The 144,179-nt window shown below is 36.3% G+C and overlaps 1 protein-coding gene and 2 long non-coding RNA genes across 4 annotated transcripts; all 3 read left to right on the top strand.

Moving 5' to 3' along the window:
• The first annotated feature begins 26,113 nt into the window (after positions 1 to 26,113).
• On the top strand, positions 26,114 to 100,500 carry LOC149791183 (uncharacterized). Of its 2 annotated transcripts, none has more exons than XM_089969629.1 (9): positions 26,114 to 26,205; positions 28,736 to 28,936; positions 58,047 to 58,153; positions 58,505 to 58,631; positions 60,299 to 60,433; positions 68,999 to 69,217; positions 77,633 to 77,716; positions 78,498 to 78,582; positions 99,808 to 100,500. In XM_089969629.1, exons 1-9 carry the CDS (start codon positions 26,145 to 26,147, stop codon positions 99,899 to 99,901), a joined length of 1,113 nt encoding a protein of 370 aa, XP_089825755.1. In that variant the 5' UTR covers positions 26,114 to 26,144; the 3' UTR covers positions 99,902 to 100,500. The 2 variants fall into 2 exon arrangements, with proteins under 2 accessions (XP_089825755.1, XP_089825756.1); XM_089969630.1 differs by lacking the exon at positions 99,808 to 100,500 and adding an exon at positions 80,113 to 82,674.
• Positions 100,501 to 107,604: 7,104 nt separating this feature from the next.
• Positions 107,605 to 112,706, top strand: LOC149791184 (uncharacterized). The gene is made up of 3 exons (XR_016423157.1): positions 107,605 to 107,765; positions 111,039 to 111,109; positions 112,446 to 112,706. It is a non-coding gene; the product is annotated as an uncharacterized LOC149791184 (long non-coding RNA).
• Positions 112,707 to 130,034: 17,328 nt separating this feature from the next.
• Positions 130,035 to 138,012, top strand: LOC149791185 (uncharacterized). The gene is made up of 4 exons (XR_016423158.1): positions 130,035 to 130,184; positions 134,566 to 134,655; positions 136,874 to 136,958; positions 137,541 to 138,012. It is a non-coding gene; the product is annotated as an uncharacterized LOC149791185 (long non-coding RNA).
• Positions 138,013 to 144,179: the final 6,167 nt, after the last annotated feature.

The following is a 144,179-nucleotide window of genomic DNA, read 5'->3' on the forward strand; positions in this document are numbered from 1 at the left end:
CGACTTTCAGGAAGAAATGCTAAAGTATTGTCGTTACGACGTGGACATTTTACGGCGTTGCTGTGGAAAATTTCGAGAACTGTTCATGCAACACGGAGGGGTCGATCCTTTGAAAGAAGCTTGCACCATTGCCAAAGCGTGTTCCTTAGTGTATCGACAACAATTCATGCCTGAAAACACCGTGGCTGTCATCAGCCCTCAAACGACCCACTTTGTCAAACGTCAATACTCGGTCAAAGCCCTACGTTGGTTACATTATTTGTGTGACAAGGAAGACAAGTGGATTCAGCATGCCCGCAACGGAGGGGGTGAAAAGACCATCGGAACGTATTCGGTCGATGGCTGGGACTTAGAAAACCCCAAGATCGTGTACGAGTTTAACGGTTGCTTATTTCACGGATGTCCCGTCTGCTACCCTGACCGTGACACTAACAATCAGTTTTTACAACGGACCATGGAAGACTTGTACCAGGACACATGTCAGCGGCGCTTAAAGTTGTAACAGCAAGGATACCAAGTGGTGGAAATGTGGGAACACGAGTAGGATCACCGTATGAAAACCGATCCCGAGTTTAAATGCCTCGTGGAAAGTTGCCAGTTCATGGACCCGCTGAACCCGATGGATAGTTTGTACGGAGGAAGGACCAATGCCACCTGTTTGCTGTACCAAGCCGACGAAGAGAAAGGAGAATAAATTAAATACTTGGACGTGTGTTCGCTGTATCCCTACGTGTGCAAATATTGTCGCTTTCCTGTAGGGCACCCGCAATTGCTGACGGAACACATCGACCTGGTCAACATTCGACAATACGAAGGCTTGATCAAGTGCAAAGTTTTGCCTCCCACGAACCTTTACCATCTCGTCGTACCTCACCATTGTCAAGGCAAACTGATGTTTCCCTTGTGCCGTACTTGTGCCGAAACGTGCAAACAAGACCAACCTTGTCAGCACACCCAAGAAGAACGGGCCTTGACGGGAACCTGGGTCAGCGTAGAATTGTTCAAAGCTCTGGACATGGGATACCAACTGTTAGAAGTGTACGAAATTTGCCACTTTCCCAAGACACAAAAATACCACAAGGGTGATCCCAGTCAGAAAGGCATTTTCGCTGACTAAGTGGATGCCTTTTTGAAACTGAAACAAGAAGTCAGCGGCTATCCTTCCTGGTGTCACACTCCCGAAGACCAAATACAATTCAAAGAGAAATACTATGAACAAGAAGGCATCACTTTAGACCACATCGAGAAAAACGAAGGCAGGCGATCGTTTGCCAAAGTGATGTTAAATTGCTTGTGGGGTAAAATGGCACAACGACCGTGTTTACCCAAGACGGAATATTTGACCGAACCTTCCCGCTACTTCCAGATGATTCACGACAAAAAACCAAATACATGAAACACGTGGACGTCGTTCGCGAGGATTTGATCTTGGTCAATTACGAAGAAGATCTGGACTTTGTACAAGACGACCCTTTTGGAAATGTCATCATTGCGGCTTACGTGACAGCTCATGCTCGCTTAAAATTGTACGAAGCATTAGAACTGTTAGGAGATCGCGTCCTGTACTTTGACACGGACAGTTGCATTTACATCCATCACCCGAGTCAACAGCACCCTGACATCGAAGGAGACCGTTTAGGAGCCTGGACAGACGAGCATCCCGACGACAAGATTCTAAGTTTCGTCAGTGGCGGTCCCAAAAATTACGGCTACGAATACCGTGACAAACAAGGAGAAGTACACACGACGTGCAAAGTGAAAGGACTGACTCTGAATTATCGTACCAGTCGAATGGTCAACTTTGGGGTATTGAAAGAAGCCTTGCAATCCGGAGAGGATGGACACTTTAAAGTGACCACCTATCAACCGAACAAGATTGTACGTTTACCCACTCACCACATCGTCAGTCGGCCCTTGGAAAAAGTCTATCAAATCGTGTACCAGAAGCGAGTTCGACTTCCCAATCATTTCACCTTACCGTATGGACACGTCGGTATTGGTCTGTATATAAAAATGAACCCTAGGCAAGACCGATAGTTCATTGGGACTACCAAGACCAAGCGGACAAGATTAATACTTTCAGAGAAACACAAAACAAGTTGTTTAGAAAGGCACAATTCAAGTGTGAGGCTTCGGAAGTGGAATGCGATTGTGGGCCTTGCGATGGGTACGATGTTGTACCTTGTGACCTTAGCGATGCCGTAAAGCATCATGGGAACTTTGTTCTCACTACCCCTATCATGGAAAGTGATGCTGTGCGTGTCAAACCTGAGGGATGCGAAAGTGATGCCTCTCGTCCTCTTGGACATTTTACTGGGTTTCGTTTTAAAGGGGAATGTTCACCTTCACGTCTACCCCCCTACGGATGTCATCCAGCCCTGAGCAAACTCCTGCCGATGTCACTCAACCCTCATCGATACGAACCTGTGAAAGACGAATATTCGTTTCCTGTGCGTTTGTCGGAATAGTGCGACTTTGAAAATCATCTTCAATCGTTCAAAGGAAAATGGCCTAAGTATCTGGGAGGCCCGACCCCCGAAGAATTAGCCAGAGCCGGATTTTTCTACTTGGGCGAAGGAGATAAAGTCAAGTGCTTCAGTTGCGGTGTGTCACTTCACCACTGGGAACCGCAAGATTCGGCCTACGTAGAACATGATCGATGGTCACCGAATTGTCATTACTTACCCTTAGTGGGACCGAGACATTGAAGTAACTTACCATAATCTGTTCATGGATACTTTACAAGAGAACATTCGTGCTTTACCTGTGGAGCTGAGAGAACGCATTTACCGACAGCTGGTCAAAATACAAGTGAAACGTAAAGAACAATTGCATCGGTTACGTCACCAGATCTTTAACCACTGGTACCTGAATGGTATAAGAAACCTGATTTGTCAGAAATTGTTTCAGTGGTCAGACATTGTTCAAAACTTTGAGGTCGCCAATGATGTACATGTTCATCATTTTGGTTACTTCGACATTCACTTACTGCAACGTATTGAGGAAGACGGGTTAAAGGATTAGCAACATTTGTTACGTGGAATCTGCTTAGCGGAAGACGAAACTTTTAAACGAACTCTGACGTTTCAGTTACAGTACGTAACATTTAAATTCCCTACTGGAGAACGAAGATCTCTGGCTAGAAAGTACGTGTATTGCATCCGAAAAAAAGAGAATATAAAAACAGGCTGCCATGCCACGACTTATGTCACATGTCATTGAACAGATTCCGTGGAAGGAACTCAATGACCATATTCAAACCGTGGATCATTACCATCGATAATTACAAGAACTGTATCCATTCAATTTGGGACGACAAGTGGTGTGTGTCTTAGTGACTTGTTTTCTGTGATTTCGTTTACCAGCCGATTCCATGTGGACTCTTTACGATCAGTACTTACCACCTCAATGGCCTTAAATGGTCACGAAAAACACCTTTTGCTCAAAGCCTTGCGTTTTCATCTGGATACTTCTCGACCTCAACAGGAAAAAAAGATTCGTCAACTTTTAGCTACCCAACACGTGTATGACGAGGTGTGTGTAGCTTGTGACTTACATCCCCATTGGACAGATGTCCGTGCCTGGAAAGAATGGGGTTTTGAGGCTTGGATCCAAGAAGTGGCCCAGTATGCACGAGAGTTGTTCAAGGAAAAAAGTTACTTTTCAACCCGTGTTAGTGACGGTGCCAGAAGAACCCGTCACCCAGGACAGGACTGTCGTGGACAGGCCTGAAAGACCCTTTCGGGAGGACACTTGTGTGACCTTACCCCCTACTATAGAACTGGTTAGAACATTACCCAAAACATGTTGTTGTACAGACACTTGTGTTTATTCCACGTTAATGGTTATCATGTGCCTTTTATCCTTGTACTTAAGCCTTTGGCTTTTATGTATTTTTGTCTTTCGTATTCATGTTTGAAAAAAAACATTCAATAAACGTGTGCTGAAAAAGGTATATAAACTCTTGTCTTGTTTGTTTTCGTGTCACAAGTGACATTTCTCACACTATGGCTACCTCTGCTGTCTCTGCTCCCTCTTCCTCTATTGTCAAAGTCATCGACGAACACTTAGATCGTGCCAGTTGGGAGGCTTTGTATCTTCGCCATCCCTTTAACATGCTCATTGCCGGACCTAGCGGTTCAGGCAAAACCGAATTCGTCAAACGTTTGATCGAACATAAACATCATTTGATCGATCGGCCACCTCAGCGGATCGTGTGGTGTTACAAAGAGTGGCAATCGGCGTACATCCTCTTGCGAGAAAGTCAAGGCGATTCCATCGTGTTTGTGGAAGGCATTCCTAAAGAAGACGACAGCATCGTCTCTGACTCCCGTCTAACCCATTTGGTCATTTTCGACGACATGTTAGGAGAAGACGAAGAAGAAATTAAACTGTGGTTCACGCGCAAAGGGCATCACCGTAATGCCAGTGTCGTTTACATCACCCAAAATTTGTTTCAACAAAGTAAAGTCCATCGCACCATCAGTCTCAATTCGAATTACGTGGTCTTGTTTAAAAGCCCTCGAGATAAATCGCAAGTGCAAGTCTTAGCCAAACAGTTAGGAACGCCTTGGCTGACTCAGGCGTACGCCGATGCCACTCAAACGCCACACGCCTATTTACTCGTCGATTTGAAACCTACGACCCCCAAGGATTTGCGATTTCGTACCCACTTGTTTCACCACTGGTGCTAAGACGGAGGGCATGTCCTGTACACGTCTCCGTCCTCGACTTAATTTCACTCCACATAAAAAAATCTATTAAAACCTCAGACCCTTTTTCGTCTGTCTCACACAATGTGAACATGACGTCCCTTCAGTCGCATCTTCCCGTCAAATTGATTCGTGCCTTGTATGGCATCAGTTGAGAAAAAAATCCACAAATACGAGCTCGTGTCTTAGAAGCTAGTCTCAAAGAAGTCTTACGATGGTTCAAGGTGACGGCACGCCAATTGCACCAAGGAATCATTCAGATTCCGCATCAAACCAAACGCTTTTTCGATCGAAACAAAGTCGCTTTGGTCCCACTGGCCGATCCCAGCATCGACACTCAAACCGAAAAACAAATCATTTTGAAACCTGGAGGGAGCGGTACTCTAGGAGGGGTCATCATTCGCTCTCTCTTAAGATGGGATCCTAATACTCCCAAACTTCTCCCCAAGAAAAAAGTCCAACGAAGCCCCAAGAAGAAAAAGAAAAAGATCATGTCCCCAAGAAGAATAACTTCTTCAGTGGCGGGACCCTCCTCTGACCAGACACCACCACCCTCCGGAAAAAGTAAAGAAACCCTCAGAAAAAGAAACAGAGAAAAAGTCCCCAGAAAAAGAAAAGTCCACAGAAGAAAACTAGTCGCAAGAGAGGCACTTCGGCCAGGACGCAACCTTACACTCGCAAACCACGACCTTCCACGGCAGTGACTGCGTCTCCGGCAGCCTCACGTTCATCCACTTCTCCATTAATGACACCAAGAACTGAAGAGTACTTGGAGACGTTGATCACACCAAGATCTTCTCCGTTGATGACCCCAAAAAGAACTTCCCCAGTGGCAGGGCCCTCCAATTTAGTGGCAGTGGCTGCTGCTCACAAAGTACCTTCTCCCAAAATCAAAGTCCAAGAAAGATCGGGCATGTTACAAAGTTTACTGGATTTGTCCAAGCAAGAACTGGCTCGATTTAGTCCGTTACGTACCCCTGCACGACGTGTCATGCCTGTCCTCAAATTGATACGACGTAAAGACAATCAGTGGCGACGCGTTCCAGTTTAAAAAAAAGGTGTGTGACCAAGTAGGGTATCAGTGTTTTTTGGTGCTCCTGAAGACTCAAAGATGTCACCCTCCAGAAAACCCCAAGGAAAGAAAAGGAAAGGACTACCACCACGTTTAGTCAAACATGGGGACAAGTTATCTGTCCTGTCCAAGGCTTCTTCACCTCTACGAAAAAAACTCATTCAATCGACCTCCAAAGAGGTCATCGATACCTTGTGCGAATGTTGTTTGAACGTCTTGAAAGGTACGATCCCTTTGTCCAAACACCAGAAACAATGCTTAAGCAAGCATCGTCACGTTCTTCGCCAAATGGTTCAAAAGAAAATTCCCATTCGTCAAAAGAAGAAGATGTTGGTTCAACGTGGAGGCATTTTACCCCTCTTGTTAGGTCCCATACTGAAAGGAGTCTTGGGAACCATGTTGGGAGGACTGGTGGGAGCAAGATAAAAAGTCCCTCGGAAGTCCCAAGATCTCAGAATCGACCCCTGACAACCCCATGGAAGGACGAAAACTAGCTTTAGTGCCTTACAAACGATGGATGGAATAATATCGGTGGCAAGAACAACGCACCCCGCATTTACCTTCCAATTACAATTTGAGCGAGATGTCCCAGTTACAACACGAATTGCAGTCCTTGATGGATCGCCAAGATTTGTCCGAAACAGAAAAATCGCAAAAGTACGGTCAACTTTTGCAACTTCTGCAACTCTTTCACCAGAAAGCTTTAGACGAAAGAGCTCTACCCACTCTGAAAGATTTTAAGACCCTGATGAAAAGTCCAGCACCATCATCATTACCACCACCACCACCACCACTACTACCATCCTCAGGGGTCACCAGAGATGCTACCCCACGAAGGCCTGAGGAAGAAGAGATGCGAGAAGTGTTTCAAACACCGTCAGCAGCTCCCATTTCGAGTAAGATTGCAGCATCCTTGTTGACCCCGTCCCCCACACCCCAACGAGAAGAAATGAAAGCTTGGGTTAAAAAGATGATGTCCACTCCTCCTTCGACAGAAGTGAAAAAGAAAGAAGGGAAACCAGAAGTGAAAAAAAGAAAAGAAAACCAAGGAAATTCCATTGCCACATCCACCACCACCACTACCTTCGACTTCTACTCCCGTAGCCCATCGGACACGTAAATCCGTTTCCAAACCACCCTTTCGTCCCACCCAAAGTAGCATCACCGAAGAGTGGGTGACTTATTAACACAAAAAAATGGAAAAAGTCTTAGCCAGCATTTACTACGATCCCTCTCATCCTGCAGGTTACGCAGGAGTTCAAAAATTATATCGTGCTGCCAAAACGCGACTGAAAAGTCTCCGTTTACCTCAAGTGCAACGATGGTTACAAGAACAAGCTACCTACACTTTACACAAACCCATTCGACGCAAGTTTGCCAGAAGTCGCACCCGAGTGGAAGGCATCGATCATCAATGGCAAGCCGATTTAGCCGATGTCTCTCATTTGGCCAGCTACAATCGTGGCTACAGATATTTGTTTTGTGTCATCGACGTCTTTTCCAAATTTGCCTGGGTCGTGCCCTTGACTTCCCAATCGAGCAGCGAGTTAGTGCGAGCCCTGCAACGGGTGTTGAAACAAAGCGGTCGTCGCCCTCTTCGATGGCAAACGGACAAAGGCACCGAAGTTCTGAACCAAGCTTTCCAAAAAGAATTAAAGAAACGTGACATTCATTTTTTTTTACCGCTGAGAATACCGAAACCAAAGCCAGCATCGTGGAACGTTTTCAACGCACTTTGAAAGAACGCATGTGGAAATATTTTACGCATCACCACACTCTGAAGTACATTGACATCTTACCGCACCTGGTGCAAGCGTACAACCAATCTTACCATCGAAGCATCAGACGTGCCCCGCAAGAAGTGACTCCCGAGAACGAAGTGTTGGTGTTTGAGCGCCTGTTTGGTACGTACCCGACGAGGGCTGTCCCCAAGAAAAGTGGAGAGTTGTCCGTAGGAGATTGGGTGCGCATTGGCAAAACCAAACGCACTTTCGACAAAGGTTACTTACCTAACTGGACGACCGAATTGTTTCGCGTCACTGGACGAGTGCATAGTCGTCATCCTACCATCTATAAATTGGAAGACATGAACGGAGAAGTGCTCAAAGGAACGTTTTATTTGCCCGAGTTACAACGTGTGACCAAAAAAGAAGACGACGTGTACGACATCGAAAGCATTCTCGAACGCAGAAGCCGTAAACTGGGCAAACGACGTGTCAAAGAAGTGAAAGTACGTTGGAAAGGATATCCACCCAGTTTTCATTCTTGGATCGACGCTTCGCAAGTCATCGACTATAAAAAGAAGTGACCATCATGCCCTTTCACACAGATGCAGCTACGTCGACCACTCCTTCACCTAGTTCTTCTGTGCAAGATTTACAAAAACAACCCTTGTGGGTGTGATGCAGAGAACGTGTGCCTAAAACGCAAATCGTCTTTTTCTGCCAAATCTTCGTGGTGTATCGTGGCAAACGGACAAAGGCACCGAATTTCTGAACCAAGCTTTCCAAAAAGAATTAAAGAAACGTGACATTCATTTTTTTACCACCGAGAATACCGAAACCAAAGCCAGCATCGTGGAACGTTTTCAACGCACTTTGAAAGAAGCGGGGCAGCCATTGCCAATTTGAGTTTGCAACAAGGAGACAAACAATTGTGGACCATTTTATTGAGCAATTGCATCGGTTACCTGCTTCCTAATCCCTCCCTGAAATTCTCTTCCAACGGGAAGCAAGGGAACCTTGTGTCCAATGCCAGTGCCAGTCACCACTCCAACCACAACCAGAACCCCATTTTGGGTGGAGACACGCCTCTGACATCCACTATCCCATCGGACAGCCACAGAACTCTGGAATTATGAGTCACCAAAACCAATTTTACTTAACCTTACCCAGTGACAGTTCCATGAAGGTGTTTCCCCACAACACGTTGTGATGTTACACGGCTAAATTACCTCAGGCCATCCAGTCAGATCACGAAGCCCATTGGGAAGTGGCTTTGGTAGAAATTATTCACCCTACACAAATCCAAAACATCACCGAAAAGCAAAACACTTTTGAGGTCGAAATCCTGAACCAACAATTACAAGAAGCCATGAATGACATCGGGTTTTCAGGGGACACAAGACCATCTAACAATTCACCCTTCAATATCTACACCTTGAAAATTCCGGCTGGATTTTATTTTAGTGGTCAACATTTGGTGGACACCATTGCTTCCAGGTTCGAGTTAGCCTTTGGCAAAGCCCTGAACAGAGTAAAAAAAAGTGTCACCCTGGAGTACCATAAAGTGGCTCGTCGCTTACAGATGAAATTTCGGGACACCCAAACGTTGTCCATCAGTTTTAATCGTGACTTGTTTGATATTTTAGGTGGAGACACAAAAATGGCTCCAAATTTTAAACCGAAGATCAACAGCAATACGGAATTTTACAAGTTTTCTCGATTCCCTGTAGAACTGAACCAAGGACTGAATTTGATCTTTGTGTACTCCGATGTGGTGGAGTATAACGTGGTGGGACACACCTCTGTGCCGTTACTGCGTGTCATTCCTTTCAAAGTGGATAGTACCACGACCAGTGACCAGGAAGGTGGAAACACTTACCATGTCCACCGCGAATTTGTCCATCGTCATTATTTGCCCGTCAGCAAGTCGTATTTGGACACGGTCAACATTGCTATAAAAGGAGATTTGGGACAAAATATTCCATTCACCCAAGGAAAAGTCACGGTGAAACTCCATTTTCGAAAACGGTTTTCCCACGACTCTTAAGTCATGTATCCAGTGTACCGAGGGGTTGCTCGACAGCGAGGACACGGTTTAGGAGATATGTTAAAATCGGCTTTTCGTTCGGTGGCCCCAGTCTTGAAACCGATGGTGACACGCGGATTGCACGCCTTGAAAGATGCGTCACTGACGCAAGGCAAAGAATTTCTCCAAAATGTCATCATCGACAAACAAAACCCTAAAGAAGCCTTCATGAGGGAAGGCAAAAATGTCTTGCTGCAAACGGGCAAAGACCTTTTGGGCCGACGAGACACACCTATAAATGCCCTGCACACTACCGAGTCAGGCATTCAGCAAGGATAAGGCAGAAAGAGACGACGAAGAAAACACCCTTTCACCAGACTTCAAGCTAGAAAGGCCAAGGAAAGAAGAACCGTTCGAGACTTAGACGTTTTCGATTATTGAGACACAGAAAAAAAATGATGCACCGAGAGTCTTGCGCCTGTTCCAAGACGGAACTGGATCTGTTTGCCATGCCACCCACCATGATGACCATGCAAGAATCCCAATGGGTGGAATTTCATCCCGTCTCCTCATTGACCGATTCCGCTCCCATCGAGTTTGAAATCAAAGGACAGCCCGAAGATTACATCGATCTGAATGGCAGTTACTTGTACTTGAAAGTCAAAGTTCAAGATAAGGATGGAAATACTATAGACACTGAGCTAGTAGCTCCCGTCAACAATTTCATGCATTCCTTGTTTAGCGGAGTGGACTTGTACTTGAATAACAAACTAGTCAGTAGCAGCATGGATACTTACCCTTACCGAGCGTACCTGGAAAATCTCTTGACGTACGGAATAGACGCCAAGGACACTCATCTCAATGCCTGTGTGGTATGGGAAGCTGACGATGCAGGCCAGTTTGAAACATTCAAAGGTGCTGCAGACAAAGAACACAATGCGGGATTTGTAGAACGAAGAGACAAAATCAAAGACGGACACAGTTTAGAACTGATGGATCGTTTGCATTTGGACACGTGGTTGCAAGAAAAGAATTTGCTAAACGGGGTGGATGTCCGCCTGAGACTGAATCGGAGCTGTACCGCTTTCCATTTATTGGCGGATAGTGACGATAATTACAAAACCAAAATCCAAGAAGCCAGACTCTACGTACGCCGCGTGGAAGTGTTACCTAAAGTGGGAAACGACATCAGTCAGACGTTGAGCAGAACGACCGCCAATTATCCGATCCGAAGTGTGGAACTGAAAACCTTCACCATTCCTAGGGGACAGCGATCCATGATAGAAGATCATCTGTTCCAAGGACAGTTACCCAAACGTTTAATCGTTGGTATGGTCGAAAATACAGCCTTCAACGGAGCTATCGCTAAAAATCCTTTCTACTTTCAACACTTTGACGTGTCCAAAATCGAAGTCAGTCGCGATGGCAAGTCCTTGTGTACCCGACCTTTCGAACCTAACTTTGACAAGAAGAATTACTTGAGGTCGTACTTGTCCCTGTACGAAACCACTGGACAGTTAGGAACCAACACCAGTCACGGCATTACGTACGAGGATTACGCAGGAGGTTATGCTTTGTGGGCTTTCGATTTCACTCCAGACCAAGGCAGCGACGAGGGACCTTTCCACCCTATAAAATCCGGCCAGATTCGTGTGGAACTTCAGTTTGCAAAGCCACTGGACGAGACAGTGAACGTCATCCTATATGCAGAATTCGATAATACCATAGAAATTAACAGTTTGAGAGAAGTCATTCTAGATTACTAGAAACCATGGAAGACTGTTATCCCTCTTTACCTAGTGGAGAAACTTTGGACATGGAATGTAAGGAGACCGTGGAAGGAGAATCCCAAGACAAAGACGATGAAGTTATTATGAAGTCAAGATGGCCAGAACAAGAAGCCCATTTAGTCTCCTGTTTTGCCAAACACTTGGTGGAAAAAATGACGGAATTGATCAAGAAAAATTGCTATGGATGTCAAAACGATCATCCCAGTCAAATTCAACACGATAAATGCCTGATGTTGAGTCAAGAAGAAAAATTGGACGAATATCTGGACGAGGCTTGGAGTCTCATCTCGGACGAAGACGTGTGGCACCAGTGGTATAAAGACTTGCGTGAACATTCTTGTCCACCATTAACCAATCAAGAGATCCATCGTATCGAAGCTCTCCTGAATCAGAGTGAGGAGACAAAACGAAGAAACGGTTATTTGTCAGACATTTTCAAGCAAAAAGTCAGGATCGAATTGATGACTTATTATTACCTGTGAAGAAGAAAACACACAAAACAATGGATACCTGGGAACTTTATTACCTTTTGAACCACAGCTCATACACAGCTTCTTGGAATCCTGTCGTCTGTGCTAAAGATGAACTCCCACATCGCAAACCTCAAGACCATCAAGCTTACGTGATCAACACGGACGACAGTCATCTCCCAGGAACCCACTGGGTAGCCGTCTACTTTCCTCAAGAAGGATGTGTGGAATATTTCGATTCGTATGGATTGCCTCCTTTGGAAGACGATATTATTGACTTTATGAGAAGAAATGCTCAAACCACCCGATTCAATAATGTGAAATTACAAGGCACATATTCCTTGGTGTGTGGACAATATTGTGTGTATTTTCTGCATCATCGCAGCCTGGGCTATTCCTTAGAACATTTAGTGACTCATTTTGATCCTCGTTCTTCTTCAAGAAACGATGTGAAAGTAGATCGATGGTTTTGTGACCATTATGCTTATCTTTTGTCTCAAGCTAGGAAACGTAGTGTCCATCAATGGCCTAATGATTTCCAACAGTGGAAATCACAATTTCATTCACAACGTTGTCAGCCCTGTTTAAGGTAGATTGTGAATTGAGAAAAAAATGTTTGTACTTTTTTTGAAGAAAAAAATGTTTCATGTTATCATGTTGGATTATTGTTTAAAATATGTTAGAGTTGTTGTTTAGTGTTAAGTGATTATTGAATAAAAAATGTTGTGTTTTGAAAAAATGCCTTTGTCTTTTGTTTAGCTATAAGAATGTTGGATTGATGCTCTTTAATTTCTTACTATCCCTCTCATGACACTCATTGAACGTTGCGGCTCGAAAACCGTGGAGGGGATGTTTTCCTTCACGTCCGCGCTTTGACTTTAAGAACCGGGGTTGTTTCCAGTCTAACCATCCATTGTCGACTCATCCTCCTACGAAGATGTGCTCCAAACTAGCTAAGCTAAACGAAGCCTACGTGAATTTGCATAGGGTCAGACACAGTCTGATACCGAAGCCAGAAGAAATAGAGAATGTGAGAATGCTAAAAGTCACTGAAGACCTGATAGAAGAGCTCTTCAGAGAAGAAGTGAACAGGGAGAAAGAAGAATGGACAGAGAAGTACAGACTTCAGAGACAGCAACAACAGCAACAACAACAACAACAGCAGCATCAGCAGCAACCTGAACCTGACAGAGGCTTTGTCGATTGTCGTATCGACACCAAAGAGTTCTTCTTCTCTTTCCGAAGAAGCAGACCTATTGCCAGAAAGTCTATCCTCAGAGGACATCGCATTCTTAGAAACTAAAAAAGATTGCCATAGCAAACAAAAAAAACAAAAAAACAGCCCTTTTCAGGTCTACCCAATACTCTAGAAAAGAAATAACCATCCATTTCCCAATGTGTAGCTAGAGTAGTGTGAATATAAACACTAACTTTTTTTTAATAGTAGGATTTTTTAATAGTACGAGTGTATGTGTTTGTGTATAAAATTGTGTGTTTTGTAAGTGCTCACGTACGTTGGTATGGATAGTAGATTAAGATGATGTTTGTTTTTTTGGCTGTTTGAGGTGTGGGGAGAGTAGATTTGGGGTTTGATTTGATTGATTTGAGTATGTAAATAGTTTATTGAAGTGATTAATGAAAAATTTTTTACAATAGTAATGGGTAGCATAAAAAAGTGAGAGAGTGTTTCTTTTAGGTCCGCGCGTTGTTGTTTTTGGTCATGATCTAGGTAAGATCAATTTTATTTTTTTAGGGGATGTTTTCCTTCACGTCCGTGCTTTCACTATAAATTGAAACTGGTTCGGCAGTCTAGCTACCCTTGTTGATTGATCAACACCATAAATGAACACCAGACTGGCAAAACTGTTGGAACTTCATGTGCATCTGGAATATGCCAGGCACCTGTTGAACGAACTGGCCGCGGAGGCCATTGTGGAAGAAGGAAGGATGAGAGAGGAGGCGGAAAGAAGAAACAAAGAAGAGGAGGAGAGAAGATACAAAGAAGAGGAGGAGGAGAGAAGAAACAAAGAAGAGGAGGAAAAGGAGAGAAGAAGAAGAAATTTCAGAATCCCAGAAACCGAAAATTGGGATTCTGAAGCCACATATCCTGCCTCTGCTCTCTCCCCCCAATAAGTAAAAAGTAACTGGGGAACAAGATGTGTATGTGGCGCCAGGCCTGGAAGGTGCCACCATTAACCAGGTGTCCATGAAGTTCCAAAAAAAAACAGCCCTTTTCAGGGCTACACAATACTCAAGAAAAGAAATAACCATCCATTTGCCAATGTGTGTAGGTAGAGTAGTGTGAATATAAACACTAACTCTTTTTTTCAGAGTGGGAGTGTATGTGTTTGTGTTTGTGTTTGTAACTGCTCATGTAAGTTTGTGTGAATGGTAGATTATGGGTTTCTTTACTGTTTCTTAGCGTATGTGGAGAGTATAGTTTGGGTTTTATTATATGAAATGAGAAAGTAGGGGGATGTTTTCCTTCACGTCCGCGCGTTGTTTGGTCATGATCTAGGTAAGATCAATTTTATGTTTTAGGGGGATGTTTTCCTTCACGTCCGCACTTTAAGTATAAGAACCCCAAACGTTCGTCGTTCGCACCATTCTAAGGAATAAAGGAAAGAAAATGGTAGCTGTAACAGAATTGTTTAACCAGTTAAAGGACATTTGGTATTGGATGGTGGATGGAGCTTATGCAGTGGAAAGGATTGAACGTGAATGGAAGTATGAAGTAACCAGGGATTTTGTAAGAAGGCAAGTGACAAACCTAAAATCAGCCATGGATCTGGTGGCAGAGATGATAGAAGAAGAAGTAAAAAGACTAAGAGGCTTTATAGATCCAGAGTATGTAAAGATTGGCCACTTGAAAGAAGCCATGGATAATGTGCTAGAAGTAAGGTGTTTTTTGGAAGAAGTAATGGAATGGACAGAGTGGACCAGATTAAGAAATCGGAACAACTTATGAGAAAAGTGATGGAGGAAGAGGTCATGAAGATCAAAGACAAGTGGAGTAAAGAAAGAAAGGAGAAAGAAAACTTAAAAAAAAAAGACGCATTTGAAAAACTCAACAACAATTGGATAAAGATACAAGAGAAGTTCAGGGCTATGGGGCACCCAGACTGGTTACCAGAAAAAGAAAAGAGGAAGAACAAAGGAATTTTGGGAAAGATTAGGGGGTGGATGAGGAAATGGAGGAAATAAAAGAAGAAGCAGAAGAAACCCAAAGGCCCTTTTCAGAGCCACCCATATTTCTCGAAAAGAGAATGACTTTTCAATTGCCTACCCCTTTTTGAAAAATAATTTTTATTTTAAAAATTTTAAATAAAAAAAATCCCATGTTCAATTCCCCTTGTCCCTAGACAGTCCCAAACTCTATTGACCATGTAATGCTAATTCCCCTTGTCCCCAGATTGTCCCACGATTTTTTTCCATGTTAAATTTACATAGTCCCCAGATTGTCCCAGTGGGGGTCTGTAATGCTGATTCCCATTGTCCCTAGGGTATCCCCATATACTACTGAACTGAACTGGACAATGTCAGGTACAGTAAACAATGTTACATTTCGATAGCATGTAATGGAATAAAAAAATTAAAAGTAACAGACAAACAAGTACATTAAATATACATAATATATATATATATATATATATATATATATATATATATATATATATATATATATATATATATATATATATATATATATATACATACTAACCTAAGAAATATATTTTCATATAATGATATTTATATTTGATATTTAGCTTTTTATTAACGTTGTGCAAGCTGTAATTATACTGCTTTCATAATTAATGTTTGCCTATGATTGTAAGTTGAAACGATTGCAATTGACTTAAGAGCAAGTGCTTATAAATATTTTTTTGATAATCAAAAACACATTTCCAGTTTTATATCAGTAATGAAAATGTTTAAATGATTCACTGAAAGCTTGAAGTCACATTGTAGTTACAGCGTATTAGATTCAGCGTTGGTAACTTACTATATATTTCCGAACTAGCCATGTGGAACACAGAGTCACTCATTCTTGACATTATATTTGATTTGGAAGATATATGTTGATACTCTTTATTTATTGTTCAGCTGACAGTCATTTGTTAGAATTAAAGTGGCTGCAACATGTATCTTAAGAGTAAATATCATGTATTGGATTATTGTGAATGTCTCAAACAATTGGATAGATTTTGATATCATTGGATTTCTCGTGAAATATGTAATGCTATTTTGGAATTTCCGTTAATTCACTAAAATATATTTGGATTTAAAGCATGTTTTTTCTGTACTGTTGGCACATAATCGTTATAATTCGCATTACCTTTGGAACTTATCTGGATTACATTGGATCTATTAGAACTGATATAACATTTAAGGAAATATCAAATTATACCACACTGTATGTTCTTTTATAGTCTTTCACTTTGAATTTTAGGGCAACATATTATTATTTGGAATTTGAATAAAACTTATTGCTTGTTGCTCTTTCTTGTGACAAAGTCTGCGTCCTTAGGTCGTGACAAATGTAAAGACTCTAAACTACATGCACGTGAACATGTGCATCCGCTCCATCTGCGTCATTGTAATTTAATATCTACACTACTTAGTTCACATTGGGAAATCGTGGATGAGTACACGTTTTGGATGTTCATCATTTGCATCTTGAATTGCATATACTATCATACCTGACATAGTATTGCTTCAACAACATGGATACCATGGTGACGTTGCTCGTTTGTTGTCCACACACCAAAGGTGCACGCGAGATTATCTTCACCAATCACTAAACAAGTTGCACTACGAATCGTCGATATTATCAAAAACGTTGTTGTGGATTAAATGAAGAAAATAAACTGGAATAACAAGCGACTCGATCGTCTTGACATCGACTGCAACGAATAGTAGCTATAACACCGTAAAAAGCGGCCACCTAGTCAACGACATAAATAATACTAGCTGACATATTCGGTGGTTGTAAAACTAGGAAGCGGATTAGTTTTGAGAATATGAGTGAAGAGTGACAATGCGTTTTTAGTAGGTCACTAGTGTGCATACTGTATGACTCTAGTTCGGCCTACTACATTTTAGTGAATTATTAACGCTAATAATCCACAGGTTTCACAAAGTATGTGACTTGGTTTTTAAAATGAGGAAATGCCGTTGGTATAAAGACCGTGACCTAGAAATATAACACAATTCCTAATCCTTCATTATAATACTACTATTTCGTCTTGTACCGATAGTTATCGAATGTTATTTATTCTTGGAGTATACGTAACTTCTGTATTATTTATTTTGATGATAAAATCTACGGCATATTCAAATTTAATCACTAATTGTACATGAGCAGTGCCACTCAAGTAATGAGGTCAGAGATGATAAAGTTAACAGAAACGCTTTAAAAAGACGTAAATACAATCGAAGAATGTTACCATTTATCCTCCTTCAAAACATTTAAATTAGAATACTTAATAGTTACACGATGAGTGGTGTGTAATACGAAATAATCATGATGCTTTTCATTGTTTTCAATATTAAAGACGAAACCTCTGAAAAGATAATATATAAACGATTACTATGTCTCAATATTAATATACTTAGTTGTTTGATGGCTTGGTTACATCATATGTTTACGGAGCAAACTCGACCAATCCATGCTATAACGTTATGAACTCGCTGACAAACAATAATCTAAATCGTTACGTTATGGATCATAATAAAATGTCACACACGTTTACTTGTATTTTTATATTTTCGTACTTCTTGCCTTCTACAATTCCGATATGTACCAATGCAGAATCCGTTAACCATGTGGACAGTTTCATACCAGGTTGACAATACTATGTAAATGGATAATAATGGTTTTATGACGTCGTGTAATATTTATGCACGATATACTAATTTGTCGAAACTACAACCTTTGTTTATTTGTCTCTTCTTATTCACTATAAAATAATTACTTTCGGGCATCTTAAATTCATTAGCTAATAAACATCAAAGTTAGCACCGGAAGTGTTTTCTTCATGTGCTAGAAAACATATTTATTTCATATTTTTCATATTTTCGCAACAAAAGGCATATATGATGAAATTGGTTATGTAGTATCACGAAATTAACTAAAAACAGTATTCACATTAACCTAATTTTGCATTGGTTTCAAATGTAAAAATTTTATTTAATAATTTATGTGTTTATATTGTTGGTAATATTGTGATACAGATTATATTCAAAGATAGGAAATGTAAGAAAACCAAAAATTGTTTTGGACAAAATACCAACGAAAAGGAAGGGATTCGCACGTCCACCAAAAGCTAAAGTATCATGATAAGACGTTTTTCATTTGTTCACCCATCCCTCAATCAGTCTTTCTGCCCTAAAACCCATGTATTAATTTTCCGCCAGATACCTTTGGGTGTAAAACTTGAACCTTGACCATACCTTCTTGATCACTTTAATTTACAACTGACTCGAACAAGAAAATAGATTTCGCACAATGTTTTTAGTTGTGAGACAAATGCCTTCACCAGTAACGTATAAAGAGATTTTGAGGTCAACTGGTGAATGGTCAAGGTTCAATAAAGGAGCAAAAACGAGTGTCGGGCAATACATTGTACAGAATCTTTATTCACCAACATCATGATTGTTTTAACTGCAACAGGAAATAATCATTCTGGTCTATTTCAAAAAAGCTTAAAAGCAAAAGAAGCTCAAACTCAATATGGCGTCTGCCCAACATACTTCTTTATAGCTTTTGTTTCGGTCATGCTTTTATTTAGGACAATAATAAACCACGAGTGAAATACATGATTTCAGTACAAACAGAATATTTGTCGATTATACACATGACAAAGTGATTATGGATATTCGGGTCCAACGACCACATCTTGAGGTCGCCTTCACATAAACGGGTGAAATTATTTCCATAGACTAGCGTATACAAAATGATAAATCGCCAAACTTAGAAATTGCTTCCATTAATGAAAAGGAAGTATTTTTGAAGGTCACAAGAACTTACCTGACACCATGACATAAGTGTCATCATTCCATCAACAATGCTAGCAATGATTCTGCATGTTTTTCCTAGGAGCGTCTTGCATCAATAAATTGTATCTCAATTGTATGGAGTAACCAGTGAAAGGTTAAATAACTGTATTTAACTTATCGAAACGATATATTATAACGAAATTTTAAAATATACATTGGTGATATCGTTAAAATATATGTGCTTATAAACTTTCGGATTGAATAAATGACATGAAACTGTTGTTAAGGATATAGTGCCGACTTGAATCAGCTCTAAAAATCTCGTATTATACCTTTCAAATACGTTTAACCATGCGTATTCCTACTTACATATAAATGTACCATACACATCTTGACAGGCATCTACGTAACACTGGTATTGCCAACAAAGTATTAAAATCTCATGGGATATTTACTCTTAAACGTTACAAAGTAGGAGGTTCTTGTAGGTAATTTTGAGCAAGTTCACTTATATATTTGTATTTTCACACTCTGCAGCCCCAGAGAGAGAGAGAGAGAGAGAGAGAGAGAGAGATAGACGTACAAAAGAAAATTAAGTTGAAATATTTGTTCATAAAAATTTCTATTTCAAGGCACACTTACGCAGAGATATAATAGCATACATTTTGCCAATTTTGGTCGAAAACGCTTGAAGCATATGGATTTTTAAATAGTTAAATTTGTATGAGCATAGTTTCCGCTTTTTTATTTAATTTTCGTTTCCACCATGATCACTGTATAGCACTGTCAAATTCTGCAATAAATCTTCATTTGTTAATTAGAAGTAGTAGTTGCCTCTCCTCTACTATCACGATTCGCCATTGCAAAACCCTTTAACGGAGTCATTAGGCTATATACATGTCATATTTAGAGTTACGTCAGAATGCATGATTACATAGTGGTGAATTTCCTGATGTCTGTAATATACACAGTTATAACTAAACATATCACGAGAAGTAGAATCACTGTAGTTTCACATGAGTTGGGGCCACTCTTGACATAAACATAGTGTTACTTCACAATTCAATATTTCCTTACATCTATTTCCAACAATAACACGCATACATTTATTATACCTTTCAAAGGTAAAAATTATCATTGTGCATGACTATTTCTTCATTATTTGTCAATGTGAATAATCCCTTCATTACTGCATTGATGAGAAGATGATATCAAAGTTTACAATGGTACTAGGACAGGTGCCGTTTACAATGATATAAGGACGTCTCCCGTTTACAATGATATGAGGAAAGATGACTTTACCATGACAATAGGATAACTGCCGTTTATAATGATATTAGAATAACCGTCGTTTGTATTGATATTAGAACAGGTGCCGTTTACAAATTATGCTTGTGTATGCAATGCTTTGGATTGTGTATCTTGCCGAACTTTGATTTTATTGCGCGGATTTATACAGAGGACATTATTGGCGCGAGGTTACTGTATAATCATTACAGAGCGGTCGCATCCGACAGACAAGAAGTCAGAGACTAGCATCTTTAATAAATCATTTTATTTATTGCGACTTTACATTTGACGATTTTGGTTCTTTTATTAAATATTATTTTTGCATTCATACGTTACTTTTTGAACGAACCTGAGAAGCTCTACTCTTCTCCGGTTCTAGGTGATGTACCCAAATTTCGATCCACACTTCATTTTGTTTGCAATCAACACTCATCACCATATGATTTGTCCGTCGTTTGTATTTATGATTATGACTTTCATAATACATAAAATTGGTACATGACTTAAAATCTTTGGAAACCACGTTCTGGCTTCCCCCATGAGCCTGGGCAAAGTAGTGATATCCCGTACGTTTGAGAATACTTTCTCTTTTATAAACTGACTTAGTTCACGACGAACTGTGTTTAACAATTAATCTCTGAGCAAGAAACCGGTCAACCCTGTATAGGTTTTCGCTGCTTTCAGCATTCGATTCACCGCTGAAAATAGTTCGCTATTCTAACGATGAACTGACCAAAGGTTTCTCCCTTCTCGAGCTTGCTGTACCTGAACCTTTTACAGAAATCCTGTTCAGTCAGCTCGTACCTTTATAGAAGTGCTTCATTCATGACGTTGTAACTAAAGACATCGTCTCTAGGAAGTTGCGAGTACACATCCAGTGGTTTACCTTTTAATAAAGCGCTGATATACAGTGTCCAGTCATTTTGACTCGACTTTTGGTTCGCGGCGTACCGCTCAAACCGATGAAGGTAACTATCCATGTGATCTTTTTTAATCGTCAAAAGAGGGTAATTTAGGGCCTTTTAACTTGCATAAGGCACAACCGTGTTTATTTATAGCTATTGCTAACTCTACCTGACGTTCATGATATTGTTGCCTTATTCTTTCTTCTACCTCTGTGACTTCCAATTTTGCCCGCTTTTCCAACTCTATCCGCTTTTCCTCAGTTTCCCTTTCTAATTGCATCTTTGTTTCTTCCGCTTCCCCTTCTAATTCGACCCTTACCTTTTGTATTTCCCTTTTCCCCTTTCAAGTTATTTGGCGATTTCTATCTTTCTATCCTCTGCTTCCCTTTCTAATTGCATCTTTCTTACCTTTGCTTCCCTTTCCAATGCCTTTGCCTTTACCATTTCATCCCACCCCGTGGTTTGTTCTTCTCTTTCTAATTCCCTCGCCTTTACCCTTTCACCATCTTCTGAATAAATGTCATTACGCGTTCTCCCTGATAATCGAGTTCTTTGCCTAAAGTGACCAAGTCCTTGAGGGATGACATGACTGATAGTAACCGTAATATAACATACTAGGTCGTACAGAACGGACTAACCTCATCTTCCTGATGCCGGCAACCAAAACAAAATGAACATGTAATTGAATATATTTATGATGGAAAGACAGACCTAGCAAAAGCTCAAAAAATCAACACCTACTTGAAGATTATCTTGTCAAGAAGTCCACACACTAAAAATAGACAATAAGTGTAGACTTTCACAAACCAGACGATGATGGTTCATTTAATCGAAATATCCTACTTCTGACACCATTCTAACATAATTGAAAACTAGTGGGCTTAGGACTAAAGGAGTAATACAAACACAATGCATGTGACTAACGAGACTTGTGTATTGTACAATAAGACAATGGCACAAAGTTACATGAAACAATCTTTGTAATATCCTACTCTCATTACACACCATACAAACATTCACAAAAGAAATATATATATATATATATATATATATATATATATATATATATATATATATATATATATATACATGTATCTAATGATAATGACGAGGATTGAGATAACGACACAGTGCTGAATTTACCAATGATTAAAGAGTCGGTTCGTACAACCAATATGCTATAAAAAAAATGAAAAAACAAAATGTCAGTTCTGACCCACGGCTGGTGCTCTCTGTTTCAACTTCCCACTTTGAAAGAAAAAAAAAAACACAAAATATTACAGTTTCAATTTGGCTCAACTTCCCAGATTCATATTGGCTCAACTTCACCCTCGACCAGTTTCGTCTGGTTCAACTATTCTCCACCAGTTTCATTCTGGCGCAAAAACACTCTGAACTAAATTCAGTTTGACGCAACAACACCTCCCACCAGTTCTAGTCTTGTTCACCTACCCTTCGTTTCCAACAGTTTCAGTCTGGTCCACCTACTCCCCCCCCCCTCCACCAGTTTCAGTTACAAATAGATGAAACTTGTAGCGTATAGACTATAGTAGTGCATACATACATTTTGAAGTTAGATCTTACCAATGGATATCGACTCCAAAAGGTATGTAACAATGTAAGGTCATCCTTTCCGGTTTAGTGAAGTCGTTGCGTCGTGTCTTCGTCTTGTGCGTAAACGGTTAAATGTTATAGAAAACGGTGATAGCCTCGTAGATGATATCTTCGTATATACATATACCCAGCAAGAACATGTTCTATTATTAATTAATCTATTTGATAGACTCCGCATCGCGAATCTTTCAGCTAGAGCCAACGAATATAGCAGAGCCTATTCTAACTTGGAATGATTAAATCATCTTTCAAGTGGCTTAGGTCAGTTGAAATCTCGCACAGAAAAAATAGGAGAAATAAGTGATGCCTACAGACAAGAAACCAAAACAAAAAGTAAGACCTTTCCTGGGTTTGGTTGGGTTCTATAGGAAATGTGTTCACAATTTTCAGCTATAGCCAGCCCATTGACATACAACACTAGGAAAATGCAACCAAATAAGTTGCTGAAGTGTGTGTCAGGATAGAACGTTTAACGCTTTAAAACGGAAACTCATAAGTGCACGAATCATAACGTTGCCATAAGTGAGTAAACCTTTTGTGATGAGGACGGATGCGTCCGATGAGGGTCGAGGGGCTGTTTTGTTACAGGAGCGAGAGGAGATAAAATTGCCACTTACATAAGCTCTGTGATTGAAAAGGAGTTCCTCCCTTTTGTGTAAGGGATAGGAAAATTCCACACATAACCATAGGGTGGGAATTTATCCTACAAACGGAAAATCTGCCATTCTTATACTTGAACAAAGCAAAAGTGATCAGCGCAGTATTGCTTCGTAGGGTGTTGTCTATGCAGCCGCATATTATTCGGAGAATCGAGAGTAGGAAAATGTGGGTGCTGATTTATTTTAAGGAGGGTGTGATTATCAGATAATTTTCGTTAATTAGTCAAAATTGGATGTTTCAATAATTGTTTTTGTTTATTACCCGTGATTTCTAAGTGTTGACACTTCTTTGTAACGGGGGATATATTGTCACGGAATGTTACACCTATATTGTTAATTAATTATATTGGATTTAAGATATGTACTCGAGTTTCGTATCTGTGTACAGAATTACCAGAGGGTGGTTCATGTATATCGTATATTATTTCGAAATAATCAGTTCGATTCATCCTATGTTACACGAGCAATGTGCTTACATGGGAAAAACAATAATCCTTGAGCGCATGAGCAGTTTATAGCTACATGGCCAGTGTATAAACTAACTTATCATAGAGCTAAACATCACATTACAAAAAAGTATTGTTAGTGAGCAATCTACTTTAACGACTTGCGATCTCCATGTATACATGCTTGTGTGTTAAATATTAATGTATATTTGTACTTAACGTTATAATTGTTTTATTATCACATTTATCTCGTATATTAGGTCATTCCGACTTGGGATGTATTATGCAATATTGTAGCCTGTTTTATAGTTTACCTGAATGTAACTTATCACAACTATTATATTTGTAATAATTTTGCATTTATTAAGAAAGAGAAGCTTTCAATTATTACTACATTCTTGGCGGAAACAGGTTCACTTTTGAACTTGATTATCACTTTGCCCATAGTCCCGATAATATAATTTGCATAAAATCAACTAAAGTTTACAGTACACATCTTCATTACGTGCTGATATACATGACCGTTTCATTTGTAGAACACGGAATCGAATATTTTCAGCAGACTGATTGATCGCGGCTGACTGATTGGTGATTTACTGATGGTAAATGGTGAATGCTAAGTGTAGTGCTGAAGGATTAAAGAAGGGATGGAGTGACAGTTACGCTGTATTTCTGCATATGCATCGTATTGTATGTGTCGTTAAGCCGTGGTGCTAATTTGGGTTGTGTTATACCCAATTGTTGCCGCTGTCGAGGGCGACGTTGGCTTGGAAGAAGATAAAGGTCACAACGAGAAGAACCAGGGCTTCTACACCAACCGGAAAGAAAAGATATTATGCAGAATTTTAGGCAGACAAGGATTGGCATACCGTTTTTGTGGCTCGTCAATCATTCGAAAGAGAGTTAGGGCTGATAACACCGATCGGAGTTTTGTTTTGTCTCCGCAAGATACTTGTTCCACTGTGCCATATCGTATTTCACTACCCGAGTAAAACATATCATACCTCACTATATGAGGGAGACACATCATACATCACTATTTGAGGGAGACACATCATACATCGCAATTTGAGTGGACTATATCATGGAAATTGTCAGTGTTTGTGTTTAATCATTTTGAATCGCTCATCATTATATCGTTTAACTATTTAAGTTTTTCTCTTGCATTTATGTTCACATTTCTTTATATATATATATATATATTAGTGAAAACTTTAGTACACTACTGTAATTAAGTGCATGCGATTTTTGCTCGCGACTGTAATTTAAAGTGGTCATATATAAATAAGTTTTTTCAATATTGTTATATATATTATTTTAAAGACAATTAGGCATGAATCGGGAGTTTACAAGTTAAACTAAACCTATGCACTGTGCCTGATGATACTTTTGGAGTAATTATCATTGTTTGGTGAGGTAATCGAGGTTCTTAGAATAATGATGTTATTTCCAATTGTATGGGTCGGTCAGGTGGGTTCTTAAACCACATGGTGTATTGTGATATTTCACGTAAAGGATAGGAGAAAAACGAGTTTTATAGCTATATGCGTGTACACAAGTCAATATAACTGGACATTTATTTAATTATTTTTACCTATGTTCATGTTTTAACGTTATTGTGCGGATTTGTTCGATATTGTGCTTAGATACAAAGGGAAATATTTGTTTGTATTATTCACTGGAATTGCTTAATACTCATTTGACTCCACTAATACATATGGACTATGTAAATGTATTTGAAAAGAGTTCTTGACAATAAAATTGCGATATATAATGACTGTTTTGCAGATCAATATTTTAGAGGAGCTATAATTCATTCGGAATATTTGATTTGTTTAGGTTTTGTGGTAGTACTTTGCATTTTATTCATAATCTTGTTATTCTAAATTTTATGTTTATTTTCTTTCTGTTACCTAATTAATGACTAGTCGGTGGTAACAATGTATAAAGTGACAGACAGACAGACGAACACAATCACTCAGACAGGCAGAGACCTACAATAACAGGATACAATTCATGTTCTTCTATTGACAGACTCATTTTATTCTTGATATATACAAAAATACAAGTATTCTTTACCGGCACTCGAATGGACAGATGTAGTGATAAAATAGTGACGTATATGTACAAATTGTCTTCATTGTATTTGGACAGTTTTCTGATGCGGAGCCTTTTAACTAGTCCAGAAAGCGGAAAAGACAAATTTGTTTTAAATAAATATATAATCGAGAGACACCCTGGAATAGTTTATTTACAAAATTGTAAATATGGTAAACCTCAATATTTATTTCGATGAATGAAATCTTAGAATATCATGTGGATGGTTTATATGGGTATTTACGATAGTTACAAGTCACATCCTTGAAAGCACTCTACATAGCTCTATATTATGAGAACTTGACAGCAAGTACAGCATAAGGAACTTCAACTTACTAAAATGCATTCCATATGGCGTCAAGATGTAATTCTTATTATATTCTATTGGATCTGGAGAGAAGGTACGTGTATTTTAATTAGTAATTGTCAATTGGTAATTTCATGGATGGTCGAGTAATTGTTTATGAATTGCTAATGAAGAAAATCTTCCAAATGCCGTTTGCACACATTTCATTTCGCATTGAGTGGATTGCGTTTACAATTCCGTGGTCAAATTGGCACTAACCAGATATTCAAATTAATCCTTAAAGTAACGAAACTTTATGTGTCCAAAAAATACCAAAATAATTACTTCCCTTGACAGCTTCGTTAGAATTTATATGTGACCTAATTTTCGATAATGCTTACATGCGGTTAATTTATAACTGTTTCGATTGCAAGATCCTTCTGAGCAAAATATAATTGCTTTTTTTGTATTACATATAATATTGATTTAAACACAGAAAAAGTGCAATTAGCTGACATTAATTAAATTATATAATGAATAAATATGCAGATAATTAGTATTTATATAATCAAATCAGGTAGTAATGCTACTAGTTTTCCGTGTATTCACAGGTGCTATTGCTGTTGTGTCGTAAGTTTTGTAAATTAATCTTAAGTAGCAAACCATCACTATTTTGTGAGTCCAGAAGTAAACATTTGATTTGTGCATATTAACAATATTCAAGAACTACAATTTTTGAACACAGAGGTTTGTCAAAATGTTAAATAGATGCCTTTCCTTATCAATTACTGCACACTTATTGATATGTCCGACTCAGTATTTGATTCAATATACAATTGACGGTAACAAAATATAAATGTACATTTCTGAAATAGTTTGCAAAGGATAATTTTAATTGTCAGTTTAACTATAAAAATGACAAGTTTCATACGCAGCTTATTCAATTTTGTCTTTGTGAAACTGATATCTATAACATTTTAGTTTACGTCATATATCCCTGTCGTAAGTAAGTTTGTGTTCGTCTGACTACACATTAGCTCCTTACAGTGGCTATGTTTTGCTGTATAGTGATTATGACATGAACGAAAGCACATAACTCCATTAAAACATGCGATTTTACCCCTTGTTCAGCATTCACTTGGTTCTTGTTGTTGTTGTAGGTTTGACGCCATTTTTCAGCACAAGATAGTCTATATATGGCGGCCAGTATAAATGGGGAAGGAAGAACCTGGTTAAACCCTGAAAACAATTACCGACCCATGACAAACTACTCGCATTCTTTCTCACGTAACACATTCAACGAATCCGGATCTCAAACTAACGCAGATAGAGGTGAGATGTAGTGATCCGTAGCGGTCATCTCTTTAAAATACTCAGCCACTCGGGGCATCTCAATAGGCTGCATACTAGGTTATTAAATGCGCCACTTAAAAGCAAAGTGAGAACTACTAATCAGTTTATAGTACACTACAACGGATCAAATCATCATTAATCCATCTAACGGTTGCACAATTAGGCATACACACGACACATGTACAATCGTAGAAGAGTGAGAGACATAGAGAATTATACGAAGATGACAATATGAAGATGAAAACAAATTGTTCCAATTTGCAGTATATATATATATATATATATATATATATATATATATATATATATATATATATATTACGGACACATATCTACATTAAGTGCACGCAGCATGGTCCTAGCATACGAAAAACATCGTATGTTAAACAGAATATGACGTCATTATGGTAAATTAGGAGACGTTAGTGTACCATATTATTGAAAAATATCTTTTTACCTTGAGATATTGGCGATAGGCATGTGGACTACATAAGTGATTAAAATCAACCGTAATGGAACTTGAAAGTAATTGGATTGAGACACTATTTTTACAATTCATTCCAATAATGATCATTGGTCAATTGCGTGGCTGTTCTTTTTTTTTTTTTTTTTGATTGTCTAGAACGATATTGACCTTTTCTGCATCATTATTTCCTAAAAATTGTATTTCTTAAATTTCCACAGAATCATTGGTTATTCAATTAACTTTCATAAATTCTCTTTAGAGTCGATGAGCGTTTTTAAATATTAGCAACTTACAAGTTGATATGTCAAATCGTATCCACTCTGGAGGAAGTATTTATTATCACCACGACCATTGTCAAGAGCAGTCGAATGGCTTTAAAACAAGCATGTGGGTAGGTTATTCAGTCATAACAGCAGTCAGGTAAGCAGGAATACAGTCTGTGTTTGAATCAGTCAGTTAGACACCTAACAAGCACCCGCGTTAGCAATAATACATAACTATACATGCATACACTGGTTAAATTTGAATTGAGGTTTCTAAAGGCGGTTTGTTGATAGGCATGCATAAACAAGAAGTAAGACATATCTTTATTTCCTTTTTGTACAAGTACTTTAGTTTCATTTCCTACGAATCTCCTACATTACTGCTCCATCTCTGCACTTATATTTTATTTGTTTCTAAAACAACACCCTGTATTTAATGCAATACAAATGCGAAACTTTCTTAAATACGTATGTCATCTTTGAAATTTTCTGCAAGACCCTTGGGACTTGTCAGTGTTAATAATAGTATCGTGTTAATTTGCTTGAGACTTTAATGTATCCAGTTTCAGCCGATGGAGAAATATTTGAGAGCAATGTCACATTAACGTGGAACGAATCACGCACGTATTTTGAAGATACTGGGAAAGTGCTATTCGATGTAAAGGGAAATGAGTCGGAGACAATCCCGAAGAACATCCTAAACGAAACAAATCAAACGTGGGTTTCTGCAACAGTTGAATTCAGTCATTTTGTCAAGGTGCCTGGTGAGACTTCAGATAATTAATGTCTTTTTTTATAAATACACGTTATTATTTAAATTTTGTTCCAACAGTATTTTGTCATTAAAAAAAAACAGACCAGTCTCATCTGGTCTAGCGATTAGAGCATCCGCCTCGGTTGTTGGAGGTCGCATGTTCAAATCCCTGCCGTCATACCAAAGACTTATCTAATGGTATTAGCAGCAACCTCACTATGGGCTCAGAACTAGGAGGTTAGTTCTAGGACTGGTCAGACTGGTGTTAGGAGAATGCGACTTGGTGGGACATCATGATAAACGTCAGCGGCATGATGCCCCGGTGCTAGACATGAATATAGACTGTCACACTGCAGACATAGTAGCGATATGACGCAAAAATGTTTAAAGCTATTTTAAAATTCCCGCGCACATACATTTTTAAAATAAATGATGTAAAAAAGTACATTTTTATCAACAAACAGGCATGTAGTTTAGTTGTATCTTTGCAGCAAGACATTTCCCCTCTTATTGTTCTTTAAAAAATGTGTTTGTACAACATAACGATGTATGCTAATACATCTGAATCATTCATCTGATCAGGTCCTAAGTGAATCCCATACCCGGAATCGTATTGCTCATGTAATTGTATCGCAAAAGATAAATATCATGCTTGTATTTCGTAATCATAAACCTGATACATGCAACTTTAATATTACGTACAGTTATATCATTATTTAATAACAGATGTTTGCTAAGGTATACATTACAATGATGAACGTGGTTAATCAACTCTTAGCGATTATCGCTGTCTTGACGATCAGAGAGATATAACATACTTAACTAGTGAAGTGATTGTATTGTCAAGAATGGTCTAGCCCTGAGAGTACAAACACTTTCTCTTCAAGAGTAAAGTATTTCCACATAGTTACTCCGATAATCATATATATTGTAAGTCAAACTCCACCCATTTGACATATTTTGTGTTAGATCATTTCAGCGCAAACATGTTAGTAGTTAAGGGGGACACCCTAGGGACTAGGGGAGTTCCATGTTAAAAAGGCAATATCCACTCTGGGGACTATGGAAAATTTAACATGGGAAAAAAAAATGTCCACTCTGGGGACAAGGGAATTTAACATGGGAGAAAAAATATCCATTCTAGGGACAAAGGGAATTGAACATGGGATAAAAAAATATCCATTCTAGGGACAAGGGGAAATGAACATGGGAGAAAAAAAATATCTATTCTAGGGACAAGGGGAAATTAACATGGGCTTTGTTTTTTTGTTTTTGTTTAAAAAAAAAGAGGGTTGGCAATTGAAAGTCAATCTCTTTTCGAGATTTATGAGTGGCCCTGAAAAGGGCCTTTGGGTTTATGTTAATATGCCCTTAACATAAAGGGCATCTGCGGCATCTTCTTGTCCTCAAGCTGCGTCTTACTCGAGGGCCATAAATCAGTGTCCTCTTGAGGCAAGCTTGTCTCTCCGCGTACACTCTTCGTATCCACAGACTGGTGTCTGACTTGTGGACAACTGTCCACTTGGATCGGACATACATTAGCATGTCCGTCCGAAACATCATTGAAGAAACAAGGGTGGATGATTCGACTGTGGTCCACATCTTGAGGCAAGGAGAATAGGTGAATCAATGCAGTGAACTGCGCTTATTTATAGGGGTAGGAAGGATTTAAAATGGATTGAGTTCATTGATCAATCCAAACACGCGTTACAAAATTCAGTTAGTCCGCATCCAATCCGAAGAGAACAGTCTGTGACGTCACGTGGTCTATATAGATTCGCTAGCGCCTGTGTGCAGTCAATCGATGCGAGACAGTGATTCAACATGACGGAAACTCAGAAAACGATCCATTGGGGTGCACCAGCAGTGGAGACCGCCCAAGGGAACCCGGACTTACTTTCAGAAGAGGTAAATTGGGATTTTATGGATTTTCTTACCTCGAAGGAATTTGTTCCGGAACCTTCGTCACCTTCATTACCGCAAGTGGAGAATTTTAGACAGAGACAGAAAGAAGAATTGGAGAAATTTATACAACGACAAAAGGAAGCGGAACGAGCTTTTCTCCTACAGCAACAGCAGCAAGAAGAAGAGGTAAAAAAAAAAACAACAAGAAGAAGTAGCAGCAAAGAATCAAGAGGGTGAAAATCAAACGGTCACGGTACTGTTGGACATTTTAGCGGAGTTAAGAAGTCTGAAACAAATGTATCAGACTTCTTTATTAAGACCGAAGAGAATACGACCTTCCCGAGCTAAACACGTCAACCCTGTGACTAAGATTACCGTACCACCCTTAGTGATTTCAACCAAATCATCATCATCAACAGTACGAAGTCCAGAAGTAGACCTTGGCCGTGGCAAAGGCTTAAGACAGTTAAAGTTGATTGCTTAAACTCACCCCTACACCAAAAACCAAAGGCCCTTTTCTGGGCCACCCACGTCTCTCGAAAAGAGATACACTTTCAATTTGCCAATAACTCAAAAAAAAAAAAAAAAAAAAATTACCCCTATAGTACGTGTCTGTGTATGAGTGCGTGAGTGTACGTTCTTATTTTAAAATCAAAACCCAAAGACACTTACCTTATATAATTAATTTATTCTTGTATCGATAGTTACAATCCAATTCACAACAGAGGACTTTAAAAAGTTCATACACTTCTTCTGTCTCATTGTTTAGTCTCTCTGTTTTTTTAAATTTCTTCACCGTCACAGTATTTTCATCTTCTTCCTCCTCACTTTCTTCCCTTCTTCTTTTCTTCTCCTGTTTCTTTTTCTTCACCTGTCTGTTTTCTTCCTCTGAAGAATCCCTCTCTTCTTCTGAAGAATCCCTCTTTTCTTCTGACTCCTCTTGTTTCTTTTTTTGGGCAATCTGGAGACCAATGTTCTTTTTCTTGACAATAATAACAGGTATCTTGACTTTTGTCTTTTCTAGCCCCTGTTTTTTTTTTCTTTTTTGACGGTCTGGACACTCTGAAGACCAATGCCCTTTCTTTTGACAGATATAGCAAGTATCTTGACTTTTATCTTGAAAGGAAGGAGAGTAGTCCGTCGGCTGGTCTGAAGAGAATTTTCTAATGACCCCTCGCAAAGCTCTGATGAAACGTTCGATTTGGCTAGTCTCTTCCATCGTTGTGCTCGGTTTGAGAGTGAAATGAATACTGAAAGGACAAGACACACACCCTTTTATATACGCTGGTCTGCCATGACTATAAATTAGTCCATGGTGTTTAAACTTGAGTCATTTGACGTTTTTCACTCAAGATGAAATGATCCTATTCATTCGAGAAGAAAGAAGAAGAAAGAGGCAGAAACGTGATCTATCGCCTCCTACCAGGGCCGTCGTCTTGGCACAAATTCATGCCAGTTATTTTGAAGAGGACAGGAGTGAACCAGAATCCGAACCCTCTAAACAAAGTTCATCACCCTTACTCAACCCTGAAAAGTACTATTCCATTCGAGAGACGGAAAAGAGCTCCTCTAGAAAATTTAGAACCACGGCTTACAAATACTCAGTGAAGTTTAAAGATTTCAAGGCCGATGTACCGTTAGAGAAAGCAGAAGGGTTCATCACTGGTTTGTGGGATTCTTTACTCACCGCACTCAAGCGACAATGTCAACCCAAAGAAGACGATCGCTTGAGACTTTCCATACAACAGGACGGTTTGAAATCCCCTGTTTGGATCGAGTTTAGCACCCGTGCAGAATTGACTGGTTCCAAAGTCATGGACAAGATTCAACACGTACAACAATCTAATGATCAGTTTGACATCACCGATGGAAAAGCCACACTCGACATGACCCACGTCTCTCCTCCTCAAGGGACTGGCCGCAAAAAGGTGTTATTGGTGAACGACCTTCGCATCACCAAAACGAGCCTCGTCCGAATTCACAACCCTCAAGACCAGATGTGTTTAGCCAGGGCTATCGTGGTGGGACGAACCTATGCCAACAAGAACTACGTGGTAGAATGGAAAAGAGCCTGGGAGAACATTCGAAAATCGAACCGAGCCAAACAACGAAATGAAGCAGAACTCCTGTTACAACAAGCCGGACTGTCCAAAGACACACCCTGTGGCATTCCTGAGATGCAAAAATTGCAATGTGCCCTAGCTCCACGATACACCTTAAACGTGTACCCTCAAGAATCGCGCGGGCCTCTGTTGTTTCGAGGGAAAGACTTTACGGATGGAAAATACATTCATGTCTATTATCACGATGAACATTTCGATACCATTACCAGTATCAGCGGATTCCTGGGAAACAAATATAACTGTGAGAAATGTGACCATGGTTATAATAATCGAGGGCAACACAAACATTGTGGATTGAAATGCTCAGGATGTTTGGCCTCTCCACCCTGTCTGAGCGAAGGACCAGTGCATTGTTCAACTTGTCTGCGCACGTTTGTCAGCCCTGCCTGTTACCAACAACAACTGAAGGCGCAAGGTTCACAGCAGAAATGTGTTGTCACCTGCTGAGATTGTGCCCTACGTGTGGACAAGGCCTACGTACCAATAATGCCAAGGCACACGTATGTTCAGGAAAGAAAAAATGACACATTTGTCACCACATCGTGGACTTGGAACACCAATGATACGTGCGAAAATACCAACCCCCACCAGAGAAAGAGGATGGACACAAGAAGAAAGGCAATTTCATCTTTTTCGATTTCGAATGCATGCAAGAGACTGGCATTCACATTCCTAATCTCTGCGTGGCTCATCGAGCGTGCGAGAAGTGCATTCAAGAACCTGTCTTCAGTCATTGCCCTCACTGCAGCAAAATTCCTGCAGGACGTGAAATAATCTTTCGGGGACCGAACACGCTAGCCAATTTCGCTCGATGGATCTTAGACCCCATCGACAAGACATGGAGTCAAGAGGACATCGAACGTTACGGAGATTGTCATCGTCATGCCACGGTGATGGCTCACAATTTCTCCGGATACGATGGACAGTTTCTTTTGAGATACTATACGGAACAAGGCACCGAGCGTCCTAAAGTGACTTTGAACTGAGCCAAAATCATTTTCATGCAAGTGGGAAAAGTACAGTTTAAAGATTCGATGAGTTACTTGGCCATGCCTTTGAGCCGAATGCCTAAAACGTTTGGAATGACAGAAATGGCTAAAGGGTACTTTCCACAATCAACTCGCCGTTCTACCCCATCTACCTGAGGCTCACTATTACGACCCGGACAACATGCGTACCGAACAACGAGAAGCTTTCTACGCTTGGTACCAGGCTCACGGCTTGGACCCTTTCGACTTTCGGGAAGAAATGCTAAAGTATTGTCGTTCCGACGAGGACATTTTACGACGTTGCTGTGGAAAAATTCGAGAACTGTTCATGGAACACGGAGGGGTCGATCCTTTGAAAGAAGCTTGCACCATTGCTAAAGCGTGTTCCTTAGTGTATCGACAACGATTCATGCCTGAAAACACCGTAGCTGTCATCAGCTCTCAAACGACCCACTATGTCAGACGTCAATACTCGGTCAAAGCCCTACGCTGGTTACATTACTTGTGCGACAAGGAAGACAAGTGGATTCAGCATGCCCGCAACGGAGGGGGCGAAAAGACCATCGGAACGCATTCAGTCGATGGCTGAGACTTAGAAAACCCCATGATCGTGTACGAGTTTAACGGTTGCTTATTCCATTGATGTCCCGTCTGTTACCCTGACCGTGGCACTAAAAATCAGTTTTTACAACGAACCATATAAGACTTGTACCAGGACACTTGTCAGCGACGCCTAAATTTAGAAGAGGAAGGATACAAAGTGGTGGAAATGTGGGAACACGAGTACGATCACCGTTTGAAAACCGATCCCGAGTTTAAACGCCTCGTGGAAAGTTGCCAGTTCATGGACCCACTGAACCCGGGGATAGTTTGTACGGAGGAAGAACCAGTGCCACCTGTTTGCTGTACCAAGCCGACGAAGAGAAAGGAGAAGAAATCAAATACTTGGACGTGTGTTCGCTGTATCCTTACGTGTGCAAATATTGTCACTTTCCTGCAGGGCACCCGCAATTGCTGACGGAACACATCGACCTGAAAAACATTCGACAATACGAAGGTTTGATCAAGTGCAAAGTCTTGCCTCCCAAGGACTTGTACCATCCCGTGCTACCTCACCATTGCCAAGGCAAACTGATGTTTCCTTTGTGCCGTACTTGTGCCGAAACGTGCAACCAAGATCAGCCTTGCCAGCACACCCAGGAAGAACGTGCCGTGACGGGGACGTGGGTTAGCGTGGAATTGTTCAAAGCTCTGGACATGGGATACCAACTGTTAGAAGTGTACGAAATTTGCCACTTTCCCAAGACACAACAATACCACAAGGGTGACCCCAGTCAGAAAGGCATTTTCGCTGACTACGTGGATGCCTTTTTGAAACTGAAACAAGAAGCCAGCGGCTATCCTTCCTGGTGTCACACTCCCGAAGACCAAAAGACATTCAAAGTGAAATACTATGAACAAGAAGGCATCACTTTAGATCACATCGAGAAAAACGAAGGCAGGCGATCGTTTGCCAAAGTGATGTTAAATTGCATCTGAGGAAAAATGGCACAACGTCCGTGTTTACCCAAGACGGAATATTTGACCGAACCTTCCCGCTACTTCCAGATGATTCACGACAAAACCAAATTCATGAAACACGTGGACGTCGTTCGTGAAGATTTGATCTTGGTCAATTATGAAGAAGATCTGGACTTTGTACAAGACGACCCTTTTGGAAATATCATCATTGAGGCTTACGTGACAGCTCATGATCGCTTAAAATTGTACGAAGCTTTAGAACTGTTAGGGGAACGCGTCCTGTACTTTGACACGGACAGTTGCATTTATATCCATCACCCAAGTCAGCAGCACCCTGACATCGAAGGAGACCGTTTAGGAGCCTGGACAGACGAGCATCCCGACGACAAGATTCTAAGTTTCGTCAGTGGCGGTCCCAAAAATTACGGCTACGAATACCGGGACCCACAAGGAGAAGTGCACACGACGTACAAAGTGAAAGGACTGACTCTGAATTATCGTACCAGCCGTGTGGTCAACTTTGGGGTATTGAAAGAAGCCTTGCAATCCGGAGAGGATGAACACTTTAAAGTGACCACCTATCAACCGAACAAGATTGTACGTTTACCCACTCACCACATCGTCAGTCGACCCTTGGAAAAAGTCTATCAAATCGTGTACCAGAAGCGAGTGCGACTTCCCAATCATTTCACCTTACCGTATGGACACGTCGGTATTGGTCTGTATATAAAAATTAACCATAGGCAAGATCGATAGTTCATTGGGACTACCAAGAAAAAGCGAACAAGATGAATACTTTCAGAGAAACACAAAACAAGTTTAGAAAGGCACAATTCAAGTGTGGGGCTTCTGAAGTGGAATGCGATTGTGAGCCTTGCGATGGGTACGATGCCGTACGTTGTGACCTTAGCGATGCCGTAAAGCATCATGGGAACTTTGTTCTCACTACCCCTTTCATGGAAAGTGATGCTGTGCGTGTCAAACCTGAGGGATGCGAAAGCGATGCCGCTCGTCATCTTGGACATTTTACTGGGTTTCGTTTTAAAGGTGGATGTTCACCTTCACGTCTACCCCCATACGGATGTCATTCAGCCCTGAGCAAACTCCTGTCCATGTCACCCAACCCTCATCGAAACGAACCTGTGAAAGACGAATATTCGTTTCCTGTGCGTTTGTCGGAATACTGCGACTTTGAAAATCGTCTTCAATCGTTCAAAGGAAAATGGCATAAGTATCTGGGAGGCCCGACCCCCCAAGAATTAGCCAGAGCCGGATTTTTCTACTTGGGCGAAGGAGATAAAGTCAAGTGCTTCAGTTGCGGTGTGTCACTTCACCACTGGGAACCGCAAGATTCTGCCTACGTAGAACACGCTCGATGGTCACCGAATTGTCATTACTTACCCTTAGCGGGACCGAGACATTGAAGTAACTTACCATAATCTGTTTATGGATACTTTACAAGAGATCATTCGCGCTTTGCCTGTGGAGTTGAGAGAAAGGATTTACCGAGAGCTGGTCAAAATACAAGTGAAACGTAAAGAACAATTGCATCCGTTACGTCACCGGTGTTTGAACCACTGGTACCTGAATGCTATACAAGGACTGATTCAGTTGAAAGTGTTCCATTGGACAGACATTGATCAACGATCCCCTAGTTTTAAAAAGGATTGGTTTGCTATTGATGATTCTATCTACTACATTGTAAACTTACTGCATCGAATTCCAGAGGAAGAGTTAACGAATTACCGACATCTTGTACACAATGTCAACTTGGTGAAAGAGGAAACTTTTGAACGAATTGTAATGTGTAAATTAGTGACTAAACGATTTATATTTGGCACTGAAGTAAAACCATGTCTGTGCAAACGGTACATTTCTTCTGTCAGACAAAAGAGGATTTAGTATGACCTGTTTATGGATACTTTACAAGAGAACATTCGTGCTTTGCCTGTGGAGTTGAGAGAATGCATTTACAGAGAGCTGGTCAAAATACAAGTCAAACGTAAGGAACAGTTGCATCCGTTACGTCACCAGATCTTTAACCACTGGTACCTGAATGGTATAAGAGAACTGATTCGTCAGAAATTGTTTCAGTGGTCCGACCTTGTTCAATACTTCCAAGCCCCCGATGATCTACGTGTTGATCATTTTGGTTACTTAGAGATTCACCTAGTACAACACATTGAGGAAGACAAGGTAAAGGATTACCGACATATTTTACGTGGAATCTACTTAGCGGAAGAGGAAACTTCTAAACGAAGTCTGACGTTTCGGTTACAGTATGCAACATCTAAATTCCCCAATGGAAAACGAAGATCTCTGGCTAGAAAGTACGTGTATTTTTTTCGAAACAAAGAGACTATAAAAACAGGCTGCCATGCCACGACGTTTATCACATGTAATCCAAAAGGAACTCAATGACCATATTCAAACCGGGGATCATTACCATCGATTATTACGAGAACTGTATCCATTCAATATGGGTCGACAAGTGGTGTGTGTCTTAGTTACTTGTTTTCTGGGATTTCGTTTACCAGATGATTCTTTGTGGACTCTTTACGATCAGTATTTACCACCCCATTCAACATGAAAGTGGTGCCTTTAAATGTTCACGAGAGACCCTTTTGCTCAAAGCCTTACGTTTTCATCTGGATACTTCTCGACCTCTACGGGAAAAAAAGATTCGTCAACTTTTAGCTACCCAAGACGTGTATGACGATGTGTGTGTAGCTTGTGACTTACACCCCCATTGGACAGATGTCCGTGACTGGACAAAATGGGATTTTGGGGCTTGGACCCAAGAAGTGGCCCAGTATGCTCGAGAGTTGTGATCCTTCCTTTCAACGTCCAAAGAAAAAAGTTACTTTCTAACCTGTGTTAGTGACGGTGCCAGAAGAATCCGTCACCCAGGACAGGACTAGTGGACAGGCCTGAAAGACCCTTTCGGGAGGACACTTGTGTGACCTTACCCCCTATAGAACTGGTCAGAACTTTACCCAAAACATGTTGTACAGACAGTTGTTTTTATTCCACGTTAATGATTTTCATGTGCCTTTTATCCTTGTACTTAAGCCTTTGGCTTTTATGTATTTTTGTCTTTCGTATTCATGTTCAAAACATTCAATAAACGTGTCCTGAAAAAAAGTATATATTGTTTGTTCTCGTGTCACAAGTGACATTCCTGACACTATGGCTACTTCTGCTGTCTCTGCTCCCTCTTCCTCCACTGTCAAAGTCATAGACGAACACTTAGATCGTGCCAGTTGGGAGGCTTTGTATCTTCGCCATCCCTTTTACATGCTCATTGCTGAACCTAGCGGTTCAGGCAAAACCGAATTCGTCAAACGTTTGATCGAACATAAACATCATTTGATCGATCGACCATCTCAGCGAATCGTGTGGTGTTACAAAGAGTGGCAATCGGCGTACAGTCTCTTGCGAGAAAGTAAGGCGATTCCATCGTGTTTGTGGAAGGCATTCCTAAAGAAGACGACAGCATCGTCTCTGACTCTGTCAAACCCATTTGGTCATTTTCGACGACATGTTAGGAGAAGACGAAGAAGAAATTAAACTGGTTCACGCGCAAAGGGCATCACCGTAATGCCAGTGTCGTTTACATCACCCAAAATTTGTTTCAGCAAAGTAAAGTCCATCGCACCATCAGTCTCAATTCGCATTACGTGGGCTTGTTTAAAAGCCCTCGAGATAAATCGCAAGTGCAAGTCATAGCCAAACAGTTAGGAACGCCTTGGCTGACTCAGGCGTACGACGATGCCACTCAAACGCCACACGCCTATTTACTCGTCGATTTGAAACCTACGACCCCCGATGATTTGCGATTTCTTACCCACTTGTTTTATCACTGGTGCCTTGACGGAGGGCCTGTCCTTTACACGTCTCCGTCCTCGACTTAATTTCACTCCACAAAAAAAAAAATCTTTAAAAACCTCAGACCCTTTTCGTCTGTCTCACACACACATTTGGAACATGACGTCCCTTCAGTCGCATCTTCCCGTCAAATTGATTCGTGCCTTGTATGGCATCAGTCGAGAAAAAAATCCACAAATACGAGCTCGTGTCTTAGAAGCTAGTCTCAGAGAAGTCTTACGATGGTTCACGGTGACGGCACGTCAATTACTCCAAGGAATCATTCAGATTCTTCATCAAACCAAACGCTTTTTTGATCGAAACAAAGTCGCTTTGACCCAACTGGCCGATCCCCGCATCGACACTCAAACCAAAAAGCAAATCATTTTGAAACCTGGAGGGAGCGGTACTCTAGGAGGGATCATCATTCGCTCTCTCTTAAGATGGGAACCTAATGCCCCAAACTTCTCCCCAAGAAAAAAGTCAAACGAAGCTCCAAGAAGAAGAAAAAGACCAGGTCCCCAAGGAGAACTTCTCCAGTGGCGGGACCCTCCTCTTACCAGACACCACCCCGGAAAAAGAAAAGAAGCCGCCAGAAAAAGAAACAGAGAAAAAGTCCCCAGAAAAAGAAAAGTCCACAGAAGAAAACTAGTCGCAAGAGAGGCACTTCGGCCAGGACGCAACCTTACACTCGCAAACCACGACCTGCCACGACGGTGAATGCGTCTCCGGCATCCTCACGTTCATCCACTTCTCCGTTGATGACACCAAGAACTGAAGAGTACTTGGAGACGTTGATCACACCAAGAACTTCTCCGTTGATGATCCCAAGAACTTCCCCAGTGGCAGGACACTCCAATTTAGTGGCAGTGGCTGCTGCTCACAAAGTAACTGCTCCCAAAATCAAAGTTCAAGAAAGATCGGACATGTTACAAAGTGTACTGGATTTGTCCAAGCAAGAACTGGCTCGATTTAGTCCGTTGCGTACCCCTGCACGACGTGTCATACCTGTCCTGAAGTTGATACGACGTAAATACAATCAGTGGCGACATGTTCCAGTATAAAAAAGGCCTCTGACCAAGTAGGGTATCATTGTTTTGGTGCTCCTGAAGATGTCACCCTCCAGAAAACATCCCTCTTCTAAACAACCCCAAGGAAGGAAAAGAAAAATGACTGCCTCCTCGTTTAGTCAAACATGGGGACATGTTATCTGTCCTGTCCAAAGCTTCTCCACCCCTACGAAAAAAACTCATTCAATCAGCCTCCAAAGAGGTCATCGATACCGTGTGCGAATGCTGTTTGAACGTCTTGAAAGGCACGATCCCTTTGTCCAAACACCATAAACAATGCTTAGGCAAACATCGTCACGTTCTTCGCCAAATGGTTCAAAAGAAAATTCCCAATCGTCAAAAGAAGAAGATGTTGGTCCAACGTGGAGGTATTTTACCCCTCTTGTCAGGCCCCTTACTGAAAGAAGTCTTGGGAACCATGTTGGGAGGACTGGTGGGAGCAAGATGAAAAGGCCCTCGGAAGTCCCAAGATCTCAGAATCGACCCCTGACAACCCCATGGAAGGACGAAAACTAGGTTTAGTGCCTTACAAACGATGGATGGAATACCATCGTTGGCAAGAACAACGCACCCCGCATTTACCTCCCAATCCCAATTTGAGCGAGATGTCCCAGTTACAACACGAATTGCAATCCTTGATGGATCTGTAACAAGATAACCGGGTGGGATATTTCGGATTAACAACAGAACACGTTTTGACGACACAGATATATGGTTTAATGTGGCGATTTATATGAGTAGTGGATTATGAAGATGTGTGCGTGTTTATAATCCAAATATTGGATTTATTTAACAAAAAAAACGCACAGTTTCAAAGATGGAAAAAATATACAAATAAATTTAGTTCAGTAACCCTAAAACACAGGATAAATGATTTCACAAATGATTCAATAATGGAAAGATGAATATAGTTCACTCAAATAGTAGACAATGTAAGTGTTTACACATAGTAAAAAAAATGTATTCGCTCAGGTAGCGAAATTATGTCACTAAACAAGAACGGATATACAATCTATCCTTCCAGTCCTGAATAATGCACTGGGTCTTGCTAACCCAAAATTAGCATACAGCTAAAAATACATGTGTGGAGATGCACTCCGTCACCCGTGCACCATATCCGCTCCACAGCTCCTCCGAATCAATTTCACAACCAATATAGACTCCGGACCCTCGGAATACTATGATCACTTGAAATATTAGACCCTCCGAACACTTGAAATATTAGACCCTCCGGACCCCCTGTCCTTTGACGGCTCTACAGCTGGGCCACCTTAGTCACTCTTGACATTCCGGACGCTAGACATTAGACGCTCCGGCACCTTAAACGCTCCGGACACACGGACGTTTCTACCCTCTGACAACACCGGACACCCCGGATATTCCTACCATCAAAAACTCAGCTGAAAATATACCCGATACAGTGTACTAAACTTGATACAGACATAACGTAAGGACGTTATACATGGTAACTTAAAAAGATTATATTATAATGGCAATTACAAAACAGAGGTTCAATAGTAAACCTAACCCTGATTGATAAGACAATAGTAAACAATTCTTTTAAAAAATGTAGCTTTACATTACCAATATAAGTCCTGCACTACGTCGCAACAAGAATAAAAAAATGCACGCATTATGGTATGTAAAGAAAACTATAACAAACATGCAAAGGCAAATATGGTAATACACTAGTTATCACTTAAAACCCAAAACATTACCTACCCCTACAGTTGGAGTTGTGCGAATCCTTTTAGCAGGCCGCTTGCTGACAAAACCATTAGTATTGTAAAGGTCCTTTACATGTAGTAACGTATTTATACCTTTAGAATTTTCGTTATTCTTTATCAAAGGCACCTTGCACGTGTGGCACAGGACGAATCGTACTCAAGATTTCGAAATACATAGACCATATTATAATCACCCTCGGGAATCGTTGTACAGAGAAAAGAAACGAAACCCGAGTACATGTATTTAATTAACAACATTTACACCATTCCGTGACAATACATCCCCCCTAAAAAAAAGTGGTATCACTTTTAGAACAATCACGGAATGTGAACAATGAATCATTATTAAAACTTCATCCCCCCTTGCTCCTGTAGCAAAACAGCCCCAAGACCCGTATCGGACGCATCAGTCCTCAGTACAAAAGGTTTATCTATTTCCGGCAACTTTAAAATTGGTGCACTTACCAGTTTGTGTTTTAGAGTGTTAAACGCTTTTTCCTGGCATACACCCCATGAAACTTTATTCGGTTGCCCCTTCCTAGTCAAATCCGTTAATGGACTGGCAATAGCCGAAAAGTTGGGGACGAATTTCCTGTAGAACCCGATCAGACCTAGGAAAGACCTTACTTGTCTTTTTGTCTCTGGTCTAGGGGCATCCCTGATTGCTCCTATTTTATCTGGATGAGGTTGCAACTGGCCTAGTCCCCTTACCAGATGTCCCAAACATTCCAGACTGGAATACTCTATGCTACACTTAGTAGGCCTAACTAAAAGGTTTTCAATGTGAAGTCTATCGAACAGATCCCGTAATACCTTAACATGTTCATCCCATGTATGCGTGTAAACAAAGATGTCGTCTACGAAGCTGTCGACGTTTTCCGTTCCGTTTAATAATTTGCGCATGAGACGAACGCACGACGCACCGGCGTTGACTAAACCGAAAGGCATAACTTTAAATTGAAACAGTCCTTTGGGAGTCGCGAATGCCGTCAACTCGCGAACATTATCGGCGATGGGTATCTGCCAATATCCCTTGCTTAGATCTAATTTGGAAATGTATTTATGACCTGCCAATTTTGAAAATACACTTTCCATATCTGTCATTGGTTCTGCATCAAATACGGTGATCTTTTTTAATTGCCGAAAGTCGATGCAAAACCGGTTGGTCCCGTCTTTCTTTCTGACTAACACCACGGGGGACGTGTATGGGGAGTTTGAAGGTTCGATCACTCCCTGGTCTAACATTTTCATCACTTCTTCGCTGGTTGTCTCCCGTGCATTAAAGGGTATCGGATATCCTTTAATCCTGATAGGCTCAGTGGTATTCAATTTGATCTCGTGTCGAATTAGACCCGTACAGCCTGGTCTGTCCGTGAACACATCTGGATATTTGGACAAAACCTCCATAATCTGTGTACGTTGACCCTCCGATAACTCAGGGCATACATTTATCTGGTCAATACTTTCTTTACCAACGTCCATGGGGTATTCAAGGGGTATTTCTGTGCTGGAGACGAATTCCGCTTCGTTACGAGACCTATCCTCTATCACCGCAACGCATACTAAATTCAAAATCCCTTTACCAATCGTTTGTCCAGGTCTCGCTACGTAGAGTTTAAGCATATTGGCATGAAATGTCTTGGACTTCCCCTCCATATCAATGATATAATCCATTTCGCCTTTCACCTGTCTGACTTCATATGGCCCTTTCCATTGGACTAGCAGCTTGTTGTTATTCGTTGGGAGAAGCACCAACACTTGATCGCCTACGTCAAATTTTTTACTCCGAGTTCCTCGGTTGTAGTACTTGGCGTACCTACGACTAGATTTCGCGAGTTCGTCTTGCGCCATTTGACAAGTACTTTCTAATCTTTCGCGCAAATCAACTACATAATGGTATGTGGTCTTAACTTCTTCGTCCGCGACCTCGTCTGTCCACAGTTCACGAAGTTTGTGCATAGGACCACGAACTGTCCTACCGTACAATAGTTCAAACGGGGAGAAACCCAAGCTTTCCTGAGGAACCTCACGATATGCGAACAGAAGGGCGTTCATATATCTATCCCAATCCTTCGGTCTTTCCGCACACATTCTCCGCAACATTTGCTTCAATGTGCCGTTGAATTTCTCGACCAATCCATTGCACATAGGATGGTAAGGTGTTGTGCGTAACTGTTTAAGGGACAACAACCTACTAATTTCTGCCATAAGATCTGAGGTGAATTGCGCTCCACAATCCGTAAGAACCTCTTCGGGCACTCCGACCCTGCTGAACATGTCTACGAGCGCTTCGGCTACACGTTCGGTTTCAATTGATGGCAAAGCTATGGCTTCTGGATATCTGGTAGCGTAATCTACCAGTGTCAAGATGTATCGGTTTATCCGATCTGTATGCGGAAATATTGGTCCTACAATGTCGATGTCTACTCGTTTGAACGGAGTATCTATCAAGGGCATCTGACCTAACGGTATTCTAGTTACCCTGCCCTTAGAGATCGTCTTCTGGCAAACGTCGCACGAGCGACAGAACCGCGCTATGTCGCTATTGACGCCAGGCCAATAAAATTCTCTTAATACCCTATCCGTTGTTTTCTTTACGCCTAAATGACCTGCCATACTCGACTCGTGCGCGACCTTTAATACATGTGCCCTAAATTTCTGGGGAACCACTAATTGCAAGAACTTCCTATCCGATGTAGAGTATTCCCTGTACATTAAACCCTTTCGAACAAGGAATTTAGAGGAACCCCGTTCTTACACTTTCTCACGGTACCCGTTAATGCCTTCTCAGAGGTTACACGTAAAGACGCGTCACGTTTTTGCTCATTTTGGAATTCTTCGCGGGATATATCAGTAATGGCTTCCGGTACTTTTAACTTACGCAAAGGTTTATTTTCCTCCTTTACCTGAGCCCTAGTTTGCACTGCCTGGATGATAGGGAATCGGAAATCTGCTATGGTTGGGAGTCTAGAACCCGGTACGTTGCCAATCGTCAGTTCATATATCGGGTTGGCTACGCATAAAGCTTCCACAGTCCCGGTCAAAAAAGGTGTATCTATCATTATCCTTGCAACTGGAACGTGGTCGATTGTCTGGTCAAGCAACATGCAAGGTGATTTAACCCCAAGCAATTGATCATCGCGGACTAAGCTCCGTTTCACGACTACAGTAGTGCATCCCGTGTCTCGTAGAACGGTGACTTCTAGTCCGTTAACAGTGCCGTTTGCGGTCGGCACCCGTGCCTCTGGAAAAATACACGTGCCGATTGATTGGATCACATCGCGACTGATCTCTGAACGCACCACCGGTTCACGCACCGCTTTCCGCTTAACTTGCTGGGAAACATTAAGTTTTCCATTTACCGATCTTCTGCCTCTAATGGCTACTGCTACTTTCTGGACTGGTCCCTTCCGCTTAGGACAATAGTGGGAGATATGACCCACTTCCTTGCAAATGAAACATTGCATGTCACTCCGCTTCCCCTGGTTACTCCTACCAGATTTTTCAGGTTCCCTGGGTTTTCTGTCGTTGACCTGATTCCCACCTTTGACATCTCGCGTGATGACATTCTGCGAACCTCCCCGAGCTTCGGCGAACAAATCCGCCTGTGTGGCCATTTCATGTACATTTGTGAAGGATCTTTCCTTCAAGAATAAATATAACTCCTTGCCACAAGTTGTTAACAATTGGTCACGAAGCAAGAAATCGACAAGACCCTCAAATGTCTTGACGACTTTACCACATTCCACCCATCGCTGCAAATAATTGCAAGTCCTACTGACGAACTGTGTGAATGTTTCGCCTCTATCTGGTTTACTATACTTAAACTTCTTGCGAAACCCTTGCTCGGTTAGTTCATATTTCTTGAGAAGTGCCTCTTTCAACACGGGGTAATTGAGCGAATCGGCCGTGGATAAACGCGAATACACGTCTAACGCTTTACCTTTCAATAACGCGCTAAGATGGAGCGGCCAATCGTCTTTCTTCCATTTTTGTACCGTAGCATACCTCTCGAACCTATTTAGATAACTATCCATATTAAGTTTATCGTCTTCAAATGGGGGCAATTTTGGACCTCTCAGTTTAACATCATGTTCCCCCTCTTTTTTAGCTTGCAATAGCTCAGAATTTCTTAGATGTTCCCTCTGCCGATTTATATCTTCCCCTTCTAACTTCTCCCTCTCTGCTTCCCTTTCCCATTCTATCCTTTCCCTCTCAGCCTGTTTCTCTAGTTCAATCTTACCCTTCTCTAATTCTATCATTTCCTTCTGGGTTTCCCTTTTTCCCTTTCTAATTCCCTCTCAGCCTGTTTCTCTAGTTCGATCTTACACTTCTCTAATTCTATCATTTCCTTCTGGGTTTCCCTTTTTTCCCTTTCTATTTGTTGTTCCCTTTCAAATTTTTCCCTCTCTAATTCCCTCTCCTTTAATCTTTGGTCCCTCTCCCGGGCTTGTTCTTCACGAACGAAATTTCTAAGGGACTCCCCCTCATAACCAAACTGTTTCCCCAGTTCTACCAGTTCTTTCATAGAAGACATTTCAAAAGTTTGGTGGTGACCAACCTTAAAGTGCAGTTTTATTCAAACCACGTAATTACCACAAACCGTATTTTCTTTCACGAAATGCAACAAAAATATTAAATACAAAAAATAACGTAAAATTAGGTATCTACCTAACCTTGGTGCTTTGTCAAACGCATCTGAAACACACAAAAAGCATACAAATATAATAAAACAATTTCAGTGCTCTGTTATATCCGAAATGATCCCACTTCTGACACCATTTATAACAAGATAACCGGGTGGGATATTTCGGATTAACAACAGAACACGTTTTGACACCACAGATATATGGTTTAATGTGGCGATTTATATGAGTAGTGGATTATGAAGATGTGTGCGTATTTATAATCCAAATATTGGATCTATTTAACAAAAAAACGCACAGTTTCAAAGATGGAAAAAATATACAAATAAATTTAGTTCAGTAACCCTAAAACACAGGATAAATGATTTCACAAATGATTCAATAATGGAAAGATGAATATAGTTCACTCAAATAGTAGACAATGTAAGTGTTTACACATAGTAAAAAAAATGTATTCGCTCAGGTAGCGAAATTATGTCACTAAACAAGAACGGATATACAATCTATCCTTCCAGTCCTGAATAATACACTGGGTCTTGCTAACCCAAAATTAGCATACAGCTAAAAATACATGTGTGGAGATGCACTCCGTCACCCGTGCACCATATCCGCTCCACAGCTCCTCCGAATCAATTTCACAACCAATATAGACTCCGGACCCTCGGAATACTATGATCACTTGAAATATTAGACCCTCCGAACACTTGAAATATTAGACCCTCCGGACCCCCTGTCCTTTGACGGCTCTACAGCTGGGCCACCTTAGTCACTCTTGACATTCCGGACGCTAGACATTAGACGCTCCGGCACCTTAAACGCTCCGGACACACGGACGTTTCTACCCTCTGACAACACCGGACACCCCGGATATTCCTACCATCAAAAACTCAGCTGAAAATATACCCGATACAGTGTACTAAACTTGATACAGACATAACGTAAGGACGTTATACATGGTAACTTAAAAAGATTATATTATAATGGCAATTACAAAACAGAGGTTCAATAGTAAACCTAACCCTGATTGATAAGACAATAGTAAACAATTCTTTTAAAAAATGTAGCTTTACATTACCAATATAAGTCCTGCACTACGTCGCACCAAGAATAAAAAATGCACGCATTATGGTATGTAAAGAAAACTATAACAAACATGCAAAGGCAAATATGGTAATACACTAGTTATCACTTAAAACCCAAAACATTACCTACCCCTACAGCTGGAGTTGTGCGAATCCTTTTAGCAGGCCGCTTGCTGACAAAACCATTAGTATTGTAAAGGTCCTTTACATGTAGTAACGTATTTATACCTTTAGAATTTTCGTTATTCTTTATCAAAGGCACCTTGCACGTGTGGCACAGGACGAATCGTACTCAAGATTTCGAAATACATAGACCATATTATAATCACCCTCGGGAATCGTTGTACAGAGAAAAGAAACGAAACCCGAGTACATGTATTTAATTAACAACATTCACACCATTCCGTGACAGGATCGCCAAGATTTGTCCGAAACAGAAAAATCGCAAAAGTACGGTCAACTCTTACAACGACTGTAACTCATTCACCAGAAAGTTTTAGACGAAACAGCTCTACCCACTCTGAAAGATTTTAAGACCTTGATGAAAACTCCAGCACCATCATCACTACCAGTGACCAAGACAGAAAAAGGAGAAGAGGAAGAAGTAGAAGGGTTTCAAACTCCACCAGAAAAAGTACGCAAGTTAACAACACCACCTACCTCCATAATTGGATGGATTAAAAAGATGATGGCCACCAATTCTTCATCACAAGAGAAAAAGAAAGTGAAGACAGAAGTGAATACAGAAGTGAAACAAGAACCGATATCTCCTGTTCACACATCCTCCTCTACGACACCTATTGCCGGTCGCACACGCAAAGCATTGCAATCCAAGAAAGTACCCCAAGAGAAAAAGAGTAGCATCTTCCAAGAGTGGGTGCCTTATTAACAAACAAACAAACAAAAAATGGAAAAAGTCTTAGCCAGCATTTACTACGATCCCTCCCATCCTGCAGGTTACGCAGGAGTTCAAAAATTGTATCGTGCTGCCAAAACTCGACTGAAAAGTCTTCGTTTATCTCAAGTGCAACGATGGTTACAAGAACAAGCTACTTACCCTTTACACAAACCAATTCGACGCAAGTCTTCCAGAAGTCGCACCCGAGTGGAAGGCATCGATCATCAATGGAAAGCCGATTTAGCCGATGTCTCTCATTTGGCCAGCTACAATCGTGGCTACAAATATTTGTTTTGTGTCATCGACGTCTTTTCCAAATTTGCCTGGTTCGTGCCCTTGACTTCCAAATCCAGCAGCGAGTTAGTGCGAGCCCTGCAACGGGTGTTGAAACAAAGCGGTCGTCACCCTCTTCGATGGCAAACGGACAAAGGTACCGAATTTCTTAACCAAGCTTTCCAAAAAGAATTAAAGAAACGTGACATTCATTTTTTTACCATCGAGAATCCCGACACCAAAGCAAGCATCGTGGAACGTTTTCAACGCACTTTGAAGGAACGCAGGTGGAAATATTTTACGCATCACCACACTCTGAAGGACATCGACATCTTACCCCACCTGGTGCAAGCGTACAACCAATCTTACCATCGAAGCATCGGACGTGCTCCGCAAGAAGTGACTCCGGACAACGAAGTGCTGATGTTTGAGCGCCTGTTTGTACGTCCCCGACGAGGGCTGTCCCCAAGAAAAGTGGAGAGTTGGCCATAGGAGATTGGGTGCGCATTGGCAAAACCAAACGCACTTTCGACAAAGGTTACTTACTTAACTGGACGACCGAATTGTTTCGTGTCACTGGACGAGTGCATGGCCGTCATCCTACCGTCTATAAATTGGAAGACATGAACGGAGAAGTGCTCAATGGAACCTTTTATTTGCCCGAGTTACAACGTGTCACCAAAAAAGAAGACGACGTGTACGACATCGAAAGCATTCTCGAACGCAGAACCCGTAAAGTGGGCGAACGACGTGTCAAAGAAGTCAGAGTACGTTGGAAAGGATATCCACCCAGTTTTGATTCTTGGATCAACGCTTCGCAAGTCATCGACTATAAAAAGAAATGACCATCATGCCCTTTCACACAGGCGCAGCTACGTCGACCACTCCTTCACCCAGTTCTTCTCTGCAAGATTTACAAAAACAACCCTTGTGGGTGTGGTGTGGAGAACGTGTGCCTAAAACGCAAATCGTCTTTTTCTGCCAAATCTTCGTGGTGTTTTGTGTATCGGGGCAGCCATTGCCAGTTTGAGTTTGCAACAAAGAGACAAACAATTGTGGACAATTTTATTAAGCAGTTGCATCGGTTACCTGCTTGCCAATCCCTCCCTGAAATTCTCCTCGAACGGTAACCACGGAAACCTTGTGTCCAGTGCCAGTGCCAGTCACCACTCCAACAACAACCACAATCAGAACCCCATTTTCGGCGGCGACACGTCTCTTACGTCCAGTAACCCCTCGGACAGCCACAGAACTCTGGAATTAGGAGTCACCAAAACCAATTTTACTTAACCTTACCCAGTGACAGTTCCATGGAGGTGTTTCCCCACAACACGTTGTGCTGTTGCACAGCCAAATTACCTCAGGCCATCCCATTAGATCACGAAGCCCATTGGGAAATGGCTTTGGTGGAAATGATTTACCCAACACAAATCAAAAACATCACTGAAACTCAACACACTTTGACGTCGAAATTCTGGACCCAACAGTGCAGCAAACCATGATGACCACTTCTCAACATAAATCACTTCTGAAGACCCCAATACCCCGTAGCAGCAGTGACACTTCTCCTCCTTTTTACGTTTATCATTTTAAAATGAACTCAGGCCATTATGTTAGTGGTCAACATCTGGTGGAGGCCATCGCTGACAAATTCTATGCAGCATTTGACAAAGTTCTGACCAAACTAAATAAACGTGTCACCATTGAGTACCACAAACTGTCTCACCGTCTACTCATTAAATTTGAAAGTGAGGAAAAAAGTATACGTATTAAATTTTGCCCGGAATTGTATGACATTTTGGGTAGAGACCTCAATTTGGTCACGGATAAGCACTCCAAAAAAATTGAGAAAGCACACATTGACAACAACGGGCATTTTTCAAGGTATTTTCGTTTCCCGGTAGAACTGAACCAGGGACTGAATTTGATTTTTGTGTACTCCGATGTGGTGGAGTACAACGTGGTGTGACACACCTCCGTGCCGTTACTGCGTGTCATTCCTTTCAAAGTAAATTCTGCCACGGCCACTGACGAGGAAGGTGGAAACAGTTACCACGTTCACCGCGAATTTGTACATCCTCACTATTTGCCTGTCAGCAAGTCGTATTTGGACACGGTAAACATTGCTATAAAAGGAGATCTGGGACAAAATATTCCATTCACCAAAGGAAAAGTCACGGTGAAACTCCATTTTCGAAAATGGTTCTCTCACGATTCGTAAGTCATGTATCCAGTGTACCGAGGGGTTGCTCGACAGCGAGGACACGGTTTAGGAGATATGTTGAAATCGGCCTTTCGTTCGGTGGCTCCGGTGTTGAAGCCGATGGTGACACGCGGATTGCACGCCTTGAAAGATGCGGCACTGACGCAAGGTAAAGAATTTCTCCAAAATGTCATCATCGACAAACAAAACCCCAAAGAAGCCTTCATGAGGGCAGGCAAAAATATCTTGCTACAAACGGGCAAAGACCTTTTAGGCCGACGAGACACACCTATAAATGCCCTGCACGCTACCAAGTCAGGCATTCAGCAAGGACAAGGCAGAAAGAGACGACGAAGAAAACACCCTTTCACACGTCTAAAGCTAGAAAAGCAAAGAAAAGAAGAACCGTTCGAGACTTAGACGTTTTCGATTATTGAGAAACAGCAACAAAAAAATAAAAAAATGATGCACCGAGAGTCTTGCGCCTGTTCCAAGTCGAACTGGATCTGTTTGCCATGCCCCCCACCATGATGACCATGCAAGAATCGCAATGGGTGGAATTTCACTCCGTCTCCTCGTTGACAGATTCCGCTCACATCGAGATTGAAATCAAGGGACAGCCCGAAGATTACATCGATCTTAATAGCAGTTACTTGTACCTGAATGTCAAAGTTCTAGATAAGGATGATGGTGGAGTAGAAGACACTGAGAGTATAGCTCCCGTCAACAATTTCATGCATTCCTTGTTCAGCTCAGTGGACTTGTACTTGAATAACAAACTGGTCAGCAGCAGCATGGATACTTACCCTTACCGTGCCCACCTGGAAGATCTCTTGACGTACGGAATAGATGCCAAGAATACTCATCTCAATGCCTGTGTGCTATGGGAACCTGACGAAGCGGGCAAGTTCGACAAAATAGATGGAAGCAATGACGGCTTTGAGGAAAGACAAAAAAAAATCTTAAATAAGAAGAGTTTAGAACTGATGGATCGTTTGCATTTGGACATGTGCTTGCAAGATAAATATTTGCTGAACTGGGTAAATGTTTGCTTGAGACTGAATCGTAGCAGTGCTGCTTTCCATTTCTTGGCTGATAGTAATGCCAAAAGCAAAATCGAGGACGTTAACCTCTACGTACGACGCATGGACGTGTTACCCAAAGTGAGAAACGACATTAGTCAAACGTTGAGCAGAACGACCGCCATGTATCCCATCCGACGCGTGGAAGTGAAAAGCTTCATCATTCCTGCTAACCATCATTCCATGATCGAAGATCATCTGTTTCAAGGACAGTTACCCAAGCGTTTAATCCTTGGTAAGGTCCTGAATTCAGCCTTCAACGGAGCCTTCACTGAAAATCCTTTCTACTTTCAACACTTCAACGTGAATAAAATCGAAGTCAGTCGCGATGGCAAGTCCTTGTGTACCCGACCTTTCGAACCGGACTTTGATCCCACGAAGTTGAATTACTTGAGATCGTACTTCTCCCTGTACGAAGCCACCGGACAATTAGGGACCAACACCAGTCACGGCATTACGTACGAGGATTACGCAGGAGGCTATGCTTTGTGGGCTTTCGATTTCACTCCAGACCAAGGCAGCGACGAGGGACATTTTCACCCTGTAAAATCCGGCCAGATTCGTGTGGAACTTCAGTTTGCAGAACCACTGGACAAGACAGTGAACGTCATCCTGTATACAGAATTCGATAATACCACAGAAATCAACAGTTTGAGAGAAGTCATTCTAGACTATTAGAAGCTATGGAAGACTGTAATCCCCCTTTACCTAGTGGAGAAACTTTGGAGATGGAATGTGAGGATACTGTGGAAGGATAATCCCAAGACAAAGGCGAAGAAGTTGTCATGATGACGTCGAGATGACCAGAACAAGAAGCCCATTTAGTCTCCTATTTTGCCAAACACTTGGTCGAGAAAATGACGGAATTGATCAAGAAAGATTGATATGGATGTCAAAACGATCATCCCAGTCAGATTCAAAACGATAAATGCCTAATGCAGAGTCAAGAAGAAAAATTGGACGAGTATCTGGACGAAGCTTGGAGTCTCATCTCGGACGAAGTCGTGTTTCATCAGTGGTATAAAGACTTGCGTGAACATTCTTGCCCACCATTAACCACTCAAGAGATCCATCGTATCGAAGCTTTTCTGAATCAGAGTGAGGAGAGGAAACGAAGAAACGGTTAATTGCCAGACATTTTCAAGCAAAAAGTCAGGATCGAATTGATGACTTATTATTACCTGTGAAGAAGAAAAAAAAATGGATACTTGGGAACTTTATTACCTTTTGAACCACAGTTCGTATACGGCTTCTTGGAATCCTGTCGTCTGTGCTAAAGATGAACTCCCACATCGCAAACCTCAAGACCATCTAGCTTATGTCATCAACACGGACGACAGTCATCTCCCAGGAACCCACTGGGTAGCCGTCTACTTTCCTCAAGAAGGATGTGTGGACTATTTTGATTCGTACGAATTGACCCCTTTGGAAGACGATATCATTGACTTTATGAGAAGAAATGCTCAGACCATCCGATTCAATAATGTAAAATTACAACGCACAGATTCCTTGGTGTGTGGACAATATTGTGTGTATTTTCTGTATCATCACAGCCTGGGCTATTCCTTAGAACATTTAGTGACTCATTTTGATCCTGGTTCTTCTTCTAGAAACGATGTGAAAGTAGATCGATGGTTTTGTGACCATTATGCTTATCTTTTGTCTCAAGCTAGGAAACGTAGTGTCCATCAATGGCCTAATGACTTCCAACGGTGGAAATCACAATTTCATTCACAACATTGTCAGCCCTGTTTAAAATAGAGTGTGAATTGAAAAAATGTTTCTGATTTGAAAAAAATGTTTGATGTTATATTGTTGAATTATTGTTAAAAAATGTTAGAGTTGTTAGTTAGTGTTAAGTGATTTTGAAAAAAAAAGTTGTGTTTTGAAAAAAAAATGCCTTTGTCTTTTGTTTGGCTATAAGAATGTTGATCCATGCTCTTTGACTTATCTCTATCCCTCTCATGACACTCATTGAACGTTGCGGCTCGAAAACCGTAGAGGGATGTTTTCCTTCACGTCCGCGCTTTGACTTTAAGAACCGGTTAGTTTCCAATCTAACCATCCATTGTCGACTCATCCTCCTACGAAGATGTGCTCCAAACTAGCTAAGCTAAACGAAGCCTACGTGAATTTGCGTAGGGTCAGACACAGTCTGATACCGAAGCCAGAAGATATAGAGAATGTGAGAATGTCAAAAGTCACTGAAGACCTGATAGAAGAGCTCTTCAGAGAAGAAGTGAACAGGGAGAAAGAAGAATGGACAGAGAAGTACAGACTTCAGAGACAGCAGCAACAGCAACAGCAGCAGCAGCAGCAGCAGCAGCAGCAACCTGAACCTGACAGAGGCTTTGTCGATTGTTGTATCGACACCAAAGAGTTCTTCTTCTCTTTCCGAAGAAGCAGACCTATCGTCAGAAAGTCTATCCTCAGAGGACGTCGCATTCTTAGAAACTAAAAGATTGCCATAGCAAACAAAAAAAACCCCAGCCCTTTTCAGGGCTACCCAATACTCTAGAAAAGAAATAACAATCCATTTGTAGGTAGAGTAGTGTGAATATAAACACTAACTCTTTTTTATAGTGTGAGGTTATGTGCTTGTGTATAGGATTGTGTGTTTGTAAGTGCTCATGTAAGTTTGTGAGGATAGTAGATTAAAATCATGTTTGTTTGGGTTTTTTTTTTGCTGTTTGACGTGTGGGGAAATTATATTTGGGGTTTGATTGCTTTGAGTATGTGGATATTATATTGAAGTGATTAATGAAAGTTTTTAAATTAGTAATGGGTAGTATAAAATAGTGAGTGTTTCTTTTAGGTCCGCGCGTTGTTTGGTCATGATCTAGGTAAGATCAATTTTGTTTTGGGGGATGTTTTCCATCACGTCCGCGCTTTCAGTATAAATTGAAACTCGTTCGACAGTCTAGCTACCCTTGTTGATTGATCAAGAGAATGAACACCAGACTAGCAAAGCTGCTTGAACTTCATGTACACCTGGAATATGCCATGCGTATGGTGACCGAGCTGGCTGCAGAGGCCCTAGTAGAAGAGGGAAGGATGAAAGAGGAGGAGAGAAGAAACAAAGAAGAGGAGGAGAGAAGAAACAAAGAAGAGGAGAGAGGAAATTTCAGAATTCCAGAGACAGAAAATTGGGATTCTGAAGCCACTTATCCCGCCTCTGCTCTTCCCCCAAAACGAGTGAAAAGAGACCGGGTAAGAAGATTTGTGTGTGGTGCCAGACCTGGAAGCTGCCATCATTAACCAGGTGTCATGGAGTTAAAAAAAAGCAAACAGCCCTTTTCAGGGCTATCCCAATCTCTAGAAAAGATATAGTAATCTATTTGCCAATGTGTATATGTAGAGTAGTGTGAATATAAACACTGACTCTTTTTTCTTAGTGTGAGGGTATGTGTTTGTGTTTGTGTTTGTGTGTTTGTGTTTGTAAGCGCTCACGTACATTTGTGTGAATAGTAGATTATGGGTTTGTTTATTGTTTCTTAGCGTATGTGGAGAGTATAGTTTGGGTTTTGTAACCGCTCACGTACGATTGTGTGGATAGTAAATTATGGATTTTGTTTTAGTGATTTGCGTGTGTAAATAGTATATTTGGGGTTTGTTAATTGTTGCTTCACTTATGTGGATAGTATATTATATGAAATGAGAAAGTAGGGGATGTTTTTCCTTCACGTCCGCGCGTTGTTTGGTCATGATCTAGGTAATATCAATTTTATGTCTTAGGGGATGTTTTCCATCGCGTCCGCGCTTTCAGTATAACAACCCACAGTATTCATCGTTCAAACCATTCTACTAAGAATAAAAAAAGAAGATGGCTTCGAACCAGCTTGATAAAATGAAAACATTGCAAGACGTCCTGGACAATTTGGGTATGATGGAGCAAATGTTAGTGAGGTTAAACGAGGATCACTATTCTTATAGCCCACATAGAGTGAAGATGGAGATTAACAACTTAAGAAAAGTAAAGGAAATGCCAATGCTGTGATGACAGAAATAAAGGAGGAGAAGGAGGATGAAGAGGAAACGATAAGGATAAGAGCATGGAATGAAACAAATTGAAAAAGAAGAAGAAAATAAGAAGAGGAAGACAGAAGAGGAGGAGAAGAAGAAAGAAGAGAAAAAAAGGAAGAAAAGAAAGAAAAGAATTGAAAGAGTGTAGGACAGAAAATAAGAAGTTGGTGGAGAAATAGAAGAAATTAGAAGAAGAAATCCAAAAGCCCTTTTCAGGGCCACTCATAGGTCTCGAAAAGAGATTGACTTTCAATTGCCAACCCTCTTTTTTTTAACAAAAACAAAAAAACAAATCCCATGTTAATTTTCCCTTGTCCCTAGAATAGATTTTTTTCTCCCATGTTCAATTCCCCTTGTCCCTAGAATGGATATTTTTTCTCCCATGTTCAATTCCCCTTGTCCCTAGAATGGATATTTTTTCTCCCATGTTAAATTCCCTTGTCCCCAGAGTGGATATTTTTTTTCTTCCATGTTAAATTTTCCATATTCCCCAGAGTGGATATTGCCGTTTTAACATGGCACTCCCCTAGTCCCTAGGGTGTCCCCCTTAACTACTCATGTTTGTAAAGGATTTGTTATCTCATCGATATAGATAATATCATATATGTTACAATAATGTTAGGACAACATATGCTATTCTTCAAGGAGTGTATTGCGTAAAATTAATCAGTTTAAATGCTAAAATTACATTGTTTTAGTTTCATCAACATTTGCATTGCCAAGTTGATACAGTTAACGGTTTTAGGGCTGGAGCATTATATTGTACAAATTTTGGAGTATGCGCATTTGGTATTCGCGCCCTGTTGTAAGGAACTCCTAGACTTTTGTGATTTTTTGTTTAAATGCTTTAACTTGGTGCAATTAAAACATTAATTAGCCCGAAATAATTAGCCAGTTACTAGGATCAAACGTCACGGAGCGAAGTGTTAGTGAGTTTATATGATGCCATAGTTTGCGTTTGATGAATTCAGATCAGAACAGGATTAGTGTCCCCGTCGTTCCATAACCACTATTACAATCTTGTGGAGTGCATTGGTGGTTCGACTGCAGTGGCAGTATTTACGGAAGGAGACCGGTAAATTACACACATAAATAAACAATAATGGACCCTGCATATACCGTTTATGTTACAATGGTGGCAAATGTGATGCAGTCGTACTGGCAAAACTTGCCTCGAAACCATTAATTTACTGTAGTTAAAAAAGTTTCTAGTATTAGGGATAGTTGTATAGTTTCTACGGCATGAGCTGCTAACGGTACGGAAACCTGATCAAGAGAAACCATGCAGATGTCCGTTTGAGAGACATTTTGTGTGCTATGTGGTCTTGCATTGATTAGAGAAAAACTGATGTGCAGAATGGACACGTCGCGAGTTCTAATTTACAACGAAAGTTGTACAGAAGTGTTTGGAAAGTTGGGGTACACTTATGACGTCCAGCGGAATTGCGACATGGTTTGACATCGCTTCGTCAAGCAAATACCCCTGGCTTGAAACATAATAAACATCGCAGAGCCTTCGTTACCGACAGGGCTCAAAAAAAAGTACAATATTTAAACAAACGATAATAAATACTGAGTCTAGACTTGTAAGATTTTGTTTGTAATTGTTGCATTTAAACGTACATTTTATGTTAATATAGCTTCCCTACAGTCTAATATCCGTAACTTATATCACACTGTAATTACTAATGTCACTTAATTGTTCTTGCAGTTTGCATAGGAACAAACAACCAATTTATTGCGAAGGAAAGGTTTGATACAGACATCATCGGCAATTGCTTGAAGTTTTGCACCGGGTATTTGTATGATGGATTGAAGGTAGACGTACACTTTGTTTTTCTTTCTACACATTTCGAACCTATTAACTTCCAGGCTTTAAAAACGCTCGTGAGAGGTTTCAAACTTTGATATCAACTCTTATTTTTTAATTGTTGGCCATGAATATACTATTTATTGGGATGAGAACAACGTGGATGAATGTCCAGCTTCAACGTCTAATTGTCTGTTTCTCGATGATATAAAGAATGTGCCTAGTTTACTCGATCTGAGGAAATCATTATTCTGTAATATATGATACAAATAAGTAACTTACCGATGAATAGATGCTTACAGTAATGCCTGAAATGACACTGATGACGAAGACGATGACGTTGATAATGTCTTTTTCAGGACAGGGATTGTTTTTGTTTCAAAGACCCTAGAAATCTTACCCGGTCAATGGGTTGTAACTCCACTTGCATCTATGATCCAATTCATCAATGTGGTGGAAATGAATCAGTATCTTTGTATGAAAAAGGTAATTTTATACGGCATATAGCTATTGTTTTGAGAACGCTAAATATATTTGCTAAAATATGAATGCATTTTGAACCAAATATACCATAAATCATGAAAATGCCCTAGAAAATGAATAATGGTGTTGGTTGATTGTAAAACTGTATTGACACTTGGGATTTAATATATATATATATATATATATATATATATATATATATATATATATATATATATATATATATATATATATATATATATATATATATATATATATATATTATAAGACATGCGATTTTTCGCAGCCTTTAAAAATCACGAATCATCACTTAATGATTTGCACGTGTAGTTCACACAAAGAGGTACAAGTATATGTTAGTAGGATTGCAGGATACGAGTTCGGGACTGCTAAGCTAATGTTTCACCTTAAGACGTGGTGTCTTAGTTTGTCTAACAAAAGCTGACTTTAGTTATTTCAAGATTAATTTATATTAATATCTCATAACGTTATAAGTTTGACTAATATCTATATCATATAAACTTCTGTCTTCAGTAATAACCTTACAAGCCATTCAAAATATCAGCGCTAACAGTCAATTTTAATTTTGACTTTAATTTCCGATGATGTATTAGTATGTAAATCTGTTAAGATTCATGGTATGCGTAACATGACTGTGTGATTTGTACATGAAGAGCAAAGGCATAGTTGGGCCTGCACAAAACTAAATCTTTAAACATAGTAATGATTGCTGAAACCTAAACGTCTTGGGCTAGAAATGTAATTCCCTTAGTTGAAACGTACTTTTATGTAAAGGCTTAATGTTTTAAAAATATCAATGTTATAACATGACTGGTTTTCTGTATGTTTTATATCATTTTATAGGTATACGTTCACGAGTTTTCATGCCTTTGTCTGTATTGCTTGCAAAACACTGCCTTATATTATATGGATAAATATTGATAAGTGATGTTTGCTTTGATAGTTTAAAAAAGAAACAGACAAAGCGCTATCTAAATAATATGAAATATTAAGAATGGGATTTCGTTTCCATTAAGTAGCGTATTACGCGACATTGGAGCTGATAACATCTCCAAATCTAAGGCGAATGTTTTATGCTATAAACTCATAGTTCCTTAATGTGAGAGCTAATTCACACGTATATATATATATATATATATATATATATATATATATATATATATATATATATATATATATATATTGCCTTTTATAACATATGAATCCTTTTCTTGCCTTTAAAATCAATTTTGCGATATTACATTCATGATATCTGAAAGTTTAACTTCTAAGAGTAAGAATTGAATTGGCAACGTATTCAAAGCTATGCCTTTAGCATCGTTAAAGATCATGATAAGCTAGTGTGTTAGAAAATTCTGAACTCAGTTCAAATTTGATGAGTCAACAATAATACAATTAGTAATCAATGTAACTCTATACATTAAAGAACTTTGAGAAAGACGTTGAAATAATCATGACGTTTAATGTGGCGGACACCCCTTCAACAGTAATAATTTCTGATGCACACCTTTGGAATTATGACATGGAGATTCCTATTGTGTCAATACAAATGCAATCTATATTTCATTATTTATAATGTTGACATAAACATACTCTTAAATGGGTTAAGTCTTGCCGTATGATTCATACATTTGTTTGATTTGTAACAGTTGACAAGGACATTACCCAGCATATAGTGCATGGTTATAAAGATTGTTTCTACGCAAGGAGGACTCGTGGTCGTATGAAGCTTTTTACAGAGAGCTGTGTATCTAAAGTGTTGGACGGTGCACTATGTGAGGAAGGTAAGTACCATTTTAATTGTTTTTGGATTGCACAACAAAATGACGATAAATGCTGTACATAATATGTTGATGCACTGCTTTATTTTCGATTCATTTTGACTCCTAATGCCAGAGAGGCGACGACTTACACATATTTGGTGCCTTAACTGTCCATGCAAATTTGTAATTTTGTCTTCTGATATTGCTCTACGTCAATAGAAAGACTGCATATTAAACAAAGTTGGAGGAGGGGGTATAAATAGCTCGCGATGTCATCAGATATATCTAGTTTTTTTGTTTCAATCATCAATTGTTGTTATAATTAAATTTCAATTAGAAAAGCTTGTTCAAATAAAACTAATTTGCACACGATACGTTAGAACATTAATTCATTGATGAAGATGTGGCGAGATTAACCTTGATGCTGTTCTAGTTCTGGCAACACCGATACAAAAAACACCACATGCAGGGGTATCCTTCTCAACAGGTGCGACTCATGCAATCATCAATGCGTTAGTGTCCAGATCATTATTGTGAACAGCGACTAGGTCTAAGTTTTGTACTGATGCTGTCGATGTAGCACTTGAATACGGGCACATGCCACCGACGAAGACTTTTGAGTACCTCCAAGTAGAATGTTGCAATGTGAAAACACTGCAACTATACCACTACAGAACAATGCGGTCGGATATGCCTCATAATTGTACAATAGGGCTGTGATTGTACACTGTGGCAGCGGTTGTACTCTGTGGGAGCGATTATGTTATATGGCATTAAGTGAACACTGTGGCAGAGGTTTACACTGTGGCAACGATGGTGACATTTCCTTTCCTTGTTGTCAATTAATGCAGTTGCGTTTCCCAAATTAGCTTTGCCAGTTACGAATTTAATGTCACTGAATTATATATAAATATATTGACTATTTGTAGTATAACCATTTCACTATTTTGTCAGCAGAGATTGGTTTCCATTAGTAAACTACACTCACTAATTTGCCAAACTTTGTACCTTTCGATAAAATATTTGTGTCAGAATAGTCGTTGATAGGTACATCGTTTTTAATTGCCTGGCTTTAATTGTTTGCCTGGGTAAACGTCAACAAAAAACTCGACTTTGCTGACAAGTATGGTCAGATCCACACCACTAATCAATAAGCGAAGTTAGGCCTCTCGCAAATACAAACAATGTGTCACCAACAAGATGATGTCCAAGTTTGCAAACGGCAGTGGTGAACTAAGCAACGGTTGTCATAACCTCTTCAAGTTAAATAATGAACAACCTCTATTGGAGGTGCAAATCCACGCGAGTCATAATACAGATAATGATATCATGTCATTACGTATGTAACCTAAGGAGATTCATGTCGTTTAATCGATATCAACCAATCACGTTTCCATTGTGCGGAGAATCATCGGTGCGAGTTTACCTAACATGAAGACACCTTGAAAATGTATGAATTTCGTTGTCATAGCTAGTAAATCAAAATTGTATAACGGTGAGTTCGCAGCCGAAGACCACTTACGCTTGAGAGTCTTTCATTTACACGCCTGGATAGTGGAAGACTTTATTCCTTTTTATGTGGTCTCCCATCGCTTCTGAAGATGTAACACTTATCCGTTCCTATCTACAAGAGCAAAACAAAGGTTTGTCAACCGGGGATTGTTCCAGGGAATTAATCGATATCATATCACCAGGGGCCTCCGTAGGGGCAATTCCAAACAGTATACAACCAAGCGAGCTCTCTTTGTCAAAGCCGAAGTTTATACCTACCCCCGATAGCGTCACATTTCAGAGTCATGCTGGTAGTTGTGCCAATGTCTGACGTGATTTTGTAACTGGTACCGTCTGGGCCTTTAGGCATAATTCGCATGCCCTATGGCATCTTATTACTATCTTCAGACCAGATACGAACAGTTTTGAACGATGAATGCACAATATAAAGAGCGTACGTTCAGTGCTGGATCGAAATGGCAGAGCTGAGTGCATGACCATGCACGCATATGCTGATTTTACAATCGCCCTTGGTCACCAACGTAATCCTGCTTCAGATCTCTTCATTGGCTGATTGTATCCGATAAGCGCCCGAAGAAACTTCAGCAAAGTTCCATTCGTTTTCTCAAAGCCCCCTGCCAACAAAAGGTTCCAGTTATTTGAAAGGAGACTGGTAAAAGACCGCAGAAACAAATTAACCAGCTACAATAAATGAGACTGAGCTGGTGTGCGCGATTGCCTCACAGTAATTAGTGTTGGAAAGACTACATAGCATTCGAATTTCATTTATCAGATTGTAATCATGGTGGTAACACTCAGGGTTTTTTTGCGACGACAAGTTTGATCGAAACATTGATTGCAAGTAAAATATGAGGTGTATAAAGAGAACTCATCACCGGTATTGTATGGTAGTCAATGCCTATAAAGAGTCCGTGCATCAACACAATGTTGTTGGTGAGCAGCACTTAATAAAGCAATGCGACCTCGTGAATCACTTCTGGTGCGTAGTTGCAGCGCAAACTGATTCCAGGAGCGTTTCCATCCTGTCCCTAATTTCATGTCATCTGATTACGTAATTACTAATAATTTCACCAACGAATTCTATCTCTGCTTGCTGCTCTTCTAAACGATGACTTTGGGGTCCACTTCTGTAATATTTGACATTATCAAAAAGTACATTCCACACTTTGTCTATTCCCTCCACCTTACCCAATAATCAGAGGCTACCACGCCTGTATGTGCTCTATGTTATGTTCCCATTAGATGCTATTTTCAATTAGGTCAAACGAATCGGCACATTTTAGAACATCTCATTCAGTCATTGCGAGTCCAAGTTAAATAAATAAAACCGGCCGTGGTATCCGTGACTTGCGCTTCGGTGGTTTCATTGCTTTTTCCGTCTCTTCTCTTGTTGGGCGCAACTGCTCATGGGCGCATACTATGCAATGGTAACTGTTCACTAGATCACTCTGTCCTGAGAGTTGGACCAATTCCTTTTTCTGTTCCAATCATTGCTGAGTTTTTTCCAGAGCTTGTTTCATTTGTTCGTTGGTTTGGAACTGAGTGCAAATTTATTTATTTTTCAAAACCCTTTATGATCCCTTCCCATTCGGCCTGACGGAACGTGAATATATTTCTCACACGGTCACGCACATCTTTATAAATTTAAAAGAAGTTATAGTTTATATTAGACATGCTGGTCTCGTCGGACAGCATCCTCACCAATACAATCTTTGACATTTTTTTCCCATTAGTAAAACATACATTTGTTTAAGTCAGCGTGAAACTTGCGAGGATTATCAGTTATGACAATCGTGTTGAAACAATAGCCGTCTTGTGTGACCTTCACCAACATGATCCGTAACTCATTCCACGAGTGGTAAGCAGTACAATAGGTCCGATGCGCTCCAGTGAAACCAAATATGATTACCATGTTACACTTCTCCTTTCTTTTCCTCAGGCCTTTGTACGCATCACTCAGTCACGTAGATCACGTCTTTGTTTTAATGTTGATCTCTGGAAAATATTATCGCGGGGTTTTATTGATGTTCACGTTAACTTGTACAATTCAAATATTTCCGACCAAATCATGATCATCAATGGAAGAAGCTTCATCGATTGTGTAAAATTAATCAAAGGTGGACGATTTATTTCCTATCAACCAACAAAGCTCTACTGTTTAAGCGTTTAATTCATCATGATACTGCGCAATTATGAACAGCTGACCCCACGTTAACCATGTATAGAGTCGTACTCAACAATGGTTGTTTTCCTTGATCCAGCCGCACCAATGATTAGCGCACAAATTAATCTTGGAAAGACGGAACATGTTCCAACAAAACTATACTTGGGTACTTTTGGCTTTGACTATGGGGTGAACGTTAAAAGCGTGTTCTGTATTTATATTCCGCGACACCATGATAAATGTCGACCAAATTGTGGAAAAATACATCAGTTGTCAGTTTCTGTATGATTCCGCGAAAAAGCGATGGACTGCTAGTAAACCTCGAATTGATACAAGTAACATAATACATTGGAACTTGTGCTCAGTGTGAATGGAAATATTTTTATTTGTCGGACACTCATGGTACGTCCGTCATAAATTCGCCGTGTGTAAAGAAATGTTGGCGGCGGTGACGTCACTGCTTCGTTGGTGAATCTACCTGGGACACTTAGCAGTAAATACCCTGGTAAAGAGATATATCTCTTGATACAATTGATATGTGGATGATTCACGTCTTGTTTTTATTATCAACATAAGCCTGGTGAAGCATCAATACATTATGTTGCTGTTGCATGTTATATACGTTACGTTGCACATCAAACTTTGCACAATATCAGTGAAGATGCACAGACGCTTAGATGTTGACATGAAAATATTTAGCATGTGTCAAAGATGGACGTACAGGAATTTATGTACGCATATTGTAGATTAGTCACGATTTTTTCAACTCCATCCAGGCAAATAGTTTTTCAAATCTTTTGATATAAACAAAACAGCTTGTGCAGGTTCGTAATAGACATATTAGTATATAATGTAACACACTATTGTGGAACGAGTTAATATATCGCTTGCCAGACCACAATTCGGACAGCAGTAAGCACAATAATTATTGTTCGAGTCTCGGCTTGTGGGAGTGTGTTGGCTAGCATGCTGGAGCTGTCTCTGATTGACGGACGACCTTAAGAATGGGTAACGCTTCTTTCATTAATCATACATGCACTTAATTTTTGCGGTAAACGCACGATTCTCTTAAACAATGCTGCTGTAAATAGGTAAAGGGGTTCAGTTGATACCTATACAGAGATTTCCACCACCCCGTTAGGACTATTCGAACACAATTGTATTCGGTATCTGTGTGCATCAAGCGAGATAGAAGATCGGCTATTGACCGCGTATTGTTCATTTATGTATTTACAGGTTTAAACATATTTTAAACATATTTTATTCTATAGTACAGTCAACATATCACCATTTTCAAAACACAGCTGGTCGGATAATACTTAGAGTACCACGATCAGAGCACACCTCCCCGCTGCTATGTACCCTACGCTGGCTATCCATTCGATCCAGAATGAAACACAAAGTTAGTTCTCTGTGCTACGTTTCACTGTCGGACACTAGTCCAACATACCTATCCAACCTCACCCATGTGTACACACCAGCAAGATACTTACGTTCCTCTTCTGACAATCGTATACTCATTATTCCCACTATGAAAACAAAGTCATATAGACAGCGTTATTTTGCATACCAGGTCGCAGCAACGTGGAATGAATTGCCCACTGAATTTAGACACAAAGACACAGTCATCACATTCAAGAGGGATCTCAAAACTCACTTATTTCGACTGCAATAACAAGCATAAAGACCTAATAATGTTTCCTACCTTAATATTCTCAGCATGTTTTGTAATGTTTTCTAATTTCATGATGTTTAATTTTGTAACCATATCCTTATGTTTTTTATATCTTATATGTGTTGCCTAATGGTATAAAGCGCTTAGAGCTTCTAAAGATTAGGCGCTATACAAAGTCCTCATTATCATTATTATTATTATTATTATTATTATCATTATTATTTAAAGCCCAACTTTCAAACATGGGAGGCAAAGCGACCTCGAATAGCAAAGCCATGAAGCAGTCCTGCTGATCCCCAACGTCATTCACACAAATGACATTAGCATGGTTCCCGTACGAGTAAGTGTCTTTGCGTCGAAATCATATATGTCGTGCGTGTAAATTCACGTTGCGAAGACATTTCACATACATCGATGGAGATCCTTTTCAATGATGACAGATTCGACTTATTTTTCTCACATCTTGTTTTCGGAGTCTTCTGGCACAACCACGATCGAATACACATTAAACCCAATCCCATATACTCTACTAGAACCATCGTCTATGAATTTTCCTACGACATTTTTGCTGGTGTTACCAAATATCGGGTGATCTTTCTAACACTAACTTTTGTCAATTTCTTTGACTAAAGGTGGTTCAGCCATACTCGCCTACACGTTACTGGTAGTAACATGCACCAAGAACGTATCCGTATCCATGTACAATATGTTTATATTGAAGCACGACTGCGATTTGATCTTGTCTTAGTAAACCTACTCCATGTACCGTTTGGAAAACGTAGAAAATCTTGTTAATTTCAGTTTTGATTGTTTACTACACACGGTAAAAAGTCTACCATCGAAAATCGTCGTTGATTCAAATGCATGGTTTGTAATATCCTTTCGAATATTATCATGTTCACTGTCGAAAATAAAAATTCTCTTTCGCAACATGTCCATCATCTTCCCCATAACGGAATTATTTTGAGCTTCGAAGAGTCTCTATGAAATTAATGTTTTGCATCCAGACGTAGATTTGTTTTACTCTGTTATAAGGAGCCATCCAAGCGTGTTTGCGATATACAAACACCATATGTGCTTTACTTACAAACATCCCTAATCTCAAATACAACTGCAGATTTCTTACACAGACGTCATGGCTAATATTATTCCGATAATTCGGATACAGCTTGGTGTAATCAGTATACACGCGACCGGATTCCTCTACAATTGCACCCCGATTGAGGATAAAGGAACAACTACTTTAAGAGTACTGACATCACTTCTGAGGCCAGAGGATACTCATTATCATGTGTTGAAATTCATCATAGTATTCTAGACCAACTTCAAAGAAATAAGCCATGGTAACTGTCGCTGTTGTACTAGTATATTTGTGTTTCGATGTATATGCACGAAGAATTAATCAATATAAAAAGATCAATACAGATAATAATTCCTCTTCTGAGACCCATTATTGCTGGCTGTTTTGATCATATCATTCAGCCATAGCAGATCAATCACATTCCGGTAATGTGAATCTTTGGCTGGAAATATGATGATAGTTCAAGAGGATACACTAGTCTCTGCTTCCAAGCAAACACATTTACAGTTACATGTTTTAAACGGTTTTAGTGTGACCTAGCAGCTTGCACCGTAAATTTGAATAACCGAAGTTGTGCTTACACACATATTGTAATTGTTTGTGTGGCTGGTGTGTTGTCACTCGCGGCATGCTAGTGGGACATGATGTTTCATTCGAAATATCGATTTTCATCATTTTCGACATGTATCAATTCACTCATCAGAACATAATCGGGTGTTTATGTGCTGTTAAAAATAGTATGTTTGGGAAGCAACACCTTTAACTAATATGCATTTTTCTATCCAGATCATGCATTGGTAATTTTTTCCAAAATCCCGAAAATCTTCTCAAAGCTTTTGTCAAACATAGCATACTATCTTTGTGTGTAAGATTATTCGTGTAGCGCCATACAACCACATTGTTGCTAGTTCTAATTGATCCATGCTATATGTATTAAAACAACGTTCTATTTAACTCCGGATACTACCCAAATGGTGTATATTTGAAAATGGTTTCATCAGCTCTTCACTTCGCTCATATTTGATCTGAATAATTGCCCGATATTTGTGTAAAGCACCGCATGGCTGCCAAAATATAAACTATGGTACATGTAATCGCTATCCTTTTCGGTAGCTCCGGTATCAGTGTTACGAGTAAAACGGAGGCCGCGGTCATTTTCACGAACACTTGCAGCAGCCTTCGCAGCAATAACGGATTTGATGGAAACATCAATCTCACGGAGGAGTTTAACAAATGAATTGTGCTACAGTTTCACGAAGCTGTCTTAGCCTTACACGATTCGACTGTAATATCTAATAATGAAAGCATATCAATTTCTAACGCATCTCTTGGTATTTTGTGTATTACCGTCACGCGCGAATTAAGTTGGTTGTTGTGCTCTTGTCTTTGCAGCCGGTAGTTGGTGATCGGTGCCAGTTATTGTGGTTTATCCGATTTATGTTTTTGTGGTTCTAATAGTTTTTCGCATCTGGCTCTCTATTCATACCCCGCGCGTGTTGCCTTTATTAAAAAAAATGTCGGCGAAACAGTATATAAGGGAATTAACGAAAACCTTTCTTTATTATTGTTTTTTTTTTTTTTTCTTCTGAAACATGGTAAGGTACTGCACACGCTTTATTTATGGTAGTTATTGTATTCACTTCCGTTCCCTCAACAACATTTATCGTCCGAGGTGTTCTGGCTATCATAGGTTCCATAACAGTGGTGTTGTCGAGTTTCCACCTGCGAGCGCAATAATAATGGCGAAAAAATTCGTATGACCGGCGAACTTGACTATTTCTTTGAATCCGATACCACATTTAAGACATGACCAAGAACCTAGACCAACAAGTAACGCTATCAAATGTGATTTAGAATCTTTGTAATGGTAGCTTCATAGTTCATGTTTGCAAGGCACACGCCATTACGACAGGTGAATATTTGTGCCATTGAGTTTTCTTCTTTCTAAACACAGCGTATTTAATTATATGATTTGTTCCACAGTCCTCCGCCCATCCATTTTATCACTGCTTATGCATAGTATGGTACAAGTTACATAAGGCCACATTCAACTGCTACATTCGAACTTTGTGGAGGCCATGAAACGATATATCATGCACATAGAAGCTTTGATTAGATTGTATTTTTCTATATCATATTTTAATTTACTTCTAGCGAATGATACAGTATGCAGACAACATAAATGGACAGTTGCTACCAAACAACTGTGTCGGATGGATCTAGCTGTTCCTCTCAGATGGATACAAGCAAATAAATACTGTGCAGACATAGGAGGACAACTCATGTCGTCAGGAATACCTAGCTTGAATATGATAGAAAATTCGACATACTGGCTCGGCTTATATCGTATTCCGATGATCCATACGATGAACGGTAGGAAGGTTTTAATTTTAAAAGAAGTTAATTATTTGTTTACATATTCACATAGAAGTAAATACATTGTTTGCAGACGTTTGATCACTACCTCTCTTGAAACCTCTGTTTTCAACTTTTGTTACACAACACAAATATCATGTGACGAGGAAACGTAATCGTCTGAGAATGTAATTTTTAGAGTATGTTGAAGTAAAGTAATTTTACAACGAATGGCGTATATAATAAGATACATTCTTATTTAGACAGCTATATAATATGATATTTTGCAACTAAATCTAATACCAAAAGATATTGTACTAACAGATCAGGGACACGCTTTCTCCCCATGAAAGTACATCTTATTGGAATTGAAACGTATCTATCTAATTCTGAAGCAAAAATGCTTCGTTGTACATTCTGTCAAGATTGTAGCTAGATCATGTACTCGTGTAGGGAACGTCGGTTACCAAAATATGTTTTCTCATACACATGTCAAAAATGATGCTCTATACAATTCATGCTTCTTTATATATCTTTCTGGGAACCATTCACTGTGTTTTCTATATTTAAAAACAAAATAGGCTCATAGCTAGTTTCTAAGATCTGGTCTTGATCTACAGTGTCTATGTATAATTATTCATTTTTTTCAATTGGAAAATACCAATTAGCACTTCAGCTCCTTAAGAGCGACACGTGTTGTGCAGTAGCCCAAAGGGAGGTTGACTATGTGTTTATTGAAGGAGAAGACTGTCTTACAAAACATGCCATTTTGTGTCAAGGTATTTTTCTTACATACAAAATATTATGTTTTTAGATCTAAACATATAAGCATGTTCATTTTGTTACCCAGCTTGAATTTTATACATCAATAGTGATACATACACATTCATTCGTACAATATTGTTCTGGTGTTCGCTACATCTGTTCAGTCCATATTTCCTTATTACACACAAGGTTTGAAATAATTAGTTTTCGTTTTTGACCTTTGAACGTGTTATTTTTAGTCCCAGCGAATCAAAATTTGGTCAATTCCATTTCGTTTTGAATCGAATTCCTGCAGTCAAGCTATACCTAAATAGAATGCGCAAAAGATGGGTATGCAATAAATACAACTACATTCGTGTGTCATACTGATTTGGCGGAAACAATGCACTATATATTGCTAATAAATGAGTCGAGGCCTGATGTGAAGTCGTTCTTTGCATCGAATGAAGAAAAAAATATTTTGCGTATTTATGAGACAGCGGCCCAAACTGTGAGAATGTGTTCGTGAGTGACTCTGTGTGTGTGTGTGTGTGTGTGTGTGTGTGTGTGTGTGTGTGTGTCGATGGTTTAAAATGTATAAAACATTTAATACAAATCCTCAGCCACAATGGGCAAACATAGCTGCAAATATACATTGAAACATGCTCAAAATCAGTTGCAAGATATATCTTAATAATATAAAACTAAGTGCTACAAATATATAACTACTTAATGATATACAACTAAGTGCTACAAATATAGAACTCCTGCTTGATATAAGTAACGTCTTAATGTCGATAAACTTAGCATAGATCCGCGCGAAGTTTCTAATATCGACATTGTCATGTGAAATATTTTTTTCTCTTCAAAGATTTGTATATGATCCCATAATCACTTTCATGGTAAGCTGTTGTCCAACATCTACGTTGTCGACATTGGGATATTCCTACATCTTTATAAGCTTGCATTAAACACCACTAATGATATTGTTACCATTCAAGTCTTTTATGCTAAGATGACGGTGTATGTTTATATATATTGTTTACCCAAGAAATTACCCATTCCTGCAAAAACAACTGAACAATGAATCAGTCTTATTTTGGTGTTAAGTATTTGGTTTGTTTTATTCATGTAAACAACAGTTATATTGGCTGTAATTACAAAATGTACTTAAATAATTATCTTGAACATGCATATTAATTTGGTATTATAGCAAATTCAGACAAGGATATATTTGATTATAGTATTGTGTTTAAATGGAGGACAGTTGTTACATCATCACACTTGAGGTTACCTGTACCTATTACATTCAAGACTGCAGGCACAATAACGCCTTCAACGCTGGACCACGTGTTGAAAACCAAGTTATATTTTTGGTCTTTTTGAGATTTAAGTTCGTTTTCAAATATTCACTTTTTTATTCAAGGGAAATGAATTATTTGTTGAATTTTACGAAACCTGTTGGATATTTATATGTTATATTTCTTAATTTGAGACCATAGAGATGCAAACAGTATATACAACATATTTAAACAAGACAAAAGAAAAACACTAGAAGAATAAGTTAGAGTCGGCAATTTATTCAACTGAGTATGCACTCTATGAAAATATAAAATACATTTCTTGTTTATATTAAACGGATATATGGTCCTGACAATGGTAAATGCAAACATATGAACAGTTTGAAAATATATTGTCTTATCCAATCGACACGGCTTTGTTTTGTTTCAAACATTAAACTTAAATTTTGCAGGCCAATCGACACAAATGCGGGTTGCCATCCGACCTATCATTTGCTATTTTATTTTAAATTTCGATTCAGGAGGCTGCTTATCTTGCTCTGACGTTCCAGATTGGTGAAAAAACATTTTATCGAATGCGCGTTTTGAAATCTTCGACATCATCATTCACATTATATATATTGCCCAGCATTCGTGTATCATTTCGACCTGTCAACAACATGCTTTGCTCCCAAGATGTTTGAACATGACGTCAGAAATAAAATATATATTTCATTCCCAGTTCGGTTTGCAGATTTACTAAAACTTGTTTCAGTTATGAGTGTATGTAGACACAGTCTAGAAGGTCTGTTCAGTGCGTGCTAAATACAATGCAGGGAATGTGAAGGAGTCAAATTTAAGCAAAAATTCTAACATTTTTGAAGATAACACAATACACGATACAGAATTGTCTAAATTAAAGTTAACTTGTGCACCGGAGAACAACTGCATTGCAGCCGAAATTCTGAATGGGATAGTCTGAGTAACACTATTTTGCCTATCATTAATTACGATGTCAGCATTTACCTTTGTGTCGTTGGTTAGACCCTCACACATCTTGTGTGAATGCGTTAGGGATGAACGGCTTTTGGTTGTGACAAGTGGGGCGACATCCCCAGGCCCTGTTTTTGAGGGGGCGTCGCGCTTCAAGCCCTGTTGCTGTTGTTGTTGTTATTGGGTTTAACGCCATTTTTCAGCACAAGATAGGCTATACATGGCGGCCAGTATAACTGGTGGAGGAAGAACCCTGACCCAGGAGAAGCTACTGGCAGGATTTTCCAACGTACCCACGCTCCGCTTCAGGTCTAAGGTAGTCCTTATGAGTTTGTCAGGCTATAATTTCCAGTAAATATTATTTTTTTTTTAATGAATAATTAAAAAATAAAATTCTTGCGCCAAATCGCGGTAGTTGGTCTAGTCTAGACATAACCAGTGTTTGCAGTAGCATACCAATCGAGATACCGAAACTCTGGCCCCGCGCGGTCATGGTAGGCCCTAGGCCCCGCTTACTCCTAACGACATTTCTGGTGTTAGGTGTTGTATGTAAACACAAGGTATATTTTTTTATCTGGGCTTTCCCTATGTGTTACTTGTCTACCCAGCTGCTCCAGTGGCCTAATGCTTAGCACACCGCCCGAGGCATACCAAAGTCGAATAACGATGGTAATAATAGCTGCGTCGCTCGGCGCGCAACATTAAGACATTAGTGTTTGCCTTGTTCTGCCTTGTGTCCAGATAATGTTACAGGGTGGGTCATCATGCTACATATATGCGACTTGATGTCTCAATGCTAGACATCACTATAAACTGCCACCCTGCAGACGTAGAGACATGATTTCAAAGTTGTTAAAGCGACGTTGACAATTCAAATCATCCCCCCACACGCACACCACCACCCCACACCCCCGCACACATATGAGTCTAGATAGTTTTAGTTACCAAACAGTGTCACCTCTTTTAATAGTTTGGTAAAAACCACCCAAAATATTTCCGTTGTGTTAGTCTCCACGTCCTCAACGTCGCGCTTTTGACTGACTAAATTTAGTTGATGGGGTTCGGCGCTTGATAGGTCGTACGCTTGATCGAAATGGGTGATGAGCTAGGTAGGTACACATGCTGCACAGGATGTGTTGGGGAATTAGTAGTACTTGATGTCAGTTATGTAATTAAGTGCAATATATTGTTGTGACTCTAGTGTTTAACTATGTGACAAAAAAGATTCGAACCCAGCGTGTCTTTTACAATTCAAATTATGTATTGATTTATTGATATCCCGTTAGTGCAAAGTGAAAGAATTAAGGATAACTTAATGTATGGTATGAATTTCCATTTCCTAAATATTTATATCAATTGCAGTAGATCCTATGTAGACCTAATGTTTTCCAAAGGTATTCAGAATAATAACTTTAATGTACTGATGTGTCAATAATAGAGAAGTCAATTTTAAATCCAATTGTTTTTAAGTGAATCCACGTTAACTCCAAAATTATCCAAAAAGTATCCGAATATTATTATTTCAATATCCAAAAGTCATTTCATCAACTCAAAATATTCCATTTCAGCTTTGACCAAGGTATTAAAGGATGTCCTTTAAAATGAATGTTCTCAACAAAGTAATTACAATTAACGATTGTAAATTATTAATTCTCATCAACTACTTAGAAATTCACACAAACGGTGATTTTCAATAAATTTAAAAAAGAGGCATATTAGTCAGATCAGTTTATGACTGACACACTCTGCATTAAGAATGTAAAAAATCAGCTAATTCAAACTGGCAACAAAAAAGTCGGTCACGATCATTTTTCAGAAACATGCTTGACCTCCTTTCTTGACACTAATGGACTATGTGAACTACGCGATGTTTATTTTAATTTTATTCATTACATTGATCATGTAATTATGTACGAAACAATACAAAAATATACAAGTCATTATAAGTGTACAAAATCGGTTACTAGGATTTTAGATTTTATAATGCCATTTTTAATAATTACTATTACGGAAAGTATTAATAAAAATATACATTATATAGATATAAATAGAAAAATGGAAATGCATTATGCATAATAAATTCAGCAAGATCGTTTAAACAGAACCGCAATATATATATATATATATATATATATATATATATATATATATATATATATATATATATATATATATATATATATATATATATATATTCCCGATTGAAGAAGAGAGAAATGTGCATCACTTATTTAGTGCAGATTAGCTGGGATGGCTTATCTTAGCAAGCATTGATGCATCCGAAACTGTATTTGCTGATAGGCGTGTTTATGTCTATGACGTACTGTTGAACATTTTGAGACACACCAGAAGTTGTAAAAATCAAAAATCCTTATGCAATATTGACTTCACATGAAACTTCGGTGCTTTCTCTTACACGTTTCAAAAGAAGCTGCTATAATGTTTGTCGCTCTTCTTAGTTCCGAAAGGATTGCACTCTGGCTGTGCAGGAACTAATTACAACATGCCGATCATTATTTCAAACGTCTGCTGCATAAGTAACCTCAAGGTGTTACATGTTGAATGGTCTGAAACTTGAATAAATCTGTCAAAGTTTCTCCTTGTTCGATCCATTTTCACTTGTGAATTAATCAAGTTAAAGAGCAATGGAAGATAATATGCAGTAATGTTTTATGATTACGTTATTTTAAAAATGAGCAACTGAGCTGCAAATTAAATTAAATAAATGCTAAATTTCAATTTGGACAAATATAATTTCTTATAGACTCTTTGAAATCAAATATTGTTTCTTGAGTTTATAAGAGTAAAATGCGACACAAATATGTTGCTTTTAGAAAGCTAAGGATTAGGGAAAACAATATTTTTGTGCCGATTTAAATGAGCCATCATTCCTTTCCCCACACGAAGAAATGTTGTGTTTCTTGCATAATGAGTCATTATTATCCACACACGTGGAAAGATTATATTACCTATCTAATGCGTCATTCAGATCCCACAAGTGAAAATCTTATGTTGCCTGTATAATTCGTCATGCCTATTCCACAAGAAGAAAAAATCATGTTGCCTATATAATGCGTCATTCCCATCCCACACGAGGAAGTTTTCTCTGTATTGCTTAATGCGCAGTTACATCTGAGACTTCAATGTAAATATCAAAGAGGCGCGTATGTTGGTAAGTACTTAGTATTGAAAGAAGATATAACGTTTGGAAGGAAAATGAGCGTAAGAAATATTTTTGATAGGCAAGCGGGTAGGTAGTTTGGCTGGTATTTATGTTGTGCTTCTCCACATTTGTATAGAGTGCTGAGTGATACATGCATTCCAATCTAATCCTTATTCACTTGATGGTATTATGGTATGTATATAGAAAAATACTTGTACACATCATGGTTGTATTACGTGTTTGAAATCAGGTAATGACAATGTTATTCGAATAAAATGGTCAGTCGAACCCTGGTAATGACAACGTTAGGGGTTGGTATTTTATATTAATTCAATAGTTTTAACGTATGATAATATTGACAGTTTCGATACATATGTGTGTGTCACATGGCAATAAGTCTTGCGTTGCGAATATGAGTATAAAACAGATGTATAGGTACGAATTATAATGATGGAACTCCAATTGCTTTACTCTATGATGGTACAATATTACTCGAAATTTTAATTCTACTTTAATGCTGTCATTCCAGCTAAGAATAATGTATAATTCCATAAGTTATTAAATATGTTTCTACAATACTGCAATGATTTGAAACTAAGTGTTAATTACATTAGTATTAAAATGATGATTTCTGAATTAAGACACGCCAATCAGCTATGATTTAAGTTAGAAGTTTATAGTGTATAAGTATTTGATTATCATTGGTAAGTTTTCCTCTCGAAATGATGACTATATTAAGGCTCCTAGTCTATAGCTTAAGTTATTTAGATCTACAGTTTACATATATCACCGCACCACCATATGAATGGTTACATATGTGAGTGAATTCTGGGGATATGAGTATCGTCTGCATTTCATATTAAAAATCTCTAATTAATTTGTATTTAAAATGTCTTTGTACAAATGTGTGAAAGAGAAAATCAGTTGGAGAGAAATGAGATTTCATTGACCAAAACGTGTCGACGGAATAATATTTGAAATGAATAATAATCTGTATCAAATGCCAAAATGAACGTTTGTATGAATAATTATTTATGTATTTTGGTATGAAATCTGGAAAAGGACTAAATTTGGTTGAAAAAGTTACTACATACGTCCGATTTAATTGGAATATCAACGTTAAAGAAAGAAGCAGTTAGGAAATTATTAACGTGATTGAAAACTAATACAGGTCTCAATAGCTATAAATGATATCACACTGCAATTTTTGCACGAATTGTTTATACATTAAGTCATATATGTCAACATAATTTTCATTTAAAATGTTGAGACCAGTTTTATTCATATATTTTTTATAACTAGTAAAGTTTTGATAATCCAAATTTGCACTCCTTCTCTCTTTATGTCTGAATTTCTAACTCTTATTTGTACTTTCTTTCTCTTTTCTATCTCATATGCCTGATATCCCATGGTGGCTCTTTGTAACATACAACTTTACTTGCATTTGTTTCGTATGCTATATATACAAAACCTTGGATTGATTATCTTTTCAATAAAGTCTTGTTCCGCTATATTCCTAATCGATTGTTCGTTATAATTTGTTGAGCATGTGATTACTAGTGCGATGAATAGTTAATATGGTGATATATTTTGCTTGTATAATTTCGTGTGACTCTTTGCAAAATATGTAAAATCTTCTCATCCATTAATGATGTTAACAATGACGACTCTGTTTCAAGTATATTCGAGCTGATTTCATTTTAGAGTTTGTCCCTATTTAAATATATAATTTATTAAACATGTTTGGAGACTTGGCTCTAAATGTAAGAAAGTACAACAACAAACGCAACAGTTATTCCTATAAATCGTGAAAGCCTTTTGTACACATAATTATAATAGTTTATGTATGTTCTATTTAGAATAGAATAAAATAAACCACGTTGATTATAAAGATATATATATATATATATATATATATATATATATATATATATATATATATATATATATATATATATATGTATATATCTATATATATATACGAATTTTTAATACAAAAAGTAGGCTTCATTCCGAGAATGTAAACTATTTTTTTCTTGTTTGGAAAATAACTGCAGAATGTATTATGTTCAAAGTTTCTACTTTCCATTTATAAAAACACTTGTTTTCCAACTGTTGGTCTCTTTAACTCCTGAATGAATCAAACGAAAAAGAAACACGAAAATAAATGTATTGAAAAATTTATAAACTACGAATTCAGTAATAGTTTATTATTCATTAAGAAAATAAAAATTCACATTGTCCTTTCAACAGATAAACGTCTGGAAAGCTCATCTTCCAGTTCACAATCCACCCAGAAGCCTTTTCCCGGAAAACGAAGCAATTCAGAACCTACTGGTATGAATATTTTTATCTCTATGAAGGATAAAATATATTGCAAAGACATATGTAAAATCAGTATATTGCATATATCTGTTTGGAAGCAGACGTGGCTCTTTTTTTTGTCAGAATGCATTTGTAATGAAAGCATGTGCAGTATTGGAAATTTCATTCTTGTAAAACACATTTCATGTGAACACACTTTTGTGGTGTTATTTTTTAACAAGTCTTTTTTTTAAAACTTAAAATGAATTAATTCAGCGAGTGTCTTAACGGCTTCAAACCTCATTCAAATGTAATGTTTCGACTTTGAAATATTTATCAGTTCACATTGTACGAATTTCAAAACATTTCATTAGAATCCTGTATGAACTTTAAATAGATGACACAGATGAATGAAAATTATTTAATCATAATTATGGCTGATAACTATCGATGCAATGTATGCCTAGGTGTATGATCTATGCATATATAACTACCAGCTAGGAAACATAAGTCAAAGATTATTATGTAAGATAAAGACGCACTTGATTTTCATGCAGTATGTAGTGTCTTTAAGGAATCATAGACAAACACCAGCAATGAAAAAACTTTGACTTAGAACGAAGATAAAAAATGTTATAGTACAACATAATGCACGGTCAAAGCGCTCAAAAGTAACATGACAGTGATATCACAAAAGTGCGTTGTTATCATTGTTCCAAACGAAATGTTGTTATTATTATTATTATTAGTATTATTATTATTAATATTATTATTGGAGTCTGGTTGCTAACACAAATTATTTATTTTTCTATAGATGGCAAGATTATCTACGGGGTGGTTGCTGTATGTGTTATGTTACTCGGCGTGTTAATCATCACTGCCCTACTCTGTGCTTTCAGGTATATATGTGTGGTTATATATAGAGCAACAGCTATCTTCCTATATTCGAAGTTGCAATATAGGTGTATTGTATATATGGATATATAAATATATATATATATATATATCGGTAATTGATGGCTTCAACATATACATGTGTCAATTACACTTGACCTATTATATAATTGCCCGCAGTAAATAGGTGGTAACTCCCGTTTACGATGCCTTAGAGCTGGCTGCTATGTTTAGCGATGACTAATGTACACGACCTTTTTTGTATTCATGTCTGCTATAAACAGAGGTGACAGCTATATGTTTTCTTGTAATATTGGCGCCTATCTTTAATTTGTTTATGGTAGTTGCACTTGACAATGAAATGTAGGTGGCTGTTATATTTAGCGACGAGAACAGTACTTGTCCTCAATATAGGTACCTGCTCTGCACAGTGTTGAAAACTAACCGACCGATACAGGTTCATGCTGCATAAAAACGTGGCTAATTATATATGACCTTGCTATAAAGATGACTGCATATACGGAGGTGGCCACTATATTCAACCCATACAGCTATATTTAGCAGTGATACATTTAATCGGCATTCTATATGAGTGCATGATCGATACAGGGTTGATAATTATACTTGTATTTTTGATAGAGGTTACTGTTATTTACAAATGATGTAACATTTCCTGACTTTGCTATCCAGATAGCAGGTTCCTGCTATTTACAAATGATGTAACTGCTCCTGACTTTGGTATCCAGATAGCAACTCTGCTTAAAATTGACAGCTATATTTAGCGGTGTCAACTTGAAAGGTCCTTTCTATATTTGCGTCTTCTATGTATACAGTTGCAAATATACTTGACTCTGATTGACTGATGTATATATGAGAGAGAGAAAGAGAGAGAGATATCTGAGTGGCTGATGTGTATATCACACACAGAGAGAGAAAAATCTGAGTGGCAGATGTATATATCACAGAGAGAGAGAGAGAGATAAACATATACACCAGGCAGAACGGAAAGTGCTATCCCCGGATTCCTATAGACGAATGCTTGACAATAGTAGACACAATTCATATTTTAATACAAATGATAACATCATACAGATTAAATAATTTTTAATTCGTACTCTACGGCGATTCTAACAAACTAACTAACCCAGATCCGCGGGTAAACGGAACGCATCGCCTTGCCTGCACACACGAGCCCATATTCTCTCCCGTCTAAGCACCAATCACCAACAATAGTGTTAGTCAATCGGTGTTACATGCACTCGAGAGTAGCAGACAAACTCGCATGACGACCTAGAAATTAGTTATGTATCTACACAGTCATTCTATTTTTACGATTTATGTATATTTATGACACATTGATAAGTGGAGACGATATATATGAGAATAATATGTAGAAGTAAGGGCAACCGATTCTTCAGGAGAGCAACATGCATTGCTAAAAAGGCAAATTACCAGCCCTCCAGCCAAGCCATCAAGAAAAGCTCAAAATAAGAAAGATAATCTTCAGTCTTCATATGAAAATGTTGTTTTCGTAGGAAGAAGACAACAAGTAGTGGTACAAAAACCTGGTCATTCCAACTATGAAAGAGAAGCCTATGACAAAATAAATTTGGACGAAAAACATATGCAAAAAATGACTGCAAAGAGGGGGCTTCTCATGTGGATGACCATGGAGCTCTGCATATGACTGACGACCAGTACTACATGACGGTTCTGCCAGATGTTATGATCCCAAATTTGGATGAAACCTGTGATAGAACCACGTTGAGACATAGAATTCAGTACATAGAGGAGATAGTATACAGGACTCAGAAACATGGAAACCGATAAATATATATATGGCACGTAAAACGCAGCTTATTTTGAACACTAATAAACCTACGGATGTACATATTTTTTATTTCGTTTAATTGAAATATATTTCGTTTAAAAGAAATACTATTTCGTTATTTTAAAATACTATTTCGTTTAAACGAAATACTATTTCGTTATTTCGAAAAGCTATTTCGTTATTTTGAAATACTATTTCGTTATTTCGAAATGCTAGTTCGTTTAAATGAAATACTATTTCGTTATTTCGAAATACTATTTCGTTAAAACGAAATATTATTTCGTTATTTCGAAATAGTATTTCGTTATTTCGAAATACTATTTCGTTCCCTGGAATCATATATGTAACATAAATTTGAAAATTTCAAAATTGATGTATGTGTCGATTGTATTGTTGTGGTCTCTTAACGTGGAGATAAATTATGCAGGAAATTGTATTTTGCCAGCATCTTGTCATTTATATGCAAGAAACAAAGGTGAGTTAGGTGTAGGCTTAGTCCTATGTAAGACGTAGATGTAGCAATTAATTACATATAAACTGTTGTTTTGGTGTAGTAGCATGCAAACTCTTTATAGTGTGGGTGAATACTCTTGAACGCTTGACAATGTCTTGGCCTGACTTTATTTCAAACAGATTATTTTTCAGTAGGCGTGCCTCATCCTCCATGTCTATCCCTAAATTATTAGTAGTCAATATATTGTCTTCATTCGATTAAATGCGAATTAGCCACCCAACTGTTGCATAATACATGCTTTCTTAGTAATGTATACCACACTCATGTATCTATCATTAAACAGTTTCATAGTGCATGCTTTTCTTAGCAATGTGTACCACACACATGCCGTTGAATCACTAAACAGTTGCATAGTGCATACTTTTCTTAGTAATGTATACCACACTCATGTATCATTAAACAGTTGCATAGTGCATGCTTTTCTTAGTAATGTATACCACAAACAGGACGTTCATTCACTATCACTCTTGTAAGAAAATGCAAGTAAATCTGAGCAATTTTTCTGGCTTTTGTTTCTTTCAGATATTTCATTTGGGTCCAGTTTTAGTTATTTGTTGTTGTTGTTGGTTTTAGGTTTAATGCCATTTTTCAGCACAAGATAGGCTATATATGGTGATCGGTATTAATGGTGGAGGAAGAACAAGGGAAAACCCCGGAAAGAACCACCTGGGTTTTCCCGGGTTCTTCCTCCACCATTACTACTGGCCGCCATGTATAACCTATATTGTGCTGAAAAATGGCGTTAAATCATGCAACAATAACAACAACAAGAACAAAATTTCACATTCTCTTAGAATGAAAAAAAAACCCTGTATCAGCTGTGGAATGAAATGGTTCAAGGTTATTATTGCCTTGACTGTGTGCAGATGAATATCTTAAAGGATAATTTTAATAACCTTCAGAAAATATATCCCGTAGCGAAGGAGATAACCTTGATAAAATGATGGACAAAGACTTGGGATTAAAATCACTGTGTCCTGAAGCAATGATGGATTGTATGTATCTTGACGAAATTTCAGGCATGTGCGATATGGGTGGTAATGCAAGCCCAAAGTTTACCTCCATTGCTTCTCAATCCAACCAAAAGGTCTGATCAACCCTTCCATATAAATAATGGCAAATGCATAATGTGCAATAGAATGGATGATGGTTATTTATGACCTTCATTCCAAAGCGTCTGAGCCTCAACTGACATAAATTGCTTTATCTGGCTAGAAAAGAAGCTTCTAGTCAGTATACATTAGTTCCTGGTTGATGTGTTCATATTTTGCCTGTATTTGTCCCGATAATTTGCAAAGATTAATGCGTCGTGTCTTTAAAAGAAGGCAGCATTATAATCTAAAAAGAAACAAATGTTTACTGAATTTAGCGTCAAGCCTTTTGCTTACAGTGGTAATGACAATGCTTGCATCTAGGTTTTTATTGGTTCTGTATATGTAATATGCAATGCAGCAACCATTTATTTTATTCAAATGCAATACTATTCAGGAAAGTGATTCCTAAACAACAGTTAAGGACATGGTACATTCAGCAATTATAATAAAACAGTAGGGTTTATTTTCTCTGACTTGTCTCATTTAAAACAATTCATGCTAGTGTCATGTCACATACATATATATGTATACATCCTTTTCAATGATTCTGTTACAATTATAGTAAGAGACGACAACAATTACAGCATACAGAAATACAAGCAACAGGGCGTACAAGTGAACAGCATACAGTCATACAAATACGAGCATCCACATTAATAAACAGGCTCCATACGAAAATAATGTCCTTACCCAAAATGAACAAACTTTGATGGTGTCCCAGCCTTTACAGTCGAGCTCTGCTCAAACAGACTATGAGAAACTTCATACCCATGGGGAACATAACAAGGAGAAATATATTCATGTCTATGACCAACTAATCAAGGAGTAAAATAGAAGACCTGTATGACCTAGAATTTAAACTTGTTGCATCACCATGTCAATACAGTTTGTGACAGCCAATGCATTATCAGATGTCTACAAAATCTGTTGTAATGGAAAAGTACGATTTTTGTTAACATTAAATTTCTGTTAACATAATACTTCTACATATTAGATCTAAATGTAAAAAAAAAAACAAATATTTGAATATGAGCCGAGCCATCGTATTCATACTCGAATGCAATTCAGATATGCATTTTATACTACAGAAAACAAGAATAAAAGATTTGGATGTTAAAGGTCATGTAAAGAAAATTATTCTATTCGCAACTACAATGGATATGAAAAGAATGTAGAAATGAAATATCTGGTAATTCATTATCAAATACAATATGGAAAGGTAAGCATACAAGAATACCATAATTATTTATGCCAATAGTAAGCAGCTAAATAAATACAGCGAAATTACATAGTGAAATCCGAGCCATATCATATCATATCAAGTAATGTGGCTTCATAAATCAAACGAGTATGGACATTTATTAAATAGCAATGTAGACAATGCCTATATTGAATTGAACGGAATGTGTAAATATACAGATGTCAGCTATTATTTAATCTTTTACATCCAGGATCCTTTTTTAAATTCAAGAATTGAAACATAATGTGACCGAAGGCAAATCTATTCAGAATTTATATTTGATATAGTGTCTTTACATACAACTGGTACAATGTATAGTTGATATAATGTCTTTACATGCAACTGATAAAACTTAAACTTCTACATTCATTTTTTTCTTACTTTCGTGTCGTGTTCTTGGGATTACTCCTCTACCGAATTAAATTTTGCCACAATCACATGTCATTCTGGATATTTTCATTGTCTGTGCAATAAGAAATTTTAAATAAATGTACAAATTTCCAAATGTATTATTTAAACATTTATTGAAAAAAGGAAATTAGTGTGCAAGAGGTTTCGTACACTGATTCTTTTGTATCTGTTGCCACCGGCCAATAAACAAAATAATATAGCCCAAAACTGCAAAGACTACATAGAGGTGACATATCACGTATATGTAACCTGATCATTTGAACCACAAGAACCGCTTTCCCACCGCACTTTAAATGAGTTGCTTCTTTGCGCTTAATTTCAAATGTTGTTGAGAAAGAGATCGAGTATCTCTTTTGAAACAATTAATATTTCAATTTATTAAGATTCACTCTTGCAGTGAGGTATGCGGCATCATTTTAAACTTGTGATATCGCTAAAATACTACGTGTACACTATCCGACAGTTGTTTATACTTTCAAGTACCCACCATGACTGTAAGCATCCTAGTAGAAAGTGCGGTGGTGTGAAGTATAAGGCGTGGGATGTGAGGTGCGGTGTAGGCGACAGGGGCTTTGGTGGAGGGAAGAAGGAGACTTTTTACTCGATGCAATTTGGAGATCCATTTGTATACATTTGTCAAGCCTGGCTGTACATCCAAAGGTGATACAAACAATTGGGAATAACCTCGCCAAGATCATCCTTAGCAAGAACATTAACAATAACCTCGTTTTATTATACCTTATCACCGTCACCATTAATACAGTTATTATTATTATTATTATTAATTTTTATATTATTATTTGTATTCGTGCTGCAGTTGCTTTTGTTATCGTCTGAAGTTAGTATCGGTAGTAGATGTAGTTACTTTGTTAATAGATCTTACAATTTGAAGATGAGTTTGGATCTGTTCTTGTATTAGTTTTTAACTGTATTTGCCTCGTTGTTATCAATATCGCAAATTCTATCGGACACATACTACACAACCATCTCTTAGAAGATAAAAAAGACATGTAGACAGGCGACACTTTTTAGATAGTTCTGGTAATATATTTCGGATTGCGTCGCTCATCGTCATCATCAACATTTTCATTATTATTGTTATTATTATTATTATTATTATTATTATTATTATTATTAATGTATCGTTTTAATTTATATTGATATAAGTATTTTCGTTTTGTTTTATATTTACGCCACCCCAACATCCTTGATATAAACATATTAATGTTTACTTTTGAATTTAATAATATACTTGCACTTTCAAAAAGTTAGTAATTTGTATTAGACTTTAAGAGAACACATTACATTTTTGATCTATTTTCTATATGTCTTGGAGTGGGCTTCGTTTGAAGTTTCAGATTGAATTAGAAACAGGAAGCTTCGCACCAGTACTACTGTTATACAATTTGTCCGCCTCTCTTAGAATAATATCACTAAACATACACACACACATTTATATAATATATATATATATATATATATATATATATATATATATATATATATATATATATATATATATATATATATATATATATATATATATATATATATATATATATATATATCCTTAATAAAAGGGACGAATATTAAACACAACCAGGCAGATAAATTGGAGTAAAAAGGTATATTTCAGAAGTACTTGCCAGTCTGCATTTGCAAAATGTTAAACTAAATGGTCAGTGCATGTTGTATATAGTCTCTCTTAGTACTTATTACCCGACAGAACACAATTCGTAAAATAGGATAAATACCTGATAAAAGGATATGCATAAGATTTAAAGGTAACTTTCATGAAAGAATAGTTTAAAATGTTTCATTATGAAAAATTAAAACAATACAGCACGATACATACTAAATATAATTGTTTACATAATGAAACAGTACAAACGTACTTGATGCTAGATACTAAATGGTAAAATATATTCCATATAGCTTAAAACGATGAAGTTTTACGGACACATTTGGATCTGGATTCGTCGTATGCATGTTCGAATTATTAGTTCTCAGCTGTCGTATAATTAGTTGTGCATGCCTTGGTTTAAAACTCAGTTTTAATGATCAACAGTCAAAAAGTAAATTTGTCATGCTTTTTAAAGTAAGGTAAATGTAGCCCAGCGGAATATACGAAATTGATATTAATTTAACCTTAAAGTTCAAAATTAATGGCTGTGTTAACTTCCTTGACGTAAGCTTGGTTTGCTGTTATACCGGTATTATTAAAGAAAACGTTTAGCATGAACGTATTTAGAAGTAAGCAGTCTGCATGGTAATTGCCAGAAAAATTGATTTTATGCAGTATATGGGCACACGTTTTCATCGAAATCAAACGATTAGTTATTACATTCCTTCAATAATGTACATAATAAATACGCAGAAAATTGAGATATATTGATCCGAACCGGGAAGAATTGTTTAGATTATTCTAAGCAGTCCATACAGACGCTTCAATATTTTGATAAATAGGGTACATTAATATAAACTCAGGCACAATCACAAGTTGGAAACTTTGTATGCCAGCTGCAATACGTAATGTGTGCATACCGAAAAACAAATAGGAATCGCACGTGTGCAAATAAAATTTTGCTTACCACTGACGAACTATTGCTCTAATATCAAAAATTTATAATTTCAGGTTATCCAATGAAGATTGATATTCACAAATGTCCTTAAATCAACCAACTTAATTAAGTAAAAAATTGTTTGAGAAATTTCGCAATAGTCCTGCAAAATAACGTTCGTTTAGAATAAATGTATTCCGCGCTGCAATTTCAACAATCAAATTATAATAATAAAAAAAAATTCTTTTTGTAGCTAATCCACATAAAAAAACATGAATCTCTAGAAATTATTCCCCAACATTGAATGTATTTTCTTGTGAAAACATTTGGTGGTGAACAGTACCTTTCATTATTAGTACATGTGCACTCTTTAAATCACCCATATCGACATGGCCTCCCTTGAATTAATATTTGGCTTTCTTAGACCAACTTTGGTCTTGATATGAGCATGGTAATTGTTGCCAAATTAATCAATGGAGAAAGTACATAAATATACTATTTTATAGCAGGGTCAAGTCCCTAATAACGTAATCAAGACATAAATGACTTTAACTAAAGTGACTTCAATAAAATATAGGTTGTATTATGTTGGGACAACAACATTTTATACATTTGTTTTGTATATTTAATGCATTAAATTATGTATTTGGCGAAACCAATCATTGCTTAAATATAGAAATGAAAATATGTTATAGTTGCATTTTTTTGATTGACACGGCGATGATTTTGTGGGAGATGTGCTGTAGAAACTGCATAGCAAGGAAATTATGTACGGTGGACCTAATAATTTAATGTCTCTACAAACAATACTGTAATGTCTGTGAGTTTACTTGTAAATATTTGGGTTCATTGTTACGATATTTCCGCAGTAAGACGTAAAGTTGTTCGTGGAACTGAAATACTTACAGTCTACTCCTATAACAGAAACCTCACCCAAATACTTATCTTAATTCTATGTTTAATCAAGACATATTCATGAATACGTGTGCCGTTTGTAATTGAGTCTAACGGTTATATGATGGTGTTTGAGTGACATTAAATGTCGAATGACAACAGACCACTCAGTTCAGTCACTGCTAAGTGACATGATTCAAGTGGAAAACAAATAGCATACAGTTTATTACACGAAACCTACTTTTATTTGGGATGTGACCTTATAATCATATTGTTAGGGATGTGGCCTTATACTCATATTGTTTGGAATGTGGCCTTATACTCATATTGTTTGGAATGTGGCCTTATAATCATATTGTTTGGAATGTGGCCTTATAATCATATTGTTTGGGATGTGACCTTATAATCATATTGTTAGGGATGTGGCCTTATACTCATATTGTTTGGAATGTGGCCTTATACTCATATTGTTAGGGACGTGGCCTTATACTCATATTGTTTGGGATGTGGCCTTATACTCATATTGTTTGGGATGTGGCCTTATACTCATATTGTTTGGAATGTGGCCTTATACTCATATTGTTTGGGATGTGGCCTTATACTCATATTGTTTGGAATGTGGCCTTATACTCATATTGTTTGGAATGTGGCCTTATACTCATATTGTTTGGGACGTGGCCTTATACTCATATTGTTTGGAATGTGGCCTTATACTCATATTGTTTGGGACGTGGCCTTATACTCATATTGTTTGGAATGTGGCCTTATACTCATATTGTTTGGAATGTGGCCTTATACTCATATTGTTTGGGACGTGGCCTTATACTCATATTGTTTGGGACGTGGCCTTATACTCATATTGTTTGGGATGTGGCCTTATACTCATATTGTTTGGGACGTGGCCTTATACTCATATTGTTTGGAATGTGGCCTTATACTCATATTGTTTGGAATGTGGCCTTATACTCATATTGTTTGGAATGTGGCCTTATACTCATATTGTTTGGGACGTGGCCTTATACTCATATTGTTTGGGATGTGGCCTTATACTCATATTGTTTGGGATGTGGCCTTATACTCATATTGTTTGGAATGTGGCCTTATACTCATATTGTTTGGAATGTGGCCTTACACTCATATTGTTTTCTGCTTCTCATTGATTAACTCAATATTCACCATGGATTCCAGTCTTGGAACAGGCTAATGTCCGTTCATTCTAATGGCGACATAATGAAATGTAGAGGGAGCAGATGAGCAAAAATATGATATTGATCTTAATATTATTAAAAATAATAAGTGTGTATTTGGAATACAGGTCACTGACCCATGATAGACCTAAATATTTCGAAAGTTGGATTTTTATATACGAAAGTGGGTCAATATTTTCTTCATATTTCTCCATCCAGCGGACAAGCAGCAATACAATGGAATTTATCTTCGATGTTAAGGTTAAAAATGGGACACAATCTTTACTCATAGCAAATACTTTCATATTTTCCCCATTATACATCTGATTGGCAAGTTCCTCACACTAAGCATAGTGAGTTTTTATAGCAAAATGCACTATCTCCCAACAAGGCTAAATATCTTTGACAAATGAATTCTGTTTTTAATGACCTATAGTAACTCAGTCGTTCCCTCGACTTAACCTCATCCTGCAATGCTTGCCTAAAATTTCTTCTCACATCAGGCTGAACAATCTAAGAAATGCATTTACCTCATTTATGCCCTGAGTAGTCCAAACATTGCCAAATCCGAATGTATAAATAAGCTTTTGAAGATTGCTAGCCCAGCAATCACAAATTTGATTATGACATCATTATTGGGACATTTTTATTGATGTTAAACAAAATTGTAAAATATCTTATAGACTGCATACTAATTTTTCCTAATGTGTTTTATACAAAAGCATTTGGAGCAGACTTAGCTCTACGAAGAATATATTTAATAAATCACAAAACAAGTTTTGTTTTAAATATATAATTGGCATCGTAAGACCCCTAAACGTCAGCCATATAGTCAAGGTTTGGATATATTTTCACGTCAAATAGACGAAGGAGTCCGTTAACGGGAAATCTACCAAAATTTGAGTTTTGTTATACATATATAACATGAATTGTCTTGTAAGAATCTATCTATCTATGTATATATATATATATATATATATATATATAATATATATATATATATATATATTCGTTACAAGATCACCATCTCCATCTCCCCTTAGGTAATATTGTTTGTTCTGGTCGATCTCATTGTGTCATTATGAAATGTGGAACATATTGTAGATAGCCTTGTGGAGAGATATGATCTGCTACAATATTATGGCCCATTTCTACTTGTTATATTTTACTTGTAGCTGCAAGTGAATTGATAAACATTGGCAATATATATGTGTATACAATTACGCACAAATATGTTTCAGTGTCAAGAGTGATTATTTGGCGCCTGTTATGATAATGGATGACCAATTGCTATTTGCTGATTACAATAGTGGCCAATATATGTCAATGCTTATCTAGCGCGAACTATTCATGTAAGATAAAGAAAATGAACGTTTGATAATATTGTGCACAATAGTCAGCAAAATCTACACAAATTTTGACCTAGAAATTAAGACAAATTACAACATAACACAAGCCGAATAGAGAACAAAACGGAATACAAACAAAATTAAAAAAAAAAATACGAAAATCTAATGGCATCGTCCGTTAACTACATGCAATTACATTACTGCCTCATTAATTACTGCATATATAAGGCTATTATTATCAGCAGTAGTGGTAGCAATTGTAGTAGCAGTATTAGTAGTAGCAGTAGTATTCATAAAATGTAGCTCTTCACAATTTATTATGAGTATTTATCTATAGATGGCATTATTAGCCATGTGGATGATACTGTCGGTACAAATTCGGTCGTCGTACTAATCATTACAGACTTTCGCTTACCTGTGCCAATGACAATATATATATATATATATATATATATATATATATATATATATATATATATATATATATATATATATATATATACATGAATCACTCTCACTCTGTCTGTCTCTCTCTCTATCTATATAAATATATCTACATGAATCTCTGTCACTCTGTTTCTCTCTCTGTCTCTGTCTCTCTCTTTGTATCTCTTTCTCTCTCTGTATCTCTCTCTCTCTCTCTCTGTCTCTCTCTCTCTGTCTGTCTGTCTGTCTCTCTCTCTCTCTGTCTCTCTCTCTCTCTCTCTCTCTCTCTATATATATATATATATATATATATATATATATATATATATATATATATATATATATATATATATATATAAGACTATATGGTCCGAAAGTAAGTTATACAGACGAGCGAAAAGCAGCAAGTTTTGTAAATTCAACAAATCATTTTTTCACTAGAATATAAAGTGAACATTTCAAATTCTAACGAGCCTTTGAATTTGCTCATAATTATTTTAGACAATTATGTCATGTGTCCAAATTTTCGAAGTAATATCCAACATTGAATGTGTTGATGTTCTCTTAATAGGCCGTGACATGGAGTTTTACCAATAAATTTTGATCATACCCAGTAAGATAATCAAATATATCCTTGTTTGAATTCACTGTAATTCTGAGATAAAATTTATTTTCAATAATGATATTGATGAGCACTTCGTATTTCAAATTAATAACTTGAGTTCTTAATTTCACCAAGTTCACTTTGAGTGGAATTCTTTTACAATTATTACTCACTGTAATTTGAAATTGCTCAATATAATATTTCTCCAGTAAAATATTAACTCTGAATTGATAATGAAATTCATCCGATGCCGTTATGAATATATACTTGTGGTACCTGTAGAGGCTGTCAACACGTCGCTACACTGGCACATATGCACATTCAAGACTACATGCACATCAACGGATTCGACAATGGGAGTGTTTTTATATACAGCTATAATTCAATTTGGATTTCATATATTTAGATCAGTGCAATTTTGTAATGCGACGAACCCTCCAATTTTATAAATAAACGCCAGTTCCGCTGCTTATTCATGTTGTGCCAGTACGAGAAAAAGTAAGACACGAACGATATCGACAAGGGTCGATCAGAGGGACCTTGTCAATTATACATGATAAACTGATAAAGATTCATCAAAAGGGTCATGCCAATTATAAGCAATATACAGAAAAGGATCGATTTGAAGGACCATGTAGATTATGAAAGATACACTGATAAGGATCCATGAGAAGGACCATATCAATTATAAGGGATATACTGATAAGGGCTGGTCAGAAGGACCATGTAAATTATAAGTGATATAATAACAAGGGTTTCTCAGAGGGACCATGTCAATTATAAGTGATGTACTGATAAGGATCCACCAGAAGGACCATGTCAATTATACGTGATATACTGATAAGGATCCACCAGAAGTACCATGTCAATTATACGTGATATGCTGACAAGGATCCATCAGAAGGACCATGTCAATTATACGTGATATACTGATAAGGATCCACCAGAAGGACCATGTCAGTTATAAGTGATATATACAAAAGCATCGATCAGAAGGACTATGACAGTTATAAATGATAAACGGATTGTATAAGCGATGTTGTCAAGCATACATATGTACAGAAATAAACAAATAAAAAGTAAACTTTAGTAATGACTCTGAAATGTATAATAATGCTTGCTTACGTGTCAATGGTTTGACCAATATTTAAAGTCTAATTGTCAATCTGTACAGTCATTATATATGTAAATTGTCTTTGAATGAATGTCACACCACTGAAATTCCAACGAACTATGACATAAAATGTCAATCAGTCCTTTCTATCTCTTCCACGACTAGTAATAAAAAATAATCATTAATTTTGACAACAAACTTTAAATAATAAGCTTATAAGCAGTAGGGAAAATGAATACTGGAGTTGTTAAATGAAGAAAGTTTAAACGACTGATTGCAGTCAACACGGCTCAGTTAGTATGATTTCTATACCCGTACCGGTAGCATTGTTGGATCATGTAATGTTTACTTGAACTAAATCTACTCACCTGTGAAATGTATTAATGAATATCGTAAGCAATATCCATGACTCATCTTTAAACTAGCAACCCTTTCAGCAGATATTAACACTGAAGATGTCGTTAACTAAATTACCTTTACAAACTGTTATGAACTATCTCGTATAATAACATATCATGTGCCAAGTGCAAGATGACGCTTCATTTTGTGTAAGATTCTTCCCAACTCAATTCCAGGTGTATTTTGCAATAATAATAATATATAATATAGATGAAATGCTCATAATGTTTGAACAATAACAAAGATCTGTTTTCTATGCGTCCTAAGTGATTTATACCAAATGAAAGCTGGAAACATACCGTGGCGTCTTACTCAAATGCTGGACGAATTGATACCTTCGGTAGTAGATCGTGATTTCTACACAACTCAGACAATATGATCATACTATATGCAACGTATGTAAGGAAATGCTATACTTATTAACTGGAGCTAATCAAGGCACACAACTCAAACGGGTAATGAAATAAAAAGCAACATATGGAACTTACAACCAAATATAATTGATGTATGGATCAATCATTATTGTTGATAAATGTTTAGAATTAAGACGAAAACGTGAACAAATATATTTCCTTCAGTCGGTCCCAAGAAACCATGTGTGTTCCCTGATGGAATGAAACCCTGATACGAGGAAGTGGATGAGTTTTGAAGACAACCGTCTGCATACATTTCGGTTCGTCGAAATACAATGGTAGCCAATGAATGCTTAGGTCGGTTACAATGTAAACTCTTTCTTTAACAAAAAGAATCCATCGAATGACTTTTTTGTGTGTATCTCGTGCAGTTCAGTCACCTTACAAATATTAATTTCATTGGTTACCACGAAACTATTACAAGTGTGGTTATGCTTCAAAGGACAGCGTAAAAGCAACGGAACGAGTTTTTTTGGAAATGTGGAGGCAAGTTAAATAAAAAATGGATGAAAACTCAAACCCTAATGTGTGAAGCATTCAGACTGTTTTCTTATAGCCAACTAAAAGAATACCAATATATATGTGTGCAATGTTGGAATAAAATAAGAAATTATAAGCGAATATCAATGAAAATGATTACAAATCAAATTAAAAGTCAATCATCGTTTTACATAATATCATGCAAGTGAGTTTCCGTACTTCGTATGATTCAAGATACCGACTAATTTTATACTGCTTCCAATCTCATATCAACAAATGCAAAAACAATGGAAGCTAACTCTCAAATACTGAATGAAATGTAAAATATCAACACACCCTGGTAGTTTGTTCGTTCAATATATGTCTTTCTTAATGATGTATTGAATTATGTGTATTGTATTTGGCTGTGTAATTGTATTCCGGTGCAATCAAACTGTGTTGCACTGTATTATTTTGTAATTTGAACCGTATCTCAATAAATAAAACGCAAGATTTGTAAATTATTCAAACTAATTCAACCGATTTCCCCCTTTGATAAATAAAATGTTTTGTTTCGTCCTTGCACTATGATTTCATTAAGACAAATTCTGTGGAGAAGCACTTGTCTTCTATTATCACATGACCTATACAGATCAACAGCTTATCGCATGAAACACATTTTGAGGGTTTCGGTTTCGGTTGCTAGGACAAATTGTAAACTGTTTACATTAGCTAAGTGTAGTAAGTTACGCCCGGGCAATAACTTGCTAGTTACGTCAACATCGTGCATTATCTAGCAAGCTCATTCTAATTTGTAAGTCCACTGCAGATTCGGTTGGAATTGCTTTTATATTTATTATTCATTAATTTACTTGGGTCGTTGTAGGGCAATATCTTTGTGCAAAATTATAAAAAATTAGTGGATAATTGCACTGACAGGACATCCTATTAGGAAGTATTCGTATTATCTTATCATTATCAAACACTTGCTAATTGAGTATATTATAATTGAGCCCGTAAACATCAGCCGTGACCCTTTACTTAAAACTTCACACTAATATTGGACTCATTTTCATCCGTTTTAAGCAAGAAATTCACAGGGAATTTCATTAAATCCCCCCACGCATACACCAAATAAAAAAGCTTAAGCCCTACAGCGTTCGAAAGCTATTAGATTGAAATAAATTAGGGGATCCGAACAATGGAGAAAAGACGAAAGTCGTTCAATGATTGAATCAACGATCTTGTAAAGATGGCGCCTGAACATATCTATGATTGAAACAATATTATAATGTATGATTGCTAACACACAATTGGAAAGGTTATTTTGTACAGAAATGTAGCATCAACTTAAAACGTGTGGTCACCATTTATTGATTATGAAATGTATTCACATCAATGACTTGCATAGCTTTACATCGACTTGGGTACAACAAGAGAACACAAATGATACCAATGTTCAAATATTGACAAAGCATTTGGTTGTCCAATTGATCCCAATGAAGTGATATAACTGATGGAAATTAAAGGTCAGTGTGCGCTCGATTCCTTTCCTTCAGATGTAGCACCATAAGGTTTTAATAAATGCAAAAGCAAATAATTCGCACGATGTAAGTGTTTCTAGTTTATTCATGAACGAATGGCTTAAGAAAGGAACTAGTAATACACTTAAGCATGGAAGAACTGTGGAAAAACAAAATGAAAGAAACATACTATATAATGTTCACCTCACTCAACAGTGGATGATGCAATGCAAACAAGAGCCAGACACACACAGTATGTGGAAAACCTTTAATTAGAAATGAAGATAAACGTGGCTTATTCCAGCTTGAAGCATTTTTATGTCAGTTAACAAAATGTGATTTTGATAACGTTATTTTTAAAGGAAAAAAAATCCCAGAAGTTTCGATAATAATATGATAACTTTAACGCATTGTGTATTTAACCTTGCTTTTCGGTATGTGTCTGCGTGTCTTTATTGAAATTCACTCTCTTAGTTGTTACTTATTAAATACTTAAATGAGTTCCCGAGATATGTGTTAACTCTTAAACTTTTAGAACGTATTTATATCCATAGGGTAGATTGTCTTGTTGAGAGGAGTCACGGTTTCAATAAGTAATGGGTTAAAATGTATCTAATTGATAAATGTGTTAGAAAAAACCTAGACTCAGTTGAGTGCGAATACTTTTAACTAATTTAAATGCAGGCATACTCAATAATTCAAATTGATGTATGTATCACAATCAGAGGTGGTTATGCTCAATGCCGGTTTACAATGATTGAAGTCGAGTGCGCTTTTATTTGTTTACGATATCTCGTTATTCGACCTTGCCGACCATTTAGCACACTGTCTAAACTGTTGGGTAAGAGAAGTTTTAGTTTAGAGAGCCTATGGTTTAATTCTTACATTACGTTTTGGAATTTGTGCTATGCATATGCTTAACTATATGCCTGCTTTTGAGTGAAACGGGAAATATAATGGATACAATATGATAAGCCTATAAAATATACAATTTAAAGTAATTATATTCCTTGTATAAATGTTGCATATAGTACATACAATTAGTATAGTATTTAAACTGGCTATAGAATTGTTTGTATGTAAAATACCATATTTTATTTCATTTAGGAAAGTCTCATATCTTGTCATCTTCTTCTAAGTCGTTGAAATTGTTCAAGTTGGTCCTATATGTTTCTTTGATACGCGAGCGAGTGCTGCCTGCTGTCGTAAATACATATAATCTGAATAAAGTTCTGAAACCTTTTGGTAACATAATGTATATATAAATGTATTTAAAACGTGCCTTTTCCCACCGTTTAGGATGAAGCACATTGCATGTTTTAACCATTTTTTACTATCACTTCAAACTCTTATATTGTAAGACTATTACAGACGGCGGACATGAAGCCACGACCAAAACCATAAAAGTACTATAAAACTGAGTAGAAAGGAAAGTAGAAAAAATGTCCATGTACATGAAGCTTTTACAATGGCAATATAATTTATAACGATTGCACATAATAGTATATTTATAAACCACTTACCCCCTGCCTAATTAATACACATCAACAGGTTTTGAATTGGTTCAGTGACTCATAATTTTACAAATGGTGCATATCAGCACTCTGTGAAATCTTGCGTTTTCTACCATTTAGGATGAAGCAACGGACTGCACATTGCATGTTTTAACGATTTGTAAATATAAGTTCTGTTATATTCTAGGACTATTATAAGCGTTGGACATTTAGCCACAACACAAATCATAAATGTGTAAATATGACGTAGAGAAAAATATGTACATGACTTGACACATTTACTACGGCAAAATACTTTATATATATCAAGATCACACATAATATTATATGTATAATCCACTTGACTCCCTGCCCAAACAATATACTTCAATAGCTTTTGTCTTGGTTCGGTGACTCATCATTTTACAAATTGTCTATATATGCAATTAATGCTACATTATAGGACCACTCTGTAGATATAAACGTCACTCATCTTCAGTAAAGGTAACGTTAAAGACATGCCAATTAAAATCATCTACAAGAAATGAAATGCACGTTGTTAATCGGAAGAGAGACGACACCATCTCCGATCTACCAGAACTACTTCAGCATCCAGGTTGAACTAAAACAAATGTATGCACTATAGTTTGACTCTTGGTAAATGTGTGTCATGCAACATAATTTATTTGTCTGCATATTTATACAGAATACATGCTAATTTAATAAGAATTATGAGTGTATTTCTTTATGAGCAAGATTAGACAAATATATAAATCTATTTTTACTAAAAGTAATGAAAATATTGGGCCTTACACATAGTGTGCTTTTTAACACTAACCGAATATAGACCCCAGTATTGAAAGCAACATTGAACAACATACGTGGCTTACTCAATACATATAATATAAAGTATGATGTTTGGAAACAATTCCGCTGGCCTGAAAATAGTAATGACCACTTAACCATTGACCAACTGTTGGCGGGTCGGTATATATATATATATATATATATATATATATATATATATATATATATATATATATATATATATATATATATATATATATATATATATATATATATAGATATTTATATATATATATATATATATATATATATATATATATATATATATATATATATATATATATATATATATATATATATATATATATATAAATCATATGGCATATACCAGTCGTGTCAAGTGCCTGGATCCAGCAAGGGGTCACGTGTGTCAGGGATTAAGATAAATGTAATAAACTAATAACGAACAGTGCAAAACGAGCATCTAAATAGCATCAACGTTTTCGACTCGTACTGAGTCATTTTGAAAGACAAATACAAACATAGACAAGAAAAACAAATTAAACAGAAAGACCGTTTTATTTCCAATCCTTTACATGACTATCTACAAAGGTATTAACCTTTACATTTATTATGTTTACCTATTTTATTTCAACGTGTTGAGGATGCTGGAATTTATTTTATGTTGATCTAGAAATTGATGGGTAATAGCGACATCTGCTATTTTATGTAAGTTTATGTAAGTGCAAATTATATAACTATTGTCATAGTAGTAAGTATAGGCTATTCGGTGACTAAATATTTAGCCTACCGGTGACCATAGATCTTTAAGGACATCCTAGTCAAGGCGAAGCGATATAAATTAGAAGCTCCGTAAAATTAAAGTTATAACAACTACGTGACAAAAGACCTTATCATCAACTTCCTGCTAGAATACTAAAGTACCTAAACAGTATTTGTATGATAGTATATATAGGATATGATCCAATAACATGCACGTCGTCTATATCTACACAAATTAGCGACATATTCTATCAAATTCAATTTGACCCAATCATATATATAACAAATATTCACACATTGTTTTTGTTCCACTGTGATCTGCAAAATGCATAGGTAACAGTTAATTTGCAGCTTAATAAATATTATTTCACTTGACCTTTATTACCATCGTAATTTCTATCCAATTGTACATAGTATCAAAATATCATCATCGCGTATGCATCAAATTTATAATAAACAAAACATGCCATTTGAAGAAAAAAGTATATTGTTACGATCCTATGGTCTGTAACTAAGCAAGAGAAAAAGCAAAAACCAAATCTAATAAAATCCACACAATATTTATTTCCCGAGAATACAAAATTAACCTTTGTAAAGTAATCACGGTTGTGTGATTTAAATACGAAATAGTCCTAAACGTTCCATAGCACGTTAGGAAGTATGGAGTAATCGAAATGAATTCCAGTGGCGTTTCGATTGAATTCCAATATCGAATATGCTGATGTCCCAATAGCCTGGAATAACGTTGATATTCTAACAGTCTTGATATTCACAATTGTATAAGCCAACCTAGCTTCGAATGAACTCAAACTAATTTCAGAAGTGTGATTTAGTCCACAAACAAGCAAAGAGCGCTTTGTAATTGTAATGAATTACCGAAATAAATAAATCCACTGAAATTAAAACTTAACACAACTAAAAAACTGATTAAACTACACATATATTAAAGTGCGAATGGGTAATTATGTTGATCACTACCTTTATATAAAATGTTAAAGCACAACAAGAGGGCCATAATGAGGGTTACACTTTCATTTCTAAAATGTGTTAGTTATCAATCAAACCATGTATATTACCGCAATTCTAGCAAGGTACATGCCAGATCCGATTGACTATGTTCTTTTTCAGAGTGGAATACCAAGATCCTGATTCAGCTTCAAGTAGACAAGTTAACTTGTAAATAATACATATCCCAAAAGATGACCAACAATCACATGCAACAGCTATGTATGTACTATGTTGTTTAAAAGGTGCATTAATAAGGGAGCCTAAATGTCATATTTTCAATTATTGACAAACTACAACTGCACAATACATATTAAATATAAATAATGTATTATCATAGACAAAAGCGAAAACGCAATAAAAAAATAAATATACATTACCAACATACAGATTCTTAGCCTTGCAATCGTGTTGCCTTGTTTAGTACTTGGATTAGTAACAATGACCATGATCTAGAAGTCTAGAGGCAATACGTCTAATTGCCAGAAAGTAGATACGATATTAGCTTGGTTGAATGAATGTGACCAGATGACAAATACGAAAGGTTTTTATTTACATTCTTGTGACCTTAAAATCCAATTTTATTTCCACCTCTTTAATGTAGTCTTATCTCAAATTAATTTTTGAATTCTTAACATTATTATATGTAATGATATGTCATCTTGAAAATTATTAATGCAAACTATTTATTTCATATTCAATAGGTTCTGTATTCCTTCTCTCTGGCCATTCATCTTCCTTTTGTATATCATCTGGTGTTAATTATTTACTAATATATACGTGTTACATGCATATACTATTAATCTCTATGCCAATAAAAAATGAATATCATTTAAAGATGAGTATTTACTTTCACGCAAATAGTTGTAGCACAATGATCAAAATAAGAACTCGATGGACGTACAATAAAACAATCAAACAAAGGTAGCAGTGACTGAGTACGTATTACATAATCAAATATGAGTATACCTCCCGTGCATACGAACTTAATTTCACCTTTATTTGAATACTGGCATATTCGCCCACTAGGTATTTCAAGTATCGATTTCTTACAGAGCTCTAAAAGTGTATACTATATCATTCTGGCTCTGCATAGTTAGTATTGCTATTCTAACTCTTTCAGAGGCTCGGGAAATTATGACGTATCGTCGTCCAGCTTCTGGTCTGGTCCAATCGTTGCGTCAAGGTCTTGGTCCACCGAAACACGGTTTGTATGATATCTGAGACCATGGGCAGGATTCATACATTTTTGAGTAGAGACAACTGCTTCATAGACCTCTGCTGAACGATCTGGCTGAACAGACTGAACAATCTCTGCTTCTTCTATATGATTAGCATCAATACCGAGATCAAATCCTCCACGACTACCCATCACCACATATTTGCTGTCTGGGAAGATGTCGTATTGTACTGTTATCATAACAATAAGTTTAGATGAGAATCCAAAAGAGGCAAGTGTGTCATTTCGATTGACCATCTGATATTGTATGCATAATATATTCCTCGCTTCGGTATTCTCGTTTTGATGGACCCTATGTACTGAAGTCTTTAGCAGATTCCTAGCTGTTCAGTATAATATAACTGTCTTCATAGTTAAAGATCGATTATATTCTTTGTCATCGGGACCAATGAATTATGCATATCCTATCGACAAGATGTGTGAGTTGCATATTAATATATTCTAGGTTTAAGTCAAAATGATCAATCAGAAAATAAATAATTATGTTAAAAACAATTTTCACCCGATGATTCCTGTGTCACTCTAAATAAAAGCTTCCCTCTCCTTCTTCTATATTTCATACATATCTGCTTGTATTCCAACAAGTTTTCTCTATGTCGATTGTATCGTTCAGCGCATGCAGCTTGCTACGAGAGCGTTCAGTAGCATATACATGTTTACTCTAGCTGTCAATGTTTCATAACTTCGTGAATGGAGTTAATACTTTTTCTCCCAAATAAATGCTTTCGAACGAATATTATTCAATATAATTATACATTGAAGATACTGTTCCTTCCATTAGTCCTTCTCTTCGTTTTTTGCACAGCTTGCCAAGCTCATTGTCTCGATTCCAAAACCGGTTCTTCACGTGCCGCAATGTTGCACACCTGATGCGATGAAGACCTGATGTAAGAGACCGAACATACCTATTGATCGATGTAGGATGTCTGATTTGTTCGCAATGATTTCTTAATACCTATCCAAATTCAATGAAATGTTTTATTGCTAATTTCTCCTTTGCTCATTATTTTTCTATATAAATTAATTAGTGTGCGGTATTGAATATTGTTAATAACACAATTGGTCTTGGAAGATTTCAACGAGATGAAACTGTACTATTATATTAACATACAATTAAAGATTATTTATGCATGTATTATCTGTACGAAGTTACTGTGAAGCAGATAAAGACATTGTGATATATAGCTGTATAGGAATTAGCGTGGATTCAAATAAAGAAGTGCTATGATTATATAAATGATTTTTTATGGTGGTGACATGGCAATACAGTTGTGACAATTTTCGGAATACGTTTGGAACTTATTTGGATGGCTCGGAGTTATTGGAAGTATGATAAATAAATAAATGACTCAGTGACTGATAGTTTTGTTTAACCACACAAAGTATTGATACAGATGGATCTATGTCCAGGGAAAACCTAGTAACGTATTTGCTTTTCCAGTGAAGTCTTCTACATCAAGCTCATTTATCTTACTGATCGAGGTAGAAGCAGATAGGGAGACAGTCGGTCTCTCTAGAAAGATTGGCCTAAACCAGCTGCCAAAATTCAATGGGAAATGCCATGAAAATATCGCTTGAAAATCACTCCCGGAACGCAAAGATGCACATGCTATTTCTTTCGCTATGCTTATCTCATAAATACTGACATGAGTTTTATTTCATTCCACATGCGCCATTTCAAGGATCCTGCAATGGACACTAAACAACACGATATTCCCATAATGGCCCTTCCATAGACCTAATGAAGCAACTCAGCTGAAGTTTAAATCACATCACTCGAGATTATCAACAAATACACATGTTTATTTGACTCTTGATTCTTATAATCAGTAATTCCACCAAGATCACTGTTTGCCAAATGTTATCAAACAACAAATAATGCGATAAATGCAAGTTTGCCAATTATGTAGACATTATTCGTACTCTATATATACCCTACAAAACATGTTCGTTCAAAAGACAGTATTATAATTATTATAATTAGTAATTGTATTGATCTGTAGTCGTTCATGATATGAAATTCTTTGCCTTTTGTGGAACAATAAGTATAGATAATAAATAAATGCTACAACAATATTACTTATAATAATCGCATTATGATAATGATGATGACATAAATATGATTTTATAGATATACATAGTGGTATGAGTAACAGTAAATGCAGTAAAGGTAACACTGAGCTTGCTGAAAAATCTTAGATGTTCCATATTATGCTAACTTTACCGAAACAAAGGATACAGATATATGTGTTTGAATGTATATCAACGGTCTTTGGCAGTTTATAATACAACCTAATACAAAAGCTCTGAAAAAAAAACAAAAAAAAAAAAACAAACATTTTCTCATCTTGTTAATACAGACAAATACGTTTTACTTGAAATATCTGCTGTTTGGCAATTACAATATTTGGCAACTTGTATTTATAGAATCCTACGGACTTAGATTATATATATTGTTGTAGAACAACGGCGTACATCGGTGGATTATGATACAGATCTATGTATTATACCGACTGCAGTAGAAAGACGTTCACCGATAGTTGAGATTGAGTCGATATGGCCGGGTCCTATCAATGTCACATAGGGCCCCGAGGGACCGAATGGTATAAAGCGCTCACCTCTCTGGATCACCGCCATCTCACCTCTATCTGCGTGGGTGCGAGTCTCAGGCTCTGCTAACTTGGGTAAGTGATAAAGCATGCCAGTAGCTTATCATCGGTTGAGGGTTCATCCCTATGTTTTCCAGGGTTCTTACTCCACACGTTATAATGGCCGATATGTATAGCCTATCTTGTGCTGCAAAATCGCGTTAAACCCAACTATACAAACAATCAATCCCACTCAAAATGTGCAAGTTGGCTTTGTAGAACAAATTTTACACACTACTCTCGTGAGTTGAATGGATGGGTACGAACTAAGATTTTATGTCAAGTAAAGATAATCCACATAATACATCACATGAAGACAAATAATTTAAGAGTTATTACTACGCTTTCGTCTTAAAAAAAGTAATTGGGAGAAGCGAAAAACAAACAATTTGGTAAAATTCAGCACGTGATTCATTTCATATACAATGCGAAAATGTAAACAGATCTTAAGGTATTGCAAATAATGTTAAACACAAGTCATAATCAGTAAAGTATCCCAAAATGCTGATGTGATGACGTGGTTGTGGCGGCTTTTGTCACGCGAAGAGCCAACATGTGTTAGTGAGTCGCAATAATATCAATACAATGATTCCTTGCTTGAATTCACTATAATCCCAATGTATTGATATGATAGACCTTTTTGTAATTGCAGGGAAGAAACATTTGATATAAATACATTTCAGGCCAAGGCAGATCCTGAACATATAGTTCCTTAGCGGGATTGGGCCTGTATTAAATGACAACATAATGTGATGCAAGATGGAAGTTAATGAAACGAATTAATACAAATATGTATATTCTATACAACATAAATAGTGTGATTCCCTCACGCTCTAAACTTGCGACTCGTTCAATTATTTCACGCACACATGTCTTATATGCCATTAAATCTGTGTCTTTATGAAACCTTATGACATTACAACGTAATTCATACTATCATTAACACATTGGGAAACAATAATGTGATTCATATATTCAAAGACTATAGAAACACGATACAGTAATATCATGATGGGATTTCAATAACCTCATTAATGAAGATAAGATTCATGCAATCTCATATAATGAAGATAGGATTCATATAATTTCATGTAATGAAGATATGATTCATATATCCTAATCTAATAGAGATAGGACTCATACAGTCTCATGTAATGAAGATAACATTCATATAATCTCATGTAATGAAGATAAGATTCATATAATCTCATGTGATGAAGGTAAGATTCGTATAATCTCATGTAATGAAGATCATATTCATATAATCTCATGTGATGAAGATAGATTCATATAATCTCATGTAATGAAGATCAGATTCATATAATCTCATGTAATCAAGATAAAATTCATATAACCTCATGTAATGAAGATAGGATTCATATACCCTAATCTAATAGAGATAAGATTCATATACTCTCAAGCAATGAAGATACGATTCATATAATCTCGTGTAACGAAAACAAGATTCATATAACCTAATGTAATGAAGACAAAACTAATATAATCTCTTGCAATGAAGACAAGGTTAAATATAATCTCATGTAATGAAGATACGATTCATATAATCTCATGTAATGAAGATAATATTTATATAATCTCATGTAATGAAGATAAGATTCATAGTTCCATGTAATGAAGATAAGATTTGTATAATTTCATGCAATGAAGGTTGTTGTTATAAGGTTTAAAACCAATTATCAGCACTATATAGGTTATACATGGCGGCCAGTATTAATGGTTGAGGAAGAAAACGTGAATGTCTGGAAAGAGCCACGACCCATGTGAAGCTACCGTCAGGTGTTATATCATATCCACATTGGCCGAGCCAGAGACTCGAACCCACCCACACAGCGGTGAGATGGCAGTGATCCGTAACGATGAGCGGTTTAGAACAAGTGACCACTCGGGCCTCTGTAATGAAGGTAATATTCATATAATCTCACGTAATGAAGGTAAGATTCCTATAATCTCATGTAATACAGGTAAGATTCATAAAATTTCACGTAAGGAAGCTAAGATTGCTATAATCTCATGTAATGGAGGTAAGAGTCATATAATCTCATGTAAATACGTGTAACGCAGGTGTACTCAAATGTATGCAATTGAAAGACAACATATATTCCATATACTCAATTAAAACACAACATAATTGATCAATCGTAATCGAACATATGGCTCATGACCCATCTAGTCATTTGTACAGCATGTAATATTCACAACAAAGTATGACCCATTTAAATACGTGTAAACCTTGTAAACAAGACAATTTGACATAGTTCACTTGTCCATTGTCAAATCTCACTTCCCTTGAATTATCGGGTCATCCGACACTATGACTTGCTACACTCCCCCTTCATGGATCAACCATGTTTACAGATCAGCACTTCAGTCATTGTATGGACTTGATTGTCGCATATGCTTCGAACCCGATACAGATAGACCTACAAACACCCAGACCGACACCCTGTTACACCCGCACACACAGCTAAAATAAAGCAAAACTGGTCGTACTAACAGGTACCGAATTGAAATATATACACAAACGGTACTGAATTACACTCTTAAAGGCAACATTTAACAATTCAAAAGTTCATAACGTTTAGTGATAAAACAAAAATGTCATGCTCTCTGTTATTTTATATAAATTTATGTAAGGGCAAACTATTTACAATTTACATAAAACAACAGATGTCGTTATGGCTCATCAATACCTAGGTCAATCCAGTGCTGATCTGTAAACATGGTTGATCCATGAAAGGGGAGTGTAGCAAGTCATAGTGTCGGATGACCCGATAATTTAAGAGAAGTGAGATTTGATAATGGACAAGTGAACTTAATAACGTTAAAGGTTTTAATACGCGTAGAAACATGAAAGTAAATATTCGCAAACATTACCGTTTTTCTGTTTTAGTTGTTTGTCTTGTCAATGTTTTGTATTTGCCTTTAAAAAAAGATTGACTAAAGATTTGAAAGCGTTCTTGTTAGTTAGATACTAGATATACACTGTTCATTGTCAGTTTATTGCATATATATATATATATATATATATATATATATATATATATATATATATATATATATATATATATATATATATAGATAGATAGATAGATAGATAGATAGATAGATAGATAGATAGATAGATAGATAGATAGATAGTGTGGACTCCAGTCATAGGCACTATCCTCTGTTTGGCATATAGGTGTCGCTTTTTAATTGGACTGAACATGCGTATGTCTTAAATTTCGCAATTACAATGTGGTATTCATGTAGCGGAATTGTACATTCCGTTTACAAACGTATCCTGTTCTGGAAAACTTCGAAGCCTGAAATTTGATATTATCCAATCCTTTTTTCTGCGTTGAACACATTACATTATTGATTTGGGTACTGATGATTGTTTGCCGTGAAATAGAATAATACATTTACGACAACTTTGCTCCTTAACCTTTAATATCATTCGTTTTCCTTCCAATTTTGTTGGTGTTCACGAATTTTATCTGGCATGCATTGAATTACTTTTTCATTTTGTACTAATCCATTCAATTTTGTTTGCAATAGTAATGTTCACCTTAGGTATGTGACCTAAATGACAAGACATTATCATCTACAAATGCATGCGCATACTTGTATTGTATTTTATATGTAAGAGCAGTCTTTGTAAAGCACTATTACGTTTACTTCACTTGATGACATTACAATCGTCATCAGTAGTAAAACTGGCGCTTAGAGAATTAGAACTTAAACCTTTTCCACCTTCCGGATTATCAGGACGATGATTAGGGTCTTCTTATCACCAATATGGTGATAACGGAAGAAACGAATTTTCAGTATTGCGTCACAGTGTTAATATATTAATCAGCAATGTACCCTCTTAGTTCAATAGTTCAATACTTTTGTAGAATTTGTTTTGATTTTGAAGAGCATATATTTAAACACAATACTAACATTGCTGTTTTCCTTGACAAGTATTCATATGTCCCCGTGTTTGTTTACCAAATACCCTACTTATACGTTACGATTTTGTCTTAATGTCAACCTCTTATACTTAGATAGTGAAGTATTAAAGTCATCCTATAATTATAGGCCTTATATGCAATATTTTTCGAATATAAAGTGTGTAACGTTTTTGCGTCTACCTATCGCTACTCAGCAAGTTCCTTTGTAGAATTTATCGACTACTGTTTTTAATCGTTGGCTTAGTACGATAAATGGCCCTTGCAAAAACTTTAAAATAACTCAAATCAACAACTTAGCACTGCAATCAATCTGTTTTCTTTTTTAAATCAACAATGCCCCTGTTTCGTGCAAACGGTTGTAAATGTCAAATCATCTGGACAATGCATAATTTTGAAAGTTATTGGTCCTAACATAGTTGGATGCAGCTAAAACCAGGTAGTATATGCATTTGTTAGCATCATGGACTATTGGATTTCTCCCTAGAACATACAAACATTGCCACTTTTCATGTTTACTGTTGCATAGTCCTCCCTTTACATGCAAAGTATAGTGTCACTATATTTTGCAATATATCCGATTCAACTAAGATTACAACTCATGTTGTGTTTATCTTGAATATTTATTTGATCTAGCCCAAATAATTAACAGTTACATAATTATTCCACAAACGTTGAAACCGCATCAACCAATGAGAATGAAGACAAAATTAACGTTAAGTCTTAATATTAAGATTAATTTTAGCAACTGCCAACATGTAAACCAACATTTATTTAAGGATCTGTTTTAATTTGTACCCTCTTAAGCCTGATGTTCCTTAGGCATAAGGTAACTTAAGCTATTCTGTACAATTTTCGACCATGAATAAAAAATACAAATATTACAATAAATCCTGTACCAAGATTTATTTAAATATTGACATACATAACCCCTCCCGCAAAGCGAATAGAAAGATTTATGTAATAAAGCGTTTGTTTGCATATTAGTTAAATGCACGAATGATTATAAAAATAACGAAATTACACAAAATGATGTATAATGAATATACAAATTTGTATAGATAAAATAATATAAAACTTCTGTGATGTGCCGAATATAGATGTCGATTCTTCTGTTTAGTTTTGCAGATACAAGTACGGTGGTTGTGATCAATGTACAACATACGTGGAGAATGGGCATAATTAATATACAGTTCTCAGCTAAACAGACTTCCTCGATTGCAGAACAATTGATATGGTGCTTATTATTTTTATTAGAAACGTGGCATAAAGGGAGCTTTACATAGATTTTATCTTGATTTAAAACGTCACCAACCCTTATATTACTTCCAACAAAATATATTTTAAACGTTTGGGGGCTGCATGAAATACTTTATTTTTAAATGTGGTATTGAAGTTATCCAACGCCTCCAAACATTTGTCAAACCAATAAGGCTTGTTTGCCTTAATCTATGGTTCAATGTCACAGCAGTTATGGAAAAAGCTTGCAAACCAGTTCCGAAAATAAGCAGTCATACACAGCATTTGCATTCACAAACAAAACGTACAATTAACTTCGTCACTGGATCAAGGGGTGGCACCTCTTACTTTTAAACTTGTTGTTTCAACGTCATTTAAAGATAGGATCTTCATTATTTCAAAGAACGGTTTATATCAGTTAGCTATTTTAAAAATAATTTCCTTACTTCAAACCTTTAGTTAGATTTGAAGAAAGGTGATTTTTTTTAAATACGATAAAACCAAGTACTAGGAGTTACAAAAATATACATTACATAACATGAAATCAATGATGTTAGGACGTATCCGTTATAAACATAAGAAACCAACACCACCCTACGTTTGATACGGTATGTGACCCGTATGTGATTCACAGTTCTCGTTTCATATGATGAACTACTCGGCCTACCATGTATTATTATGACGTGAACGATTTTTGAATTCAGTAAAATTACAGATAATTCCTTTATCACATAAGTGTTAATGAACATTGTCTAATTCCAGTGAATAATTTTTACAAATAGACTGACCTATATTACAATCTTAACACATCAGTTAGACTAAGTTCGTTCAGACGTTAGCGCAGGTAAGAACAATTTTTCAGAAACGCTATATTGTTCAAAAACTTAAGACACAACAACATAGCCGGTGTAGTAGTCAAATGTATTCCCCTTTGACCGTTTTCCTGGGGAAGGAATTAGCTAGCCAATTCTTTCCCGCTTAAAATAGGAAGTTTATAACCACGGTTTCTTAAGTATTGTGGGTGCTCTTTACTGCATGTATATTAAATAAATGTGTCACAAGTATGTTGATTAGATGTTAATGAACTGATCTATATGGTATACAGTGGATCAAGGAAGGAAGGTATCATTTGAAACAAATAAACTCACGAAACTTGTATATTGTATAACACGATGCACGATCAAATAAAATAGGTCAGTGACTATGATAAATGCAGTAAAGATAATCTAGGGCCAACACTAACATCCTCTACTTTGATTCATATATAAGTGCAATACAAAGTGTACAGTTTATCTGGAATCAAAAGTATCTGTCCTCGTCCAATGACATACGATGGGAAAACTTCAATCCACCTCCAGACATCAATGCAAAGACTGTTACTAGAAAATTCACATCACCTTTATGAAGCGATCAAAGTGTAACTTATATAAGAAATTATCAACCACAACACATTGCAAATTGTACGAGGAGGTGTTAATTGTATGTTTAGAGCTATATGCTTTGTCATTTCAGAAACCATAGAGAGCTTCAACATGTGCCGTATTAGCATTGTCAGGTACATGCACTCTACAAAGGTTACTGAAAAAAGCTTAGCATTTACCTCAACAACATTATAAGTACGTATTTACAGGAGAGTAATAAGGAATCAAACACCATGTGGGCAACTGATACTGCTAGTATAGGTGCATCATCACTTGTTATCCAGATACATTTATGTGCATAGTGCTAGTGGATCAAAAATTCCAAATGAGTTAAGCAGTTTGATTAGTTGAGGTACCCAGCATCCCTTTCCTTTGACAATTTCACTCAGTCTGGAGTTTATTTTGCAAAATCTTGCAAATAACCATTTTCATTTAGTGTTAGGTCGCTAAGACGCATGAACATTAAATAAAAGTTGTGTCTTATTCCGTGTAGATGATTATTGAGCGTTATTAGTCTGAAATTATAATCTGTACGAGAGTTTGTAATGTGAGCCATTACCTGTATTATATGTAACATGTGAGCCTCAAGCAGAGAAGTAAAAAGTCCATTACTGAAGACAAAAATAAATGAATGTAGTAGGGAAAGAAGCAGTAAGCCGAATTTGTCCATGCCAGCCTTATTTGTCAAGTGACCCGTTATAAATATGATATTGCACGTGCGCGCATTAAACTTATTATCCAAGATTCTTTAAATGAATAGAAAATAACTGATTGTACGGGGGATATATAAATAGAGGGATAAATAATTAGCTATCCATTTATTTCTCCGCTGTCACAAATGTTTGCAATTCTAAGAAACAAAATAATATCCCCCATTCAGACATAAGGCAACACTTTTACCACTATAATTGTGAATATTAAATCTATATTAATTGATGAAGGCTTGATGAATGCTTGATATGTACTATTTTATTACAAAGTCTATGCTTCTAGTCATATACATAATTAAAGTACTCTCTCGTTGAAGTCCGTCAAAGTTATAATTGCTTGGTGTTTTGCATTATATATTTGCTAAACACAAAGGAAGCTGTTTGCAATCAGACAAATAAACATTTCCACCCGACAGATAATCAACTAATGCAATGTTTTGCAAGAACGCACATAAGGAGAGGATTTACATGAGGAAGCTCAGAATCTATTGCCATTTTTATACTAGTTTTGCTGAAAGATTATGAACTCTGATTCGTTCATGACAAATATATCGCTACTGTATGAATGGTCTTTACTTATAATGACAGTGAGTAAATCATGCAGTTGATATAAGTATCAGTCTATTTGATACAATTTAGTTGAAAACGATTGTAGGATGTTGAAGCTCTCTATGCTTTCTGACACGGTCGCCATCAATTAATTCAAAAGTAAATTCTGATGCATGACATGCAATTTCCAGTTTGTGGATATTAAGCTAGGTTTACACCAGACTGCAAAATGACATATTTATATCAAACGACCATACTGATGGCATCTGATAATCGTTTCAAATTTGATAATGCAGAACAGTGAAAAAAACATTTATCCGTCTATGTTTTGCTACCTTTATATAATCTATTTTGTTTATATGATGTTCGTATTGGTTGTTAAAACATATGTATGTATTTCGAAATAGTAAATCCTGTCAAGCCTCCATCTTCTACTTTAGAGCATTGTCTTCAAATATGGTTCAATCTCATAACAAACGCTCATATAAATCAAAATATTGTCTTCCGCAAAATGCATATAGCCATTACTATTTTTGTTAAATCAAAACGTTGATGACAATATGTTTTCAAATTTCTTTCTTAATTTAATAGTTTCAGTTTGTCTGAATTGAAGATGGTTGCATTTTCGTGATCACTTTGTTTTGCGCTTCTGCATTATTTATGTAAGTATTTATTCTAATTTTTTCAATATAAATATTCGATTTATATGTATTTAACTATTAACTTAACACTAACATTTATAATCGATATTGTTATAGATCTGTACTAAAAGCTTTCCAAGGCGACATGGTGCAAAACTTTCAGAATATTGACATCACCCAACCCATTAGTCAAGTAGACATAAGTGATATCTCAACAACTAAAGTTACACCTGTTGTGAAATTAAATTGAAACAGAGGAGGGCTCACGTAACCTTTTAAACCCAATGTGGCAACGGGGATATACCCAAGGCATACGTTTCTATGGCCTAATCATGTCATATATGTCCTCATGACTCTAGTGGATTGAATTTTGATTGGTGGCTATCCCATGAAATATGTATATCTACAGCTATTAATTGAAGTAACTTATCATAGGATAAAATGAACCTGACAGATGTATCTCCCTAAACCTTTATGATTATTATGTACCTATGTGCCTATAAAAATAAAAATTATTTTTGCTGTCAAGACATGTCTTAGCTTGAATTCGTTTTAAATTTAAGTGTTGGTAATGCTATATTGAACCAGTTAAAAAGAATTAATTTCGATAGGGATTTCAACACGTTTTCGGATGACTTTATCGACCAATTATTATGATGTGCACTCTTCTTCAGCAAAAATGTATTTTCACCACCATTTGCTATCGTAGTTTCCTTGTCACCATCTCTAATGTATTGGAAGGAAAACTCTAACATATAAAGATAGAAATACAACATACTTGCATTCCTTTGTGAGTTGTCACTCCTGGTATGATGGTTACATCGGTGGCATACTTTAGGATATCAGGTATGAACGGTAAAGAAACGATTTATTTAGATGGACAGAGCCTGTTTATTAATTAAAACAATGAAAAGAAAACGAAAATTAAAAACATGAAGATATACCATTTAGATATAGAAATACACGTAAATTATGATATTTATTCCAATAATACCAGCTTCATATCGAGTGCTTGAATTTAAATGCTGTGATATCATGCTGTGCAACAGTAACGTTATTTCATTTACAAATAAGTTACTATGCAGAATGAAATTTATAGCGATTTCGTTTTCAATAAATTAAAGCTATGTTTATATTACTAGTATATGTTTAAACAACTCATAAAACGTTATAACTAATAATGTATAATACAAAATTAAGATGAATGCAGCATATCTCATGAGGAAATTCAAATATTTCCCAGTATTTCCTAATGCATCAAAGTAATTCAATGGAGCACTATAATAAAACGAATTTAAAATGCAATCAAATGTATATTTTTCTTATATATTAAGATATACCTATATTTACGTTCTAGCTCTGTTGGCACATTAGCAGCTGCGGAGCCTTTGAAATCGTCAATAGGTGAGACCCATTGATGTTAAAAAGCAGAAGCACTGAGGAGGAAGTTATTGAAACACATTTGAAAAGCTCACACTGTTCGTGCCTTATTTTAAATTTGGTTTATCGTAGTACGTATCACATTAAAGAAACCAGTTCGCACACTATGGTATTAATCTTGTATGTGGATATGTACGATATATAAAGGCCGCGTGGTTGAATGCACTTGACACTGTGTTAAATCGTGAGCAAATATAACGAAATATTGTATATTAAATCACTACATCATAAAATGGCTTCCATGGAGTTGATGGTGGCAATTACTATCATAATATGCTGGATCTGGATTCAGGGTAAGCCTAATGTAATCCATAATTGGCAAGCTTACATTTCATAAAGTTTGTATGATAATGGCTTAAACGTTGATTATGGAGATAATCTTAAAATGTAATTTGTTTTCAATGCTGTCGGTGTACATTAAATTTGGATTGAAAATACAATTCGCGGGCATTTTTACTTTAACTGAAAACACGACACGTCTCCAAAAAGTATTGAAACGTTCGTGTGTATATGCTTATAGCCTGAATTGCATACCTTCACAGCCCGTTTGTTTGTTTTGTATAATGTAATTATAGAAAAATTAGAGCATCAAAGGTTTCATGATTTTCTCTTTGCAAAAAGCTAAACGAAGAAACGCTCAGATAATAAACTATTGATTCAAACCTGGAAATACTGTGAAAGGTTTTCCGAGTTGGCAAAGCAATCATTTTATCGGGCGAAATAACCTGAGGAAAGGCATGGTCATGATTTCTGCACTTTTTAATCTAACTGCAGTATGTAATATATTGATGCTACAAACACTCATAAATCACACTTTTGAACAGAATGTAATTCGTGATATGAAAAAGTTTCCATTCCTTGGTAATAAGTAGGAAATATAGATTATTCATATTAAATGTGTACATATTTGACTAGAGATCAGTTGACCCTTTCTCTAATTTATTTTACTCTTCTTTAAAGCATTATTGACGTAATACGTATAAAATGTACACTTTAAAGTCAAGTTTGTGGATTGTCTTCCGTGCGGTACAGCATTACGTACAATTATGTTAGTAACAACATGTGTCTGTCAGACTTATGTTCACTCTAGTCTTACTCCAAATCAATTACCGATAAACGTTATTTTTTGGTATAATCTCATTATGGTACAAATGGATGAAACAAGCATTATATTGCAACCAAACAATGTTCAGAATTCCAACCTACAGTTGGAAGACAATTAAATACTTATTACAGTGGCAATTATTCGAGGTACATAATAGAGAGAGGGGTAGTTAGAGAGAGAGAGAGAGAGCATTGGGTTACGTCAAGGTACCGGGCACTGGGGAAACAATTGCAATAATTTTGAATTGGGCTGACCTGAATACATTGTTAGAACATGACGGTGACTCCGAAGACGATGCATTGGGGTGCACCGGCCGTAGAGAGGAGTAGTGATGGCATAAAAGCGGTTAAGAAAATAAACACAGTCCAACTTCCAGAAGAGAACAATAGTGAGTTCCGTTTCCAGCACCTTCCCCGATTTTTCATTCCTTACCATACGTAGATGATTTTAAACAGAAGCAGAAATAAGAATTGGATAATTTTTGCAACTGCAGAAAGACGCAAAAACAGTCTTTCTCATTCAAGAGCAACAGCGAGAAGAAGAATAGACAAGAAGAAAACGACAAGAAGAATAAGAAGAAGCAGAGAAGAAATATGGTCTAGGAGAGAAAGAGGACAGTGAAAGTGAAACAGTCACGGTACTCTTAGACATTTTGGAAGAGTCAAGGAGTCTAAAACAAACGTATCAGACCTCTTTAATACGACCTAAGATAAAAAGACCTTCGCGAGCCATACATTCCAATCCGTTAACATTTCCACTACGCCTGAGATACCAACGCTAGTGATTTATATCAAATCAACAAACGTAGCAGGTCAAGAAATATACATTGGCCGGGGGAAAGGGGTACGGCATTTACAGATCATTACTTCCCGTTTCTGAGTTTGCGAAAATCAAATAAAACTGAAATCCATTTTCTCCCATGACGCACGTGTGTGAGTTTGTGAGTATATGACCTAATTATCATACAAATCAAAACAAAGAGACACGTGTTTTCTTTCCAATATATATGTGGTACAATTTGCTATCAAATTTCACAACACATCACTTTAAAAAGTGTATTAGCTTCTTATTTTCCCTCCTTTAAATTTCTTCGCTGTCACAAATTTATCCTTATTTTCGTCTTCCTCCTTACTTTCGTCTCGTCTTCATTTATTCTTGTTCTGGATGGGTCTGGGTTTATCTTCCTTGTCGCAGTTAATTTCATCCTGTTCGGAAGCCCTCTCATCCAGCCCTTCATGTCACTTGGATCGGTTATCTTTATTATTAGGGTAGTATGACGACCAATGTCCTTTTTCTTGACAATGATAACATATATCTTGACGATTGTCTCTATTAATGCCTGTTTTGCTTTGAGGTTATGGACATTCTGAAGACCAGTGCCTTTTCCCCTGACATATATAGCAAGCATCTTGACTTTTATCTCGAATGGAGGCGATTAGTCCATCGGCTTCTCTGAAGGAAACCTTCGTTTGACACCTCGCAACGCTTTGATCAGAAGTTAGATCTGCGTTTGCTCTTCCGTATTTATGGTTATATATATATATATATATATATATATATATATATATATATATATATATATATATATATATATATATATATATATATACAGATAAAAACAATTACGTTGTAGATGCTTCTATATCTAGTTTCATACGAAGTATACAGTTTTGAGAAGAATGTCACATTAACATGGAACGAATCACGCAAGTATTGTGCAGATAAAGAGAAAGTGCTTTTCGATGTAAAGAAAAATTCATCTGATGCTATCCTGATGGACATCTTTAACGATAGGGATCAAGCATGGGTTGCCAACACAGTGGAACTAAGTGATTTTATCAACATGACAGGTGAGAATAAAGCTAATGTATTTATGTTCTTTTAATTAGAACGTCATTGATTACTTCTTTATTTATTTTATAAATCTTTAACTTTGTTATTGAAAGGCATATCTAGCTGGCCAAGTCATTTTACAAATAAATGATGTCATTGATTATAGTTTATCCAGTTATGTACACAATATAACACTTAATACAAATACCGAGTGTATATTCGCTTGAATCGATGTATTAAGGGTTATATTTCATAGAGTGAATACCATAGTTCATAGGGTGAATAACACATATTTCAGGATATGAATAACGGATATACTTCATGGAGTGAATAACGTATATATTTCATGGAGTGAGTTGTTACTATTCTTGGTCTTCAATTAAGTGTAACAATACAAAGAAGTCAGCAATGGAAATAAAAATAAGCAAACAATTTTTCTGCAATATAAAGTGAAAATTAAAATTACACTGACAGTACTGTGTACTGGATCACAATAATACTAAATGTCCTCTTAGAATATCATAGACTATATAATGTTCCGAATGTTCCGAATGAGTTTCAATATTCTTGAATGCCTTGATATATATATGCATACTTAAACATCCTTATATAATTTGTGCGATCCTGGTTGTCTTTGAGTTAGTTGAAAATATTTCCAAAATATATGTTTTAATCCGAACGTCCATGAGTACTTATTTGTTTAAATGAATACTTTGAATAAATACTTTCTCTCACCACAGCAATAAAACTTTGCAGATATTCGGAGACTGATCATAAGACCATATTAATTTTGTTTCCTATGGATATACCTACTAACTTGTAAACAAGATCAGATCTTGACGTCCAGTTCAAATAAAGAAAGTATTTAGAACATGCACGCATGACAAAGGTTAGATAGGCAAGCTTAATTTAGATTGCCAAGCTTAATTTTCAACGTAAAGACAAGACAAAAAATCGGATTAAGAAAATATCTACCCCCAATTATGAACAAGGGTCAATGAAGCTATCTAAATTATATATATATATATATATATATATATATATATATATATATATATATATATATATATATATATATATATATATATATATATATATATCTAGCAGCTGAAGGACCTGATATTTTCACTCTGAGCGAGCGTATTTTCTTCTTATTTTACGCTTTAACTTATTGGCCAGCAATATGTATACCAACACGCAATAGCACATTTCTTACTTGAGTTCGCGCGATATCAGAGGTATATTAATTATATTATTTAATGTTTTGTTAATATTCGCAGTCACAATAAAACTTGTGATATAATTTGCCTTCCCATTTTAAGTATAGCAGCACAATAACAAATATGATGATCAGTGGATTAAACTAAATTCATCTCCAACATAAAGCGTCCATACTTACCAATAGGAAAGCTTCCAGGAATAAATTCAGAGTGTGTGGTCAAAATGCTATCCACATACATTTACCCGAAATAAAGAATTATTGATATTATTTCATGCAAGTTAATGAATAAGATTATGTCCCTCAACCATTCAAGTAATTCACGGCGAAACACACACTTATCGTGAAGTGGTAGAAGAAAACCACGAGCATGAAATGTCTTGAAGAGAAAATATGCCATTTATGAAGCATTCTTTTATTGTTGAATATACAAATATACAAAGAAATTAAATGTACCAGTTTACTCTTTGTTTGTGTCACCAGATTTATGATATCTCCATTTTGTGAGTGTATATGTAGGCATATTACACAACTGAAACTAATGTATTATGAAATGAGCGAACTACTTCCTTATATATACTCAAAAAATAAAATGCAGACCTTTAATATATATTGCTTAAGGAAAAATCTCCGCATATCCACTCTGAATCAGATATAAATGTAAATTAATTTTACCATACATTTAAAGAAACATCATCTGTATGTATGAATATTTTTAAACCTATGCATGTTATAGTGTGACTAATTGGTGCATTAATGCACCAACGACACATATTCAGATGTTTAAGATTAATTTTATTCAGTGACATTTTAGGAATTCATTTTTGCATACGATGCTTCAAACAATGTGTATTTCTTTAGAAATAACGACATCTTTCTTAGAAAGATTTACGCAGTCACCATTCTTGGTGTAGGGGTACTGGATACTCGCAGATGACATATTTCAGAGCTTAAGAAAATCATAAGAATGATTCTGAGTAGATGTGTAAAGAGTTTGTTTCAATATTTTGTTTATTTCTCCATTCAAACGTGATTTCTTGCGAAGCCTTAAAGTTCTGTCAAAATCGCACATTTATAATGTTCCGAATGAATTCAAGTTGGATTCCAAATAAACTTGAATGTGTTGATATGCCAATAGTTTCCAAATGTGCTAATATGCAAACAGTTTTGATTTATCGCAGCGCCATAATCCAAATGTTCTTCAATGAATTCACGACGAATCCAAAATATTGATTAAGTCCAAACAAAATGCGCACATTGTATTTCAAATAAGTACATGAAATTAATAAATCTTCTCAAATCTTACTGAACACAACTAAAACTGACTTATATTAAGATAAGGAATGGTACAATAGTATGCGGGTAACATAAATATTAGATTCTAACACAGTAACATAAACAAGTTGAGTGTCATATTTCAGTAAATTGCAAAGAGACGATCACTTTAGAAAGGTCCGATGTCAAAAGGCCATTTAAGCATGTTTGCATACAATTGATAAGCATCTTAATGCTGCTATGTACATTAAATATACACTGCAAGCTATGTATTTTACTTTTATTATTCATTGTGTGGTGTGGGTTCTGTAAAATTTAATCTTGTAGCCGACCTTGTCCAAAATCAATGTCATTAACTAACTGGCCAACAATCATTGATTTTGTTCATTCTCGAAAGAATTAAATGATAAATTTTATTTGTAATTGAGTGTGGGTGTTATGTACGTTAATTGGTATTGTTTGTTAATTATCTTGTTATATTTTTATCTTTTAATTATACGCTTTTGATAATGTAACGTTGTAGTTTGGACTTAATCTTCTCAAAATGTTCATTTTCTACACGACTACAATTATTTATTTCGGTTTTGTAGAAAAATATACTTATCATAATCTGAATAAAAATCTCTGAAAATCCCTTGCGAAAATCCGTGTCTACCTGCTATGTACTATACATGTTGTGTTGCAGTTATAGTGATAGGTTTCTTATTGTAACTAAGATTAACACAATCCTAGAAGGTTGTGTTTATCTAGATAATTTTATATGATTATAAAGAAAAGAATTAAAACACGCGGTCAAGTACACTGTTATATATTTTTGAAAATGGAAGGATTATTCATTTATTCTGCAAGACCTATCAACAATAATTATATTAGTGTTGTGCCCAGGAATTAATTTTGGGCTGGAAATTATTTCCTTAAATTATTTGATTCAAGTGACTTTTCTCAGGAAAGAGAGAGTGAGAAAAAATATTGGACATATACATTTATTGAGATTTATAGTTAATAAAAGCCAGGAATTGTATTGTTTTTTTGTTTTTTTTTCAATCAACAACATACTCGTATTATAACACCACGAAACATGTCACCACAGGCACATCAACAGGTTCAGTGATGGATTTGATTTTGATTTATATTAAATCTTATTCATGGCCTTAATCATAAATGCCTGTGTCTAATTCAAGGTTATTTGGAATTTAATTTTCAATACTCTAAGTTAGTTTTGACATTATTATTTTGATTTCTAGAGATAAAACAATATTTGATGAATCTTATCAGTCCTGTAACTTCTCATTCTTTGGACTTTGATAAATGTGATTTGGCTTTTATTTGGTCAGTCTCTATTTGGCTCTGTCTTACACGTTCTTGAATTTAAATTAAAATACAAGACTGATATCGAATTGAAAATGCTTGAGCTTAAATAAGGTGCAGTTAAATAAAGATGATATAGAGAGGAAAGTGCATTTGCAGAAAGAGAGAGAGAGATGGAGAGAAACAAATGCAATCTCTATTCCGTAAAGAGGAAAGACAGAAACAAATGCAAGTACAGAAAGAAGAAAGATACAAAGAGAAAGACACAATGAAGAAAGGAAAACATCAATTTAGATTGTTCTAAAAATAAATCAGGCAAGTGAAAAGCACATCCCCTCATTACATTCAAATCCAGGTAGTGAAGTTATTAAGAATATTAGGCTAGTAAAATAGTTGTATGCAATTTAGAGAAAAAGAAGTACATAAATATCATCCTCATTTTGAAATACTTGCTAAAAATCGGAAATAACGAAGAGAATATTGAACGGTGTCATTACATAGTGAACGTTTTCGCACAGCTTCTGGGATCTATACTTCCCTTAAATACAAGTGCTTATGCTGATCTGGTGAAGGACTGTACCTTGAAGGTCTATTATATAGTACCCATGACTTATCGATAAAAGTTCAAAATCTATAAAAACCAACCAGGAAAAAGGCATGTAAAATTTGTAAAAGAAAACTAACAGTTATATGATTCGTGGTTCCTGGCAAGGAAAGTTGTTCAAGATTGAGAAAAACTCAGACAAGTCATATTAGTTGCAGACTTCAAGTACTGCGCAGAAATGGATAAACCTAAGGTCTGAACTTTAGAAAAGGATGATCGTTCAGTTGACGAGTATTCCCTAGGTTATAGTTTATTTTGTTATTAAGTCTTTCACACTGCAGTTTTCTGGGTTGCAAAAAAAATTGACCATTCATGTCGAGGTTTATACATCAAGCAGAGGTGATTCTGCAAATGTTATCCCAATTCAAAGTTTAAGTGACATGCGACCTTCTCAGTGTCTTTTATTATTAGGTGCACTTGCCTTTATCTAAGAAAATTTCTTCTAATGATTGTACTTATTCAGGGAGTAGATGCTATCCTTCTCCATGGTGCACATTTGTTATCAGATACTGTCTCAAGGCGAAACATTGTCGCCTGTTCCCAAAGATAGTGTTTGCGTATTACAAATCAATGAACAATCTAGAGATAAGATTTGGGTTCATTCACTTGTCACCGATAAGCCTTGTTTTGGATTATGAAATCGATCCTGTTAAACAAGGAAATCACTGATTTATACCCAGCGCGTACAGTTACTAGAGATACGGCAACGAAAAGTCTTGAGAATGATGTTGATAAGGAAATTAGCTTTTAGCTGACACATATATTTGTCAGGCTTCTGATGAGGTCACTGTTACTCCTGGTTTAGATCGATCAAAAGTATTGATCAGAGTGATCCTCTTTCACGCACTCATTATCGTCATTCTAATCATGTGACAAACAACAATCGCTTGTCATCGAACAAGTAAGGATCCAGATATCTCCTGTTCGCTTCACAGGGCCATGGATCACCCTGAAGCCAGATAAGCAAGTATTTGCTATTTTGTTAAAATGTGGGTCATTATGAGACATTTCAGACCAGTTCATGTGCCAGCTGGTGGCGTGTGGTCGCTGAATCATCAATTGTGGCTATATTATGTTTTAGACTGGAAATTCATAGTCTAATCCATAAAACACACTCGTCTCATCTTTTAAGGATCCATTGCACTTATCATAATATATTGTATTACTTTTATTAACCAAATTCAAAGTCATGTTTGTAAATACTGTAGATATTGTAGCAAGTGTAACATGATATGAATCCAATCAGAAATCAACTGCTGCATTTGACGATTCATTTAGCAGAATAATAGCGGAGTATGTATGTTCCTTACCTAAATCCATGTCAGGTCATCGATACGTATTGACCATAATACGTGAGTTTAAAAGATTTCCAGAGGGAATTACTTTGATAAATATTAAAACAATAGTAAACACTTTGATAAAAGTTTTACTCAATTAGACCTGCACAATATGATCAAAGGTCAAATCTTATGTCTGGCAGCTTCCATCAGGTTATATATGAATTAGGTGTCCAGCAATTCATGTGTTCTGCCTATCTTCCCGAATGCCGAAGGTCATATCAAACTTTGCAAAATATGATTCGGTCATTTTGTGTTGATAATGGAAAACATGAGATGAAGGTGTTAATTTAATGTTGTTTGCTGTCCATGAATCCGCTCAAGAATCTTTGCGATTTAGTCCCTTTTAGCTAGTTTTCGACATACTGTTATTTGACCATTGAACTTGTTAGAAGGGAAACATTCAAATCAAGAAGAGGAAATTAATATTCTTGATTATGTTTCCAAAAATTATATACCACTTGTCAAAGGCTTGCGAGGTTGAAAGATTTAAGCTGCACTCCGCTCAATAAAACAAAAATGAAATTGAGGTATGATTAAAATAGAAATTAAATGAGTTTTAGTCTGGTGATCTGGCTCTCTTGGCAAGTTCATGTACCTGCTGGTGGCGAGTGGTCGTTGAATCATCAGAGTATAGATCGATTGTGATATAGACTGGAAATTCATAGTCTAACCCATTAAACACAATCGTTTCATCATCTAATGATCGCTTACACTTACCATGATACAGTGTATGACTTTGATTGCCAAATTCAAAGTGATGTTTGTAAATACTTTAGATCTTGTAGCAAGTGTCACATGATAGGTATCCAATCAGAAATAAACTCCTGCATTTGATGATTCATTTAGAAGAATAAAAGATGATTATGTATGTTCCTTACCTAAAACCAAATCAGGCCATCAATACGTTTTGACCATAATACGTGAGTCTAAAAGATTTAGAAAGGCAATTACTTTGATAAATATTAAAACAATAGTAAAACCTTTGATAAAGGTTTTTTTTTTTTCAATTAGGCCTGGTGATCTCTCTCTCTTGACCATACCACGAAATATGGTCAAGCTCGGTACTATGTTCCTTATACAATTGAAAAAAAAGAACGTACTTTAAATTACATCATAAATGCTATTTGGAGATTAAAACATATACCATGTAGTATGTTTATAGATATAATAAGGATAATCTTGCAATCAATTGCAGACAAAAGTAATCCATCGATGGCATGCAATCGGATTGTAATGACTTTGGATTTTTCAATCTTCGGCTTTGAGAACCTATGAAGAATATGGACAAGAAACATTCACATATCCCGCCATAAAACGACAATGAAGATACACAGATATTACCTGAATATGACCACTTCTTTCCAGATTGTCATCTACGAGTAGATAAAATCCACCGCGACGTCAACATTGAAGCAGAAATGTTTGAAACTGATTACATTCAACCGAGTAAAAGTGACTAGCGTTCAATATGTCTTCATCCACATAAACCAGATGGTACTTTCCACGTGTACAAAGGTAATATAAAAGTAAATATTGTGGCAAAACAGTTTCTTTTTCTTCATTGCCAATACAGGATGACTGCACTGATCAGATTAGCAATGCAAAATATGTCACCAGGATTGACCTTTCAAAGGTATTCTGACAAATTCCACTGACGGAGAGGGCAAACGAAATCTCGTCATTCGTGACCCCCGAGGTACTTTATCAATATAATGTGTTGCCATTTGGAATGAAAGGTGCGGCTAGTACTTTTCAAAGATTAATGATAATGATTGCATCTTGTTTGGATAATTATGTTGCTTATATCGATGATATCATCATTTTTACAACGCAGCCTAGAACGATCATTTTGAGACAATTCATACATTCTTTGACAGACAAACATATGCAAATTTGATATTAATTTATAAAATGTGAGTTTTCCTGTACTTTTTAACATTTATAGGATATATCATGGAACATCGATATATTATACCCATAATCCTAAGGCGAAGAATCTACTGATGATATCAGCTAAGAAGCTACTGTGCAAGGTTTGGTCATAATAATGGCAGGAGGCTTTAAATAAGTTAAAGGTCGCATTTAGGAGTGTTCCAGTTATTAGAGCTTCACATTTCAGTCAATCATTTTACATGTATGTTGATGATGAGGGTTTGGGGTTGGTGTAGATCATCAAGTGTGAGATGTTTCTAAGAAACTAACTGAGACCAAGTGACATTATTCCAAACTCAACACGGAATGTTTTGTTTTGATATTGACATCACAACACTTTAAAGTCTACAATAGTTCAACTCCTTCTATAATGATTGTGTTTAATGATCACACCCCATACTTTCTGTCATTTTCAAGTTGGAAAACAAATTCAGAGATTATTAAGGTCAAGTTTGATGTTGAAGCAATATAATACTGACATCAGACACGTCAAATGAAAAAATAATGTAATAGAAGATTAACTTGCATGTGTATATGCATATAATGATTTATATATAATGTGTGTCATTCATAAAAGTTCATCTAAAATGAAACATTTATTTTATAAATCATGTTTTAATTATGATGGGAGGTGTTAGGAATATTAAAATTTGAGTGTTAGTTAGGTTTTTAATTATTGTATTAATGTATTATATTATTTCGACAAAGAAACATTGTATGTTGGATTTGACCTTAAGGTCCTTTTCTACTTGACATGAATTATTGATTTTGGTTTTGTAGTACATATGTTTATCTCAATCTGAATCTAGAACGTTCGAAATTCCCTACTAATTTCCGGGTATAACTGTTGTTTACTACATATTTTGTGCTATAATTTTAGCAATATGTATATAATTACACTTACGCAATTTTAATTTTGTAAACATTAAGAAATTTCAAGACGGTTTTTATTGTTTGTTTATTTTTGTTTTACTCAGAAAATGTGTATTGTGGCCTAAAGTCAAGTAGAGTAATATATAACCTTGTTGCTGGAATGATAATCATCCTTCATCTAAGATCTAGCAGAATCAATTGTATTATTGTTATGTCCAGAAATTAAATTTGGCCTGAGATCAATTTCGTTAGATAATTCAGTTTTAGTGAAATATAGTGTGCGTATAAAATTACTATATTTGAACAGAGATACTCACTGGAATTTATAGCTAATTAAAACCTGAAATTAAATTAATGTGATTCAAAAATATACTTTTAGTAAAACATCACTATACATACTACTATAGGCACAGTAACGCTTCAGCGTTGGATTTAATTTCTAGAGAAAAAAAAAAGATCAGTACCTATTCGAGCTAGTAAACCTAATTCCATGATCATTTATAATTTTTGTCGCAACACCCTAAGCTCTTTTTATATTTTCAGTTTGCATTATAGATAAACATGTTCATTTGTTGAATTTTACAAAGTTTGTTGCTTCTTAATTGTTTCTGTTACTTATTTTAAGAGACTCATCAGTTGACAATATATTAGGACCATTATCTTGGTCTGAGTCAGGGACATTATGTTTATAGAGTCAGGGACATTATGTCATATTCTTTAGTATGATCGCAGTAGCATACTTTCTAACAATAACTATGGTACTAATTAAATGTAGTCTTTTGTCTTGGCTCTTGCTTTGTGTCGTAGTTTTTTATATATTTGTTTCTTGCTAGAAAATTAGTTAATCTTGCAATAACACCTGAAGCAGTAATCAGTCTTATTGTTATTTTTGGTGCTCAAATGTATGTATTCAAATTATGTATTCACTTGAAAGACAACGTTCTCATATATTCTTTTTTAGAGAAGACATATTAGCACGGTATTATATTGAATGCAAGCAAGGAAACCTTACATTATATTAGTGCGCTTCAAAAAAAGAGTGTTGGCACATCAGCTTGACACAGGCCATCACAATCAAATTAACATCGGTGGGTTTCTTTGAATACCGCTAATGTTTTTGTTTTTTTACAAATTTTGTTCGTTACGACTTCAGTTAACAATTATACCATATGCTGGTTTTTCATCGTCACATTTTTTTTAGGGAAATACATCTTTTGTTGAATTGTAAAACACTGTTTGGTTTTCGCTCATTCAATTACTTATTATAAGACCAGAGACTCTTATTAATGTATAATCTACAATCATAGACAAAAATAGTCCATGTACCATTTTCATATGCCCTTTTCTTGCAGTTTGCAAGGGAACAACATATTTACAGTCTAATTTGAAAAAAGCGTTTGAATCAGACATCATCAGCAATTGTTTGACGTTTTGTAAGGATTATCGGTATATTGGATTGAAGGTAGTCATACAAATCTTTTACCTTTCTTTGCTTTGCTCTGCTTGATAATTTTCCAGATCAAATATCTTATTTCACAGAGACTAAACAAGGTTTTTGACATTGCATTGATGCGCACAAATCTCTTTGGAAGCGTTGAAAAACTATTTACTTCGTTTAAGTGTTTAAGAATTAATATCAGGAGGTGGCGTTCCAATTGTGAGTAGTGAATATAATGTTTACCTACGATATTATAAGTTGAACCCACAAATTATACTTCGAAAATGGACCCATTCAAACAAACGTCATAGATTCAGATGAAGACAACTGTAAGGACATACTTCTTTCTCATTCACTATGCTATTTACATCTTTGATATGATTAGAAGAAAGGATCATTCATAAATGATTAAATAATTGAATTTACTAATATGGTATGATTATAGTAATGCCGGAATTGACGATGATGTTGTTTTTCAGGAGAAAGATTGCTATTGTGTTATGGACAATACAAGACTAACCCTATCAAAGGATTGTGCTTTCACGTGCAATAAAGATCCGACTAATTTATGTGGCGGACACGAATCATTATCTTTGTATAAGAAAGGTAATTTTATATTATACGTAACCACCGTTAAGATAACGTTAAGTAAATATTAACAGGAGCATCAATCAAAACCGAATTGTACTGTAAACATCAAGGGTGCTGTAAATCATGATTGTTTTTTTTCTAATTGTAACACAAAACATGTCATGAAAAGGCATTCATATCGTATGTTGTGAACTAATCATAACAATTGAATTGACAATAAACAAACTAAACTATGTGAAAATTTGGTTAAGATGGACGGACGGGCATTGTTTCCACAACGAGACGTACGTTTCAACCTAAAGTATCTCCTTGTACCTTCCTTTTACGATTATAACGAGTTAACATTTAGAGAACAAGCAAAATGTGGTCTCAAAATCCCAGCTGCCTAATATTCAGGAGAAAATCCAAAAGTGATTTTAGACGAATTTATCTTGAGATTGATTTGTTTATGAAACAATAATTATTTTCCTGCATTTAAAAGTTATTTCGCGGTAAAACATTAAATATTTCCGAAATGTGTCTTTCAAAAATTAAGTATTTAATTTGAAGACATTCAAGGCTGTATTCCTTGTTCATAATTTGACAGCATAATTAACATGAATATTGGCATGGCAGCAACTATTGAATTAATCTAATATGCTCCATTTAAATTGAGCGACGTAAAGTAAATATAGTTTCAAATAACATATCACAAATGAGCAAAGAGTCTTGAGAAATTCCTTGAATGCAATTAAGTTTATAGGACAACATTTTGAATGGAAAGCTTTCATTTTTAAAAGTATGCATATCTGACAGCGGGGCCCTTTGCTTGCACCTATTTCATTTATATTAACATTTATAATATTTGTATTGTGACATAAACTAATAAACTGTACTGTTTTTGTAATTGATATACGATTAATAAATCTGATTGATTTCTTACAGTCGATACGAGCATTACCAGGAAAATAGCACCTGGTTTCCAGGAATGTGTCTACGCTACGAAAAACGGAAGTGCTATAGAGCTATTTACAGCGAGCTGTGTAGCGGGAACGGCGGACGGAGGAATGTGTAGCAGTGGCGCGTATCTTAGTATTATATTTATAGTTTTAAAAATCATCTTGCATTTTATTGAACAGCGGGAAATAAACAACATACTGGAATCCTTAAACCAGGCAACTATTTCTAAATCTTTCATTCCTGAGGTATCCTTGGTTCGAAGATAATTTTCATTCGTATAAGCAGCTCTTGTTTTGTATTTTTCTCTGGATAATTTAAAGAAAATATATATAATATGAATGCCATAAAATTGCAAGATGGATCCTTACATTTAAAAATACATGTTTGTTGATCAAGCCGGTTGACACTGTTTTAAAGATGACTATTTAGCAAAGAGAAGCCTGTATGACGACATTGTGCCAAATGAGCTTAGAACCGTGCAATCATACTTCAAACATTCGTTCGCAGTGCAAGCATTCTTTAGATCTGAAAGTGGACCTTTATTCTTGAACAAAAACAATTAGATCCATTTATCCTTGTGGCCATTGTTGAAACATGTCTTTTCAAAAGAAAAAAGGACATAACTATACTAATTTGCCACACACTAATGTAAGCGTCAAGGCAAAGTAAGTTTTGATGTATCAAATTCTTAGTTGAGGAACAGAGTTAATGCCTTTAATTCCTTGGCAAACATGGGCGCGACTCTGTAGAATTTAGCTCGTAAGAAAGTAAACCCTCGGGTTTAAATTGATTCCGATCGATAAAGTCGCTCGAAACTTTTCGAGCCGCAAAGAAGGCCATTAACTTCCTTTCTGAACACCAACGTTTCGAAAACAAATAGGAGAGTGGATGTCTTGCATATCAGGAGGTAAAGTAAAATCGTAATGTAAATGCACACACTAGCTGATGCTAAAGCTTAGATGTCGACGCAGAGAGTGAGAGAGAGAGAGAGAAGGAGGCTCTAACGCATTACAAAAGACAACCTGATATTGCACTCATTGTATCGTAATACGATCAAATGTTAGCGATGATCCATGAATATTGTTTGGGATGGTAAGAACGAAGCGCAAGTGGGTTACGGAATGTAACTACTGGTGAGTGCCGAGAAGGTTAAATGTGAAGTTCCTGCACTGTATGTGTATCCAGGGGACGATTTCAACTAGACCACTGTAATGAAAAGATTCCGATTTTTTATAGGTCATGGAGGGAGAGGCGAAAGTGCACGGCAGCTACCTCTTCCTTGTGTATCCACCCCTGCATTCTTTAATTCAGTTGAATTGATTTTCATATTGTATCGTTGTTAAAAAAAATGCATAAATGAGATGTAACTTAAAACTAGTCTTTACTTCGAATCTAACATTTTTTTTTTAATTTTATATTTCATTCGTACGGTTGAGCCTCATTTTAATCCGAAGGAAACATTACTCCTGTACTATCAGCAAATCTGTTCCAGGTAAATGAATATGTAAATGAATAGCAATTCTTCTGTAAAGAAAAATCCATACGATACTTATGGAAGTTTATTACTTTGAAAATCGATCTCGGTGTCGGAAGCTGAGTACAACTTTATAAAGTCTAAAATGGCCATTGAAAACCTTGGAGTGTGTATGTATATGTGTTGCATGATATTATGAACTTCTTTATATCGCCGCCTTAATTTGTGACAACTTGCTTAATATTTTGTTGAATGAATTGTATGTACTCAGATGTATTTGATTCTCTTATTATTGGAATAAATGTAAGAAAGTGTATCTAATATATAACGCAAAAACAGTATTTCCTCCCCAATCTGTCTCTTCCTAAGGTTACATAGACAACCTTTCCAAATAACGTATTCATAACATATCATTAAATACGTGTATTCAATTTGAGGAATTATCATTTATTACATGTTAATCATCCTCTCAATATTTGCTACATTTTAATATATTTTAATTATATTATTTATATTAAATACATGTTCCCAGTTTCTTTAAACTTATGTTACCGTTAGAACGTATTTTCTAAGATAAGCCTTTTGATGTTGATTAGGGTCTGATTAAATTCAACTGATTGATATTTATTAGTAGGTGCATTCAGTTCGACATTTGTATCGACCACGCTATATATGAAAATAAATACTCAAAAATACAACATATATCGCCGTCAAAGGTAGCCGATAAATGAATACGATGTGGTGGCACCTGATTTCGCTTAACGTATGATTTTATATATTACAGTTCAATTACATTTCTAGGGAATACTTCAGAATGAAGAAGACGTAATTGGACAACTGTTGGTTCCCATCTATGTCGGATGGATCTAGATTATTCTTACCGATGGCTCAGGTAACAAAGATTTGTGCAGATATAGGAGGACAACACGTGTCATAAATTAAACTATCGTTGAATTTGGAAGACAAACACACATATTGGCTTGGAATTCATCGTATATCAACAATTCATAAGGCGACAGGTACCAACAAATGAATTTGTACATGCGATGTTGAATATTGCAGCTTTGCAATTACGTCATAGACTTTCAAAAGTAATTCCACAAAATCCAGGTCCGCGATATGTATACTGTACGACCTTGCCAAAATCCTCACAAACATATGCATCGGAAAAAAACAAACTTAAATGACAATAAATAGTGCACGGAAAGTTGACGGGTGACAAATTCGCATCAGACATAAATACAGTGGGTATTGAAACTTATACTACTTAATTCGAAGGATAAGAATCTTTGTTTTTTATATGGCAACATTTTGTCTAGAACATTCGCTCCTGTAGTGAATATAGATTGCTCAAGGAACTTTTTGCATAAATATATCAGGAATAATTAAATGCATTGACATACCACTAAGGAATACATATCGATGCATATCATTTAAAATTATTTTCCAGAAAATGGATATGTTTCATGATCGTTCTGGGATTGATGATCATTTGCGCTATTCAGGAAAAAACAATAATTTTTAACCATTTTATAATTATAATCTACACAGTGTTTTTTTGTACATGAATTATAATATGACTTCTTAAATTTGAAGAAAAAATATCTGCATTAGAGGGCCAGTTCATAAAGAACAATACGTACTGTGCAGTGGCCCATAAATATGGAGACGTGTTGTTCATTGAGGGAGAAGATTGTCAAGCGAAGCACGCCATTTTATGTCAAGGTATCATTCTGTGATACATGTATGTATGTATGTATGAATGTATGTATGTATGTATGTATGCATGTATGTATGTATGTATGTATGTATGTATGTATGTATTGTATGTATGTATGTATGAATGTATGTGTGTATACATGCATGCAATCTTGCATTTATGTACTTCAAACTGCGCTTATTCTTACTAACACAAACTAAACCTTAGCTTTATCTGTCTTTTGTATCACTATTGCTTGTGGAATAAATATTGTAACGCGTCAACCGCTGGCTTACTGATGTTTGATTTCTGAACCGAAACGTCCGTTATGATTTTTTTTATAACAGTGAACTGTAAATACATTAATCTTGCATCAGATGCACAGGGTGCCAGATGGGTTAGTTCATGAATGTGGATCCACGCGACTACTTACTTGCCAATAATGTGAATACACTATTTGCTGATAAACGTTTATAAATATTCATTTTATCTCCAATCATGGTTTGTATATGGGTCGATGTTTATAATTTATATCCTTTAGACGTAAGGTGCTCTCCTTAGAAATCAAAAAGAGACGCTGCGAAAAACTCATCACTGAAATATCCTCTAGTGCATAGTGTAAGTATACACAGTCTCCTATATTATGTGTATGCTATCTTGTCCTGAGCGTGAAAATGGAATCGTTTCATTTAGGTTCAAACTTAAAAGGTGTCTTAAAAACTTATATCGCGGTGTCTGAGAGTAGGAAGAGGAAAGAACGTTTTTTTTTGTTTCTTTTTATGGTGCATATTTTCGCGAACAGACAGACCTTGATTTTATATATTTTATTGTAATGTAAATGATTCTGGTATAGAACAATACATTACCCATGATCCCGGGACAGATCAAACGTTAATGGTGTGCATACATTGTTCTAAGTGTTACAATAAATAACAGAACATAATATTGAAAGAGACTGAGCCAGGATATTGTTACTGCTTCTTTGGTATTTGATTTATCATTTGGAATGTCTGTGATAAAATATGACCATTTTCTTCGTTCCCTTGACCGACTTTATCTAAGGAGCATGTGAAGCTCAATGAATGGATCGAATCACAGTTGTATCCATATTCTGCTGGCTTACTATAATGAAGAACATCTATCTTTCACTTAGGACTAACTTGTATTACTCTTGTTGATTAGATTTCTAATGAAGATCGCGAACAAAAAATGATTGCGGATAATACTGGTAAAATCCTAAAATATCTAAGATTACTGAGGATCATTTTATAAGGAATGACAGCACAATTTAACTTATCCCTGTGACTTTTTAAAATATAAGCTATAAACAGATTAGTGCCTATGTCGTGTATGCCTTCAAATTATTACGAACAGAGATCAGTTCACTGACATATTATTATATGCATACATTTGCAAAAACAATCCACCATGCAGTGAACAAAATAAGTCTTAATTGCTTTCTATAAAAGACTTGAACAATTATGCAAACGCATGTACGTTCACACACACACGCTGATTTAAGGTATAATCAGATATCAAGGTCTTCTTCTACAACATCACCAGTCCCATGTTCATCATATACATCCCATTACTAACGTCATCTTAAGTTATCATGATACCATATAGTAATATTGAAAAAAATAAATCAAGATGGATGAGACGAAGTAACGGCCAGATCAAAACGATATGCATGGGGTTTAGAATGCAATGGTGCACATGTCTCAGGAGCTAGCACAATTAACTAATGATGCACAAGTACGCACAATTTTTGCTTGTAAACATCATGCTCCTGCAACAAAACAATGAGATTCGGAGAAAACCATCGACACTTACGTTGCTGCAGTACAGGCATTTTGGTTTCATTCGTTAAACACCGATGCGGTCTGAACTTGCATTTCATCAGGCGGCAAATTGACAAAAAGAGAATGTTGTACCCTCAGATACTTTAGTGCTATGCATAATGGGGGAAATCAAAAGAGACCAACCTCAAGCCAACAACCTCGTAAGTCAATGAAAAAGTACCGAATAGAGCGTGTGATTGATACGGACGATTCGCCTCTACAATACTATATGTTTAACGCAAACGATACAGAACCTAAGCATTCGTGGGCTGCTTATGACACCAACGGCAATGGTCCTGAGTCAATATTCACGTCGGTGTGGTCGAAATTGCTATTCTACATTGTTTGCGCGACCTGACAAAGTGTTGTAGACCATATTTTGCGCATGCAGTCCATCCGCACACCTTCCTTTAAATTTCGCTGGGCTTTTGCAAAGTGGCTTACACTTAACTATTTTGAGCCTTTGAGGTTGTAGGTTCAGTACATGTATATGTTCATGCTGAGATAGCTAATCCAGGGACACTGCCGGATATGCAATATTGGACCATTGAAAAAGGTCCTCTACAGTTCATACTTTGCATGGGGGCTTATATGGTAATCCTCAAGGAGCTGTGCAAGTTGATGTCATAAATATAAATCAATATGGGTCTGGTATGGCCTGCTTGGCGTCTGTGATGTTTAACTCGTCGATGTCATTTAGCACAATAACCCCTTTTTCATTTGTCTCGGAAAGTATGACTTTCATATCTTGGTTCAGGATCTATTGTCAATAAAGTGCCTTTATGTCGGTCAAGGTGACAAGCCAGACAGCATCTATTTTGCATTCCGCCGCAATGTCGATGGTTGCTGGCCAGGCGTGCCCGTTGTGGTAGATGTCTTCCATCCCTCAATCTCTGACCCGCAAGTTAGTGTCCATGAATATGACTGACTATGAATCTTTGTCCATATTTTAGTCCTAACCAATGGCTGCCTTAAGAAGGTGTTCCATCACGAAACCAATCAGGTGGGCGGTCTTGTCGACCCGGAATTCACCATTAGCCTTGCTAATGCTGCGATACCAGCTCCGTTTAAATGTAGGGGACGGGTACACCTTGACATCGATGTCTTCATTGTTGTTGTTGTCATTCTTCTTCTTCTTGTTCTTTTTCTTCTTCTTCTTCTTCTTCTTCTTCTTCTTCTTCTTCTTATGTTTCTTTTTGCTAGTGTTAGTACTATTTTTTATTAGTAGTAGCGGTAGTCATAGTGATAAAGACATGTATGTCTAAAGGTAAAAACAGATCTTGGAAGATAATGGTGTACAACTAGTCTTTCAAGGGAAAGTGAGGGAAAGGTATAGATGAGGATAAAGTCGCTTTTCATAATGTGCCTCTCTTCCTTTGGATGTCTATGCTATTAATAGAAGCCGTAAACTTGTCAATGATTTCGATATCATTTTAGATTAACATTGTATTGATAGGCTTTCTTTATTTGCCTTTAATAGCTCTATCGGAGTTGCAGTTAACATATATATATATATATATATATATATATATATATATATATATATATATATATATATATCAGAGACTTAATATACTTGTATACAATAGGAAGGAGATGAGAAGCAAAAAGCAAATTTGCATCCATGTAGCTGCCAACATTATGAATGAAGTATTGCCATTAATCAATGCTAAGAAACGATTTATTTCTTCAGTAAATACAACTGATTTTAATCGTATTACAGGAGATAGACTTAGAAAAGTTAACTATAAGGACCAATAAAAAGGAACATCATGACTAAGTTAAAAACGCAATATGGTAATTCAAATATAAATGTTTATAACTTGTTTTGAAATGATTTGCTATATTGTTGTAAATCTTTGTACATGACTGCATCCATATTATGTTTAGTTTCAATCATGACAGTACAGTTTAATAATTATATGTTATCAACAATTAGAGAGCTATTTTTGGTACACGGGTATACAATATATTTTAATATATCGATCAGTTTAGGTGGAGTTTAAACTAGTTTATACAATGCTGCAAGCAATGGACATTATATATTAATTAACTGTCAAACCAATTAATTTTTTTGAGCGATAAACATCAAGCTATTCCAAGCATGTTTTGACTTCCATAGTTTACAGTAGCTAAACGTTTTCCCAAACGTCATTGTACTTACATGGAAAGCAATTGTGTGATTCGTGAAGCTAATAAGGCTCTTTATTATTTACAAGAAACGCCGTTTTCTTTATTTCAATTTTAGATCAGGAGTTCGAACTATTTAACCATATTATCATATTGTACTTACCTATATGAATGCAATCTGAGGATAGGAAATATAAAATGTGTCTTGCGAGACAGAATCCTTCGTGTTTTTAAGTGAAATATAATAGCATAATGATTGTGCTCTAAGTTTAATTCGCCAAAGAAGGAATATTTGCAAATATTGTGTTTTTTTAATTCATAAATGCAAATAATCAAACCAAGCACACATACTGCAAGTGTAAAGAATGAAAGATATAAAGTTAGATATACATTATGATACGTTGAACTTTCAATCTTTGCATTGTCATTTTGATAGATAAAGAGATTCTGGAAAGCACATCATCTTTAACCACAAAACCAAACGAGAGGACTAATCAAAGCAATATAACGGATTCAGACCAGACAGGTATGAGTATGTCTGTATCGCTTTAAAGGATTCATTTATAGCTAAACATTTGCTGTTAAGTGTATACTATTACATATGAAATGAGCTTTACGTACATGTTAAAAATTTGTAATACTAATCTAAAGAAAGAGGCTTACATGGCGTTGAAAGCGTAGTTTCTCAGTGATTTTATTGGATATCAATATCAATAGAACATTTATGTAGATTTTCATAAATTGCGCGAGGTCACATGAATATGCTTAATTCGGTGCTATGTCAATATTATATGATATTAAGTGGTGTCTACTGCGATTTATTCCGAATTTTGTAAACATTCACACTAAATGTGTCGCTGTTGATAGTCTACATACATGTTTTATTTTATACGTACCTAATATCAGTTTGATTATTCAATTTACCTAATTGTATTAACCCTAAACATGCATTTGGTTAGTCTGCATCATCATTTATAATGATGTCAGAGTCTATATATTTCGTTACAAGATCATTCGAGTCAATGTTTAACGAAAAGTATTCCTGGTCGATCGGTGATGTGTTGATTGAGATTGGTGACCCTTTACAGAAAGTGATCCACTACAACAGATCTGAAGCTGTTTGCAAATGATACCGTTGTGAAAGGAATATCTTTATATGTAGTTTGGAATCAGCGCTGTACTTAAAAATAGCAGATGTACATTGATACAACAGTGCATGCGAAACATTTGTATTGGTAGTTACAAATGCACCTGTATATTGATACAATACACGTGTTAGAATCGTATCTGCATTTGTATAATTTTGTTGCTTACATTACTTAAGGTTTCTAAAAGCTTCAATTCAGTTCCATGAATAAAAATTCTAAATGTATGTTCTGCATGCTTTCCTTTCATCTGGACATTACATATTAGCATAGGTGATGGAAATTGTAATTGTACTGCTGCTGTAGTCATATCCCATGGAGAATATTTCCAAGATAATGTTAGCAAAGTGAAATGCAGGCGCAGTACCGTTATGGATCTCTGTTTTTTTTTAAGAAACACTATGTATGCATTCGATTGATGACGCATATCCATAAAGTATGGCATCTTCTGGTACAGACCACATAGACAAAATCCGGGCCAAGAACAATTCGGCAAGAACTGTGCAACAAACTTTCCACAGAGTTTAAATATACTGAAAACATCGGTTTTAGACGATAAATTATGCGTCTTTCTAAATTCTTTTTTTTTTCTTCTCATTTTGGCTAAAAACTTGAAGGAAAATAATCTTATGTCATCACTATTTATCGTAATGAGTAGTTCAGATGGATTTACTTGTGTCATAGATGAATCTGGTTTTAATTTTATTTTATTTCACAATGAACAAAAATTAAAATTCTTTTTATTTTAAGTATGATTCAATATGCAGTTAGCATTTAAAGTTAAAGTAAAATTTAAAAAAAGGAAATGGACACAAAATGGATACAACAAAATCCTTTATTACTCTAATTAACTTCGCATAATGTATTAATACATAATACAGTGCAGTGACATTTGATGATAAATTATAATATTTAAAATATAAGAAAATATATTTAAAAAAAATGTAATTATTATAATACAACAAAATATGGCACAGTGGAAAAACATTTGAATAACCAGAACTATGGTACGTAACTTATAAATTACGACTGGTGTTTACGTAAGTTACAGTTAGATATGTAGCTGATAATAAAAAAACAAAAGTTAATTCTTCCAAACTTGAATCGGTGAATATGAGGTGAGGCTGAAAAAGGTAATGCATATAGTGTCAAAGCAAATGTTTGCAATTACTTTGATTATTGTTATTCTTATTGTTTGTATGTGTGTTTGTGTTTATATATGTGTGTGATGTGTGTGTGTGTGTTTGGGTGTGAATGTAATTTTGCAATGAATCGGATGGGATTATCTTTCATAAAGCTTTTCGGCTGATCAAAACATGCTCTAGAGGTGATCTGACTGTGTCTGTGAGACTCAGCCAGGAACCATAAGCGCTTCCGTTGCTCCTTATGTTTAATTCTCTTCTTCTTCTTCTTATTTGTCTTCCTCTTCCCTTCTTTGTCTTCCTGTTTTTTTTTTCTTTTGTTCTTCGTCTTCTTGTTCTTAATATTATTAGTATCATTACTAGTATTAGCATTATTAGTATTTTGTATTAACATTAGTATTATCATCATCTCAATTTTGATAATACTAATTCATTTCGATTATGTTTTCCTCCACAGATAACAAGATCATCTACGTTGCTATTGCTGTCTCTACGGTGATGCTTTTTGCACTACTCTTCGTTGCTCTGATATATGTTATCAGGTATACATTAACGCACGACAACCGTTTGGTTTATGGCATTACTCTCAAATATTTACATAATATATTAGATTGCAAGGACTACATACAAGGTAATACGATGATATCGCAACCTATTTTAGTTCCTACAAAATTTCTTCTTTGTTTATCGCATTTGTCCCGATGATTTGCAACGATTATTGCTGCGTGTCTTTAAACAAAGGCAGCATTATAATCTAACAAGATAAATGTTTACTGAATTTAGCGTCAAGCCTTTTGCTTACAGTGGTAATGACAGTGATTGTTTTTAGATTTTCTATTGGTTCTGGATATGTAACATGCAATGCAGCAACCATCTGGCTTATTCAAATGCAGTGATATTCAGGAAAGTGATTCCGAAACAACAATTAAGGACAAGGTACATTCAGCAATTCTATGAAAACAGTAGAGTTTATCTGAATTGAGTCATTTAAAATAATTCATGCTAGATTAATATCATATATATATATATATATATATATATATATATATATATATATATATATATATATATATATATATATATATATCTGCATATCCTTTGCAATGATTCTGCTACAATTATAGGAAGAGACGACAACAACTACAGCATACAGAAATACAAATACGAGCATCCACATTAACAAATAACCCATTGGGACCGGTTTACAATGAAACAGAACCTGGACCGACTCCATACGAAAATATTCTTCTTACCCAAAATGAACAAACTTTGACGGTGTCCCAGCATGTACAGTCGACATTTGCTCAAGCAGACTATGAGAAACTTCATACCCATGGGGAACATAACAAGGATAAATATATTCATGTCTATGACCTGCTAATCAAGGAGTAAAATAGACGACCAGTATGACATAATGGATTTGTCAGAGGATGGAAACTTTTTCAACAATCATTAGAAGGGAATACGTCAAGACAAGAACTAATCATTTCAAATCTAAGCAAGGATATAAATGCATAGTTGAAATATAATCTGGCCAACATGTAAAATATGATTACGATACCACAGATGACGGAATTGAAAATACATTTAGATTAAATTGAGAGAGAAAGATGCGTTCCAATGTTTTAAATCGAATATCTTATGTTGAGTGTGTTATTTCAGGAAAATATTTCTATGAGACATATTTATCATAATGTTACAAATTATTATATTAGCCTAAATATGCTTCAAATATATAAAAATATTACGAATGCAAAATGGTATTTGATGTTGGTAAATTTGTCATTTAAGGTTAAAAGTGCAAGACAGTTTGCTTGAATGTATTGGATAATTAACATTTTCTCCACGACCATAAGTTTACAATTATGCCTTTGAATATATTTGTTGACGGTCATAGCGAACGGTGTCTACAAAACAGACAACCTAACATCAACCCCCATTTATTATCGTAACGATATGTCTCGATTCGGGGACTTTGCACCATCGCATCTAAATGTTAATAGTTTCACCTAAGTTGTATTTGACTGGACAGCAACCATAGCCTAAAGAAATGAATGAAAACCGGCTTAAGTTATTCTAGAAACCTAAAGGCGAACTTTATATATGCAGAGTAAGCCCATTTGGCAAGGCATCGGCATGCATTGGAAATACAAGTAACTTTAAGCATGTTGCACCATCATGTCAATATAATTTGTGACAGCCAATGCATTCTCATCAGTCTACGAATTCGGTTGTAATGGAAACGTACGATTTTTGTTAACATTAAATTTATGTTAACATAATACTTTTACATATTACATCTAAATGTAAAAAAAATAAATCTGAATATCGGCCGAGCCATCATATTGATAATCGAATGAAATTCAAATATGCATTGTATACCAATGAAAATAGGGATAAAATATTTGGACGTTAAAGGTCATGTAATGAAGAATATTTTATTTGCAACTACAAATTATATGAAGAAAAAAAATGCTGAAATGAAATAGGTGGTAATTCATTACCAAACAGTATGGAATGGTAAAAAAACACTCAGGGTACACAACAATAGCATAATTAGTTCTGCCCATGGTAAGCAGCTAACTAAATACAGTGACATAACATAGTGAAGTCTAAGACATATAATATCAAGTAATGTGGCTTCATCAATGAAAGGAGTATGGACATTTATTAAATAACAATGTAGACTTTGCTAATTGAATTGAACGAAGAGTGTAAATATACATGTCAGCTTTTTTAAATATTTTATATTCAGGATCCTTTTATTAAATCTAAGAATTGAAACATAATGGGTCCGTACGCAAATTATTTCGGAATTTGTGTTTGTTGGATTTTCCCTCAACCGAATTAAAATTTGCTACAATCACATGACATTCTAAATCTTTTAATTGTCTGTGCAATCTTGAAATTGTAAATAAATGTAAAATTGTATTGAAAAAAGAAAACTAGTGTGCTTGAGGGGTTGTACACTGAATCTTATATATCAGTGTATTATTCCCACTCTTTATTTGTTTAGAAACATGTATGCAGAATAATCACTGTTCTTTTGCCACCGACTAATAAACAAACTAGTATAGCCCAAAACTGCAAAGACTACCCAGCGGTGACATGTGGCGTATATGTAACCTGATCATTTGAACCACTAGACCCCATTTCTCACAGCAATTTAAATTAGTTGCTTCTTCGCGCATGCTTTCGAATGTTGTTGAGAAAGAGATCAAATACCTCTCTTGAAACAATTAATCTTTAAATTTGTTAAGATTCACCATTGCAGTGATGCATGCGCCATCCTTTAAAACTAATGATATCGCTAAAATACTATTCCCGCACTATCCGACAGTTGTTTATACTGCATGTATCCACCATGATTGAAGTCAATGGAGTGCGATGTGAGGTGGGGTGTAGGCGACAGTAAATAAAGAGACTTCCTACTAGATGCAATTTGGAGATCCATTTGTATACATGTGTCAAGCGTGGCTGTGCATACATTGGTCAGATATGAAAAATGTGAATAACTTCTCCAATATCATCCTTACCAAGAACATTTCCAATAACCTTGTTGTATTCTACTGTATAACCTTCACCATTTTAATAGTTATTATTATTATAATAATTATTATTATTGTTATTATTATTATCATTATTATTATTATTATTATTCATATCGTGTTGCCTTTATTATTGTATGAAGTCGTTATTAGTCACAGTGGTAGATGTGGTTGCTTTGTTGATAGACCTTTTAATTTGAGGATGAGTTCGCATCTATTTGTGCATGAGTCTGTAGCTTAATTTTCCTCTTTGTTATCAAATTATGTCGGATAAATACTACACAACCATGTCTCAGATTATCAAGAAGACATGTGGACAGGTCATACTTTTTGGATAGTTCTGGTAATATATTTCGGATAGCCATTCTCATCGTCATCACCATCATTTTCATTATTATTATTATCATTATTATTATTAGTAGTAGTAGTATTAGTAGTAGTAGTATATCGTTTTAATTATATTGATACACGTATTTTCGTACTTAACCATACTTAATGTTTACTTTTGAAATGTAATATTTTAATTAGACTTTCAAAAATTACGGCTAAGTAATTTGTATTAGACTTTATTTGAACTCTTTAGTTTTACTGATATATCTTATATCTGTTTCTTTAAGTGCTTTTTATATGTAGGAGTCGGCTTCTTTTGAAGTTTGGGATGGAATTAGAAAAAGAAAGCTTAGCATGAGTACTAATGTTTCACAATTATTCCACCTCTCTTAGAAAATTTAGACAATTATCAGTAAACACACACACACACACAAACACACACAAACACACACACACACACACACACACACACACATATATATATATATATATATATATATATATATATATATATATATATATATATATATATGCATCGTCAATAAAAGGGACGGGTTCTAAAAACAACCGAAGAGATAAATTGGTGTAAATATGTAAATATGTATACTTCAGAAGTACTTTCAAGTCTGTGTTGTCAAAATGTGAAACTAAATGGTCAGTACATGTTGTATTTAGTCTATCTTTGTATATATTACCCGACAATCCGTAAAATAGGATAACTACAAGCTATAAGGATATGCATACGATTTAAAGGTAACTTTCTTGAACAAAATGCTACAATGTGTTTAAGTACGATAAATTAAATGAGTACATCATGCTAAATACTAAATCTTTTTGTTACATAATGAAATAGTACAAACGTACAGACTGATAATTATAAATACTAACACATCCTCCGTATAGCTTAAAATGAGAAAGTTACACAGACGCAAATGGATCTGGATTAGCCGTAAGCATTTTCGAATTATTAGTTCCCCGCTGTCATTTCGTAAGTTGTGCATGCCTTGGTTTAAAATTCAATTTTAATCATTAATATTTAAAATGTAAATCTGTCATGTCTCTTGAAGTACATTAGAAAACACCCTTGCGGATTTACGAAATTGATATTAATTTAAATTTAGTGTTCTAAATTAATTACTGCATTAACTTATCTTCTTTTGTAAACACCTAATACACAACAAATAGTTTCCTATGATGTTTGGTTCACTATGTGTATTGATATTTTTGCCTGAGTCTGTTATATCATATTTACTCCAATTAGTATTCTAATTATTGCTCTATATTGATAACATTATGAAGCTTTTATAATGTTTTAGAAGGTTAATTTTTACTATGTAATATTTTCTTTTAGCAAACGCTGATGGTTACCTGAGGTCAATTACAGGACTATATAACCATTTTTTGTAGAAATTATTCATTGGTGATTTAAGACCTGAGCATAAACAGCTTTTATTATTTATATTGTGTCAAGTAGTTCATTTGGACTGGAATTTTATTTATGAAAATTATTTAACATTCTAGGAAATTGAGACTTGAATTTAACGTGAAATTTCAAACACTGGCATATTTCTGGACTATGTTATGTGATCCAAATAATAATGTTGGCAATCCACCATCACAGGCACACCAAAGCATCCAGCTTTGCATTTAATTTGCATTTCCACTGTAGTTTATTCAAACCTTAACAAATACGAATTGTATGTTCATTTCTAGGATTATTCTTGACATAATGGGCAATACTATTAGTTCGTTTCTACATTTCTACTTTGTATGTTAGGGAAATAAATTATTAATTCATGTTTATAAAGCTTGTTCCGTCTCAATCTTTAATATTACTGGTTTTAAGAATAAGGACAAAAAGTAAATAACCCATCCCATTTCATGACACAAATCATCATGAATGTTTGGCTTTAAAAACATATGGTGCGATAAATGAAACATTAAAATATCATATACAACATTAAATAATTACTATATAAAATAACTGGGGTTTAATTCCAAGGACATATTTTCGATGAACATGATCCTAAGCTTTTCAGTTTCATTTATTTCTTGAGCGTGCATTAAATAATACAGCGAATATTTAAAGTATGCTATAGTCACCCGAAAGCGTTGCAAAACACTAAAGTATTTCGGCAATTATTTCCATTAATTGTCATCAGTTATTTTATTTTCTTCCTTTATCGATGACAAAACCTATATTATTATTCGTTAAAATGTCTTAAATGTCAATAGCAGCATGATTGGTTATTACATAACCGATCGCAATTTGCCTCTAATTTTCATCAATCGTTTCTATACATAAATAGCTTAGAAATTTAGTATAAGGAAATTATTGAGGCAGCCTACCGTATCGTCATGAATCTCATCAAACATAGTGGCATAAGCAAGGAAATAAGTAATACAACATTTATGTAGGTAACTAATTCCTAAAATTAATCTGGCAAGCATGTGGGTTGTCGTTTGTTGTGCGGATTAATCAGTTATTTAGCTATCTAACATCTTACTAGTTACGTTTTAGAGGCTTACACTATGTACTATAACATGTAAATGACTGATTTCCTAGAATATTATCCTAAATGCGCTATACAATTCACATCAATCCGGAAAACATACTATTACTAATAAAGTTTACAATCTATTTATTTGCTAATGTGATAACTACTGACGAAGTATTGTTCTAATATCTAAAAAGTTATACTTCAAGTTAATCCAATTAAGTTTGAATTTCACCAAAAATACCTTGAATGTTTCATTAATTCACGCAATTAATTATATAAATAATTGTTTGAATAAGTTTGCAATAGTCCCACATGATAACGCCTGTTTACATTAAATGTTTAGTTTGTACATCAAATGTTTCAAATTGTTAATCAAAATTTCAATATAAGACAAGCCGAGTACAGCCAAAAAAGAATACAAGCAAAATTAATAAAAATGTTACGAAAATATAGTGGCAACGTCCGTTAACTATGTGCAAATGGTTTACCGTCCAGTTCATTCTTGCATATATTAGGTCTTATTAGTATTATTATTATTATTATGATTATTATTATTATTATTATTATTATTATTATTATTATTATTATAATAATTATTATTATTATTATCATTATTATTAGTAGTAGTAGTATCCTTGAAATGTAGCATTTAACAAAAAATAGGAGTATTTATATATAGATGGCAACATTAGCTATGTGGAGGATGCAGCTGGTGTTATCTTAGTCGTCCTACTAGTAGTCTTCACTGCGATTTGCTTACCTCTCTCTCTCTCTCTCTCTCTGTATATATATATATATATATATATATATATATATATATATATATATATATATATATATATATATTTCTCTCCCTCTCTTTCTCTCTCTCTGTATATATATATATATATATATATATATATATATATATATATATATATATATATATATATATATACATACATATATATACATATATATATATATATATATATATATATATATATATATATATATATATATATATATATATATATATATATATATATATGTGTATATATATATATATATATATGTATATATATACGATTTTATGGTCCTAAAGTAACTCAGACAGACGGGTAAAAACCAACATATGAAAATTATGACTACTTTTTATCCATGTTCATTAATTTAGTATTCTAACACATTAATAGCAGACGACATAAAGGTCTTGGCCTTAAGAAATAAGTGCAACTAATTATTCAGGAGAGCAGCGCAGATTGCAAAAATGGAAGAGCACCGCCCCCCCCCCCCCCCCCCGACCAGCCAAGAAGACAAACGCACAGTAAGTGAGAGCATGTTCAGTGCTCATACAAAACAAAATGTTGTCTTACCGCGAATAGAACAGCCTTTATTGATGCAA

This window comes from Sinohyriopsis cumingii, chromosome 9 (assembly GCF_028554795.1).
Source record: "Sinohyriopsis cumingii isolate HCF-2022 chromosome 9, ASM2855479v2, whole genome shotgun sequence".
In the NCBI taxonomy this organism is placed as follows: Eukaryota; Metazoa; Mollusca; class Bivalvia; order Unionida; family Unionidae; genus Sinohyriopsis; species Sinohyriopsis cumingii.

Excerpts from the sequence above, each read along its gene's own strand:
- LOC149791183 (XM_089969629.1), top strand. The coding sequence starts at position 26,145 with ATGCATTCCATATGGCGTCAAGATGTAATTCTTATTATATTCTATTGG. Across the intron at positions 58,154-58,504 it reads ATTTGTATGATGGATTGAAG|GACAGGGATTGTTTTTGTTT; the intron begins GTAGACGTACAC and ends TGTCTTTTTCAG. Across the intron at positions 77,717-78,497 it reads AAGCAATTCAGAACCTACTG|ATGGCAAGATTATCTACGGG; the intron begins GTATGAATATTT and ends ATTTTTCTATAG.